Source organism: Sinohyriopsis cumingii, unplaced genomic scaffold, assembly GCF_028554795.1.
Source record: "Sinohyriopsis cumingii isolate HCF-2022 unplaced genomic scaffold, ASM2855479v2 utg002810l, whole genome shotgun sequence".
NCBI lineage: Eukaryota > Metazoa > Mollusca > Bivalvia > Unionida > Unionidae > Sinohyriopsis > Sinohyriopsis cumingii.
In genome coordinates this window covers 1,741-145,919 of record NW_028316308.1, presented here as the reverse complement: position 1 = coordinate 145,919, position 144,179 = coordinate 1,741, and the positions used below count along the sequence as shown (strand labels likewise).

Below are 144,179 nucleotides of genomic sequence, written 5' to 3'. Positions count from 1 at the left end.
AGAGGAGGCCCCTGATTCCTTTAATCAGAAAATAGTACTCTCATTTTGTGAAGAATTTGAAATCTATGCATAGATACATGAAGCCAAGAATATATGCGCAGTGTAATACAAAGCAGTGACATGAGTGAAGAAAATGTGGAAACAATCTTAGTTCTATCAAGCAAGTTGGAGAGCACAAAAGAACATATCAAATGCAGCAGATCAAGTCGTACATGAACATTATTGACATTCTAAAGAGTTTCCTAAGAGGAGGAAGACTTAGAATGGTTACATCCACTCCATAAACCACTATACTGTTACACGGTTTTTTGATCAATTATTGGATAGATTAGACATTATGATTTGACGCAACCATCGCAGATGATGCAAGTTTTGCAACATTTTGTAAATTCGATAGCCAACATGGACTTATGAAGTTTATGTACTCGAAATTGCAGAGAAACTGAGGACAAATAAAAAAGAGTAATTACAAATATCCTATGCAAATATTTCCAATGAATCAGAGTAGAACTCTGCTAGCATATCATGCAACATCGTATTAGTTTAAACTGTATGCTTGTAATGAATATGCAAATAAAAAATGAAACACTATAAAAACTGGATCTGCTGAGAATGAACCAAGAAGGGAGGGAGAGTGTGAATGCAACAACCTCATCTTCTTGTATGTTAATTGCAAGCATCTTCATGATCTGTGTGTGTTACTATGGCCAACAGTTTTGCACCTAGGATCCCAAGGGTATTGGACACCATGTCCTCCACCATCTGAATGTGGGGGACACACAACATTTTAAAAGGGCAATTGAAAATTGTAATACATGCACATAATGCATGAGTACATGCGATCAGCTTAGTTGTAGAATTACTAGCCTTCTGAATTTTTTTTAGGTTCAGATGAGACAATATTGTCCCAACGTAAAGCAAAGTCCTTAACTTTGCTGTCATTCACTAATGAATAAATCTTGTAGACTTACTCCAAGATTTACCTTTTTGAAAGGTTTGCCCTAAATTTGAAAGAATTGGGGATTCGTGATCCTACAAATCAATGGTCAAAGACCGACACATCACAAGATTTATTGAGACAATTCTTCTGTCATTATATCCATGATGAATAACAAATTTAACAACCTGAGGATATTCCATTGAACAAATCTTTGCAGCAATCTGCAAATGAAAAGCCAGAGATGAATAAAAAAGGCAAGAAGAACATTTGAATCAAGAAATATGTGACAAATAAGGATACTGGATGGTCTTTGATGGAACAAGTGAGCTATAAAATCAAGAAATCACAATTCAATTTTGGAATCAAGAGTTTAAATTGTAGTACTTCTTAATTTCTTTATTCAGGTCATTGCTACATGTACAAGTTAAATATTATTTATACTAATGACTTTTGAGAAGTCATGTACTTTCATTTACACCTTGAACAATGTGTGTCCATACTGCGTTACATGTTTATAGTTAGTCTTGTTTACTTTATGTTTATTCTTTTGAAGAGTTTGAATGTGTATTTCATAGCTAACTAAACATTAAGAGAACATTGTTCTATTCTTGTGAATACTTTTAGAAGGCGATCTTCTACCACCCATTAATATTTCCTTTTAGCATAAATTCAACATATATTGAAGCTCTATATTATGAAGTGTATTATTATTGAACCATTGCCAGTTTTTGAGTGACAAATTTCCTCGTACAAGTCTTTCTGCGGGTTGAGTAATATTTCAATGATAGTGTGTAATCCGTGTTCCAGATAGTGCATATCACACAATCATGAAGGAGTTTGGTATATCATTGCCTCTAAGTATGTCTATTGATAAGGGAGAAAATCTGGTCACTAAAGATGAAAAAGAACCAAAGATAAATAAAAATGGAATAAAAGACCTGTTGACAGTACAACAACTAATGAAGCATTAGCTGGCCGTCCAGGAAACATTAAAAATATAGCCAGTTACCTAATCTTAAAAAAAGTAAACTTGAAAAAAGCCTTTTAATTCAGTCGAAGGAAATGGTTTTAAGGAAAATAACGAGTAATTTGTTTTACTTTGAAAATATACCGGTAGTGAATGAATGAACTATTTCAATATTTGCCTTATTCTGATTTGCTGAAGTTTTAATTGTAACAAGCACCTGCATAATACCTTACATCTTCTCTAGGCACCCAGCTTGATTCCACAAACATGAATGTAATGTGTGCATATGATTCAGATTTGTAACGTAGCTTTAACAATTTTGCAGTCATATCGCTGCGAAGTCTGCGGTGTGGCAGTTTACCGTGATGTCTAGCACTAGGGCATCATGCTGCAGACATGTAGCTTCATGTCCCACCCACTCACATTATCCTGACAACAGGTTGACCAGTCCTAACACTAATCTGTTAATGCTGAGCGCCAAGCAAGGCAGCTCTTAGTACCATTTGTATAATTCTTTGGTATGACTTAGCCAGGGTTTGAACCCGCAAACTCATACACCCAAGGTGGATACTCTAACTGCTTAGGTCAACGGTGGATGTAATGTTTCAGCTGAAAGATTGACTTTTCTTTACTACAAAAATGAACGGTCGGAAACATTAACAGGTAAATTGCTATTCTGTTAATATTTTTTCGTCTCTGGATAGATTTATAGTTGATCTTATAGTAACTTTTTAATTATATTTAGTGGTTGGTGTACAAAAGAAACATGTACAAAAATGGTGCTGTTCCACTTGAATTGGCAAGTTAGAATTGATCTATTTCATTTTTGTTTTATTTTTATTTCTCCCGTAACCTGGCTGGTCGTGGGGGGTGCCACGGATGGCTTTGAGACAATCTCTCTCCATTTTGTCCTGTTCTTCACTGCGCTTTGGGACATTGTGAAGTCACTGCCTGTCCACTCTTTCATGTTATCTTCCCATCACATCTTCAGTCGGCCTCGTTTTCTATTTCCTCTAACTGTGCCCTATAGGAATGTCTTTGACAGCTCCGATGAGTGTGAGATGTGACCATGCTGTCTTAGTTTTCGGGGTGTTTTTTTACAGTGGTGATCTTGATATGATCCAATTGCACTTTGGAATCGAATGCGCACCTCCTTATTAGAAAAATGGTCTAGGTATGAGATGTTCAGGATCCTTTGATAACATCTCATCTCTAAGGCATCGATTCTTCTCTCTATTTCTGCTGTCAGGGTCTATGTCTCACCTGCATACAGTAACATGGACATGACAAGGGAGTGCATAAGCTTGATATTTGATCCAAGTGTATTGTTGATGTTCTTCCAAATAGGAATCAGCCTAGCCAGTGCAGCTGTTGTTTGCACAATCCTGGAAAGAACCTCAGATATGGAACCTTCATCAGCGGTGATATAACCTAAGTACTTGAAGCTTGTCACTGTGCCCAGTTTCTGTCCATTCACTCTTATTTCCTTTAGGATGCCACTCAGGTTGTTTGTCATTAGCTTGGTCTTTTAAGCACTAATCTCCATTCCATACCTTAATGATGCTTGGTTGACATGGTTCACTAAGGTTTCCAGTTCTTGTTCATCTCCTGCTAAGCCATCAATATTATCAGTGAAACGCAGGTTGGTGATTGTTCTACCTTGAACACTGACACTGCCCTCATGGTCTTCCAAGGCATCGGACATGATCCTTTCCAGGTAAATGTTGAAGAGAATGGGTGAGAGGATGCAATCCATTCTGACTTCGATTGTGATTCTGAACCATAATCCTATATTGCCATTGACAAGAATTGCGCTAGTCGCCTTGTCGTATAGGTTTTCTATGGTGCTGATAAGTTTGTGTTTGTTGTATATCCCCATAGTGGCCCATAAGGTTACAGGCCATACCTTGTCGAAAGCCTTTTTTCTTGAAGTCAATGAAGACATTATAGAGGTTTTGTTGATGCTACAGATACTTTTCACAGAGGTTTCTCGGGTTGAAGATCTGTTCTATAGTGTTACGTCCTGCTCTGAAACCAACCTGTTCTTCAGCAATGATGTGATCTGCTTGGGATTTCGGTCCGTTGAGGTTGATCTTAAGCATCATAACCTTGCTTGGGTGACTGTTGAAGCTGATTGTTCGGTAGTTCTGGTACAGCTGCAGATTCTCTTTCTTAGGGAGACTGATGATCAGAGACTGGGGCCTTGGGGTGGGACATTCTCCTGTTTGCCATATTTTATTGCAGATTGTTGTGAGGTGGTCAACCTCTCTTGTCAGTGTGAAGTTGAGTACATCTTTGTCTCCAGAAGTCTCCTGATTGCAAAGCTCAGAACAATATTTCATCCATCTATTAAGAATCTCTTGGTCTTCTGTGAGACTCTTACCAGCCTTGTCCGGATAGTGGTAGGTCTCCCCTGTTTTAAAGTTGTCAGGTCTTCACCAACTGGTATGCCTTTTTACTGTTATCCTGGTTCAGGCTTTTCTCCATTTCCTTACATTGGTCCTCTAGCCAGCTTTCCTTCGCGCTCTTGAAGCCTTTCTTCATCCTGTTGCTTAACTCCCTGTATTTTTCTGTTCGTCAAGGTCTCATTGCCTTCTCCTCAGTTTCTCATAGAGGTCGAGGATATCTGCTGTGACCCAGGGCTTCCTATTCCTATGATGGTGTAATAGGATCACACTAGCTGTGCCTGTTACTACCGTGTTGAAGGTGGTGATTATGGAGTTCAGATTTATTTCCTCATCACCCAGAACTGTGAGTGGTGCAGATTTGCCATCTAGTGATGCCGCAAATGTTTGTGCCACGCATGGATCTTTACGTTTTTCAAGTTAAAACTTGAACCTAATCTGTCTTGGCTTCTTGATTTTCCTCAGATGAAGTTTGATTATCATTAGCAAGTCACGGTCGTTTACTATGTCAGCTCCTGGGAAGCTACATGTTCTGGCAATGTTGACGCTAGACTGGAAGTACTTTCTCACCAAGATGTAATCATTCTGGTTGTGGTGATTTCCAGCTGGATTTCACCAAGTCCATCCTCTAAATGGTTTGTAGGGGCCAAGAGTGTCCGTGAGCACTAGATTATTGTAGGTGGCAACGGCCAGAAGCTTCAATCTTTTCTCACTGACCTCAGAATTCCCACCGGTCTGCCTGTGCATCTTCTGCATTCTTCTAGAATAACTAAAATGTCTTTCTTAGGTGTCTGGTCACTGAGAGTTTGAAGCTGGTCGTAGAACACCTCCACTTCATCAATATGGTTAGATGTTGGGGCATAAACCTCTAAGATGATGATGTTGAAAAAAGATGCCCTCAAGCGGATGGTAATCATCCTGTTAGACACTAGTTGACAACACACAATGTTTATATGTACCATAAATCCGACTCCATGCTCATACTTTTACTCATGTCCACTGAAGAAAATCCCGTATCCTTCATATGTTGATCTCTCTCCAAAATTCTTCCAGATCATCCCGCACATTTCAAGGATGTGACATTGATATCTTCCCATCTCATCCGTTAGCTCCTCGAGTTTCCTTCTGGTCTAATTGTCCTGACGTTCCATGTTCCAGTGGTGATGTTATCTCTTGCCTGTACTTTGATTGTGGTTGCACCAGTATCATATTTATCAAATCTGTCCTGGTGTTCAGCAAATGGCGCTGTCTTTGGTAACCCAGGACTTCTCACTTACGAGGAAGACGCTCTAATCACTAGAGCACTGGACCGGATATTAAATAGATTGGGGTTGATTGTACAAAAAAGTGTACGGCATGATGTTAGTGTGAGGGTTCTCGATGGTTTGCAAGATATGGCCCAATGGCTTAATATGGGAGTGGAAGACAGGGGCAGGGTTAAAGTAAGGAAAAAAGGCTCATTAAACAGAAATATGTTTGTCTTAGAAGAAAGATAACTTTATGCAATATTCCAAATAGATGTATATTTTGCATGGCACATGGCAAGGGTGCATGAAGTTCCGTTTGGAGGAATTATGTAGTGACCTTTGACATTCTCACCAGGTATCCCACCCCTATCGAATAAAATACAGTTACAAATATTTAATGATCAAGGCGCGTTTGAGTTAATAAGCTACAAAGTGTGTTTAATGTAGTGCTGGCCACCACCAACGACCACATCAGAGGCGTTCGCTGAATTATTATGAGTGCCTGGTTGGGCAAACATGTAGTGGTCATCTATTAGATTTTATGGTGTGGGTCAAAACAGTGTGACTAAAGACAATGAGATAAAAAGCCTAGAAATATGTTGAAAAACACTCTTCAACATCTAATGGATTTTGGATCTTTCTGCTTATTCAGGTTTGATGTTCAATCGTGTTTTTGTCGCAAACGTTATTTGGTAAACCTCGACGACGTCCTAAATGAGAGGAAGAATGGTAGTTGACTAAATGTTTGAGGCACAACGTGTTTTTTATTACACTAAATTTAGTAAATAATTAAAAGTAAACATTGTTAAAAGTTAAAATATCAAATATAATTTATAACAAAATGAATGAAAAGTTTGAAATATGGATTTTAGCTTATATAATTCTATGAATAAAATGTTAACAGAAAGATTCGTGTGTCGTCTAAAATAAATTCACACTAAATTTATTGATTGTAGTTGCGTGTTGGTCCTAATTAAGATAATCAGATATTTTAAATCCTATCAAGGAAGTGTTAAAGTCCTTGAAAAAGGATGAATTGCTCTAGGTTGCCAGGCAATATAATCTTCCCGAGGCAAAGGCTTCTTTAACGAAGCAAACAATAAAAAATATTTTGATTCAGTATTTGGTGGAGAAGAATATTTTTTGGATTAAAATGTTTTGGGTCCCTATCCTGCTCTGAAATAAAATTGAATCAAAACACCAAAAACATAAAAAATAGAATGAAGAACGACACATGCAAATGAAAAAAAGAAGTGATGAAAATACAGATGCAGAGAGAAAGGGTAAAAAAATGAAGCAAAAAGCAAATTAGATTAAAATAATTAGAACTAGCAAGTGGTAAGCACCTCCCCCCTTTATACACATGTTCGGGTTTTGATGTTACCAGAAATATTATGCTAGTAACCCCTTTAAGAGAAAAAGAAGTAGAAAAATATTTTCCTCATTTTGAAACAAATCCTGAAAATTTGAAATGGCCTAGAGAGCAATGGACTCTGATAGTATAATGTTGGCAAAGCTCGCGAGGTCTACACTTCGCTGTCAGTACAACAAAGTGTTGATGTGGTTAAGGAATGTATCTTGAAGGGTTATAAGTTGGAACCTGCGGCACATCGACAAAGGTTTAGGGACTGTACAATAGAAACTGACAGACCCATGTCAAATTTGCAAGAAAAAAAAAGATTGCTGGTGTTTGTCCAATGAAATTGGTCTAAATTATATTAACCTCAACCAACTTATATCAATTGAATAGTTAAGAATTGCGGCCATCATGACGTCAAAACATGCCTGCTGACGTTTATTACTTGGCGAACAAAGTTTCATTTGTGAGTGAGTCTTTTTCTCGGGTATTTTGTGGCAAAAGCCATTTCCATCTTATACAAGCACTTTCCAAATCCCAATCTGGCACAAGGAAGAATAAATGGCACGTTATTTCTGATTGCTACAGATTGAAACATAAGCAACAGAATCAATATAGATCTATTCCAATCCTCTTTTAACTAATCATTCTCTTTATTCTAATCAGGGTGACAAATGACAGAACATAATCATGAGATCCCCTGTTTGTTTTAGGGGGCTATTAGTAAAAATGAAACCACAAAAGAACCTGTTTGTTATTTGTTAAACATGTGGTCCTTATGAGAACATGGAGACCACTTGAGTTACCGACTGGTCACAAGTGGTCATTGGGCTATCATATTGTTGTTCTTAGGTAGTACTGACAGTACATTCTTAATCTATCCCATAAACCTCTTTGACTGGTCATTCACGGTTCAATAAGATTTCTCACAAGATCATGAATCATTTTTATTGGCCAAAAATTAAAATTGGTGTTTATAAATTGTTATGTATATCTATACTTTTTCTAACTCCTGGTACATGATTTGATCTAAGTTTTGTAAATTTTATTTATGACTGTAAATTGAAGTACTTTCTCATTATCTTTGGTCAGATTTTGCCAGCGTGATTATGGCCTTTTTAGAAATATTAAGAGAGTAACAATTACATAAGATATATACATAGATGCTTACGTATTTGTTGACAATTTCTAATAATTATCCTAATGACGACTTTGGATTGATTTCTCATTTTCTCATACGGTTTGGACGGTTCTAGAAGAATTAATCAATTTCTCATTGGTTAGGCTAGGTCGCACGAATAGACAATTTCGAAATAAATTGAGTAGTTTGATCTGTCACGTGGGGGTATGTTGTAAAATATAGTCCTAATAGAAGGAGTATGTAATGAGATAACTGAGCAATCAGATTCATTACTATTTTGGAGTTATTCTTATTTGTTTTCCTGTTATAAGTCTGCAGACGTGCTTTAAGTTGTCCTTAGATAATATTCTTGAGGAAAAACATGTTTTGACTGTTTATTAGAAAGAGAAAATGCTTATCATTTGGACTATAATATTATTCTGGAACAGTTGTGAGTTATTCAAAGGAATTCTGGACAACCCATCTTGACAACGTCACTATTCTTGGCGGACCAGTACATTTCCGGTTTTGAAATTTATACGGAACTTTTCATTATTTTGGATTTTTATAGAACTTTATCGGGATTATTTTGGATTCACTTCATAATACTGTAAGTTCCTCTCCCATTTTCATGTATAACTTTGATAATTACATTATCTGTTATGTTTTGCCAATCTTGTTGGTTTTACTTCTTTCCGTTACTTAATTTATGACAGTAGAGTCTTAACAAGTTACTGTAGATCTTATCACACTTGTCAAATGGTAGAAAAACCCATTCAGAAGATTCCTAATGGTTTATCTGCAACCTATGCCTCCATCTGTCGAACCATTTAGGAGAATAATGGTAGACTGTGGATCTACTCAGAATATGACTGATTGGCGATTTCCAATTTAGGTAAGACTTCCACACATTGCACGGATGGATGTTCAAATAGAGTTAGCCATCAAATGGAACAGGGTACTATTTCGATTAAATCTCAGACGAACATGGAAACCATTCATCAAATACTTGTATTCCTTTCACATCCCTAAATTTCAACGATCCATCATTTATACACAGTGTCTTGTTTGGTTTTCTTTTTTGTCATCGTTAAATTCAATACTGTAAGTATCATCATGCGCAGTCAATTCTGCGTCATTGAATTTGTTCAACTTGTACGGTTTCCACACCACTAAGGCTGTTCGTGACTTTGTTTTCAGAATATCAACATATTTGTTTTCAAGTGAGCTTGGCCAGGGTAAGAAGTGTCCATGATGCTGCTCACCAGTTTGTTGTTCAAGTACCGATCCTCTTCGCTGAACGACGAATGCATGAAATTGTTGCGGGGAGCTATTCTGGCATCGGTGCGGTCCGTTTAGAGAACATTGACTTTCAGGTACAAGTAATTATTATGCAGATCAATGTAATCTTGGGTTTGTCTTTTTATTTGAATTTCGATAGGTGCTGAAGTGGTCAAAGACAACATCAACGAAATTATACGCACTAAGATTTTTTCATAGTCATGTACGTCGGTAGCATCGCAAACATTTAAAGTTTTGACTTGGAACATCCACAAATCTCAGCACGTCATCTTTTGTTTGTTTTTGTTAGTATTAAAATAGTCCAATACTCAAACACAGCTGTTATTCTTTTCTTTTTCTTGTGTCTGGGAGGCTTTGTGTCGATTAGGTCTGATAGGGTTTCGACGTCTCTTTCTGCCTTGTTCTTGCTGTTGTATAGAGGAGAAAGTAATATCTACATTAGAAACAAGAAGCAAATTTAGCAGCATGTCTCGGCGCCCAAGGAGGTCATTTCATGTTTGAATCAATACATTATTTCCTGTTTTCATTAAGTGTTCTTTAGGACTTTGTTGAGGAGTAAGTTTTGGATATATTATTGTCCCTGTATCAAAGCGTTGTCTTTTGAAGCATGGAAACCTGACGAAAAGCTGATTTTAGTATCTCCCTTAAACCTTGTCCTCGTTGTCAAGCGGCTCATTGACACACAAGATACATCTCTTACAATTCTGTGGAAAATAGTTTTCGATATTGTATTTTTACAATGACGTTTCCTTTCGATAATATAACATTTTGACCAAGATTTCCTTTTGCACTAATATTGACACTGTCAAAGTACGATTTACGGACAGGAATATAATGAGGTTTGTACAAATTCTCGGTGAATGCGATACGTCTTCTTCCTTTATCGTAAACACTAGTAGTACAGGAAAATGGGGGTTTCTGGGCCACCTTCCTCACTAAGTGATAAAAGAGTGGTCGGAAAAGTCCCCCATGGATCAATACTACTGAGTAATGGGGGTTCAGAGCCACTGGGTATCCCATGTTGTTTTCTTTTTAGTCGCTAGCTCTTTCTTTCTAACTGATTTTTTAGTCTCGTGTGTCCTTGTGTCCAGAGCGAATGTGTGAATGCCATCAGTGGAGTAAAGTTTATCATAAAAGTGGCATAGTCCTTATTTATGAATGAGCATGGTAGATATTTTGTGCTGCGGTGATCGGAAAGTTCTATTGGAGTAGTATTGGAGATGTATTAGTAGTGCTTGTGTGTAATGTTGGTGTGTGACAATTTTAGCAGTGACTGTTTTTTTTACATCTTTGTTTTTTTTCTTCTCTTCATCACAGTGCCATCGTCAAGAGTGATGGAGTACATTTTAGCTATAAGTCCGATGAATTCCTTGATGGGTATCATCTTTGAATTTTCCGAGTACATTTTTATTGTCGCCGCAGTGGAAGGGACTGTGTTTTGGATAATCATGAAAATCGAAGAGGTATCAGTGTTGATACAGATCCGCGCAGATGTCGTCGGTGTGAATTTTATAGACGAATGAGTCTGTATCGTTCATGAGTATCGTGGCTTTGTCTCTGTAGGTGTGTTTGATGAAGTCGTAATGAAACTCGAGCATAAGCATTTTGGAGAGCTCGAAAACAGCTGCTCCGACGAAGATGCTTTGTCCAGCATGAGATTATTTTTTTCTAGATTCGATGGCGACGAGTTCTTCGTCGAAGATTTTCACTTGGAGAAAGGCATCGTTGGCCACGACTTCATATCGTCGTTGAATGTCATTGACGATTTTGATTTTCTTGCGATGTCAAATGTCTTCCATGGTTTTCCCGAAGACACCATTTTTCACGAGTTTCAAAAGTCTTTGTTAAAGGTGGTGAAGTGGTGGCTCTGGCTCATTGTGTCGTGTTGAACTCGATGTAGTGTTTCACTCACGATGATTGTTTAAACTTGATTGCTCGGTGAACTTGGCCAAGAACGAGTCCTTGTTGGAGAACTTGTTCGAGCACTCGATGATGCATTTTGTAGTAGATTTTGTGGTTGATAGTAGGTATCATTTTTTACCTTTGCATCTCTGAGTCCGAATAGGTGTTTTTGTTGGAGTACGATGTCGACAAATTAGCCCGGTCATCGTGGTCGAAGATTTTCACTTTGAGAAAGGCATCGTTGGCCACGACTTTATATCGTCGTTGAATGTCATTGACGATTTTGATTTTCTTGCGATGTCAAATGTCTTCCATGGTTTTCCCGAAGAAGCCATTTTTCATGAGTTTGAAGAAGTCTTTGTTAAAGGTGGTGAAGTGATGGCTCTGGCTCATTGTGTCGTGTTGAACTCGATGTAGTGTTTCACTCACGGTGATTGTTTCAACTTGATTGCTCGGTGAACTTGGCCAAGAACGAGTCCTTGTTGGAGAACTTGTTCGAGCACTCGATGATGCATTTTGTAGTAGATTTTGTGGTTGATAGTAGGTATCATTTTTTTTACCTTGCATCTCTGAGTCCGAATAGGTGTTTTTGTTGGAGTACTTTTGATAATATCGATGTCGACATATTAGCCCGGTCATCGTGGTATCCCTCAAGAAACTGTTATCCGGTGATCCAGTGAAAATATATTATGGGAATCGGTTGTGACATGGCTCATACATACAAATTTTTCATACCAAGGTAGAGGATATAGGTGGAAGGTTGAGTGAGATCGTGGTTGGACATGTATTTGTGGTTGGCGACGGCGTGTTTTTTTTGCTGATGACGGAGATGCCTCCTCTCACCATCTACTCTGTCAGATGAACATGTCTGGATCGGTGAAGAGTTCTGGGGTCATTCCGGATTGTTTGAGGAGAGCGTCCCAGGTAAGTCCTGATGAGGAGAAATGCCAGAAGGGATCAAGCTAGTAATGGTCTAGGCATTTGCATCTGAAATTTTTTAAAATATCCAAGAGTATAAGTAGGTCAGTTTTCAGGTACAGGTAATGACAATCTCAGAGAGTTTGACAATCCAGCTCTTTCGATATCTTGCACGCGTACTGGTATTCGTCGTCGGCGATGCCTGAGAGATGTAGATGAGAATTAAAGGAGTCTTGAGACGACAGCAAAGTTTCATCGAATCTCGACCACCCATCGATGTTTTCGTAGGGATATATACATTTTTGCTTGAGCAAGTCCGCTTTGTCACCAAATTCTTTTTTCTAGGTGAGTAAACTGGGGACAGTTTTCGACGCAGTTCTTCTAGCGATGCGGACATGAAATGAAACCAATCGATGAATAAGAAGGAACCAATCGAGAAAGACATGTACTTTTCAAAAGTGTTGGGGATACATTTGATTTGAGTTCCCACTTCGGCGAGAAGTGGTTTGACACGTGGATGACTGAGTGCTGCCAAGATAAAATGTTCATCGTATCCTCGTAGACTACGCGCGATGACTGGAAGGATTTCTCATTCATTGAAGCGTAAATTACAGTGATCATGAGCGGCTCTCGATAACGTCGAGTGACATAACATGGTCTCTGACCTTTTTATTATGAGGTTGAAAGTACTCTTCGCATATGTGGCATCGCTGTGTTGCTTTATACTGTCGTAGTTGTGTTCGTGTGCTTGGAATCAACGTGGCTGGATCTTTTCGTTTGGCTTGGATGCGTTTCCGTTCATCGACGAGTTGCTCAAAGAACAATGGAAAACAATTCTCACTAAGATGTTGGCGATAGGGTGACGACAAATACTCCTCGACAGAACAGCAGGTTTTATAGCCAATTTAGCAGGAGATGTGTTTGTATTCCACTTGAGTAAACGAATGGTCTGGACTAGGAGAGGATCCTTGTACTTTTTCCAGAATGAATTCCGAGTCAAAGTCAATATGAAAGTGTTGTGCGTATTTGTTGTAGTGGTGTTCGAACCGCAGTGTTCTTTCGCGTAGCATCTGTAAGGTTTATAATTCCTGACAGTATTTTGACGAGACGTGATCTTGTAGTCGCTGCTGTTGAGAAATGCATTGTAAGCAGCTATAGCAGAAATTGCCGTGAGTTTTAGGTTGCATGTAATGAGATCGTCATAATCGGCTGAAGTCTTTGATGTCCACGAAATGGTTCTGGCTATAATATAAATTAAGGATGCGTTGTGAGGCTGTTTTCAGATCAGCATGGGATAGACCACGAACTGCTTATCGCCCGCCTTCTTGTCATCGAGTCCAAACACGTTAATGGAGAGTCCCTCATTGAGCGCTTCCAGTTTAGGAACGTCTATGACCGATGATGGAAAGGTAATGCCAGTGGTATGAAGTGTATCAAATAGGACTTGTAGTGGGAGACGCGATAAACATTATCTTTAGCGGGATGTGACGCAGAGAGGATCGCCCAGACGAGACAGAAGTCATGGCTGTATTTGACGTTGATGCACGCTTTGGTAGCTAGGATTTGCTTGGGCAGTGGCACGTACTTATTTCCACGTAGCGGTGTGACTTTGGAAGTTCGAAACGAGATATAATTAACTCCGGCAAAGATCCATGCCGATCCTGACTCTTGATAATCATCGATGCGACACCGGATAAACGAACAGGCGACATCGACGATGTGACTGAAATCGTCACTGTGATACACGATGAACGATTTGGCTCCGATCCATACGTTAATGCCCTTGTGTTCCTTGACCAGATGAGCATTTAGAGCTCCATTAAGCTTGATGGCCGTGTGTGTGCGTAGTTTTGTCTGTACGGTAGGTTGTAGAATACGCTGCAGAAATTTTTGATCGACTCCGCGCTGCAGGGCATGGAAATGATTGTAAATAAATCCTTTGTCCTTTTTCAATGCGTCCGGGTGGGGGAACACGCGTGATCTTATCACGTCGTCGTTGAAGGGCTTGTGGATCTAATTTGGGTAGTTTTGTTCTCGATATCAGCTCGTCGTGATCGGCGCATGATTTCATGCTGAAGTCGACGAAGTTTGGAAAGTTGAGCGGTTTCCCCACAGGTGGATAACCCACATCATCAAGATTTGTGAGACTGTGATCGTTCATGTTGAGATATCCATGCATACAATCTCCAGAGCGACTGACATTCTTGTCCAATTCATACGCAGAAGAACTACTTCCAGTTCTGATCAAAGTGCCAAAAGACGTGTACGACATGGTGAATTATATAGAACATAAACATCATTAACTTCGACACGAAGGAAGAAACCAAAGATCATCCGCGTAATTTTTTATGCAGGATTGCCATAACATGATCGTGGGACCCACTGGTTGTGGAAAAACCACTCTCCTTCTGAATCTCCTGCTCAATAACATGCTAAAAGACGATCGAGTCATAATTTACACTTTTAATCCTCATCAAGACAAATACCACACACTTCACGAGTTTAGCAACGCAGTGGCTGCAGACGATGTTTTCACGATAGCCGATCCAGACGAGATTCATTGTGTGGAAGAATGGGATTCAGACCTGCATAAGATCATCGTGTTGACGATATTAAAATCGATCGCGAGAACATGAATAAAATCAGCAGTTATTTTTCGTTTTCGCGACACAAGCGCTGTAACAGTATTTATCTCACTCAGTCATACTACGATATACCTAAGCATATCAAACGGAATACGGGATGCTTCGTGCTATTTTCAGGACTGGATAAATGAGACATCGACGCGTTTGCGAGAGACCACTGCCGTGGCATCACTGCCAAACAATTTAAAGACTGTTAAGCTACAGCAACGTCGAGTTCTAAACATGATTTTATGACCTTTCCTAACGATGCGAACACTGTTCCGGACGCTATCGCAAAGTCTTTGACGAATTTTACCTTCCTGATTAGTATAACCATTTTGTGGTCGTCATGTCCTTCATAAAGATAACCAGTCGTCTACAGAGGGAGGATGTCCTCAAGAAGTTTATCGAACAACGGGCGGATTTACGTCAACGCTTTCTTGAACGCAAGGTTGGACAAGAACCCCTTCAGCCCCATGTGGCTGGAGAATTGTTCAAGCCCATTCTGACCAAATTCGACGAGGCCAAAACGACTTACCATGTCAAGCAAGGTCAGTTATTGGACACGCTCAAAACGACTCATCAGCAACAGCAGCGACTGCTGAAGGACCTCACGCCACGGAAGTCGACATTTCCGAGATGACGAGACGAGCGGACACTGAATGAAAAGGAGAAGTTAGAAAGGCTAAATTTTAATTAAAACAATGAGGCGAAAAGAAAAAGAAACAACCGCCTCTCTACAGAAGATTAAAGAGAAACAGATGGCCACCGATGCTAGTCTCGATATGCTGAAAGAAGAGGAAGAGGAAAAAAAATTCAAGAAGAATAAGAAAAATTTCAGAAGGAATTCCTGACATGGAAATTACAAGCACCACGTGATACCCTGAAAACTAAGCAAGCCATTAGTAAGCTGATGTTTGAAACTGATTATCAAAGACCATGAAAACCCAGTAAAGAATGGATGAAAAATATCGTCAACCACACGATTCCAGGAATCGCCAAGCGATGAAGCTCTGGGATCCTCCACCGAGGATAATTGATTGAAGGCGCTCGCTGCACGTATCTTGATCAATCGCACCAACCAACTGTATGGACCTTTGATAGAACGTCAGGACAACGCCAATAACCATATCTTAAAATGCTGCTGATTAGGTCATAAGAGGTCAACGAGTTTTGGAGAAAACGAATCCATATCAGGGAAAAACCCTGTAGAACACGATCCAGACCCTTGTTTCCTACAAATGTGAGTCACTTTAAACTACCAGAATTCAAATCATCAGCTCTGCAGCAGACAGCTCAACTGAAATATCAAGCAGACAGTCTATCTCCTTTTCGAATCATTATCAACAAAGGAACTTACAAAACCAAATGGAAAAGAGAGCAGAGAAGCTTATAAAAGACCTGAAAGTGAGCGTGAAAAAGCAGAGTGGGAAGGAAAAGAAAACGAGCTTAAAGAATGGGAAGAAGAGTTGAAAAACAGATTTTAGAGTAAATAAAAACGAGAAGGACTCGATCATGGAAGCAGTATCCGATACTTCAATATTCCTGCCGAAGTAGTCTCGTGTGTCAAATTGATGATCGCTTCTAAACAAGCGGAAAATGTACGAGTGGAGATTGATAACAGAACGGTAGAAATACTCAATCATCTTCTGGATCCAAAGCTGATAACGTCAGATCAGTATCGCATTTTGTACGATGACTTGATACAGAATGGCTCTTAGTGATATCACGCTATTGTGCGATTCGCGATCGGTCACGTCCACGGTGAGGTATAACCCTTCATTGGAACTGAACCAACAATCGTCGTACGAAATCGCGCTGATCTCCGCCAAAATCTGGAACAGATTCTTTAACGTCATCGAGAACAACAATCGGTTTTCTTATGTAGTCTCACTTCAACTAAAAACGATCATGATTTCTCGAGGTGGATACAACATCACTGATATCGTCACATAAATCATCCGACTGATCAGCGCCAATGGAGATGTCTCTCTCAATATAAAAATCGAGCCTAACTATTCCGCGCTTCGTACCAGAATCACCTTCTCAGGTAATTACATCGTATAATTTGACATCGCTCACTCGATCGGATCTTTCCTGAGGTTTAACGCGAGTACTTCTCTTACACAAAATGGAGTGTACGGAGGAGATCTGCCTGTCAATATCACCAATGCCAATAGACACCTCATCGACTGCTCGATCGTTCAGGGATTCTTATCCTCAGTAAGTTCAGCCTCAAATGTGATTTATTCCACATCTATTAACGTGCCTTCAGGCTCACTCATGCAAATTCGTCCTAATTCTTTCATTTACTTTCCCATAACAAACACTTATGCAATCTCGGAATTTACCATGTGGTTGACCGATCAGTCCAGAAATGCCGTCGATAACAACAACGAAAGAATGACCTATTACCTGTATGCCTAAAAAATGTTTGCAGATTAAATAAGCAGCCATGAGACCTTCACGAGCTAAGAGACGTAAGATCATAGGTGGATTTTTATCCACCCAGTTTTCGTCTGTACGAGCAGTCGTTCCAGGCATTGCCGCCAAAGCGGCTTCGATTGCTCTCAAGGTAGCCAAAGCGGGAGCTAGGGAGCAGCCTCTACCACAGGAACGGACAAACAATAGACAGCAAATTCTTTCCTGCAGCAGTGATGCTCGCAAACCTGTCTAGGGAGGCCAAACGTGCTCTTCAGACAAAAGCAACATTCCTCAGAGATCGATCCAAAATAATTTTACAGGACCTGGAAAGAAAGGTCAGTGTGCAAGATACGCAACCCTCCTTAGGTGCCATCATTTCCGGGTCAGGATTAAAAAGATTATGGTAATTTTTTTATCACACTATAATAGCATAGCATCATGTAATTCAAGATTCAAGATTCACTCCCGATCATCTTCGTCTTAGCAACGATACGCGGAGTATCACGACACCAACATTACTAACCTCAACCCGAGCACCCAATGATAAATAGGGACGCGTGACGAAGATGTGTACCTTATTCCCTATAAGGCATTTTTGTAAATCCGTGGGAAAATACAAACTTCAGCAGGTGGAAACTATGCAGCCAATGCACAAGTCACGCTGAAAAATAACGGATGGTCGTTATTCAAGTCTGCACAGTACCAGCTGAACAATCACACCGTGGAAGAAATCAATGGCTACTTACCTCAAGCCAGCACCATTCTGAACTTAATCATGTACAGCGATGACTACATTTGATCGTGTGCTACTAACATATGTTTGTCCAGAGATACCAACAAGGAATATACGGTCAGCAACGAATTTATTTAGTACGGGCGCAACCCCAATCAATGCCACTGAGCTGACTCCGGCAGAAGCCGCTAACGTTATCGTCTACAGGAGCAGATGCGTATCTTTTAGCCGATAATGACAGCCAACGCTGCAGGATCGGCCTTGAGAACCGCTATCGACTCCGCGCAGGCACTGGGTCGTACCTCTACCTACAACATCTGATTTGCCGCTCGACCTGCTCTGACTGATAGTAGTCAGACGATCTGCATGATGCTTTCCCTCAGCAGCATCGTCGGCTTATGTCGAGATATCCGTAACATCTTCAAAGGCGTCAAGCACATGCTGGTTCTGCAAAGAGACTTACCCGCTCAGTACATGTACAGAGCAGACGGAGTCTATGATGGACAATTCACCATGACTTGGTTGTCGCTGTGGATGCCCGAATTCACATCCTCCACGATGCACATGCTCGAACTGGAGACTACGTTAGCCATATTTACTAAGAAACTGAACTTTGAACAACACCGCATTTACACTTCAGCAGTTTCTCGCAGCTCGGGTAACCAACGCGTGGAGATTCGCCACCAATCCAGGGAGCAAACTTCCAGACACGTTTGCATGGCATTTTAGCTGGCTAATCAGCGCTTAAACCAAATGGGAAAGAAGCACATCTTTAATAACGTCGATATGTCTCGCATTCACGTCCGCATCAACTCTATGCAATATCCAGAGGGAGAACTCGATTACTACTTCACTGTTGCTACTTGAATTTATTTTCGCACCTGCTAGATGCTGATGGAAACTATGCAGAAGTATCAAGACGTGGATTCAGGCACGCAAGTCTCACTGGACGATTTCGCTAATTTGTATCCCATCTTCCATTTCGATGTCTCCAAGCATTCCGAACGCCTCAAAGACTCCCATACCGTCATCGAAATCCGATGGACTGTAAATCCAGGGGCTGATTATCTCTGCTACGGGTTAGTCACCTCAGACGGATTCATGACGCTGGACGTACTGAATAGAAAAATGAATATTCTTGTGTAGACAACCATAGCCAGAAAAAAAAAAGTCATCTAAGCGACGACGTGACGAAGGTCCATTGCCACTGCCATCACTCCCTTTGTCAAGACCATGGCTCCCAAGTTATTTGCTTCCGTCCTTGCACCCTTAGGACTGGCTGCAGCCACAGGGTCTATCACCCGAGCTACTCAAAAAACGGTGATGGACAGAGGAGCTCTTCACTGTCACATAGTCCACGGCTTAAGAAAATAAAAGCAAAACAAAAAATAATAGTATTCCATATAGCACCATGTCGTAAGTTCCAGTCGAAGTCACGCTGTCACCACAGCAAAAACAAGCATCGCGGTGGCAGCCACACACGAAAGACCAGTCTCCATCAGGCTGAAGGCCTCAGCGCTCTTGGGACCCGAAAGACTCATGCTGAAGCATCGTCAAGCGACTTCGGTCGCTAAAATATAAGACTGAGCGAAAAGGTCTTGTTCTGAACTTATCCGCATGGAGGATTTATCGGACCTCTGTTAGCAGGGATCGCTGTATCCTTTCTGCCAGGATTATTTGGACTCGGAAAAACACTTCAGCTGCCGTGAACCACGCGTAGAAATGGTATGAGAAAAAAGATATTAAGCAACTTCAATTTGGAGAACCTCTTACGATCCAGCATTCCACATTTCAGCAGTGTCTTTTCTTAAGATCAACTTCCTAAATATATCACCTCCGACGAGAGCTGCGTCATTAACCTGCAAAATTATTACGCTTAACATGACAACCACTGGGTGACCATCATTAACAATCCTCATTCGGACGATGTGGAGTATTTCGATTCAATTGGTTTACCTCCTCTCGATGAAATCGAGCGATATCTCAAAACAGCGCATAAAAAAGCTGTGTATAACTGGCGACAACTTTAAAACGTCGGTAGTAGCATCTGTGGATGGTACTGCATTGACTACATCCAAAACAAGATGTCCACTCCTCATATAACCATCATAATTTCGTAGTTTCTCAAGTGTAAAGCCAAAACGGAGAGTGTCGACCCCTTTGAGGTGGTCAACAAAAAACATCAACACATGATCAAGTCGAGATGTGCCGTGTGTGGTTCTAAAAAAGTACACACTGTCACCGGTAGAGCTTAGTGTCATGACTTTGTATGCAAAACGCATCATTACAGACACTGGAAGCTGGATACGAGCTTTGAGGACCTTCGCGTGGAAAGAACTCTGTGCGTGGGAGACTGTAAAAGATGTGGACATCAACACATTCTTGGAGGAGCTATGGATGTCTATGCTCTCATCGGAAAGCTTCCTAAACCTCGTGATGAAAGGAAGTTGCCAGGACATAAATATACAAGGACATGGAATCCCTAAGAACAACAACTGGATGAAAACGATTAGCCACTACCAGATCAGGAGCCCTACAAATGTGTAAGATGCCATAGCGATGCATCACGATATCTGTTACCGAGATCATCCCGACGACAAAGCGGGATGCGATAGAATCATGCTGAGGGACATAAAAACACTCAAGCCAAATAATTTCAGAGAACGTATAGACTGAGCTCTTGTGCGGGGCATCATTGGCACAAAACATAAGTTGGGCATAGGTGTGCCAGGTAAAATGAAAAGGTCAGCAGAAGATCTATCGGAACTGAAAGTTATCACAGAAGACGGCATAAACCAGCGCGCAAGTATTTTCCACGAAGCAGAGTCATCGCGGTCGCGGCATACGACATATGGTCGGTAGATCTCGTCGACATGGAAGATTACAGCGCGTACAACGATCAATTCAAATATCTGATGACGGTCATCGATGTGTTCAGCAGATATGCATGGTAGTTCCTCTGAAAAACGAAAAATGAAATTCTATCGTTGAAGCATTTTATAGCATTGTAGGTGCACGAAAATCCTATAAATTATGGGAAGATCATGGTAGTGAATTTTATAACAAAACCGTTTCAGATTGGGTTCAAAAAAATAATATTATCTTGTACAGCACACACAACCAAATCAAAGCGGCCGTCATAGAGCGGTTTAATAGAACTCTCAAAAATCGCATGTGGAAGAGATTTACCAGCGATAACACCAACTGATACTTATATTTTTGTCAGAAATCGTTGACAAATACAATCACACCTGGTATCGCAGCATTAAAATGATACATACGGAAGCCTCTTCGGCTGAATAAAAAAAAAAAACAGGTCACAGACACCTTGTTTTTGAGATCCAAATTCAAAGTATGAGACCAGGTCAGAATCAGCAGACGCAAAACAACGTTCGAAAAGGGATACACCCCTAACTGGACTGAAGAAGTTTTCGTCGATACCATTTAAAACACCATTCCAGTCATCTACACGCTCAAAGACTCCTCAGGAGAACCCATCCAAGGTTCTTTTTACGAGCAGGAATTACAAAAAAAATGCCCAGGACGTCTTCAGAGTCGAAAACGTCATCTGTACCAAAGGGAATAATCGCTCGTCAAGTGGTTTGATAATCCTGAACGATTCAATTTGTGGATTCCCACAGTCTCTTTGACTAGTGTGCATCAGACAAAGCCTCTGAAATAATCTTATACTACTCACCTAGGTTCTTTCCAGAAACAGACTTACATTTTGCTGCATGCTCGTAAAGACCCATCTTCTCAAAGATGCGCTTAAACACATACTCAGGTTTTATGAATTTCGTATGAACTGCCAGCTGAATTCGAGTCACCTTATTTAGCCAATAATAAAACTCAGATGAAAACGTTTCAGCTTATTCCTGATGTAGTATTGATGACTGCACCTTTGTACCGGACGCCGATGACTGTGACTACATTTCACCCATCCATCATTATCCTCTTCTTCACTCTCCTCACAATAAATCATCTCAGACTTGAAACCCCAATCATTCAGTAGTATAGATCCATGGGAGACTTTTCTGGGCACTCTTTTATCACGTAGTGATAAAGGTGGCCCAGAACCCCTGATTTTCTGTACTACTAACATCTTTGGCAGGATGCACTTTGAAATGAGCAATTCTTACTAACAAAACAGCTGTGTTTCCAATTATATGTAAAAGAATGCAATTTTTTAAAAAAAAATCACATTTATATTTTACTGTACAGCTGATTGCAGTCTCATTAATAAAAATGTTACTTTCATTTTCCTCTTTTATGTGCGTGCTTTCATGAAGTGTTTCGCTTCCACGCCTAATACCAATATTTCTTAGTACCAATGCATTTTGGATTAAATTTGTATTTTCTTCTGTCCTAAATGCACAACTGGAACTTATTATTACCCTTACCGTCCTCTCCGTCCGTCCGTCCATCCATTCGAATTGTAATACATTCTGCCTGAAAAAGTAATCCTTTCAGTCAGATATGACTGAAAAATTGTTAAAGCTACGTTAAAAATCCAAATCACACACACACACACACACTCACCAAGTTTGCAGCATTTTGTACATCAGCAATGTCTAAAGACTATACACAGTTTCACACAATAACTTGTTCAAATCATTGGAATTAGGTCTGTTTTCATAACAGTGATGTTTTAATTTGGGATTTAGCTGCTAAGAAGTAAATAAAACTTTGAAGATTGAAGGAATGTATGAGAAAAATGTCTACTCCATTAACAACGTTCTGGTGTGGACTTTCATATTAACGTTGAAATTAGTTCAGATGATAATCATGTCCGGGTTAAGTTATGTTCAAGAGTTTCTTTAGAACATTCAAAGGAAATGTATTGGGGAGTGAATAATTAAAATAAAAAATAAATAAATGCCCGAGTCAAAATCTCTGAAGAGAGAAGAATGAAAAAAGTTCGGAGTTTAGTTTCAACATGGTGTATTTCCGTCTGTACGTTCCTAATAAACCCCAAAACTTGTTACCCTTCAAGCATTTTTATGTTCATATTAAATACATTCCTTACAGGGATGCTAATATGAAGTATAATATGAATAAAATACCAGATAAAACATCTATACGAGTACTGACTACTACTAATACTGCAATAATAATATAGAATTTTTCCAGTTTTTTTACGTTTTACTTTGTCGAAGGGCGCTGCTTGTTTCTTATCAGTGGTAGCATGACATAAGCAACCCTATTAGTCATGTTCTAAGGCAAAATGGATAAATTAAATCGAGCAGTGTAACTTTTATATTTTGCAATCTTACATTCCAAGTTTTCAAATGAGAATATTCGAAATCTACAAAATACTATATGACAATCAATACTTGATCGAGATATGAATAGGTCGCTTCAAAATCTGGTATGGTATTTCATTATATTAACTTTCATTACAAACGGACTTTATGTCTGCTCCCTTCTTTTCGTTCAGTTTTACGCTGACATATACTGACGAGGATTAGTTAAAACATCGAAAATGTCAACTTTTGTGTCCAAATAATTCTAATAATTAATTACAAACATGTCTTGTGGAGTTCTTTTTTAACAGAGTTATTTGTGATCCCCCCCCCCCCCCCCGCCTATCATTTGCAATAGGCCTGATGCCCTTTCTAACAAGTCGCAAGAAGCGACTAATAGAGCCATGGGCGGCAGTGACTCAGTATTTGGCTTGATGGATTTGTGCCCAAAATTTGTAAACTCATTGTCTAAAAGGATTCCTGGCAGACCCACGTAGTCTTTTTAACAATCTAATATTGTAAGCACTAGAATCAATTTGTATTTATGGCCTTGTTGGGGTCAATTAGTTTAAAAGTTTGTATTGCAGTCCACATTGCGCGTTCTGATAATTATCAATGCAACTTTTGTGTTTCCTTTATAAGTTGAAAGATAATTCAATGCTTTTTGTGAAGATATTTGCACACTTACAATAATTTATCCCAATCGATGCAAAAACAACTGCATTTCTGAATAAAGTATGACCGCTTCGGAGATCGGAATAAAAGAATGATTATTATCTGCGAAGGAAACCATATCCGTTAAATATATATATTTTGTATACCTTTTGTTAGCGAAACAACACAACCTATGCCCGATCTACACCTGTCCTCCGTTATTAATGGCAACTAGATTGTTATTTTAGTTTCTGTGCTTGCATGATTTGACTATTGTTATTGTGAATAATTGTTTGAATGATCGAATTACCTATTGTTCTTCAGTTAGAATTATAGAGTGACATTACAAGTTTTGGAATAAAGCACAACTCTGGAGATCATACCAATTAGCTGAATTTGAGAGTGTATGGTAGGAACTCGGACTGATCGTTAATTATTATTTTTATTAACACTGGCGAATGTTTGTGCTTATCAGACCATGTAATTCGTGGTGACCGGCGTTTTCAAGCAGCATTATCTGAATAAATTGATGATACATTTATCATTGATCATATTGTATTTGTGTAAAGTGTTTTAAATCAACATCAACACAAAGAATACTATTATGATAGAACATAAAAACTCAACAAAAGCAAAACACATCCTATTTAATGTAACCGACTATTGCCACCAACAACAATGTTGTCTTCTTGATATTGCCACCACCATCAGTGGCGTCTTTTGACTATTGCCACCAACATTAATGGTGTCTTGTGATTAATGCCACCAGCATCAATGTTGTCTTGTGACTATTAACACCTGCATTAATGCTGTCTTGCAACTATTAACACAAACATTAATGCTATCTCGTGACTATTTCCACCAGCATTAATTTTATCTTGTGACTATTACCAACAACAGCAATATTGTCTTGTGACTATTGCCACCAGCATCAATGTTGCCTTCTTACTATTGCCACTGGCATCAGTGGCGTCTTTTGACTATTACCACCAGCATCAATGTTGTTTTTTACTATTGCCACCTGCATCAGTCGTGTCTTGTGACCATTTCCACCAACATAAATGTTGTCTTGTGACTATTGCCACTAACATCAGTGTTGTCTCTACGTGACTAAAACTAAGAAATTGATAACGATTCCTTCACATTGCGTCTGATTCTGTCATTTTAATCTTTGCCAGTGAGTATAAATATCGTTTTAGTGTACTTTCACTGGGGACCACAGAAGTTTAACACATCAGAAGAATGCAAAATCTGTGTTCTTTTAGGTATTTAGAACAATTTTTCTTGGCTATATATATATATATATATATATATATATATATATATATATATATATATATATATATATATATATATATATACGTTTTTGTTTTATGCATATTTAGATTCTTTCAAATATTTGTATATGTGCAGTTGTGTGCTGGGGGATAGGGTGGGAGAGTGGGTAAGCTGGTGTTGTTTTATTAATTTAAATGTCTGTAACATATATGCATTTGAAAATTTGTGCATAAATTATTTTAGTTTTGATGTCCTGTTCAGTTTATTCCATTCGAGCTTAAACAAGAATCACATTTTTGGCAGCAATGTGCGTATCACGTACACCTGCACATACTTTAAATTAATCTTCATCCCTCCTTACTACGTTACTACTACTACTACTACTACTGTCACCATCAAACCTACTTCCACAATCTCTGCTTCTGCTTCTGCTACTAACTACATAACAAACAACAACAAAAAATGTCTCAAACGCTGTTTATTTATAAAGTGACTTGCTCACCGAAGAAACTTGGAATTCGATGAGGCCGGTTTATGTTGTTATAGAAAAGTCATGGACTGTGTACGTGACAAGTGGACACGTTGAGGTGCAAATCTAGTTTCACATTCGTTTCTTATAATTGGACTGGAATTTAGTGAAGAATTATTTTGTTAGCCTAGCTGGTTTCCCAACAAAGAAGTCATGGGCTCTGCGTATCACTAACACACGAGTTCATGTGTAAATATAGTAGCATATCTTTTTATATTTATTGTAATAATGTGGCTTTCTTGTCTATTGTTTCCCGTATTTTGAATGCTGGCAACCCACGGTAAGGCTGTGGAATTAAGTAGTTGACTTTACGAAGTGGAATGCTAATTAAAGACGTCAGCGCTGCTGGGTGGATCGTGTGGTACAGTGCTCGTCTCACTTGTGGCTAAAAGACAAAAATGAATCAACACGAGGTGAAAACACTGAGATTACAGTGTTTTGCGTGCCAGAGAGAGAGAGAGAGAGAGAGAGAGAGAACATACTTTGTTAAAACCGACCATCTGAGATATGTAACATAAATTTTCTCCTTCGAAATCACCCATGGAAATTTGGTATATTTTCAGTGTTGTGACTCTATCGTCTCGAACCATGTAACAGAAAAGAAAGAAAAAATCCAACAATTTAAGAATTTTTCAGCCAGTAATTTATTTCCATAGAATACAAAGTGAAAATTTAGGAGGGACTTACAGTATTGTGAATCAAATCCAAAACAGTCCTAATTGTCATATCACAAGGCCAAATGCGTAGAGTGTTCTGAATGAATTCCAGTAATGTTAAATCTCTTAATGTATCGCATCAACGTATTCCTTAATGTCTTTGAACGACATTAAGCCGAAATTAGTGTTTTAGTCGAATAATTCAATGAGCCCTTTGTATTCCAAAGAATAAATAAAGGAAATAATTCCTCTTAAATTATGTCTGAAAAATACCTAAAAACTGTGATAATAGATTCTCAAATATTGATATTAAACAGGACTGAATAATTGTTTACTAAATCCTTTCTATACATATTTTATTTGACCAATGTCGCAATAGAGACTGGCATGGAAACCTTAAATTTCCGATAGAAAATTACACCAAATTGTAAACACGTTTGCTTCTAAGACATCCTAAGGTCGTAAACAAGGTTAGGCCTTAAACTAAAAGTGTAGCAAATTGTTTTAAAAGCATGTCAGAACTCAAAGAGGCAAAAACTCAGTCTTCAAACACAGACAAAAGTCAAGCACACAGTATAAATTAAATATACATAACACTAGATCTTTGGTTACATATCAACAGTCTGGACTTGCATTGGTCAGAAGGTTCTACGATACGAAAGAAAGGTACACTATTTGGAAGTTTCATCGAATAGAAGGATCGTCAATCTAAAAGAAAGGTTCAATGCTCCGAGGGTTCTGTGATCCAGAGGTGCATTAACCTGAAGGGTTGATTTGTCTGAAAGAGAGGTTATATAGTTCGAAGGTGCATTAGCCCTAAGATTCAAATGGAGCGAATAAAATAACGTTTATTGATTAAAATTTGATGCAATATATACGTGGTTCATTTCTCTGAAGAGTCCAGATTAATTCGAAAGAAAATCAGAAAGAAAGTTCAAAAAATATATTGTTGTTTTAACTTAACCACACAGACACACATACACATATACACGAGACATAGATATGAGAATATAATATAAATGCTTGCTAGATGCTCTGGTAGATGATCTATGCCAAAAAAGCAGGTGTCATGTGTCGGGAATATATTCTACTTTCAGTACTGCAGCGCAGAAATTGACAATAGTCTATTGGTAATTTAGGCCATAGGCCCATACTACTACAGTTAAATAGCAATGACAATGACAATAGTTTATTGATAATGTAGGCCATTGGCCCATAACGATAAAGTTACATAGCACAGACAATAACAATAGCTTATAAATAATGTAGGCCATAGGCCAGTAATGCTGCCGTTACATAGCAATGACAATGTCAATATTTCATTGGTAATGTAGGTCATAGACTCATAATGGTACAGTTACATAGCAATGACAATGGGAATAGTTTATATGTAATGTAGGCTATAGGCCCATAATGCTACAATTTCATAGCAATGACACTGTCAATAGTTTATTGGTAATGTAGGCCATAAACCCATGATTGCTAAAGTTACATAACAATGACAATAACAGTAATTTATTGGTAATGTAGTTCAGAGGTCCATAATGATACAGTTGCATAGCAAATACAATGACAATAATTTATTGGTAATGTAGGCCATAGACCCATAATACTACAGTTACATAGCAATAACAATGGCGATAATTTATTGGTAATGTAGGCCATAGACCCATAATACTACAGTTATATGCGAATTACAATAGTTATTGGCAATGTAGGCCATAGGCCCATAATACTACAGTTACAGAGCAATATTGCAATGATGTAGAGCGCCTATAACAAATAAATTTAACACAGAGAAATGAAAAAGAAATAAAAGGAAAGATCCCGAACCAAATCTCTACGAGAATGTCTCTTTAACTTTTGAAACCCATGCAACATTACCCAACTCAGCTTTTTTTCAGCGTAATATAAAATTGCCTTAGATATCAGTTAACACCCATTTTGATAGCCTAATTTTATAATTAATACGTTTACAATAATAAGTAAAATCTAGAGGTAATCTTCTACATTCTCCTCGTTTTAAAAGGGAGTATGTACGCCTCGGAAGGTTAAGAAATCTATATTGAAACCTATCACGTACATTTCAGTTATATTTGAATAGTGACATGTTTACATTTCAGCATCAGATGTTAATACTGGCGTGATCATAGCATCAAACAGTCTGAAAACTTCTGTTAGCTTCGGCAGTATTGCAGAACAGACCCATGTGTGTTCTAGAAGAGATATTTCGTTAATAATGATCGTGAAGTTTTCTTCACATTTACATTCAGTTTAAAATTTTAGTATAAAGGGTCAATCAGAAAGAAAATATATACCCGCTTTCCAAGTTAATACCCGCTTCCTTAGTTAGTAACCTAGAACATAGTGTTAATAAACTGATAATTATTCTTGCGTCGTGACTCCATTCTAATTCATCGTTGGAATAAAGTGTTGCGTTAATTTTTCATTTTGAACTCCTTTGAATTGCATGTACAGTGTGTCTTTGGACTGAATTATTATTATTATTATTATTATTATTATTATTATTATTATTATTTAATCAACATGTCACGATGCTATTTAGCTCATACTTTATTCCATGACAACACATCCTAAGATGAATTGTTCTGCTTTCAAATTTGCAGAAAAATTACTTTGTTTTTGCTTTTTAAACGATGCACAACAAAATATTAAAAATAGTTCTTTCTATTTTCATAATTTTGTCATTCCCCTTGATTTCGTGTCAATGCACCAAGCTCTGAGTAAATACAAACATATTCATAGCAATACAGTTCTCACACTTGGCAAGATGATTTTGAAATATATATAAAGACAACATGTCCTGCGACTTGTACATATATTGTATACTTATGGTTGGGATTTATGTATAAATATGGTTACATAAGTAATTATATCATTCAACATTATTAGTCTTTCATTTTTATACAGATGATTTATTTCTTGAGAATTAGAATAGCAACGCAAACAGTTATGTAATTTTTTCATTGAAATTAATGACTACACATACAAAATAATTTAACTTAGCAAAACAATCACCTTTATGGATTATTATTTACATTTTTCAATGGTATTAAGTCACATTGTTAGCGATATCATCATAACATTGTCATGTCAACAAACCATGCACTACGGTATTATATATGTTCAAGATCTATCCATCAAAGATATTTCATGCAAATAATCTGAGTATCTTCTTCTTGTAATTTTACTATTTAAAAACTTTATAATAGTCTCATAAATATTTGTTTTTATTTTGTGTAAGTGGTCATATTCATACCATGCCACCAAAACCCACACACGTTTGAAATAAGCAAACAAAATTTTAAACAAAAAATTAAAAAATTTACCATTGAAAACACCAATGCTCCATTTGGTGTTTCGTTTAGTAGCCTCAGAGTATTGAACTGTTTTAATAGCGTTTAAGTCCGCCACAGATAATTTCGTGAATCTTGGTTTATGTCCCTCATAACTTTATGGATTTAGTAAATTGCACAGGTGACTTACACATTATTGATTATTATAATTATCCATTAGAATAACTAGACTAATTTTGATTTCTAGTACGATCTGGTGTTTCGGCTTTCCGTTGCGCTTGTGCCTTTTGCCGGTTCCCTCGCCTCCTTCCTCACTCGGACGTTTTCATTATGATGGAATGTGAAACTATTTCCACCCGATGAGCGTGTACTCACGGAACCGTGGGGTGGGGTGCGCTATAAATGGGTGGTTCCCAATATGCGTCTGGACAGAAGATACAGACTATAAACATGAGTGTGTGTTTGGTCTATTTCCACTCATGGCAGCCATACGTACAGGTGGTTTGGGACTTTACAGTCCCACGACCTGACGGCTTAATTTACCAGCACTTTGAGTGCATAATGGCGTGGAGGATGTGGCTCTGATTCTTTCCAACACGATTAATTAAAAAGCCTGCAGTGCAGACAGAAACCCGTAGCACATGCCCGACCGGGCAAAAGCGACGTAAATTTAATAAGTCAGTTAGTCATTCGTGCCATTCAACATTGAATAAGCTAAGATGGCGAGCAATATCCTAGAGAAGTTACAGAAACTGCAAGGGGTACTGGATGATTTGGGATACTGGAGGAAATACTGGAAAGGTTGCAGTAGGGTTCTTATAGCCCCCACAACAATTTGAGGAAGGCAAAAGAAAGACTAAAGGAACTCATCAAACAAATTCACCCTAAATACGCACACTATTACTAAAACACGAAGAATATGGACATAGATACTGTAATAAAGTTGGAGTATGCGCATTTGGTTATAGCGCCCCGTTTTAAGGAATTCTTAGATTTGTGTGATTACTTGTGTGATTATTGGAATTCGGCGCAATGGAAATATCCTTAGCTCGAAATAATTAGCCAATTACTTGAGCTAACGTCACGGAGCGAAGTGTTAGTGAGCTTCCATGATGCCATGGTTCACTAGTAGTGAATTCAGGCCAAAACCGAATGAATGTCCCTGAGTAAGATAGTCCATATTAAATCTAGTGTTGTACATTGGTGGTGTGACTGCAGTGGCAGTATTTACGGTAGGAAACCGGTAAATAAACACAAAGGAATAAATAGGAAGGGACTCGGCAGATACCGTTTATGTCGCCATGGTGACAAATCTGGTGCAGTTATATTGGCAAAATTTTTAAACATCTAGTTTGAAGGATCTACCAAAACTAAAGACGAAAACTATTGGCTACAACAAGGAGACCATGCACATCGGTACTGCATGGACAACGTTGACATGTTTATACATTTAGTTTGAACAATCTATTCAAAAAAGGAACGCACAATATCACCAAAACGACGAATACTGTGAACATTGGTATGGCATGGGTATTGAGGACATGTCTACACATCTTCTCTTAAATATTAATACAAACTAATGACCGTGGACACTGGTACGTCAAGGACAAGCAATGCGCAGTATCACCAAAAACATGAAAATTATGAACATTGTTACATCATGGAGACTAAGGACTTGTTTACAAATGTTCTCTAAACTATTATTACAAATTAATGGCACACACAATTAACAAAAACATAGAAATGTTGGATATTATTATATCACGGAGCACGAGGACATGGTTACATATCTGGTCTGAGCTATCAATAGAAATTAGGGACTCACACTATTAACAAAAACTTCGAGAATGTGGACATTGGTGCATCATAGAAAATGAGGACATGTTTACGCATCTAATTTGAACTATCAATACAAACAAAATAAGGACGCACACTATTAGCAACAACATGGAGACGGTGGACATTTGTTACATCATGGACAACGAGGACATGTTTACAAATTTAGATTAAACGATCAATTCAGTATCACCAAAAACACGAAGCTTGTGAACATTGGTACATCATGGAGACTGAGGACGTGCTTACAAATCTTCTCGACCACTCCGGTGGCCTAGTGGTTAGAGCGTCCGCCTTGGATGCGGGAGGTCGTGGGTTCAATCCCCGGCCGAGTCATACCAAAGACTTGCAAAAATGGTACTAACAGCTGCCTCGCTTGGCGCTCAGCATTAAGAGGTTAATGTTAGGACTGGTCGGCCCGGTGTTAGGATAATGTAACTGGGTGGGACATCATGCCACATGTCTGCGGCATGATGCCCCAGTGCTAGACATCACTAAAAACTGCCATACTGCAGACATCGTAGCGATATGACTGAAAAATTGTTAAAGCTACGTTAAAAATCCAAATCACACACACACACACACACACACACACAAATCTTCTCTGAAATATTCAAACCAATCAAAAATATAAATGATGCACAAAATTAGCAAAAACCTGGAGAAGGTGGATATTGTTATATGACGGACAACGAGGACATGGTTACATATCTGATATGAGATATCAATACAAATTAGGGACTCACACTATGAAACAAAAATCATGGAGACTGTAGACATCGGTACATCATGGATATTGTACCATGAATACAAACAAGCTACGGGTGCACACTATTAGCATCGACATGGAGACCGTGGACATTGGTACATCATGGACATGTATACACATATAGTTTGAATGATCAATTTAATCAAAGGACGCACAGTATCACCAAATACATGAAGATTGTGAACATTGGTACATCATGGAGACTGAGGACGTGTTTCAAAATCTTCTCTGAACTAATAATACAAATTAAGGGCGCACACCAATTAACTAAAACATGAAGAAGGTGGATATTTTGTCACGGACAACGAGGACATGGTTACACATCTAGTCTGAACAATGAATACGAAATGAGGACGCACCCTATTGACAGAACATGGAGACCGTGGACATTGGTACATCATGGACAGTGAGGACATGTTTACACATTTAGTCTGAACTATCAATACATTCTATGGACATACACCAGTAAGAAACCAAAGAGACTTTTTGAACAATTATATCAATGAGAATTATAACTCGCGTTAACTTGCGAAATGAAAATGAAGACAAATATTATGAGACAGTGTATGAACAGTTCAGGTTCAGATAGTTTTGTGCAAACAGATGCAATAGTGGTTCATTGTTTAATCATGGACGGGTCCTTGACCCTTTCCATAAATAATCTCATTTTGGTTATCCCTTCCTTATTTAACACATCAATCGTTACATTGCTAATTCATAAATTCGGGTGGAAGTCTGGTGGCTCCATATTATTACATACACGGAGTGCATAAATATGCTTCTGTATCAAAGCGTCTTCTGTAATATTTCAGGTGTGACAAAACAATTATACTATCAGTCTATTCTACAAAAAATATGAAAACGTGTTTCTGACATTGTTTTCACAGATTCTGACTTAGGAATGCTACGATATATGGAGAAAAATGATCTTGCCAATGATTTCCATTTGCATATTTTCAGAAACTTTGCGTGTGTAAATGTCATGGTATCGTCATATATAATTTTAAGATCCATAGATCTGCACGACTTTAAATTTTCCCAATCTCTGATCCCGTTCCTAAAATGGTGTAAATATAGAATGACGCAAAAATTTACTTGTAAACGGTACATAGTGCAGTCATGAAATTATAATATGGTAATATAGTATTGTCCAAGTTTGTTTTACAAAAATAAATAAAAGTACATATAGTGTCTGATTCATTGTTTTATTTCACTTGTGTGAACAAAGGAAGAAAATAGTCATGCCAATTTTCCATTGTTGATGCAAGGCTTAAAAGCACAGGTTACAGAAGAAACAAGCCGACGAATTAACGATAGGCTTTTCAAGCGATCATATTATAAGAAAAACATTTACTATGATCAGGTAATTTTCGCTATATTGTAATGGAAAAGTCCTTTCATCATTTACATTTAAAGACTGCTATTGTTAAAATTCCGAATTATCATTCACAGCAATAAATCTTCCAGATAATACCAAATAAAATAAACTCACCAAAACGGGTCTCTCACATTCCTGTCTTCATGTTTTAACCATAGCTCAGTTCCTACAGAATGGAAAAAAGAACGTAATAAATACTTTGGAAAGAGAAAGCATTGTTTCAACTGTACATTATCCGAATCCTTAAGCCATTACTTATGACGTATCTCAAAGTAAATTCTATTGAAAAGTTACTCATATTGCAAAATACCAGTGTAGACTGAAATATTTAAAGCTGCAAGATCTGCAACTGCTATATTTACACGATTTCAGATTTACAATACGTTTGCAATTTATTACCATGGAAAACTATATTTTATATAGATTATCAGTGATATTGTATAAAGACTTGTGTCTTTACTTTGGTACATATTGACAAGAAGAATGTCCTGTAGAACCTCACTCATTTTTGTTGACATATTATGCAGACGCTTATCGATATTTTGTCATCTGTGTTGTAAATGCCTGTTATTTTAAATTTATATGCAATCTTATAAAATTAGAAGTGCCACGGAATCGAACTTCACATCCAGCTTTCGGTTTATTCTGTTTTTTAATCACTTGCAAAATCGCTGTTGTTGAGTAAACTATAATGAAAAGGTGGCTATCCAGTGCCCTGCTGAACTGCTAAGCTGTTCACTGGTGTCAGTGGTAGCTGACGCTGTCTAATCAAGTAAAGAAAGACAGAATAAATAAAGAAAGGAATGGACAAGAGAAAATCATAAGCAGAAATGCAAAAATAATGGATATTGAAAAAAGAGAATTGGAACAGTAAATCGAGCAAGACTCGATTAAGAAACAATATCGCTAGACATATCATTTTGAAACAGAGAAAAGATTGTAAGCGCAAACAAAAAAAGAATCCAATACTGACGAAAACATCATGTTACAAACTTTAATTTGTCTACAAGGCATTTTCGTTCCATTTCGTATAAAAGAATGGTGGCTTTTGATCTTATTCAAAGTTTACATGGGCAAGGGGTGGGGGGTGGGGTGCCTTTTCTCTCGTCATTCGCTCGTAAGAAGTTTTAGCATTAAACAAAGCAAAAAAGCAGACACTTATAGCCTTTATAAATTCACAACCAGCGCAGATTAAACATTATAACGTTATTTTTATCCAGTAATTTAAACAGAAACCCCTCTACTCGATAACCGAAATAAATTTCAATCATAAATTTACATTTTACATTAAATAAACTCCATAAAACCGAAACTCATTCCAAAGTGGAAAATGTACTTTAGCTGCTAAATGCGTGACCTGAAACTGCTCCATATTGTTAACAGGAATTACTTTAGTAGGCGTATCTGTGATAACATCTGCCAAGGGCATGCGTGAATAGAAAAACAATTGACGGATCAGCGCCGACTAAGGGCTAATTTGAAGTCAGTTATCAAAGAGAGTGAGCTTTCAAGATGAATGTGTAAAAATTAAACGCTGTTAGATAAACTATTAAAGTGTGTGTTTATTAACTTATTATACAAGTGTGTTTGATGCATTTTGTTTGCATAAAGGATCCATTGAACGATTTGTCTTTTTTATATTTTTATAATTAAAATCAACATTCACGATTAACAAATCCCTGTCATTTTATTTTTAAAAAAATATTAATTTGAACAAAATAGGGATAAAATTAAAATTAAGGATTGAAATATGTCTCTTTTTTAATAGTAGAGAGGATTTGATTAATTCTGGTGTGGGGTAGGATGATAGTAAAGAAGGAAAAGTTTTGGGACTCCGCCAAGAAAGTCTGATCTTTAAGGGATCCTGGTAATAGTATTCAGAAGGTTCGGTTTTGAGGAGTTTCACTATATTTTAAATACATGAAATGACGCAACTGTATGTTTGTCATGATGATTTATTACTCTGCGTTTAAATTAAAATAGCTTCATGTGAATTTGGAGCTTCTATGACAATGATTATTTTTTTCAAAACAGAATATGATACTAGAAAAATTTAATATATGATTTTTTTATGGTACTATTTCATGTTTAAAACTATTGGCTGTTTTGTCTGTCTCTGTACCACACGCAAAAGAATGTCAGAACTAATGTAAATTCCACTGTTACAAGTATGATTAATTCAAGGCGCTTTGTTTCAACTTGATATTCATATGTGTGTATGCCTCCAAACTGCTCTGCACCGTTCAAGTCATTATCGATCATAGATAAACCTTAAATCAGTTAGTTTTGCATATGTACCTGTTTACCGATAATGAGCAAAACCATATAATCACCTTTAAAGTTAAAAACACATTTCAAAACTTGAAACGCTAATTGGGAAGTTTGTTTTGAATGTCATCAGTAGAATATTTCATAGCTTGTATTAATAATAGATTTTTCAAAATTTTGAGCCGTGTATTCTCGCATAAATGGATATATGTATGACACTGGTATACAACTTTGGATTCAACTGTATGTATAATTATATAGGCTTTGAAGATAATACATACGACACACAATATATTTTCTAACATTTCAATGTGCAAGTATTTTTAATGACTTTTCATAAATTCTCTTATTTTTTTCAGATTCAATCTGATTCCCTGATTCATTGTTCAGAAATGTTGGAATAATTAATCTCCAGTGTTGTTGTATGAAATAAATATTTTGTAGAGGAGACACAATGCAGCCAGAAACATAGAGAATCTGTCATATATAGATTAGGTTTTTATTCACGGACAAACACATGTAATGCGTGTACTGATCATAATCAAAATTCCTTCTTGTTATGGATTGGTCTTTCTTTATATCTTCCAAGACGTATCAGTTTTGCATAGTAACTCTCCATTTTCTCATAAAAGAGTTAGTTAGTTAGTTAGTTAGGCTGCAAAGTAACAGGACTCAGGAACTGTACATTTCCTCAACAACAAAAAATATAATAATAACATATAAGGGTTGTATATACACTTCTTTCTAGTACTTTGCAAGGTTAGAGTTTTACTTTATTAATTATTAAGATGATTGATGGAGTTTTAAGAATTAGTCAGATAGTTGAATCATTATTCAATAAATTCATTGTGTTATATGGAAAATATCAATGGCTTTTTTATTTTTTCAACATTTTTAATTAAAGGCAGCTAAAAGTACATACGTGCATATATTTTCACATCAACATCTTCATATTATCTTCACAGCTGGAAAACGGACTATGGGCAAATTTTATGCGTTTCAGAAACAGTAATGGCTAATTAATTAATTTGTTTGAACTTGATTTGCCATTCCATCTCATCTGGCAACATAATTATATATCCATAAATGAGTAGCAATTCCCGTCCAAATCTGTTAACACAAAGACATCTCAAAGGAAATAACAGCTGAGATGGTTCAATTCTGTTAGAAGGGATTCCCAAACAAAATGAACAGGTACATAAAATAACGGAAAAGAAAGAAAAAAATATATACCAGAGACATGATTATTGGAAATGTAGTAAGCACATTATTGCAACAATCAAAGCTTTAACTAGAAAATACTTTATTTAATACAGAATAATCTATATAATTCGTGAATAATATGCTTAAAAGCGCTTACGTGTCGACATAACTAAGAATCATGTCATTATTTATTTTACAATAGACATTTTAATTCCCAAACTAAATATGGAGATTATGGAAATCAAAAGCGTGACGTTATCTTTTCCAAACAGGAATTGAAGGTATTTTGTGGGGAAAATATATATTCTCTACTCACGAGTGGAATTCCAACGGTATCAATAATGAAAATGTTGGGTTCTTTCTTATGGCACACATTTTATTTTTGCAGCATTGTTCTTGATGCCTTGATCAGCTCTTGAAAAGTAGCTTCTGTCCGCAAACATAAAAATCATCTGAGAAGTTTGATTTAATTCTGTAATTACTGACTAATATTAAAAGCAATGATTACTTAGGAAACTTTTCTCACAGAAACAGAAATTAGTATAATGAAATAGAAGAAAAGGGGTTTCACCAAGTTGCAGAGTACACTGGCAGAGAACGTAAATTCCACATCCAGCTTAGGTTTTTTTCCTTTGGTTAAGAAACTTCGAATTTTCCATTTTGATATAAAATGGTTTTAAGAACTAACAGTGTGGCAGTTTTAAAGTGACACTATTGAGGAACGAAGCTTAAAGGTGGCCTCTGAAATTAGTCTACCACTTTCTGGACAACGAAAACATGGATGCAGATAAGACTGGTATCAGAATTCAAATTCCTGTGGCCTATGTGATTAGAGCGTCCTAGTCGGAAGCAGGGGTCACGGGTTCGAACACCGACCGAATCATACCAAAGACTTATAAATATGGTACTAGCAGCTATCTCGCGTGGCGCTCAGCATTAAGAGGTTAGTGCTAGGACTGATCGGCCTGGTGTCCGGATGATATGACAAGGTGGGACATGATGCTATATGCTTGCGGGACGATTCCCCAGTACTAGACATCACTATAAAATACCACACAGTAGACATTGTAGCTATATGATTCAGACTGTTAAAGCTACGTTAAAAATAATTATAAAAAACCGACAACACAAATTACAGAATTCAAACTACATACACCGTGAAGTTTCCAATTAAACGCAAGTGTATTTTGGTCTCTTCCTTATAAAACTCATATGAGAAAGTACTAGAAGAAATTTGCTAAAAATATCGTTTTACATACACAAACATAAAGTGCGCCTAATTCTTTTAAATAAGGATCTGAGAACCAGCATCAATTATGTTATTAATAATTCATCTCCAAAACATACTGTACTGGAAAACATATGGTGTTTAATATGAATAAAATGGCAGAGAATACAAATATAATATTCCTGACTACTACAACTAATTAATTGATATTTGATTTTCTTTCCGCTTCTTTTGGCCTTTTACATTATGGACATTTACAACCTAACTGGTCATTTCCTACAGTACTGCAGGAAATATGGACAAATTAATTGCTTTAGATAAGAATTTCTGAAAGCTACATAATATTATAGTACAGTCCATACTGATCAAAATGTGAATAACTTGCATAAAATCGGATATATTTAGTTTTACTGGCTTTCATCATAGGCGGATTTTATGTCTACTCCCCTTTCCTAGGTCATTTTTGCAAATGGTCATCAATTAATAGGATTACTTTATGCTCTGAAAGTGTAACATTTTGTTCCCAAATCTTAATAATAATTAATCAATAACATCTATTGTGTATTTCTACCTTAGGCAAAGAAATATGTCGGCCGACCCTGTCTTTCGTTGCCAATCCTAACACTTTTTTCCCTTCGGGGTTGAAAAATAAAAAAACGAACCCTCCTCCCCGCCCAACCCACAAAATTGATTTGTGCATCTAATTGAAATGGTTTAGTCCAGTATTTGAAGATCTTAGTAATAAATACTAAGTGCAGTGGAATAGGAAACACAACAATTAGTTTTGGGGGGCTTTAGCAGTGAGTTTAGCTTCTCCCTTTTGGCTTGGGGATGCAGGGTTTGCCCAGTCTGCCCTCCAACATCTCGAAAGTAGCTAATTAATTAGAGCGCTAGACTTGTCCCGAAAGGGTGGAGGTTCGAATCTGACCAGTGGATTAGCTCGTGTGGTGTGTCTTTGAGCAGGCACGCTACTCCGATTGTCTCTGCGCTAAATAGCCTTTTGCCGTGGCTAGAACTCCAAACCATCTCAAATTATTGTTGCTTTGAGCCACGTATTATCAGTGTTTGTTTTTTATTTTTGTTTTTCTTTAATTAGTAGGGGATGATATACGTCTCTCTGTCAACAATATTGTCTGCTAAACAGCTTTTTAAAACGTTAACATTCTATGTAGTACTGTCAACTCTTATTACAACAAACAAGCTTTTGTTCAGTCACATTGTTGTACAACGAATATTTCGTTTGAAAAGACATACCTGAAATTTTAATTTTAATGAGAACAAGTACTGAATGTCCTTAAAGCCGGCATCGCGCACGGTACATTCAATTTTGTAACATTCGTACTTCTTCAGTATTCAGAAAATTTAGGACTCCATCCATCCATGGAGTTAACGAGTCATAAGTTGCTGATACTCTAAAATTTCTAAGATTGCCTCCAGGACGATAGGAGCCATGAAAACAAAATGTGTCTCATAGTTATTAATGGAGAGCGGCTGTGCACAAATCGTATTTTGTGAGAGTGCTAACACTAAAATCGTACGAACAAAAATTGACATTAGGGTAGATTACACATGAGTGTAAATACAGTGTATAGCTGTCGTACAATTTGGAAATTGTTGTAATATTTGGAAATAATACACTTTTAAATGAGTTTCATTCTTTTTCTCTCAACATATGGCATTGTTATCTAATAGAAAATGACAGAAACATTAGTGCGTCATTGTTTCTGGTTATGCGTTATTTTGATATCAACGAGCGTTATAATCACATCATGGACATTGTTGTTGTTGTTCTTGTTGTTGTAGGGTTTAACGCCATTTTTCAGCAAAAAATAGGCCATACATGGCGGCCAGTATAAATTAAATGGTGGAGGAAGAACCGAGGAAAGCCCCGGAAAGAACCACCGACCCACGAGAAGCTATTGGCAAGCTTTCTCACATACCCACATTGGCGTAATCCGAGACTAGAACCCACGCAGACAGAGGTGGACATTCTCGTAATGCATAGTATCAACTACATTAAACACTTTACTGTAATCATTAGCAAAGGTCAAATTCTATGGGATTGCATCATCCTCAATAATGGCATTTGCATCAAACTTCCATTTGAAATAATAAAACAAGTGCGGTCATGTCATATGGTGAATTTGAACCTGTTATGTCATTTACTTTAAATAGATGAATTTATCATACGGTTACTGTCCTTGTTAGATCTATTTTCCCATATCATATTATTCAATATAATACACGTCTAATAACACCCAGTGACATCACGAATGGTGTTATGGCGATATATGTGAAGATGTAATAACCAAGGCATCTGAATTAATGTAAAGTCAGTTTTATATATTTATTTATGTGCTCCTTACCGGATAACATTTGTATTTACACGTAATACCATCTTTCATTTGACATTATTACGGGTGAAATTTATGAAATGCGTTGATTACTTAAAATGTCTTGGTAGTCATTCATTCAACTAGTTTCATAGATTTCATTTAAAATAGGCACTCGTGTAAGACCCTACACTGTTATTTATAAAACAGTACAACCTTTATTGAAAAACACTTTGCTTCCATAAAGATAACTTCATTTTTCTCTGCCCTAACATTCACGTGTCAACATTTTTATTTTCTATAATAGACTAGTATGCCCAGTAAAATGCACCTCTTGACCTCTGTTTCACCTGTTTGCAGTTATACATGAGGGAGATGTATCCCCTCAGTGCGTTACTACGGTAGCGTTATTTTAATGCTGTCTAATGATAGGCCTGAAAATGTTTGATCAGTGCGGACATCACTAGTGTTATATAATTTGTTCTGCCGCTTAGCTGAAGTTTAAAGCTGAGAGAATTATACAAGCAGAATGGCAAATAAACACTTGTGTAAAGTGAGACAAAGATTACATTTTCAAACGAAAGTTTCTGTTTCACTCGTTAATAAAGAACTAATTAAATTCTTCAGTCAAATTTTCCCAATTTCATATTTAAAGAATGACACATTTAATGCTTACTTTCCACACTAATACTAAAAGTTCGTCAAGAAAATTAATGAATAGGAAACGATAATCTAATTATTTGGAAACATAGTAGTGTTCATTTTAGTTGCTTTTTTAAAAAGCTAAAGCAGGAAAACTTCAACATACATGCGGAAATAAACAGAGCGATGCTTAATAAGTTTCTATGTATTTTAAATATATATTTAATTCTCTAAGGTTCTGTTCAGGATTATTTTTCTAAAAAATAATAAATGTAAACAATTTGTTGAAACTGCTATGTGCATAGCATGCTAACAATCAATATGCTCTTGTGCCGATTCACTATTGACCAAAAAAAGCCTCAGGCTGTATTGGAATCTCTGATAACAATTAATTAAAATCCTTTTCTGCTGATCAAACTTTCATGTCCCGTCGAGAAGGAAGTGAAATTAATTTATAGGAAAATAACTGCACAAACATGCATTCAAGTCTGCAGGCAAACACACGTGTTTTGATTGAGGACCAAGTTTGTCGTTAGTGTTATGAATATTTGTTTTAATTTAATTTGTTATTTTTTAATAATTTTTTATTTTCGTTATATGCTATGGGTAATGAAACATTGTATCTATTTGCTGATCTTGTTCCAAAATCGGTGACAGTTTTGGTAAACAACGTTTTATAATTGTTTTAAAATCTTTCTCACAGTAAGAATCATTAAGTTGAGTCAAGGTCATACCTGGACTACGTGATATTTATCATGTGCCAATTGGTAACAAACTTCTATTTTTCCCCCCAGAAGAATCAACTTTTGACCCTCATCCGGGCATCTGTTTTGCGTCTTAATTCGTCGTATAATTGATTTTATGATAAAGGTTTGTCCAATGGGCTTAAAACACTTGGCACGTCAGTAGTGAATAGGGACGATCTGGCGACAATGGGACTTATCATTAAAAACACCCCTGGGACTGTCTAGCGACAATGGAAAATTAACATTAACCACCCTGGGACTGTTTAGCGACTATATAAATTTAACATGGACGAAAAATCGTGGGACTGTCTAGCGACAAGGGAAATTAACATGGGAAATAGATTTTGGGACTGTTGAGCGACAAGGGGAATTGAACATGGGAAATAGAGTTTGGGACTGTTGAGCGACAAGGGGAATTGAACATGGGAATAGAGTTTGGGACTGTTGAGCGACAAGGGGAATTGAACATGGGAATAAATCGTGGGACTGTTGAGCGACAATGGGAAATTAACATGGGATTTTTTTTTTTTAAATATATAAAAATAAAAAAAAGGGTAGGCAATGGAAAGTCAGTCTCTTTTCGAGACCTATGAGTGGCCCTGAAAAGGGCCTTTGGTTTCATCATCATCATCTTCTTCTTTTATTTCCTCCACTTCTGTAGCCATCTTCTAACTTTTGCCATTATTCCTGTCTTCTTCTTTATTTCTGATTTAGGCATCCAGTCAGGATGACCTATCGCTCGGAATTTCTCCTGTATTCGTATCCAGTTATTATTGAGTTTCTCAAAGCTTTCTTTTCTCTTTCTATTTTCTTCTTCTTTTCTTTCCTTTGTCCTCTTTTCTTTGATGTTCTTCACCTCTTCCGTCATCACTTTCCTCATTACTTCTTCCGTTTTTGTCAGCTGGTCCAACCCCCATTTTACGTATCGCCACTCCGTCCAATTCAATATCTTTTCTAAGAAGCACCTGACTTCGATGACATTTTCAAGTGCTTCCTTTAAACTTCCCACTCTTACATAAGGCGGGTCAACCAATCCTCTCAGTCTCTTTTCCTCTTCTTCCATCATTCCTGTTACTATCTCCTTTGCTTCCTTCAAATTATTAAAACAGTCAAGACACTTTTCTAATTTGAATTCTTTCTCTATCTTTTCCATGACAAACGTAACATCTACTATCCAATAATAAATGCCTATCAAATGATTCAGTAACGCTGTTGCTACCACCATTTTCTTTGTCTTTATTCCGTGGAATGGGTTCTAATGGCTAACACTGTTAGCTTTATAGTTAAAGCGCGGACGTGATGGAAAACATCCCCTAAAACCAAATTGATCTTACCTAGATCATTACTTAAAACGCGCGGACGTGAAGGAAAACATCCCCTCCTTTTCTCATTTCATATGATCTACTATCCACATACGTGAAGCATCAATAAACCAACCCCAAATCTACTATTTACACACGCAAATCATTAGAACTAAATCCATAATCTACTATCCACACAAACCTACGTCAGCGCTTACAAACACAAACACAAACACTATAAAAAAAAGAGTCAGTGTTTATATTCACACTACTCTACATACACACATTGGCAAATGGATTGTTATTTCTTTTCTAGAGTATTGGGTAGCCCTGAAAGGGCTGTTTGTTTGTTTTTTTTTTTTTGAACTCCAGTGACACCTGGTTAATGATGGCACCTTCCAGGCCTGGCACCACACACACATCTTCTTCCCCAGTCTCCTTTTACCTTTTTTCTTGGGAGTGCAGAGGCTGGATAAGTGGCTTCAGAATCCCAATTTTCTGTCTCTGGGATTCTGAAATTTCTTCTCTCCTTTTCTTCCTCTTCCTTTTTTCTTCTTTCCTCCTCTTTCATCCTTCTCTCTTCGACAATGGCCTCCGCGGCCAGTTCATTTAACAGGCGCCTGGCATATTCCAGGTGCATCTGGAGGTCTAGAAGCTTTACAATTCTGGTATTCATTGTCTTGTTAACGAATGAACAAGGTAGCTAGACTGCCCAGCGATTTTCAATTTATACTAAAAGCGCGGACGTGAAGGAAAACATCCCCTAAAACAAAATTGATCTTACCTAGATCATAATCAAACAACGCGCGGACCTAAAAGAATCACTCACTCACTTTTTATACAACCCATTACTAATTTTAAAATTTTCATTAATCACTTCAATATACTATCCACATACGCAAATCAATCAAACCCCAAATCTACTCTCCCCACACGTCAAACAGCAAAAACAAAAACATGATCTTAATCTACTATCCACACCAACGTACGTGAGCACTTACAAACACACAATCATATACACAAACACATACCCTCTCACTATAAAAAAGAGTTAGTGTTTATATTCACACTACTCTACATACACACATTGGCAAATGGATTGTTATTTCTTTTCTAGAGTATTGGGTAGCCCTGAAAAGGGCTGGTTTCTTTTATTTGCTATGGCAATCTTTTAGTTTCTAAGAATGTGACGTCCTCTGAGGATAGACTTACTGACGATAGGCCTGCTTCTTCGGAAAGAGAAGAAGAACTCTTTGGTGTCGATGCGACAATCGACAAAGCCTCTGTCAGGTTCAGGTTGCTGCTGCTGCTGTTGTTGTTGCTGTTGCTGCTGTCTCTGAAGTCTGTACTTCTCTGTCCATTCTTCTTTCTCCCTGTTCACTTCTTCTCTGAAGAGCTCTTCTATCAGGTCTTCAGTGACTTTTAACATTCTCACATTCTCTATCTCTTCTGGCTTCGGTATCAGACTGTGTCTGACCCTATGCAAATTCACGTAGGCCTCGTTTAGCTTAGCTAGTTTGGAGCACATCTTCGTAGGAGGATGAGTCGACAATGGATGGTTAGACTGGAAACTACCCCGGTTCTTAAAGTCAAAGCGCGGACGTGAAGGAAAACATCCCTCTACGGTTTTCGAGCCGCAACGTTCAATGAGTGTAATGAGAGGGATAGAGAGAAGTCAAAGAGCATGAATCAACATTCTTATAGCCAAACAAAAGACAAAGGCATTTTTTTCAAAACACAACATTTTTTAATTCAAAATCACTTAACACTAACCAACAACTCTAACATTTTTAACAATAATCCAACGATATAACATCAAACATTTTTTTTTAAATCACAAACATTTTTTTCAATTCACACATTATTTTGGACAGGGCTGACAACGTTGTGAATGAAAAGTGATTTCCATTGTTGAAAGTCATTAGGCCATTGATGGACACTACGTTTCCTAGCTTGAGACAAAAGATAAGCATAATGGTCACAAAACCACTGATCTACTTTCACATCGTTTCTTGAAGAAGAACGAGGATCAAAATGAGTCACTAAATGTTCTAAGGAATAGCCCAGGCTGCGATGATGCAGAAAATACACACAATATTGTCCACACACCAAGGAATCTGTGCCTTGTAATTTCACATTATTGAATCGGGTGGTCTGAGCATTTCTTCTCATAAAGTCAATGATATCGTCTTCCAAAGGAGGCAATCCATACGAATCAAAATATTCCACACATCCTTCTTGAGGAAAGTAGACGGCTACCCAGTGGGTTCCTGGGAGATGACTGTCGTCCGTGTTGATCACATAAGCTAGATGGTCTTGAGGTTTGCGATGAGGGAGTTCATCTTTAGCACAGACGACAGGATTCCAAGAAGCCGTATACGAACTGTGGTTCAAAAGGTAATAAAGTTCCCAGGTATCCATGTTTTTTTTTTCTTCTTCAAAGGTAATAATAAGTCATCAATTCGATCCTGACTTTTTGCTTGAAAATGTCTGACAAATAACCGTTTCTTCGTTTCGTCTCCTCACTCTGATTCAGGAGAGCTTCGATACGATGGATCTCTTGAGTGGTTAATGGTGGACAAGAATGTTCACGCAAGTCTTTATACCACTGATGCAACACGACTTCGTCCGAGATGAGACTCCAAGCTTCGTCCAGATACTCGTCCAATTTTTCTTCTTGACTCATCATCAGGCATTTATCGTGTTTTATTTGACTGGGATGATCGTTTTGACATCCATAGCAATCTTTCTTGATCAATTCCGTCATTTTTTCGACCAAGTGTTTGGCAAAACAGGAGACTAAATGCGCTTCTTGTTCTGGCCATCGGGACTTCATCATGATAACTTCTTCTTCCACAGTCTCCTCACATTTCATCTCCAAAGTTTCTCCACTAGGTAAAGAGGGATAACAGTCTCCCATGGCTTCTAATAATCTAGAATGACTTCTCTCAAACTGTTGATTTCTATGGTATTATCGAATTCTGCATACAGGATGACGTTCACCGTTACATCAGGCTCTCGTTTTGCAAACTGAAGTTCCACACGAATCTGGCCGGATTTTATAGGGTGGAAATGTCCCTCGTCGATGCCTTGGTCTGGAGTGAAATCAAAAGCCCACAAAGCAAAGCCTTCTGCATAATCGTTGTACGTAATCCCGTGACTGATGTTGGTTCCTAACTGTCCCGTGGCTTCGTACAGGGACAAGTACGACCTCAAGTAATTCTTCTTCTCAAAGTCAGGTTCAAAAGGTCGGGTACACAAGGTCTTGCCATCGCGACTGACTTCGATCTTGGACACGTTAAAGTGTTGAAAGTAGAAAGGATTTTTATTGGCAGCTCCGTTGAAGGCTTCATTCTCGACGATACCAACGATCAAACGTTTGGGTAACTGTCCTTGGAACAGATGATGACCCTTGGGAATGGTGAAGGTTTTCACTTCCACGCGTCGTATGGGATACTTGGCGGTCGTTCTGCTCAACGTCTGACTGATGTCGTTTCCCACTTTAGGTAACACTTTCACACGGCGTACGTAGAGTCTGGCTTCTTGGATTTTGGTTTTGTAATCGTCAGCACCAGCCATTAAATGGAAAGCGCTACTGCCACGATTCAGTCTCAGGCGGACATCCACCCCGTTCAGCAAATACTTTTCTTGCAACCACATGTCCAAATGCAAACGATCCATCAGTTCTAAACTCTGTCCGTCTTTGATTTTGTCTCTTCGTTCTACAAATCCCTCATTGTATTTTTTATTTTTATCCTTTGTTTCAGTTTCCAATTCTTCAAACTCGCCAGCTTCGTCAGCTTCCCATACCACACAGGCATTGAGATGAGTGTTCTTGGCGTCTATTCCGTACGTCAAGAGATTTTCCAGGTAGGCACGATAAGGGTAAGTATCCATGCTGCTACTGACTATTATTCAAGTACAAGTCCACTCCACTGAACAAGGAATGCATGAAATTGTAGACGGGAGCTACTGCTTCAGTGTCTATATCTTTTTTTCTTTCAAATGAAAACATTTATTACATTAGCAGTGTGTTTACAGCAGAACACAAAATTTACTACAAATGCAGGTTGTTCAGACATACCAATATTTTTTTTTTTATTATTAACCCCGTAATAGGTTGACCAATGGGTCGGGGAACCATCCCAGGGTCACCTTACAATCAAACATTTCTGGTTATCAGATAATCTAGGGATAATAAATATAATCTACAGAGAAAGTAAAAAAGAAAACACACACACACACACACACGCACACGCATATACACATGCATATGGCACACAATCTAGGTGACATGGCCTTTGTGATATTACAATATTTTGTTCCTATTTACCATCAAGTCAGAGACAAGTTAAATGTTCATTGTTGAGGTCCATTTTTGAAGAAATTGGTCCTCTTTTTTATTTACCTTAGCAGTATATTTTTCAATGTTCTTATGCATTGCAACTATTTGCTTAAAAGCAAAAATAGAAGGATTTTTCATATTGAATCTGCAAGGATAAATATAATATTTTGCCAAAATAAGCAGAAAATTACCCAAACTGTCCAGTTGTTCACTTCCTAAAAATGTTTTTTTTTGGACAGATGTACAATATTTGGGCAAAAAGGTGCAAAAACTTCAATAAAACGGTACCAAACCTGTGAAGTAATACTGCAGTCATAAAAGAGATGCTCAATACTTTCAGTTTCACTCTTACAGAAAGTACATTTGTTGTCATCAAATACGTTAATTCTTTTAAGAAAATCATTAGTAGCGATTATTCTATGGATTAATTTAAAGTTAAAAGAGATCAACTTGGTATCCTTGGTACAGCATTTTGCCCGGCTATATATATCAGACCACTCCTCACTACTTATATTTTTATTAAATACTTCCATCCAAGTTTCTTGCTTTGCAGTGTGTTGCCTTTTAGTTTCCTGTAAAAGATCTTTGTAAACAAACTTGAGTGAATTTGTTTCCGCAAGTTCGCTGTTTTTAATGAACTTACTAAATTCTTCTAATTTCCTTCTCCCTAAATTCCAAATATCCTTTTTATTTCTGAGTATAGTTGTATTGACTAAGTTCTGCCACGTTCCATCTTCCTTTTCCAGCAATCTTTTAACCCATCTTATCTTAATATACCTAATGAATGAAAATATGTGTATCATATTTAGTCCTCCCTCGTTTTCTGGGAAACTAGTATATCACGTTTTATTCTCTCTACTTTTTCACCCCATACAAATTTAAATAACGTGCGATTTAGTTCTGCTTCAACTTTTGCTGATGGGTTAGGAAGTGCTGAAAAAAGATGTATGAATATGGGCAGAACAAGAGTCTTTACAACAATTACTTTACCAACTATTGACAGATGTCTTTGACTCCAGCTTGCCGGTATTCGTTTTGCCTTTGTTAGTTTCTTCATATAATTAATTTCCACCAGCTGTTGTAAATCTGGAGAAAATTCTATGCCAAGGAGTGTAAAGTTCGAAGAGGACCAAATTAGGCCCATTTCGGTACATATTCTTTCATTAGAAAATTTCCTGTTTCCAATCCAAATAGCTTTATTTTTTGTTATGTTACATTTAAGTCCAGATAATAGAGAAAAACCTTGCAAGATATTCATAGTTGCTTCAAGAGAAAAACTAGATCCATCAAGAAGAATAAAAGCGTCATCGGCATACTGACCCAATTTATATTCACTGTCGTCAAAGATTACTCCCCGTACATCCACGTTTTGCTTTAAAGTTATAGCTAAAATCTCAACCCCAATGATAAACAAATAAGGTGCAAGGGGATCTCCTTGACGACATCCTCTTTCAAGTCTAAAAAAAGATGACATATGTCCATTATTTATAACACAACTATTAGAGTCATTACAAAACAGTTTAAACCACTTACAAACGGAATCACCAAAGTTAAAAGATTGTAGAGCTTCTTCCACAAATATTCAGTTAATTGAGTCAAAGGCTTTTTCGAAATCTATTAACAATAACAAACCATATCTGTTTTCATTCTCAAGTTGGTCCATGATATCATATAATAGTCTGGTGTTTTCTCCAATGAATCTACCCTTCATATATCCTTTCTGAGTATCGCTGATTATTGATGGAAGAACCTTTTTAATCCTAGCTGCAATTGCTCCCGAAGCAATCTTATAATCAGTATTTAAAAGTGATATAGGTCTCCAGTTTTTAAAATATCTTCTGTCTTTTTCCTCCTTTGGTAGACATATGATGACTTCTTGAGTCTGAAAATCTGAAAGTTTTCCTACAGTGTATCCGTAATTTATTGATCTACATATAAATCCCACAAGAGACTTCCAAAAGAATTTATAGAACTCTACAGTGAATCCATCCGAGCCAGGACTTTTTCCATTTTCCATCCGTTTTAGAGACATACCGAATTCATTAATTGTAAGCAGACCCTCGCATGATTCTCTTTCCTCTCGACTAAGTTTAATATTGTGATTAAAAAATCTATTTCGAGTTTCTTGAGTAGCCTCGTCCTCAAGCTGAGTAATTCTACTTTTAAACAATTCCATATAAAACTGTTTTTGTGCTTCTAAAATATCTATTTGGTCAGATATATTTGTCCCATCATCTAAAATAATTTCCTTTATTGTCTTATTAACATAGTTTCTTTTTTCAAGATTTAAAAAGTACTTTGTGCTTTTTTCCCCAAATTCATGCCATCTAGCTTTAGATCTTAATATAACACCTTCTATGTATTTTTTTCTAGATTCCTCTAATTCTGCTTTTTTTCTCTCTAAATTTTCCAGAATTTCCCCATTTATGTTATTCGACAGTCCCCCCGAATTTCTATTATTTCCTGCACAATTTTCTTTAATTTTTCCCGTTTCTCTTTTGATTTCCTAATAGAATAACATATAGTTTCAGATCTTATTTTCATTTTTAAAATTTCAAAGAACATTTGGTCGTTACAGGAAAGAGAAACATGGAGAGAGTCATCTTTATCTCCCCCTACATAATATTCATTTACAGTGTCAGTTATACACTTTTTGACCAAATCAGTATACTCAATGTTCCTCAACAGTTGCGTATTAAATTTCCAATATCCTTTTTCCCTTGGAAACGTTGAAAACGCCACACTCAAAACAATAGCTGAATGATCAGTCTTGTACCCTGGTAAGATACATGCATCAGCTGTATTCATATGAATGTCATCCGATACAAGAAAGTAATCTAGTCTACTTTGTTTCAAGGGAGATTTTTGCCTCCAGGTATACATCTTTAAGTCTTGGTTGGAATTTCGCCAGGGATCAATTAATTCCAATTCGTTTTTCAGGTCTTGAATCGCTGCCCTAGCCTGTTGGTGTTTGTCATGTAAAATGTTATCAGTATCCAAATCTAAGTCTTGAACAGTATTCCAGTCTCCGCACATTATAATTGATGAATTCTCAAAAAATAAAGTCTCCTCCTTATCATCATTATGACCTTACAAATTCACGAGGGTTATTCTGTTGCCATTAATTGTAATATCTAAAATAATAAATCTCCCTTGAGTGTCACATCTTTCTCTATGAATTATAAATTCAAAAGTATTTCTAAAAAATATTGCAACCCCAGCACTCTTACTAGAACAGTGGCTAAATATACATTTGTATCCCCATTCAGCTGCCCAATATATTTCATCGTTCTTTGTACTATGAGTTTCTTGCAAGCATATTATAGATACATTCTTTTGTTTTACCCAGTGGAAAATATCCCTTCGTTTTAAGACTGAACCTTGCAGGCCTCTAACATTAATAGATATAATTTTTATGTTATTATCCATGAAAACAGCAGAAATTTTACACATACATATTCTTGTACAGGAATGTATGAAGTAATTATCACCTTGAGTTTATCATATGCATGGCTTTCACACTCACACTCACACAGAATACAAACGTCCATAATAAAATCATCCATGGTGTTACAGTAAATGCTGTAGCTTTGGCTGCGTTTAACATTGATACAGTATACTATGGACAACAAGTGAAACAACTCCATTTGTGATAACCCTTATGCACCTCTGACAGACTTTTCCGGAGCTAAGACAGTTTTGTAAACCAAACGGCACAGATTAAAAAGAATATAAATTACAACTTAATGAATGAAAGAAAGGGTAAAAGGGAAGAAAAAGAAAGGGTGAAAGAGCGCATACATGGAAGTGGTGGGTGATTGAATGTATGAGCAAAAATGTGAGACTGACAGATTTATCGTGGAAGAGTAATGTTGAGAAAAGTGAGTAAACAACTGAGTAAATGTGTATATGAGAGTATAAGAGTGAAAGATGATTTATAAACTAGTGAGAGAATTTATTAGGGAGAGATATAACAGTGGACCAGCTAATAAACAAACATATTAATTAAGGATAACATTGGTGAGGGAAAGAAATGTCTTATAAACAAAATATTAAAACAAATTAGTTGTATATCGGTGACAGATTTTTTCACCTCGGTGACAGATTTTTTCACCTGCGCGTCATGTTCGGTCACCGATCTATCCAACCTTATAAAACCGTCTTTGACTAATGTTATCGTCGACAGATGTTCACCCGGTTTGAGTCGTCCGTCGCTGGTATACAGCGCGATAGTGTCCTCGGCGGCATCACGCTGTCGTGTTAAAACGTCATCCAGCGACACATTACTGGATTTCAATTTACCCTGGCGGTCTTGAAATACAACTATTTCACCTGGGTCAACACTTGTTAAATTCAACGTATCAGCGATTTCATCCTCAATTAGTTTTTTTATGTCATCGGTGGCGAGCGTTTTTGTGGATTCTTTCAGCGCCGAAACCGGTCGTCCCCAAATATCAATCATCGTTATTGTAAAAAAAACAGCGTTTCTAATTAACCCGCCGGGCCTCTACGACCCCACTAGTGTATTCGTTTACAACCACATGAGGTGGTTTTCGCGATGATGAAATCGCCGCGAGTACGTTCAATACCTCACGGCCACATATCGGTGGGTCACTTAATCGCTGTGTTGGCAGAGTGGAATAAAAAACCGGGGCTGAACACGCCCGGATATACCGCATGAACTCTTTCGGCGGGGCTAACCCGTATGAATCAAAATAGACGATCGCACGCGGATCAATCGCGTATGCAACCCAATGAGTTCCCGCTCCGGAGGACCCATCGAGGTTAATTATGCCGGTTTCAATATTCCTTGGTGCCGCCGGTAATTGATCCCTCATAAAAACACCTCTGAAGTTTTTTATCGCTAGCGCGTTTGCGGCATCTATTAAATCAAAATTAGACATAGGAGTTAATAAACGGTTCCCGGTAGTCTTAGACCCTTTCCCGAGTACCATGAATACGGGGTTCCCGGTAGTCTTAGACCCTTTCCGGCCGCGGATCGTTTTTTTTTATACCCTTTCCCGGTTGCCTTCTTCAATGCCATTCCCGCCGCGATACCAACGGCCCCTAACGCCGCCGCCTTAGCCACTGCTGGTGCGGCCGCGGCAATCAATGCCGGAATCGCGGCTAACAGCGGAAATATCCCACCGGTCTTTTCCATGTTTTTAATCGCTGCGGCCGAAAAATCTATTTGAACACCCTTTTTATTCTTCATCGCATTATTGAAATGTTTTATTTGACGTGCCGTCAACGATATCTTATGATTACCACCCGCCATCTGCGACGGCTTCAGCGTTATTGTGGTCCCGCATTGTTTAGCCGACTTTGATCGTAATTTCTTGACTTGACCATCAGTCAACTCTACACTGACGACACTATACGACATTTATTGTAAACGCGTTTGTGCTTTCAATTACATGTTTTCCACTGGCGCATCAACGATTCTCATTCGTCCACCAACGCCTTCTAGCAGCATTGATTTATCGCTGAGAATGACAGCAACCGCTCTATAATTAACACCACCCGGGGCTATACGAGCTCGGAAGTGTATATCAACGACGGATTGTCTCGTTAAATCAAGATGTTCCAACGAAAAATAATAAATCGGATACAGCTTTTTAAAATCAAGTTGTGATATTTGCAAACCAGTGTCGACGTTTTGATCACGACCCATATATGACAGCAATCGATGATACACACGTGCGATATGGTTGTCGCCGTAATTAAGCTGTATATCCTCGGATGGTTCCTGTTGTCCGTTTATTCTCAGCGAAACATCCCTGACTCCTAATTGATCAAATATCATATGGCTGCGTTCTTGATTACCCAATCGTTCCCTATTCTGTAGCGCTATGAATATATGACGCGGGGCTGAAACACCCTGTTTTGACGCCAAGTGCCATGTAAACGTATCGGCGACGTTATCCTCTTTAGCATCAGTTGTTACCGCCAGCCAACTCAACAACGATTTTCCCCCCTGTTCCATAAATGATAACAATCGTGCTTCCGTGGTAACTGATGGAGTCAGCACCGGCATCCACAATGCCATTTTAGTTAAAACGACTTTACCGGCAGCGACGCCAGCAGCACGCCATATTGCATTGTTATCATCGCCCCTTCGCGTTAGCGCGATTGTATGCTTAGCCCCATAGACAACTTTTCTGACATTTCTGCAGAATCCAAATATGTGATGGAGTGGAATCGCGCATGAAAACTGTCGGCGTGGTCTTTGCAACATCTCTACTCGTGCTGCGAATCCTAGATTGTAATAATTGTTGATACTCTTTATAATATTGAAATTAGCGCCTGGTCTTGCTCTGCGGTCTGGGTTATTTGCTTCAGCCTGTGGGTCAACTGCGGTATCTCTTTCCGCCAGCACGTTAACGTACTGAAGATGATCAGCGTTATTAGTGGTATCCTTCGCAAACATCATAGATGGGCCCGCCGATCTTGTATAATCATCCGAGTATCTCGCTAACCCAATTATCGTCGTTGCAACATCAACCTCGCGTTCTTTTGATTCGATTTCTCGCCCGTCAATAAGATATCTGGCGCTCTCAAATAACGCCATGATACCGTTGTTAACGAAGCCAACTCGAACACGATCGTCATCTGCGTATGGTGCATTATCGGCGGCATTTGTCACGAGTTCTCCCTCAATTTCGATAAACGCTTCACACGGCAAAAAATATTTACTGGTATCTTGGACTTGAAGTTCAATTCGCGATCGTAGGTCAGGTTGCGCTGCATAATAAGAATAAAATTGATAATCACGGACAGAATCATCCCTGCGCACTGGGGCATCCATATCAAACGCGGGATCAGCGGTTCGCGCAAACATTTTATTATAATTCATGTCGGTGTTTTCAATTGAAATCCATCAACGTCGTTTTCGTCGTAGACCACTCCCCGCTATCGCGTTCATGAGCGCGTTGGTTGCCGCATCGGCGGATGACTGAGCCGCCAACGAGGGAGTCGTCGCCGCCAACGACTCTAGTTTTTCTTCCACGGCGTTATTTATTACTTTACTGACATTTGCAGGCATCACTGTCGTTGATGGCATCTGTTTTCTTTTTGAAAATCCCCTGGATTTCACCAACGACATTAGTTTGTCCCGCGCGGCTGAAAGCGCCTTTCCGGCAACATCTCCAATAGCGCTGATTCCCTTATCACGAATAACATCAATAGCCTTCATTCCTAATTGTTTGGCTAACGGCGCTACTTTTGGAGCCATTCTTGTAAATAACCCCGCAATGGTATTGCCGAGACCATCTCCATAGTACGCGCGGTAAACAGGCAATCGCGAGTTTACCACGTAGACGAGTACTGGTTTATCATGGTTGTAGTGTATGATCATCTTTATTATAAAAACACCAGTTTTCCAATTAGTGATTGACCCCCCCTTCCCACCGCCGTGTGGAAAACCGGAATAAATTTTGTCAAAATTTCCTTGGGTTTTTGCCCTCGATAAAAATCCGGTTTTTTTCTGGTTTTTTCTTGATTTTTAGTCATTTTTGGTCGTTTTTTGTTGCCTATAGTCGTTTTTTTTTTCGATTTTTCAGCAAAAACATCGATTTTCTCTAAATGATTTCCTGGGGTTTTTGCCCGTAAAAACCGACCAAAAAAGACCAAAAACGACCAAAAACCAACCAAAAACCAACCAAAACGACAATTTTATAATTTTTTTAATCATCCACTAACTCGTCTATGAGCGTTCGATACGCACTAATGTCCATGATACCGCCCGTAAATAACCGCTTGCAAATATCAGCGGCCTCATTCATTATTTCCGGAGAGTTATTTCCGGCTCGTTTTCCTCCGATTAGTACCTCTAGCCGTGATATATCACTGAGAACACTGTTAGGACAGGTAACGCCGTAGGATTCTTTACCAACAGAGTATCCTTTTCCTTTTTTTAGTCTTGCCCTTTTAACCTCATCGAGGAATGCTTTGTAATCGGGGCCACCACCACGTGGTATTTCGTTCCTGTGTATTCTCGCTAAATGCACTATTCTTGCCCAATCATTTATATCCTTTACATTTTCCTCGTAACCGCTATTGATATGCTTCTTATCTCGTGTACTCTTAGTAAAATTTGCGGCAGTAAAATCAACTAATTCTTCCCTGCTGCTGCAGCCTCTAATTTTATCTATTGTGCCCTTCTTGAGTACATTACGGGGTATATTCCCCCCTTTCTCTTTTTTTTCCGGTGTTTCTTCCGGTATTTCTTCCGGTATTTCTTCTTCTGGTTCTCTTGCGGTAGCACCTAGTTCTTCTTCGTCGGCCATTGTAACATAAGGTTCTTGTGGTTCGGTTATAGCGAGTGGTGGTGACCTCAAAGACCTCTTCGTTTGTTCGGTCTGAGCCGCTATCTTTTCAAGTACGCCAAGCAGTGACGCCTTTTTCTTTCTTTCTTCGTCGGGAATATCCCCGTATATCGCTGTTTTCACGTCTTTGGTTGCACTCGTTATCGGAGCAAAGAGTTGTTCGCTTCCAACGGTAAAATCAGTTTGTAGTTGCTGCCGCGTTTGAAGTTGTTCTCGGACCCTGTCTCGTAACGGTATGAACTTTTTAAGCGCCGCTAGCCGCTCTCTGGCTAGCCGAGTAGTAAGTGATTCGCCTACCATTATTGCAAATTGCTCCGCAATTTCTAATTTCCCGCCGAGTGTACCATCGGGGGCTCCACGGAGTTTTCGTCTATAATCCTTCTAATGTTTTTGATCTTACTAGAAATCTCCCGGCGTCGTTCATAAACACGTCAGAGTTTTTTTCGTATTATTTCAACGGCAGTGAATAGTCCAATGAATGCATTTGCGTCATTGTGGTACAAGTTTTCATTAATCGTATGTTGTAATCGTTTTATAAAAAGGTACTCGCGGGCCAGGGTAAAACGCCCCCGTTTCGATTGTTCGTTAATAATCTCATAATCGGATAATATTTTTTCGCTGTCGAGACCATCAGATAATTCAATTCCTTGATTTTTTAATTTTGAAATCTCGGCTAATATATTATTGATGTCTTCGATATTCATTATTCTTATAGAACATCTTGTTTTTAAATTAAAAAAAATTGAAACCCCGCGCAGTGTGCTAATTCGTCAGCGCCATAGGCGCCGGTGGCCTTATTTCTGTTATATATGAAAATCGAATTCTGTGCCCAGTCTTTTTTGAGATCGCTGAATTCTGTATTCCTTCTGCAACAAATCGCACTGAGGTTATACAAATGACGAAATATTTTCCTGCCGCATTCATGGAGTGAAATGTTTTTTCTTCGTGCGTTGATGTATCAAACGATTTGACACCCCTTGCTTGCTTTGAGCACTTACCAGTTTGGCCTTTTTTACTGTTTTCACTCTGAGAGATGGCTTGCAGATTACACAGTCTGTTATTTTGAGGGCATCCATCAATATGATCAATAACGAGACCGTCCTCGATTGGTCCGTTAAACGCTTCATATACCACCCTGTGAACAAGATAAATTTTCCCTCCAGCATTAAATATCAAATACCCCTGATTATTTTTCCATCCAACCGGCTTCTTCAGTCTACAATTTCTAACAACACCGTCGCGAGATGCCTCGTAATTAACGAGCACAGGATGCGGCTGAAATTCTTGGTCCATTTGTATAATAATACTACTTGTCTAATTCATTATTTGGTTTAATTATAAATCTTTCAACGTAGTCTTGGGGGGTTTTAATGACGAAGTCGGCGGTGGGGTCAATGACGGCATTTTTAATTCGCTTGTCATAATAGCGTTTTAACTCTCTGTATCGCTTTCCGCCACAATTAATACACAACTGCGATTTTCCTCTTACACCGACGTGGCAAACCAAGCACGGGAGGGGGCCAAGAGAACCATTACGAACGCTTTGTAAATGATACCCGCAGAATTCACCTCTACATGATTTATTGCACGGGGTTATCGACCCAATCATCAACCATTTGCAGTGATTCATTATACTATATTCTTTCATTTAAATACTTGTTTTAATTATATGGATGAGTTCGAGAGATTAGCAGCAATTAAGCCCTGGAAAAATATTAAGTTCAATCTCGACAGAGTCCTCAAGGACGCACCAAAAGCGTTAATAAACGATAGAACCCTGTTGAGTAAAATACGCGATTGTATCAATGAATTCAAGCGTGATGGCGCATCTCATAGTTGGTCAACATTTGGAATTGATGGCGTTGTTGATGCTACCATGAACGACAACCGCGCAGCAACGATAATATCACAACTTGGCTCCAGCAAGTATTTCTTTAGAGTAAAATTCATTGTCCGGGTGGAATCAGGTAATTGGATCATACGTGATAAATTTGAACCAGTTCTCAGCGACAAGAAAACAGTCATTGTTAGCCGCGACTCCAAGCCGGGGCTGTTAACCGGAATTGACAGACCATACTATGAACGAGCGCTGAAAACGATGCGGATACTTTTGATCAGTTTGTAAGACCAAACGGTGAATTATACCGCACTGAAGCGTTTCACAACAAGATGAAAAAAACCGCCATAGAATTTGAGGAGCATGATGAACAACTGCTAACAAATTGTTTCACGATTCCATCGGTTGCAGCTCATGTTGCAGCAAGGAAAAATGCGTGGAGCCCAACGCGCAAGGAATTTCTACCGGATGTACAATCCAGTTGTTTGGAGTATTATCACGGTGGATTATGGAACACTGAATACAACCGCGACGCTATGATTTCTGTTGATATGGTTGCCTGTTATCCAGCGAGTTTTCTCGGGTATGGATCCGCCGCTGAGTATTTCAAACGATTTGGACACCCCAGACATGAAATGACTCGTGTTGCTATTAATGGACCACTGCCTGATTTTGATTTAACCGGATTCGCTCGCATAGTATCATTTGAGTTCGCGGCAGGACTTCATCGCTGTTGCTATATTTGGATCGGTAGACACATGGCTGAAAAGAAGTGGCTGCCAATAGCGCTGCTACGGTATATGATTGATTGTAAAATGCTAGTTTCGTTGATTGTCAGTGACGCGATTATATCATACCGAGCGCAGACTGAAGTCTGGTTACCAGAACCGGAGCGTCTAGATAGCATAATTGACGAGTCCAGAAAACACATCGATGCCGACGAGGAATATATCATCGAATGGTCCAGGAGGATATTCAACCAACGAAACAGAGAGGCAAAAGATCTCGGTAGAAGAATAATCGGTAAGTTCACACAAGGTGGAAAAAACTGCGACTACAAACGATATTGCTCACGGCTGATTATAGATGACGCAGAATATGATTTCGTAATCAAGGAGGCAGTGGCGAAAAATAGATACGTGAACTGCGAAACAGCTTTCTTGTCCAATGGAACAAGGTTGGGTACAGTTGTTACCTACAGCGATGGAGACAGCCCAGCATACCCGCATTTGAGGGCGTCTATGCTGGGTTATGCTTGCATAAATTTATTCTCGATGATAAATAAATTTCCCGACACCGCGGTTAGAGTAGCCGTTGATTCGTTTTATGTTGACGTAAAGTACAAGGAAAACGTAGCCGGGTTTACTAGTCCGGACGAGAGTTGGGGTACATGGAGAATTAAAAAAGAAATACGACGCGATTATTCCCCGTCAGCGGATGTCACCGTTGAAAACAATTACCTACGCGGTGATAAATTGTCAGAATGGTCTAATGCACCACCGTGTTCTGATCCAATTTGTAGACACAAAACAGTTTATTTAAGCGGCTGTGGCGGGTCAGGAAAGACGACTCGGGCAATTGAATTATTTCGAACGCGGGCAAGTATAATCGTGCTTACACCGACCCATAGACTAGCGCGAGAGATAAAACAACGAAATGTTGACGCCGTTACTTATCACAGCTTTTTTCGATACAGCGGTGGTGAGTGGACTCCTGATCGAATGGGTGAAAAATTTATTCCTGAGGTTATCATCTGGGATGAGATATGTACTGTTTCGTTAGATGTTTTACAAATGTTTCTTGATTGGTTGCTGCTCGCGAATACAGCGGTAATCATGTGTGGGGATCATGGCCAACCACCACCATTTGTCGGCGAGGGTCCACATGATTGGTTGAGCGGGTTTGTGGACTATTATGAAGAAACCGATGCTGATTACCGGGCACTTGATAAACAACTGCGCGAGGTTAAAAAATTAATCAGATTACAGCCGGATAGAATTCAATGTGAAATAATCCGCGAGGTGATTCCGGAAATGCCTTTAAATGAATTCTGGGAAACATGGAAACCAAACGATTTGATTGTAGCGAGTAGAAAGATAGTCAGAGACACACTTCAGCGGAAGTTGTTTACGTTGCATAAGGAAAAGTTTCCAACGCGTCCAGTGCCGTTATGTTATAGACCCGCGGATACACGGCGGCAGAACATTGAAGTTGAAATCCCGGCCCCGACAGCGTCAGGGACAAAAAAACAAATTCTCGTGCTGAATGATATCGTGCTCGTTGATATCAGCGTCGTCGAGGACGCGCTACGTGCTGATAAATCCCCGTGGACGCTAGGATACGCAACAACAATACATTCCTCGCAGGGACTGACTATCACGGATACAATTGTTTGGATGGTTGATAATCGCATCGAATGGTCGAATCTAGTCTATCTTGCAGTGTCCAGAGTACGGAGGATAAATCAGCTTCGAAGAATTGTTGTTGACGAAGTCAGTGACGGAGTCACCGATGCAAGCCTCATTGATAGAAAACTCTCGGGTTACCGCCAACAGGATAAAAAAAAAACAGCGGCGTTTTGATATTGATGCCGAATTAATAATTGCGTTACGACAACAACAGAATAATCACTGCGCGAGTTGCAATTGTATAATGCGCTGGCGTTATTCGGATAAAGACGCTCGCCAATTTACCGTGGACAGGATCGATAACAGTCTCGGTCATGTTAAAAACAATGTGAGGTTGACCTGTCTTGAGTGCAATAGACGCAACGGCGCTAGTTAAGACCACGCGGGGGTAATTGAGTATCGTCAGGTATCACTTGTAGTTGCTCGCGTGTAAACCCCCGCTGCGGGGCAGTTGAATCCAGTCTATAGATCGGTGGTCTACCAGTTGATCGTGTTATCGTTGATATGTTATGTGTGGTAACACTCCAGATAGGATCAGTAGCTCTTTTTTTACCGCCTTCAAGCTCTCATGGTTCATACAGATATCTAACAGTGACATCGCCGAGAATCGGCTTGGAAACGCTATCTATTTTTGATCTTCCGGGTATATACTCGTATTTAATCGCGTCGCTGGGCTTCATGTTGATTGCTCGGGTAATCTCGTTATTTAACGCTGCAATTACGCCTGGCAACCTTTTGACCCATTCAGGAGATCGTTTTTCTTGGATGAATTCCTTCGCGTATTGATATCCAAATAAACGTTCAGCAACAGTCCGATTGAATCGTTCAACAATTGCCTGATCACGATGTAGCGCAGTATGACCTCGTCGTACCGCGACGCTATGATGTTTCAGCGTTGATAAAACAGCGCCGCGAAATTCACTACCAGGATCAACTTGTAATAGATTCGGCCAGCGCAGAGGACCTCTTCGATAAATTCGCTCAAACGCATCGGCTACTTCAGTTGCTGACTTTGTTTTTAACGGTTCCGCTTGTTTGTATCGACTCGCAACATCAACTACGTTTAGCGCGTATTTATAACCGTTGTCATGCGGCAGAAATAGTATATCAGCCTGATGAACTTCATTAGGTACGCTGACATCAAAGCGCGAGAAGGTGATTTGTTTAGGCGGTGGTAGATAGATTTGCCATATAGCCTGTTTGGACAACCAATTAGCCGCGGTGGCCTTTGTTACTTTTGCAGCGCTTGCAAGCTTACCAATTGCGGCCTTCCCCTTCCAGTATCCTCTCGGAGAATAATAGATGGATTCCATGTTGTTATTATAAAACGCTAGCGTTTTCAATTATCAGCGCGAGAAGCTCCGCTTCCAATCATTAATTTACCTTTCATAGCCGATTTTACCAACCATGAGGCCAATTTTTCTTTGAAGGATTTATCAGGAATAGCATTTAGCGCGTGAATTAATTTTACGTCCGCGATATGACGCTGTTGCAGATCGCTACTTTTGTAAGCAACATCATGAGCATAACACGCCTTATCGATAGCGTTTATTGGATACTCACCGGGTTTGGGCTGATTTTGATCATCGAGTCTGATATCTAATCGCGTTCCGGGGCCACAGTAGCTATATCCTGGGAGGTGTTTTTCTCCTGGATACTTTGCCCACGGGGTTCCGGGGAGTTTTGATAACTTGGATGCAATATCACCTCCTCGCTTTTTTTTAAAACATCTCCGGGTCTAATAGAAATGAATCTAAATTTCTTTATACCGCATTGTACACACTTGCCAGTAAGCGCCGATCTATTATTTCTTGTTGTAACGGTTGTCATATCATTTGTGCCAGTACGCACTCTACACTTTACACAATATAGATCCATAATTTATGTATAGAGACATGAATATAATTGACTTTTCAGCGACTAAAACAAGAGAACCAGTTAAGCATGTTGCAGCGTTACCAAACTCGATCCGGATGATTATCATCGGACCATCTGGATCCGGCAAGACGCAATTGTTACTCAATTTAATAATGAGATGGATGAAGTGGGATAAGTTGTATTTATTCGCCCCTAGCGTGGATGATCAACGATGCTACGAGGTGTTAAAAGATTTCAACGAGAATGCATCAGCGATCGCTAAAAAAAATGTCATCGAGTTTATTACAGATATCAATGATGCACCAGGTATCGATGATATTGATGGCGACGTTAACAATCTAGTCGTGTACGATGATGTTATGTTAGACAATCAAAAAAACCCAGCTAGGATATTTTCCAGAGGCAGGCATAAAAACACTGACGTGATATATGTCACTCAACGATACACTCAGATTCCAAAAGTAATCAGAGACAACTGTAATATTCTTGCTGTGTTCAACGGCGTTGATACACACACGCTACGAAATATTTGGCAGACATGGTGCGGCGGTGACATGGACTTTAATGTTTTTCGAAACTTTTTTAGTCATGCTCAGTCGACCCCACATGGATTTGTAACGATAAATTTACATGACCCTCGGACACGATATCGTATCGGACTTGACCAAATATTCGGTTAAATTGCAAGTAGCCACTTAGCAGCAGGGGGGGCGATGACATCGACGCGGTCGTCGCTGTGTTTACCGGACGCTGACAACGCTGGGATCGCTGAGTGCAGAAGGTATTAATTAAACCAAATGACGATTGGACGATCCCCCGACGACGACGTCGTCTTTTTTTTTACCGGGCGCTGACGACACCGGATCCGCTGAGTGCAGAAGGTATTAATTAAGCCAAATGACGATTCAGACAAATGTCCGATTCGCCCCCCCCCCCTGCTGCTCATGCACTGTCAATTTCTTGATGCCTAGATAATTTATTGATAAGTTCAGTATTCAGCCTGGTTACATCCTCTACCAGTCTAATTCCTTTGTACTGCAGAAAATCCTTCCGCTTCTTGATAATTGGAAGTTTACAATCCAGACTCCAAAATTTGACAATCACTGGCCTTGGTTGTCCCTGTCGACCTGGAATCCTATGCACAGCCACTATGTCCCTGTTATCTAAATTAATTTTTGTAACTTCCTTCACCAATTTCGGAATTCTCTCCCTCAGATTTTCATTTTCCTCCTCCTCCAGCCCTAAAACTTTTATGTTCAGCTTCCTTGAATATTGTTCGAATTGGTTTGAAGCTGCACTTGCTTGCTCTGATCTCCTCTCATAACCTTTCATATCAATCCTCATTTTATCATTTTCCTTCTTTGCTTCCTGTAATTTTTCTAGCAATTGGTGGTTTTCAAATTCCAGTGAATCCACCCTATCCATCAACTCTCCTGTCCTCTCCTTTACTACCTTTTCACTTTCTGCTACTATCTCCTCTCTCAGATCTTCCTTCACATTCTCTAACAATTTCCTCACAATAGTTGTAACAATTTCTGTTAGGTCATCTTTTTTCACCAAGTCAGCAATAGCAGATGTAAAATCTGCTTTTGAAATGCTCCCTCTGAGACTTTGCTTTATTTCATCCAAGTCCAGCTGAATTGAATTCAAGGTTGATTCACTCATACTTGTGTCAGATGTCTCCATTAGGGTGCCACTCTGTAATCTGGTTTTTATTTGTTGCTTGCCTTGATCTTTCTTTCCACTCATACTTGTAGATAATCTTGTTTGGACTAATTTTTTCTCACTACTCAGTTGTGACACTGACATTTATTACTCACCATGTGCCAAACAATTCTTACAATTGAAGGCAAACTACACTGAAGTAAGTAAATGAGTCAAACAGATCATGTAGGGAATGTCTCAAAACTGTACCACTAAACTTCCATCTCTATTCCATCATATTTGAATTTTGAGTGGAAAAACACATTTTTTTTTTCAAAATTGATTAAGATCTACCAATAATGTTGTATGTCCTGCATTCCTTGAATATTCACACATAATCCCAACAAGTATGAACCATTTCACTGTAAAAATAACCACTTATAACTGCCAAAATCTACAGAGCCCACTTTACTAGCTTCCACCTATAGCCGCCATTACTGAACCCCCTCCTTCAGTGTCTATATCACCTCCTGTCTTATCTAGAACTTTGACTTTCAGGTACAAGTAACTGCTATTCAGATCGATGTAATCTTCGGGCTGTCCTTTGATTTCAAGCTCGATGGGAGCGGAATCGGTCAATGAGGAGACGGGGTGAAATTCCACCCATTGGGATTCTTGCATGGTCATCATGGTGGGTGGCATGGCAAACAGATCCAGTTCCGACTTGGAACAAGCGCAAGTCTCTCTGTGCATCATTTTTTTTTTGTTGCTGTTTCTCAATAATCGAAAAGGTCTAAGTCTCGAACGGTTCTTCTTTTCTTTGTCTTTCTAGCTTTAGACGTGCGAAGTCTGGTGAAAGGGTGTTTTCTTCGTCGTCTCTTTCTGCCTTGTCTTTGCTGAATGCCTGACTCGGTAGCGTGCAGGGCATTTATAGGTGTTTCTTGTCGACCCAGAAGGTCTTTGCCCGTTTGCAGCAAGACATTTTTGCCTGCCCTCATGAAGGCTTCTTTAGGATTTTGTTTGTCGATGATGACATTTTGGAGAAATTCTTTGCCTTGCGTCAGTGCCGCATCTTTCAAGACGTGCAATCCGCGTGTCACCATCGGTTTCAAGACTGGGGCCACCGAAAGAAAGGCCGATTTTAAGATATCTCCTAAACCGTGTCCTCGCTGCCGAGCAACCCCTCGGTACACTGGATACATGACTTACGAGTCGTGAGAGAACCGTTTTCGAAAATGGAGTTTCACCGTGACTTTTGCTTTGGTGAATGGAATATTTTGCCCCAGATCTCCTTTTATAGCAATGTTGACCGTGTCCAAATAAGACTTACTGACGGGCAAATAGTGAGGATGTACAAATTCGCGGTGGACGTGATAAGTGTTCCCACTTTCTTGGTCACTGGTCGTGGCACTATCCACTTTGAAAGGAATGACACGCAGTAACGGCACGGAGGTGTGTCCCACCACGTTGTACTCCACCACATCGGAATACACAAAGATCAAATTCAGTCCTTGGTTCAGTTCTACAGGGAATCGAAAAAAACTTGTAAAATTCCGTATTGCTGTTGATCTTTGGTTTAAAATTTGGAGCTATTTTTGTGTCTCCACCTAAAATATCAAACAAGTCACGATTAAAACTGATGGACAACGTTTGGGTATCCTGAAATTTCATCAGTAAGTGATGAGCCGCTTTATGGTACTCCAGGGTGACACTTTTTTTTATTCTGTTCAGGGCTTTGCCAAAGGCTAACTCGAACCTGGAAGCAATGGTGTCCACCAAATGTTGGCCACTAAAATAAAACCCTGACGGAATTTTCAAGGTGTAGATATTGAAGGCAGAATTGTTGGATGGTTCTATTGTCCACTGAAAACCCGATGTCAGTCATGGCTTCATGCAATTGTTGGTTCAGGATTTCGACCTCAAAAGTGTTTTGCTTTTCAGTGATGTTTTGGATTTGTGTAGGGTGAATGATTTCTACTAAAGCCACTTCCCAATGGGCTTCGTGATCTAATGGGATGGCCTGAGGTAATTTGGCCGTGTAACAGCACAACGTGTAGTGGGGAAACACCTCCATGGAACTGTCGCTAGGTAAGGTTAAGTAAAATTGGTTTTGGTGACTCATAATTCCAGAGTTATGTGGCTGTCCGAGGGGTTACTGGACGTCAGAGGCGTGCCTCCGCCCAAAATGGGGTTCTGGTTGTTGTTGTTATTGGAGTGGTGACTGGCACTGGCACTGGACACAAGGTTTCCGTGGTTTCCGTTCGAGGAGAATTTCAGGGAGGGATTGGGAAGCAGGTAACCGATGCAACTGCTCAATAAAATGGTCCACAATTGTTTGTCTCCTTGTTGCAAACTCAAATTGGCGATGGCTGCCCCGATGACACAATACACTACGAAGATTTGGCAGAAAAAGACAATTTGCGTTTTAGGCACACGTTCTCCACACCACACCAACAAGGGTTGTTTTTGTAAATCTTGCAGAGAAGAACTGGGTGAAGGAGTGGTCGACGTAGCTGCGTCTGTGTGAAAGGGCATGATGGTCACTTCTTTTTATAGTCGATGACTTGCGAAGCGTCGATCCAAAAATCAAAACTGGGTGGATATCCTTTCCAACGTACTTTGACTTCTTTGACACTCCCACTTTACGGGTTCTGCGTTCGAGAATGCTTTCGATGTCGTACACGTCGTCTTCTTTTTTGGTCACACGTTGTAACTCGGGCAAATAAAACGTTTCTTTGAGCACTTCTCCGTTCATGTCTTCCAATTTATAGACGGCATGATGACCGCCATGCACTCGTCCAGTGACACGAAACAATTCGGTCGTCCAGTTAGGTAAGTAACCTTTGTCGAAAGTGCGTTTGGTTTTGCCAATGAGCAACCAATCTTCTACGACCAACTCTCCACTTTTCTTGGGGACAGCCCTCGTCGGGGACGTACCAAACAGGCGCTCAAACACCAGCACTTCGTTGTCGGGAGTCACGTCTTGCGGGGCACGTCCGATGCTTCGATGGTAAGATTGGTTGTACGCATGCACCAGGTACGGTAAGATGTCGATGTACTTCAGAGTGTGGTGATGCGTAAAATATTTCCACATGCGTTCTTTCAAAGTGCGTTGAAAACGTTCCACGATGCTGGCTTTGGTTTCGGGATTCTCGGTGGTAAAAAATGAATGTCACGTTTCTTTAATTCTTTTTGGAAAGCTTGGTTCAGAAATTCGGTACCTTTGTCCGTTTGCCATCGAAGAGGGTGACGACCGCTTTGTTTCAACACCCGTTAAAGGGCTCGCACTAACTCGCTGCTCGATTTGGAAGTCAAGGGCACGACCCAGGCAAATTTGGAAAAGACGTCGATGACACAAAAAAAAATTTGTAGCCGCGATTGTAGGTGGCCAAATGAGAGACATCGGCTAAATCGGCTTGCCATTGATGATCGATGCCTTCCACTCGGGTGCGACTTCTGGAAAACTTGCTCGAATGGGTTTGTGTAAAGTGTAGGTAGCTTGTTCTTGTAACCATCGTTGCACTTGAGGTAAACGGAGACTTTTCAGTCGCATTTTGGCAGCACGATACACTTTTTGAACTCCTGCGTAACCTGCAGGATGGGAGGGATCGTAGTAAATGCTGGCTAAGACTTTTTTCCATTTTTTTGTGTTTGTTTGTATGTTAATAAGTCACCCACTCTTCGGTGATGCTACTTTGGGTGGGTCGAAAGGGTGGTTTAGAAACGGATTTACGTGTCCGACGGGTACGGGAGTAGAAGTCGAAGGTAGTGGTGGTGGAGGTGGCAATGGAATGGCTTTGGTCTTCTTTTCTTTTCTCACTTCTGGCTTCCCTTCTTTCTTTTTCACTTCTGTCGAAGGAGGAGTGGACATCATCTTTTTAACCCAAGCTTTCATTTCTTCTCGTTGGGGTGTGGGGGACGGGGTCAACAAGGATGCTGCAATCTTACTTGAAATGGGTGCTGCTGACGGTGTTTGAAACACTTCTCGCATCTCTTCTTCCTCAGGTCTTCGTGGGGTAGCATCTCTGGTGACCCCTGGGGATGGTAGTAGTGGTGGTGGTGGTGGTAGTGATGATGGTGCTGGACTTTTCATTAAGGTCTTAAAATCTTTCAGAGTGGGTAGAGCTGTTTCTTCTAAAGCTTTCTGGTGAAAGAGTTGCAGTCGTTGCAAGAGTTGACCGTACTTTTGCGATTTTTCTGTTTCGGACAAATCTTGGCGATCCATCAAGGACTGCAATTCGTGTTGTAACTGGGACATCTCGCTCAAATGGCGATTGGGAGGTAAATGCAGGGTGCGTTGTTCTTACCAACGATGGTATTCCATCCATCGTTTGTAAGGCACTAAAGCTAGTTTTCGTCATTCCATGGGGTTGTCAGGGGTCGATTCTGAGATCTTGGGACTTCAGAGGGCCTTTTTATCTTGCTCCCACCAGTCCTCCCAACATGGTTCCCAAGAATCCTTTCAGTAAAGGGGCCTAACAAGAGGGGTAAAATGCCTCCACCTTGGACCCACATCTTCTTCTTTTGACGAATCGGAAGTTTCTTTTGAACCATTTAGCGAAGAACGTGACGATGTTTGCCTAAGCATTGTTTTTGGTGTTTGGACAAAGGGATCGTGCCTTTCAAGACGTTCAAACAACATTCGCACACGGTATCGATGACCTCTTTGGAGGCTGATTGAATGAGTTTTTTTCGTAGGGGTGGAGAAGCTTTGGACCGGACAGATAACATGTCCCCATGTTTGACTAAACGAGGAGGCAGTCTTTTCCTTTTCTTTCCTTGGGGTTGTTTAGAAGAGGGATGTTTTCTGGAGGGTGACATCTTCAGGAGCACCAAAACACTGATACCCTACCTGGTCACACACATTTGTTTATACCGGAACGCGTCGCCACTGATTGTCTTTACGTCGTATCAACTTCAGGACAGGCATGACACGTCGTGCAGGTGTATGCAACGGACTAAATCGAGCCAGTTCTTGCTTGGACAAATCCAGTAAACTTTGTAACATGCCCGATCTTTCTTGAACTTTGATTTTGGGAGCAGGTACTTTGTGAGCAGCAGCCACCGTCACTAAATTGGAGGGTCCTGCCACTGGGGAAGTTCTTGGGGTCATCAACGGAGAAGTTCTTGGTGTGATCAACGTCTCCAAGTACTCTTCAGTTCTTGGTGTCACCAACGGGGAAGTGGATGAACGTGAGGCTGCCGGAGACGCGGTCACCGCCGTGGCAGGTCGTGGTTTGCGAGTGTAAGGTTGCGTCCTGGCCGAAGTGTCTCTCTTGCGACTAGTTTTCTTCTGTGGACTTTTCTTTTTCTGGGGACTTTTTCTCTGTTTCTTTTTCTGGGGGCTTCTTTTCTTTTTCCGGGGTGGTGTCTGGTAAGAGGAGGGTCCCACCACTGGAGAAGTTCTCCTTGGGGACCTCGTCTTTTTCTTGGAGCTTCGTTTGACTTTTTTCTTGGGGAGAAGTTTGGGGGCATTAGGATCCCATCTTAAGAGAGAGCGAATGATGACCCCTCCTAGAGTACCGCTCCCTCCAGGTTTCAAAATGATTTGTTTTTTGGTTTGAGTGTCGATGCGAGGATCGGCCAGTTGGGTCAAAGCGACTTTGTTTCGATCAAAAAAGCGTTTGGTTTGAAGAGGAATCTGAATGATTTCTTGGAGTAATTGACGTGCCGTCACCGTGAACCATCGTAAGACTTCTTTGAGACTAGCTTCTAAGACACGAGCTCGTATTTGTGGATTTTTTTTCTCGACTGATGCCATACAAGGCACGAATCAATTTGACGGGAAGATGCGACTGAAGGGACGTCATGTTCAAAATGTGTGTGAGACAGACGAAAAGGGTCTGAGGTTTTTATAGATTTTTTTTTGTGGAGTGAAATTAAGTCGAGGACGGAGACGTGTACAGGACAGGCCCTCCGTCTTGGCACCAGTGGTGAAACAAGTGGGTACGAAATCACAAATAATCGGGGGTCGTAGGTTTCAAATCGACGAGTAAATAGGCGTGTGGAGTTTGAGTGGCATCGTCGTACGCCTGAGTCAGCCAAGGAGTTCCTAACTGTTTGGCTAAGACTTGCACTTGCGATTTATCTCGAGGGATTTTAAACAAGACCACGTAATGCGCATTGAGACTGATGGTGCGATGGGCTTTACTTTGTTGAAACAAATTTTGAGTGATGTAAACGACACTGGCATTACGGTGATGCCCTTTGCGCGTGAACCACAGTTTAATTTCTTCTTCGTCTTCTCCTAACATGTCGTCGAAAATGACCAAATGGGTTTGACGGGAGTCAGAGACGATGCCGTCGTCTTCTTTAGGAATGCCTTCCACAAACACGATGGAATCGCCTTGACTTTCTCGCAAGAGGCTGTATGCCGATTACCACTCTTTGTAACACCACACGATCCGCTGAGGTGGTCGATCGATCAAATGATGTTTATGTTCGATCAAACGTTTGACAAATTCGGCTTTGCCTGAACCGCTAGGTCCAGCAATGAGCATGTTAAAGGGATGGCGAAGATACAAAGCCTCCCAACTGGCACGATCTAAGTGTTCGTCGATGACTTTGACAGTGGAGGAAGAGGGAGCGGAGACAGCAGAAGTAGCCATAGTGTCAGGAATGTCACTTGTGACACGAAGACAAACAAGACGAGAGTTTATATACCTTTTTTCAGAACACGTTTATTGAATGTTTTAAACATGAATACGAAAGACAAAAATACATAAAAGCCAAAGGCTTAAGTACAACGAGAAAGGCACATGAAAATCATTAACGTGGAATAAAAACAAGTGTCTGTACAACATGTTTTGGGTAAAGTTCTGACCAGTTCTATAAGGGGTAAGGTCACACAAGTGTCCTCCCGAAAGGGTCTTTCAGGCCTGTCCACGACAGTCCTGTCCTTAGTGACGGGTTCTTCTGGCACCGTCACTAACACAGGTTGAAAAGTAACTTTTTTCTTTGGACGTTGAAAGGAAGGATCACAACTCTCGAGCATACTGGGCCACTTCTTGGGTCCAAGCCTCAAAATCCCATTTTTTCCAGGCACGGACATCTGTCCAATGGGGGTGTAAGTCACAAGCTACACACACATCGTCATACACGTCTTGGGTAGCTAAAAGTTGACGAATCTTTTTTTCCCGTAGAGGAAGAGAAGTATCCAGATGAAAACGTAAGGCTTTGAGCAAAAGGAGTCTCTCGTGAACATTTCAAGGCACCACTTTCATGTTGAATGGGGTGGTAAATACTGTTCGTAAAGAGTCCACAAGGAATCGGCTGGTAAACGAAATCCCAGAAAACAAGTCACTAAGACACACACCACTTGTCGACCCAAATTGAATGGATACAGTTCTTGTAATAATCGATGGTAATGATCCACGGTTTGAATATGGTCATTGAGTTCCTTCCACGGAATCTGTTCAATTACATACGACATAAGTCGTGGCATGGCAGTCTGTTTTTATAGTCTCTTTGTTTCGGAAACAATACACGTACTTTCTAGCCAGAGATCCTCGTTCTCCAGTGGGGAATCTAAATCTTGCATACTGTAACCTAAACTTCAAAGTTTGTTTAGGAGTTTCCTCTTCCACTAAGTAGATTCCACGTAAAATATGTTGGTAATCCTTTAACGTGTCTTCCTCAATGCGTTGCACTAGGTGAATCTCGAAGTAACCAAAATGATCAACACATGGATCATCGGATCCCTGGAAGTATTGAACAAGGTCTGACCACTGAAGCAATTTCTGACGAATCAGTTCTCTTATACCATTCAGGTACCAGTGGTTAAAGATCTGGTGACGTAACAGATGCAACTGTTCTTTACGTTTGACTTGTATTTTCACCAGCTCTCGGTAAATGCGTCCTCTCAACTCAACAGGCAAAGCACGAATGTTCTCTTGTAAAGTGTCCATGAATAGGTCATACTAAATCCTCTTTTGTCTGACACAAGAAATGTACCGTTTGCAAAGACATGGTTTTACTTCAGTGTCGAATTTAAATCGTTTAGTTACTAATTTACACATTACAATTCGTTCAGAAGTTTCCTCTTTCACTAAGTTGACATTGTGTAAAAGATGTTGGTAATTCGTTAACTCTTCCTCTGGAATTCGATGCAGTAAGTTTACAATGTAGTAGATAGAATCATCAATAGCAAACCAATCCTTTTTAAAACCAAGGGATTGTTGATCAATGTCTGTCCAATGGAACACTTTCAACTGAATCAGTCCTTGTATAGCATTCAGGTACCAGTGGTTCAAACACCGGTGACGTAACGGATGCAATTGTTCTTTACGTTTCACTTATATTTAAAGCAGCTCTCGGTAAATGCGTTCTCTCAACTCCACAGGTAAAGTGCGAATGTTCTCTTGTAAAGTATCCATAAACAGATTATGGTAAGTTACTTCAATGTCTCGGTCCCACTAAGGGTAAGTAATGATAATTCTAGCATGTTCTACGTAGGCCGAATCTTGCGGTTCCCAGTGGTGAAGTGACACACCGCAACTGAAGCACTTGACTTTATCCCCTTCGCCCAAGTAGAAAAATCCGGCTCTGGCTAATTCTTCGGGGGTCGGTCCTCCCAGATACTTAGGCCATTTTCCATTGAACGATTGAAGACGATTTTCAAAGTCGCAGTATTCCGACAAACGCACAGGAAACGAATATTCGTCTTTCACAGGTTCGTTTCGATGAGGGTTGGGTGACATGGACAGGAGTTTGCTCAGAGCTGGATGACATCCGTAGGGGGGTAGACGTGAAGGTGAACATCCACCTTTAAAACGAAACTCAGTAAAATGTCCAAGAGGACGAGCGGCATCGCTTTCGCATCCCTCAGGTTTGACACGCACAGCATCACTTTCCATGATAGGGGTAGTGAGAACAAAGTTCCCATGATGCTTTACGGCATCGCTAAGGTCACAACGTACAGCATCGTACCCATCGCAAGGCTCACAATCGCATTCCACTTCCGAAGCCCCACACTTGAATTGTGCCTTTCTAAACTTGTTTTGTGTTTCTCTGAAAGTATTCATCTTGCTCGCTTGGTCTTGGTAGTCACAATGGACTATCGATCTTGCCTAGGGTTCCTTTTTATATACAGACCAATACCGACGTGTCCATACGGTAAGGTGAAATGATTGCGAAGTCGCACTCGCTTCTGGTACACGATTTGATAGACTTTTTCCAAGGGCCGACTGACGATGTGGTGAGTGGGTAAACGTTCAATCTTGTTCGGTTGATAGGTGGTCACTTTAAAGTGTTCATCCTCTCCAGATTGCAAGGCTTCTTTCAGTACCCCAAAGTTGACCACTCGACTGGTACGATAATTCAGAGTCAATCATTTCACTTTACATGTCGTGTGCACTTCTCCTTGTGGGTCCCGGTATTCATAGCCGTAATTTTTTGGACCACCACTGACGAAACGTAGAATCTTGTCGTCGGGATGTTCGTCTGTCCAGGCTCCTAAACGGTCTCCTTCGATGTCAGGGTGATGTTGACTCGGGTGATGGATGTAAATGCAACTGTCCGTGTCAAAGTACAGGACGCGTTCCCCTAACAGTTCTAAAGCTTCGTACGATTTTAAGCGAGCATGGGCTGTCACGTAAGCCGCAATGATGACATTTCCAAAGGGGTCGTCTTATACAAAGTCCAGATCTTCTTCGTAATTAACCAAGATCAAATTCTCTCGAACGACGTCCACGTGTTTCATGAATTTGGTTTTGTCGTGAATCATCTGGAAATAGCGGGAAGGTTCTGTCAAATATTCCGTCTTGGGTAAACACGGGCGTTGTGCCATTTTACCCCACAAGCAATTTAACATCACTTTGCCAAACGATCGCCTGCCTTCGTTTTTCTCGATGTGATCTAAAGTGATGCCTTCTTGTTCCCGGTATTTCTCTTTGAATTTTATTTGGTCTTCGGGAGTGTGACACCAGGACGGATAGCCACTGGCTTCTTGCTTCAGTTTCAAAAAGGCATCCACGTAGTCTGCGAAAATGCCTTTCTGCGTGGGGTCACCCTTGTGGTATTGTTGTGCCTTGGGAAAGTGGCAAATTTCGTACACTTCTAACAGTTGGTATCCCATGTCCAGAGCTTTGAACAATTCTACGCTGACCCACGTACCCGTCAAGGCCCGTTCTTCCTGGGTGTGATGACAAGGTTGATCTTGGTTGCACGTTTCGGCACAAGTACGGCACAAAGGAAACATCAGTTTGCCTTGGCAATGGTGAGGTAAGACGGGATGGTACAAGTCCGTGGGAGGCAAAACTTTACACTTGATCAGACCTTCGTATTGTCGAATGTTTTTCAGGTCGATGTATTCCGTCAGCAATTGCGGGTGCCCTGCAGGAAAGTGACAATATCTGCACACGTAGGGATACAGCGAACACACGTCCAAGTATTTGATTTCTTCTAATTTCTCTTCGTCGGCTTGGTACAGCAAACAGGTGGCATTGGTTCTACCTCCGTACAAACTATTTCTTGGGTTCAGGGGGTCCAGCCACTGGTAACTTTCTACCAGGCGTTTAAATTCGGGATCGGTTTTCAAACGGTGATCGTACTCGTGTTCCCACATTTCCACCACTTGGTATCCTTGCTGTTCTAACTTTAGGCGTCGCTGACAAGTGTCCTGGTACAAGTCTTCCATGGTTCGTTGTAAAAACTGATTTTTAGTGCTACGATCAGGGTAACAGACGGGACATCCGTGAAATAAGCAACCGTTAAACTCGTACGCGATCTTGGGGTTTTCTAAGTCCCAACCATCGACCGAATGCGTTCCGATGGTATTTTCACCTCCTCCGTTGCGGGCATGCTGAATCCATTTGTCTTCCTTGTCGCACAAGTAATGTAACCAGCGTAGGGCTTTGACCGAGTATTGACGTTTGACATAGTTGGTCGTTTGAGGACTGATGACAGCCACGGTGTTTTCAGGCATGAATCGTTGCCTGTACACTAAGGAACACGCTTTGGCAATGGTGCAAGCTTCTTTCAAAGGATCAACCCCTCCGTGTTCCATGAACAGTTCTCGAAATTTTCCACAGCATCGCCGTAAAATGTCCACGTCGGAACGACAATACTTTAGCATTTCTTCCTGAAAGTCGAAAGGGTCGGAGGCGTGAGCCTGGTACCAAGCGTAGAAAGCTTCTCGTTGTTCGGTACGCATGTTGTCGGGGTCATAATAGTGAGTCTCAGGCAAATGGGGTAGAACGGCGTGTTGATTGGCTTCCGTATTGAAAAAGTGTGGAAAGTACCCTTTAGCCATTTCTGTCATTCCAAACGTTTTAGGCATTCGACTCAAAGGCATGGCCAAATAGCTTATCGAATCTTTAAACTGTACTTGTCCCACTTGCATGAAAATGATTTTGGCTCCGTTCAAAGTGACTTTAGGACGTTCGGTGCCATGTTCCGTATAGTATCTGAGAAGAAACTGTCCATCGTATCCGGAAAAATTGTGAGCCATCACCGTGGCATGACGATGACAATCTCCGTAACGTTCGATGTCCTCTTGGCTCCACGTCTTGTCGATGGGGTCTAAGACCCATCGAGCGAAGTCGGCTAGCGTGTTCGGTCCCCGAAAGATTTTTTCACGTCCTCCAGGAATCTTGCTGCAGTGAGGGCAATGACTGAAGATAGGTTCTTAATGCACTTCTCGTACGCTCGATGAGCCACGAAGAAATTAGGAATGTGAATGCCGGTCTCTTGCATGCATTCGAAATCGAAAAAGATGAAATTGCCTTTCTTCTTGTGACCATCCTCTTTCTGTAGTGGGGATTGGTATTTTTGCACGTAGCACTGGTGTTCCAAGTCCACGATGTGACATTTTTTCTTTCCTCGACATACGTGTGCCTTGACAGTATTGGTACATAGGCCTTGTCCAAAGGTAGGGCACAATCTCAGGAGCTGACAAGCACATGTCTGCTGTGAACCTTGCGTCTTCAGATGTTGTTGGTAACAGGCAGGGCTGACAAACGTACGCAGACAAGCAGGACAATGTACTCTTTCTTGTCCTTCGCTCAGACAGGGTGGAGAGGCCAAACATCCTGAGCATTTCAATCCGCAACGTTTGTGTTGCTCTCGATTGTTATAACCATGGTGACATTTCTCACAGTAATAACCGTATCCCAGGAATGCAGTGATACTGGTAATGGTATCGAAATGTTCATCGTGATAATAGACATGAATGTATTTTCCATCCTTAAAGTCTTGGCCTCGAAACAACAGAGACCCACGCACTTCTTGAGGGTGCACTTTCAAGGTGTAGCGTGGAGCTAGGACATGTTGCAATTTTTGCATTTCAGGAATGCCACAGGGTGCGTCTTTGGATAGGTCATCTTGTTGCAACAGGAGTTCTGCTCCGTTTCGTTGTTTGGCTCGGTCCGATCGTTGAATAGTTTTCCAGGTTCTTTTCCATTCTACCGTGTCGTTCTTGTCGGCATAGGTTCGTCCCACCACGATGGCTCGGGCTAAACACATCTGGTCTTGAGAATTATGAATTTGGACGAGACTCGTTTTGGTGCTGCGAAGGTCGTTCACCAGTAACACCTTATTGAGTTGTCCGGTCCCTTGAGGAGGATAGACGTGGGTCATGTTCAGTGTGGCTTTTCCATCGGTGATGTCAAACTTGTCGTTGGATTGTTGTACGTGTTGTATCTTGTCCATGACTTTGGAAGCAGTCAATTCTGCAGGGGTGCTAAACTCGATCCAAACAGGGGATTTCAAACCGTCGTGTTGTATGGAGAGTCTCAAGCGATCGTCTTCTTTGGGTTGACATTGTCGCTTGAGTGTGGTGAGCAAAGAATCCCACACCCCAGTGATGAACCCTTCTGCTTTCTCTAACTTTACTTCGGACTTGAAATCTTTAAACTTCACCGTGTATTTGTAAGCCGTGGTTCTAAATTTTCTAGAGGAGCGCTTTTCCGTCTCTCGAATGGAATAGTATTTTTCAGGGTTGACTAATGGTGGCGAACTTTGTTTAGAGGGTTTGGATTCTGGTTCACTCATGTTCTCTTCAAAATCACTGGCATGAATTTGTGCCAAGACTTCAGCCCTGGTACGAGGCGATAGATCACGTTTCTGCCTCTTACTTTCTTCTTCTTTCTTCTCAAATGAATTGGATCGTTTCATCTTGAGTGCAAAACGTCAAATGACTCAAGTTTAAACACCATAGACTAATTTATAGTCATGGCAAACCAGCGTATATAAAAGGGTGTGTCTCTTGTCCTTTCACTATTAATTTCACTCTCAAACCGAGCACAACGATGGAAGAGACTAGCCAAATCGAACGTTTCATCAGAGCTTTGCGAGGGGTCATTAGAAAATTCTCTTCAGACCAGCCCACGGACTACTCTCCTTCCTTTCGAGATAAAAGTGAAGATACTTGCTATATCTGTCAGAAGAAAGGGCATTGGTCTTCAGAGTGTCCAGACCGTCAAAAAAGAAAAACAGAGGCTAGAAAAGACAAAAGTCAAGATACTTGTTATTATTGTCAAGAAAAAAAACATTGGTCTCCAGATTGCCCAAAAAGGAAACTAGAGGAGTCAAAAGAAGAGAGGGATTCTTCAGAAGAAGAGAGGGATTCTTCAGAAGAAGAGAGGGATTCTTCAGAAGAAGAGAGGGATTCTTCAGAGGAAGAGAGGGATTCTTCAGAGGAGGAAAGCAGCCAGGTAAAGAAAAAGAAACAGGAGAAGAAAAGAAGAAGGAAAGAAAGTGAAGAGGAAGAGGAGGAAAAGACTGTGACGGTGAAGAAATTTAAACAACAGAGAGACTAAACAATGAGACAGAAGGAGTGTAAGAACTTTTTAAAGTGCTCTGTTGTGAATTGTGAATTGGATTGTAACTACTGATAAAAGAATACATTAATTATATAAGGTAAATGTCTTTGAGTTTTGATTTTAAATAAGAAGCTACACTCACGCACTCATATACACGTACTATAGGGGTAAAATGTTTTTTTTTTGTTGATTTTTGAGTTATTGGCAATTGAAAGTCGATCTCTTTTCGAGAGACGTGGGTGGCCCTGAAAAGGGCCTTTTTTTGGTGTAGGGGTGAGTTTAAACAATCAACTTTAACTGCCTTAAGCCTTTGCCACGGCCAAGGCCTACTTCTGGACTGCGTACTGTTGATGATGATGATTTGGTTGAAATCACTGAGGGTGGTACGGTAGGCTTAGTCACAGGGTTGACGTGTTTAACTCGGGAAGGTCGTATTCTCTTCGGTCGTAATAAAGAAGTCTGATACATTTGTTTCAGACTTCTTAACTCCGCTAAAATGTCCAACAGTACCGTGACTGTTTGATTTTCACCCTCTTGTTTCTTTGCTGCTACTTATTGTTGTTGTTGTTTTTTTCTTACCTCTTCTTTTTGCTGTTGCTGTTGCTGTAGGAGAAAAGCTTGTTCCGCTTCCTTTTTGTCGTTGTATAAATTTCTCCAATTCTTCTTTCTGTCTCTGTCTAAAATTCTCCACTTGCGGTAATGAGGGTGACGAAGGTTCCGGAACAAATTCTTGCGAGGTAAGAAAATCCACAAAATCCCAATTTACCTCTTGTGAAAGTAAGTCCGGGTTCCCTTGGGCGGTCTCCACTGCTGGTGCACCCCAATGGATCGTTTTCTGAGTTTCCGTCATGTTGAATCACTGTCGCATAGATTGACTGCACACAGGCGCTAGCAAATCTATATAGACCACGTGACGTCACAGACTGCTCTCTTCGGATTGGATGCGGGCTGACTGAATTTTGTAACGCGTGTTTGAATTGGTCAACAAACTCAATCGTTTCAATCCTACCTCTACCTATAAATAAGTGCAGTTCACTGCATTGATTCACCTGTTCTCGGTGCCTCAAGATGTGGACCGATGTGCAATCTTCTACGCTTGTGTCTTCAATGATGTTCTGGACGGACATACCCATGTATGTCCGATCCAAGTGGACAGTTGTCCACAGGACAGACACCAGTCTGTGGATACGTATGATCTACGTAGAAAGACAAGGATGCCTCAAAAGAGTCCTGATTTACGGTCCTACAGTGAGACGCAGCCTAAGGACAAGAAGAAGACCAATGCGGTGCCCTTTATGTTAATGGATACATTAACATAAACCCAAAGGCCCTTTTCAGGGCCACTCATAGGTCTCGAAAAGAGATTGACTTTCCATTGCCTACCCTTTTTTTATTTTTATATTTTTTTTTAAAATCCCTAGAATACAAAGTAAAAATGAGAAATAAGAACTTACGGTTTTGAGAATTAAATCCAAAAATGATCTGAGAATCAAAAATACAAGTCCTAGTAATAAAAAGTCCTGAAATAAGAACTTACGGTTTTTAAAAAAAAAAATCCCATGTTAATTTCCCATTGTCGCTCAACAGTCCCACGATTTATTCCCATGTTCAATTCCCCTTGTCGCTCAACAGTCCCAAACTCTATTTCCCATGTTCAATTCGCCTTGTCGCTCAACAGTCCCAAAATCTATTTCCCATGTTAATTTCCCTTGTCGCTAGACAATCCCACGATTTTTCGTCCATGTTAAATTTATATAGTCGCTAAACAGTCCCAGGGTGGTTAATGTTAATTTTCCATTGTCGCTAGACAGTCCCAGGGGTGTTTTTAATGATAAGTCCCATTGTCGCCAGATCGTCCCTATTCACTACTCACGTCAAGTTGTATTATGTTGTGACCAGCTTGGGTTGAATTTTTATTTTCTTCAAATTATTGAATTCAAGTGATTATTTCTCTGGAAATAAAAAAGTGCTCTGACAAAATTCTTGGGTAAAGACATTCATTGGAATTTATACTGTATTCAAACCTGGAATACTATTTCTGTGATTCAACAAGAAACTGTTGAAATATCAGGACTTCGCTGACTACAAGAGACACGTCATCGCCTTCAATTTAGGATCTCATCGGGACTTGAACTCAGTTTCATTCAGGACTTTTTATTACTAGGACTTGTATTTTTGATTCTCAGATCATTTTTGGATTTAATTCTCAAAACCGTAAGTTCTTATTTCTCGTTTTTTACTTTGTATTCTAGGGAAATAAATTATTTGTTAAATTTTACATAGCTTGTTGTCTTCACTCTTTTCTGTTACTTTTTTTAAGAGCATAGACTCGTAACATGAAAACTTTTAGCAAGGGTGGTGTTTAATTGTCAGTTCTTAAAAACTTATTGTGACAATAAAATATCATTTTTCATGTAAGCTCCACACTGGTTTCATTTAAAACTGTCTCAAGTTCTTTATGGCAATTACATGGTTATTTGAATATTTGTTATTGGATCGACAGAACTATGGATGCAAACATAATGCAAGATATGTAAATCTAAGTCATCAAATCACCAACTGAATCAGCCATATATTATAAAAACACAGTTGATACATACCTCAGTTTATAATTGCTTGCATATGTAGTTGTAAGTTGTAGTAATGCGATATTGAAAACATATATTGCCGTAATGACATGTTTAATTTTGTGACTGAACATATTGGTGACAAATGTTTGACTTCTATGGATCTATATATCTAAGCTATATGCTTTTAACTTCCAAATTCGGTTTGTGATAATTCGATATCACTTTAATATGATCTGTCACGAGAATCAAAACTATCTGGAAAATAAGTAGGCAAATGTAATACGGGCGCATATAGTTGATTAAAAATTGAAGTGTTTTATGTCGACGGAGCCATTTCAATAACTTCACATGTGAAACCTCGCCGCAAACACGAGGGTTATTTTACATTTGGTTTGGATAAGTATACAATTTCGGTACAATTCTAAAAGGAATTTATACGCATTTACATTTCAACAAGAGTTTCAAGTACTTCTTTCGTATGCCTTGTCGTAGATTTATTTGGCAATATTGGACGTGTATAGTGCGAGTGTATCTTCAGGTTTCCAAACCTATTGTCCCACACGCATGAAATATTATTAAAAATATCAAGGACAGTTATATGCTTTTCTTCTTCTAGTTTATCGAAACTATTGGTATTTGATGTTAATTAAAGGGTGATATATTTGATCAGAAGCAGGACTTACTTTATCCAACAGACAGAGGTATTCTGATCCAATAAATATATCCAATTCTTTGGCACTAACCTTGTTAGTACAGTTTAGAAAAATCACTACATGATCTTGACAAGTTAAAGTTGGTATGCATGTTTAAATACTTACGTAGGAGTCTATTATACTATTTGGCCATCTAATCAATTTTTAAATTGTTTTTGCAGTTTTTAATGTATCTTTGGATTGGGACATTTGGGGATTATCGTTTCTGCAGGGCGGGCAAATATATTTACCAACTCAAATATGGCTTTTTTTTTTTTTTGGAGAATAGGGTCATAAAGAGATAAACCATTTTGTCTATAATTCATATACACTGCCACAATGAAAAGTAACTTGTAATTATTCGAAATATATTTTGTACATTTGTACTTGATACAGTCAAACTATATAAACATGATCCTTTTTTCTTCTCTTCCTCATTTAGAACTTCGAATGACTCGTTCTTTCATTCCGTATCTTATCTACTTAAGCAGATTATACCACACACACACATGCCCACACTATCTCTCTGTATGTCTTACTATCTGTCTGTTTCTCTCGTTTAGGTCAAACCAACAAAACGATTTATGAGAGACGGGCTCTTTTGATGATAAACAAACGCGTTGCCTGATCCTATGTTGCCCTCGAGTACGACCATAAATTATAATGACAGTCTGAGACAAGTATGGACAAAGATTCGCGGGTTAAATAAAAGTTAATTCAACAGAAATAGGAGAAGCTTCTTTCTATTTCGTGTGTGTGTGTGATTTGCATTTTTAACGTAGCTTTAGCAATTTGTCAGTCATATCGTTACGATGTCTGCAGTGTGGCAGTTTATAGTGATGTCTAGCACTGGGGCATCATGCCGCAGGCATGTAGCATGATGTCCCACCCAGTCACATTATCCTGACACCAGGCCGACCAGTCCTAACACTAACCTCTTATTGCTGAGCGCCAAGCGAGGCAGCCGTAAGTACCATTTTTGTAAGTTTTGGTATGACTCGGCCGGGGTTCGAACCCACTAACTCCCGCATCCGAGGCGGACGCTCTAACCACTAGGCCACCGGAGAGTTGTTTCTGTTTCGTTGAGTCTGTCAGATACTAAAGTGTCATACTTGTCTACCAAGCATTTTTACGCAAATCCTAAAACAATACAATAAATAAAATATTTTTTTTTGCAAATCTCATATACCTGGAAAATGTTGCTTTCGATTTGACTTCGCAAGAAATGATATCTTATACGTCACCGAGTCTTTGTGCACAAGGTATATCAGCCGCGAAACTCGTTGGACGCAGTCTGGTTTCAGTCATCAAACAGATTGTATTAAAAATGAGTTATAATCTTTCCGACAAGGGCCCATTTTTTGTGGTCCTTGCGGATACACCAGAACGTTTTAACAACAATGATGCATTGGATCTTTTGAAGGATTTTAATCCCCAATCTGCTATTCCAGCTGCGGGAAATAAATGGATAGTGTCACTGAAAACCAGAAATGGTAAGTGAACCTTGAAAATTAAATTTTCTACAATATCAAATGGAAATAGGAATTAATAAACTATCCCTACTTCATCTGCGATAATGAATAAAATTACCACGAGGACCAGTTCCATTAGCATCAGCAACACCACTACAACAAGTAGTGATAGGAACTATTTTTACAGAGACTGATCGGGGAGGGGTAATGGTGGAAAAGCCTCGCTACCCATCTAAAAATAAGCTCGAAACAACCGGAATATTTCCTTCTTTACAGTAAGGTGGTGGTTAAAATTATGTCATCGAAACACTTACAATTCACGATCTACAAGTTTCTTCAAACATATAACTTGCCTACTTACATACGCCACTACCATCCCCCGGAAATTAAGTAATTCGCATGCACTTAGGGAGCAATTCTATAGTTCATGATCTGCAGGGGCGCCCGCAGAATTATGGAGGGACAAACATGTAGTGGTCAGCTATTACGTTTTACTCATGTAGACCAAAACATGATTTAGAGGCTAAATGGGGGCGGGGGTAAGTGCCTCCTTGCCCCTATGTGCGGGCGCCCATGAATATCTGAGAGTTCTTCCACGCTTGGGTATTTTCTAAAATGTACAAAATGTAACATAATATGTTTGCGAATCCTTTCTAAATTAATGCTTTATATACTGTATAATCTCAAATTCCAGTATACCAGAAACTCTCACCATCTTAATGACAGAGATTGGTATATTAGGAAAGTGCGAGTTTACAAAACAGACCGCTCAACACTCCACTCAACATGAATTCGTCCCAAAATAAACGATGAAAACGTACGCTTATAAGTGATTTATTGAAAACCTGTATTGCTATTGTTGTTGTTTTGGCCATTTCTCAGCGCAAGATAGGTTATACATGGTGGCCAATATATCTCGTGTAGGAAAAACCTGGGGAAACCTCAGTAAGAACCACCGACCCACGGGAAGGTGCTGGCAAGCATTCTCACATACCATTACTGGTCACGCCCAAGACTCGAACTCACGCCAACAGTTTTAACATCCTGGTAGGTTGGGACCGTTTTTATTTCCTGAAGCAAAAGTGATTTTTCTCATTGGACTGTTTTAATACCTTTATACCATAAAGCAAAATAGTGTACCAGACATTGTGCGATATAAATATAATGGTGTACACGACAATGTTCGGTTGCCTTTCGGACCTTGATGCAATGTTATCATAACATGACAGTTTATCCGTCCCTCACGAATTAAAAACAGTATATACGACAATAATCTATTTTTTCTCCATGATATCACGTCTTTGTTCATGCATTTAGGGAAGTGGGTGCAGAGGAAACGTAGACAACAGCAGTTTGAAAGTAAAAGGCATGCTCTTAAACAAAAATAGAAATACTTAATTTGAATCAAATAGATTGATCTTATTTGCTCCATTGACATCCCTTTTTAGTCAGGTATGGATTTTATAGTGTCTGCCCAAGTACACCGGACACGTTATAGGGTTGGCTCAAAATATATTAATTTAAACAGAGTCAGGATTGACACTAAAAAAAAGCTCTGTTTGATATATTTTCATAAATTTTACTTCCATTTATTTTCATCAAATTCATAATGTTAAAAAATCGTGAAATTATGATTGTGTTCAATGGAAAAATACTGACAATAAATTTAAACACGAACAAGTTTAGACGAAGGTAGGTTTTCAGCCATACTCGTTATTCCCCTTTATCACCCGTGGCTGCCCGTGGTATTCCTCAATTTTCATGAGTACTCATAAACAAACGTAAGTCATCAACAACACAATGTAACAATCTCCTACACATCCACGAAAACGCGCTTTCAAAGTGACTGTGCTTAGAAGAGAGTCTTCGACTGGTTCATTCAAACAACGTGAAAGGCCATGTTGGTCACAATTGCGAAACAAAATAAATTTCTCGCACTCGCAGTGTTTGGCTAAGCAGGTGAAAAAGGAGTGTAGCAGATTTTCTGCCGTGGCTTTGCCGATATGTTTCATAGCATGACAACTAGCAGTAGAGACAGTTGACGTCTCAATGCGTAGCCTGAGAAGCGAAAATCAAGTAGACTGAGATGATTTCGCGTTGATTTCTATGATAATACAAGACTATTTACTAATGTCGCCAAGGGGAATCAAATCGTTTTAATGCACAGTAATGTATTATCTTAGAGGTACAGCAGTTTTGATCCGCAATATATAAAGAAAGTCATTTGTTGTGTTTTGGGATGGAAGGTCGGTATTCAATGCGTTCGCCAGTGAATGTTTACACTCCATTGCAAACGCGGTCTCTGTCAGTCTGTCTCACCCTGTAAAAAGTAAATGGTGGTTTATACGACCTACTTTTCATGGTAAGCTGGATATGCCAACTCTTTGGATTTTTTACTATGCGGGAGAAGGAGGAAAGACAATATTCAACTCAGTTTCCTTTTGGTTCATTCTTACCACATGCCTTCAAATTTGCATCCAGTTATAAGCATGAAAGAAAAGAAAATATGTTTCATCTAGTTTGATTTGTTCATGCAACATTTCACTAGCGTTCTCTTTGTTACTTTTGAAAAATATCAAATATATGCTTGCATCATTTATTTTTTCAATAAATTGATATATTTATTGTATATACCACTAGCTCCAACTGTGAATTCCGGAGCTGTACGTCATTTAAAATAAGGACATGCATTTAGCACATATACACCATTTATTCTTGTGTGTTTCATTACCTTGCACAACAGTCAATCAATAGAAGAGCGCTTCAACGTTTCTGTCTCGAGTGAGTGAGCATAGCTGTTGGCCTGGTATCAAAGTTGAATTTGTGTACATTTACTCATATTTCATTCTATATTGAAGTTGTTCAACGTCATGTGTGTAATGTAAGAGACATATAACCCTTCATATAATTTAGACTCCCATTAATTTTCTGATTACCTACCGCTTTTTAATTACATTAGTTTGGCTCTACATTTATTACAAAACCTTTTAATTTTTACATACACCCAAACCATACAACTTAAAATTTTGTCGAAGAAAAGGAAGGAATTTAGATACTGTTTTAGAGACGGCTTTTTCTTAATATATAATAGTATTAAGTAAATGCAGCCTCTGCAGGAATTTTATATACAACTCTCATCAGTTCTTTTTGGCAATTATAGTATTGGCTTATAATTTGTAATTACGGCTGATTGTTTGAATGGCCGCTTTTCCTGGAAATAGATTTTAGTGCGACATAACAAGTTTCGGAATAGTGCACCTCTAGTTAATTCTTACCATTTAGCTAGATTTGAGCATTGATGGCAGGAACTGGTTCTCATTAATCAGTGATTTTATTTTAATAACGAAAAGCAATGTCTTTGTTGTGTAATACAATAATGAATACTCTCACTCGCCCATCTCTCTCTTTCGAATAAACAAATAAATACTGCGCATAGTTAAGGTTGAAGGGAGGAGCAAATATCTGTGCTTAGTATACTGTGTGCTTCGTATCACTTCGTCTTTTTCAAGTCGCTTTGGTTGAGTTAATCAAGGGTGCATATACGTATAGAAATAGACTAAATACCTTCAACTTATCTTTTGCTTGCACATATTATCGCAAGTCTTAAGACCGATTCGATGAAAAACACATGGCTGTAACGAGATATTTCTTCTTGAGACTTGTTTGACAAAGGTACCTCTGTCGCCTTAAATTGAACAGACTATGTCGCGTTATGCTCTCATCACCTTGTCAAATAAATCACATATTTCTATAATCAAAACATATTTCTCCATTAGTTTGTAGCCTGGTACCAGACACCTCGGTGTGGACAGAAAACCTGTGATCGATAACAATTTGCAGGATTTTAAAAAAAAAACAAGCGGAGAAAGACAGAATTTATAATGAAAGCATTATGGCAAAGAGGCACATGCGTGTCAGCGTAGACTGAAGCATTCACCAGAGTATAATTTTCTTGCACCTGTTACTGTAAGCCTTGCAAATTGCCACAATGAAATACACGTTGCTGTAATGAAACGTTTCTTGTTGAGACTAAACATCTTGATAATCAACGTTTGAATTTATTTATCTGTTGATATTTATCTATCTGTCTATCTCGACATTTTTGAACAGGCTGTGTCACGATATGCTCTTATCACCTTGTGAAATAGATCACACAGTTCTGCTATTCAAAACATAATTTTCCATTAGCATTGTACCCAGGTACCAGACACATCCACAACATGTGTGTGAGTGTGTGTGTGTGTGAGAGAGAGAGAGAGAGAGAGAGAGGAAATTTATAATACAAACAGTATCGCTGTCATCAAAATAATCGTGACAAAATGTAATAATAATGATGCTTAATTGATTTGACTAACTAATAATCCTGTCTCCAGTAGGAAGCCTATAGACATTACTACTTACCTGATGTGCATTGATGTATAGTGAAAATATGTTAATGTCAGCCATAATTTTTCGGTCAGGGTTTGTTGATAAAGTATCTGCCCAATTCAAACTTATATCAGACTTAACCAAACAGGATCAATTACAATAGCTGTATAAAGCTCTAACAAAAAGTATCGAATTACTTTTGCAGTTATTTTATAAAGTGAGCTCTATCCTTGCAGTGGTAATATGAACAGCTACTATGGACTTAGTCTCCCAGGAATCTTTTGATAGACATTGACAAATAACAGGTTTACGGCCTAAATACGATTTTTGTTCGATTATTACAGTTTTTTTCCCCTGTGAACGTGGTATCTAGTGTCAACATTACATGTATTAAATATCCATCAATCCTGAAAAACATATGGCATGATTTTGATTTTAAGAAATTATGTTTCATTTATCTGACCATTCAGGTAATCAACATTAGAATCGTTGGAATATTGTTTAGGACTGCAAGTTATATGTACATAACCACAGCACTGATCACCACCAAAATGTATTTTTAAGAAAACGTACACCTCCGAATATTGTTACGACTCTATGGTCTTAAGCTAAGTAAGAGAAAAGAGCGAATACCAACAAGTTTTGCAAAATGCAATAAATAGTTTATTTCCCTGGAATACAAAGTATAAAAAAGTTAAAAAGAACTTACGGTATTGTGAATTAAATCTCAAATAGTCATAAAAGTTCTATCAAAAGTCCAAAAGTATAGGCTATTCGGAATGAACTACAGTGGTGTTCCAAGTTACTACGAATCTATGGTTATAAATAATTAAGTAACAGAAAGAAGCAAAACGAACAAGTTTTTTAAAACTTAAAAAGTAATTTTATTATCCAAGTTATAAATGAAAATGTGAGAGGAACTTACAGTATTATGAAGTGAATCCAAATTAATCCTAAAAGAGTTATGTTAAAGTCCAAAAGAATAAAAAGTTCCATATAAACTTCTGAACCGGAAATGTACTGGTCCGCTAAGAATCGTGATACTGTCAAAATGGCATTGTCCAGAACTCCACTGAACAATTCATATAAGTTCCAGAATAATATTATAGTACAAAAAATGAGCACTTTCTATTTCCACTGAAAAGTCCCGCCTTGACAATCAAATCGTGCACTACCAGCAACCTTCCGTCATTTTTCTTCAGATTATATGAACCCAGAAGTTACCCATGTATTGTCTGCTCAACACGAACTACAAGCAAGGAAAATCTGATACGATCTGAGAATACAAAATATCTTCGATCAGTATCTCGACCGAACAATTTACTGGTATTTCAGCGACGTGCAAAAAAAAAAAATTATTTTCTGTATACTTCCCTTCGGTTCACACCGGCGACTCAGAATACCTCTTTACCATAGTGTGTGTGTGTGTGTGTGTGTGTGCGCGGGAGGCCTGACTCTCACTAAATATAAGAAACTCCATTGTATGTGTGATACTTTGAAGAATAACAAAATAACTGTTATTCTAATAAATATGCAACTAAAACAGTACAGTGAAAAGGTTAATCATTTCAAAACAGAAACTTGAATTGTTTGTTAGTTTAATTGTTTTCATTATATGCTACTGATATCATAACATTCTATGTTGTATGTTGGAATTGACCTTTTCCAAAATCAAGTTCATTTTCTACCTGACGTGAATCACTGATTTGGGTTTCGTAAACAACGAGTTTTGAACTTTGGAAATTCCCCATGAATTGCTGGTCTACCTGTTGTTTACTACATTTTATGTTATATTTTAATAGACTTCTAATTAAAACTATGATTTTATTTTGTAAACATTATGAACTCCATTAGGAAATGTTTTTGAGTTTTAGTTTTTTTGAAAATGTTAATTGTGACCTGAGGACAGGTAGAGGACTATATAATCTTGTTTTTCTAGAAAATCATTATTCATTCTGTAGGATTTTAGCAGAATCGGTTGTATTATTATTGTATCCAGAAATTCATTTGAGCTGGAATTTATTTTCTCAAATTGTTTAATTCAAGTGATTCTTCTCTGGAAATACAAAGTGTTCTTCAAAAATAACACTTTTGGAAATAGAAACTTCAATTTATTCTGAATTCAAATAAGGATATATTCTGGGATTGTATTATTGTGATTCAATAAAGAATGTTAGTACATCACTACTACACAGGCAACCAGAGGTACATCAACACTTTCAGCGTTGGATTTAATTTGGATTTCCACTAAAGTTTCTTCGGATCTTTAATCACTAGAACTTGCAATAGTAATTCTAGGATTACTTGGAATTTAATTCGCAATACCATAAGTTCCTTTTATTTTACATCTTCACTTTGTATTGTAGGGAAATAAATTATTTGTTCAATTTTACAAAGCTTATTGCTTTGCACTCTTTTCTATTACTTATTTTAAAATCATAAAGTCGTTATATATATATATATATATATATATATATATATATATATATATATATATATATATATATATATATATTGCTATGCCGCTACTTCGTGTATCCTTCAAGCAGCTGATTTTAGTCACAACACATCTATTTCCACTGAACAATCCAAGCAAATGTTTTCCCTCGCAAATAATATCTAAGTACACCATAAAACACGTCTTCAGATTTGATGTTACAACAAAAACACAAGAAATAAAATGACTCCAATGTGGAATGAATCTAATTGCTCAGTGCCCTCCTTATATTTACCTTCTATTGTGACTATATTTCACAATATACCCCTTTAATATTCCTAAAGTAGACTTAGTCACTTAGGCAAAATCCAACTAAAGATAATCATTTCAATTTACAGCCATGAAAACAATTTACACAAATTAGATAAAATTATGAACTAGGATTTATAACAAATATAGATATACATAACATGAGTGAATACCATTATTGAATATACAGATGTACCAATATCCTGGAATGTGGCAATGTGCTAACAGTCTTGATATATCATAATGATATAATCCAAAATGTTCTTGGATGAATTTACAGTCATTCTAAAATTGTGATTTTGTCAGTAAATAATATTGGGCACTTTGTAATTCCTGTGAATAATTTAAATAAAAAAAAGGTGTAGGTTTTTTTACAGATGAGACATAACTGAAAAAATCTGTCTTGAATTTTTAATCTTTCTTTATTGTTGTTTTATCTCTATTGCTAGAGTCAGCTGAACCCTTGTAGCTTCAAGATCTGAAAAAGAAAGCTAAAATCCTGAGTAATTTTCCAGACCCTTGATGTTACAGATTTGGTTGTCAGAAGTGGGATCATAATGATCTAATCAAAGAAAATTGGGTAACACCATAACACAGTTCTTAAATTTATTAATAAAATTGTACCTTCTTTCTTGAAAATCTGGTAGAGTTGATCATCCTGGAAAAAGAAAAAAAAAACAATGAAATAAAAATCAGACTCCAGCAGTAGTAGATAAAATTTATGTAAACAATTTAACTTTTTTCTAAAAAGTGACTGATTAGGTTTGGAAATGGAGCAAAATACACATTTATTATGTTTGGAAGACATGAATATGAAATCTGAGGCAGAAAATGAAACTGAAAGTGTGACAACTGAAATTGATGATAACAGTGATGGAATAAGATCAAGGAATTCAAGTGTCTATGGTAAACTGGAAAGTAATCTAGAAAAACAAATGGCAAATTTTGCAACAGAAGTTAAAGATACAGTACTCACCCTAGCAGATCACAAGAAATCTACATTTCAAGGTTTTGTGTCAAAATTGCATCATCTACAGAAAAAGTTACATTTGATTGAAAATAGAAATGAAAATTCCAGAACTAGAGAAATAGAAAAGCCCATTCTTCAAAGAAACAGTGGAATCAAAAGTAGTAGAGAACACATACATACTCATGAGCTATTGAGAATCAAGAAACAGTCTAGAATTAAACCTCAGCTATATGATGGTCAGACTGATGCAGATGAATATTTAACTCAGTTCAATATTACTGCAGAACTTAATGACTGGGATTATCACTCAAAATCATTGTATTTAGCTAGCAGTCTCACTGATACTGCTTGCTCTTTGCTTAATGAAATTGAACCAGAACAAAGGAAAGATTACTACAATCTGGTAAAAGTGCTAAAATCCAGATTTGGAACTCTAAGTAAAGCTGAAATATACAGAACTCAACTTAAATCTAGAGTTTGAGAAAAGGGAGAATCAATTTCTGAATTAGCGCAAAACATCAAGAAACTTATCAGACAGGCATATCCTGATGCAGCTGGTGAAATCATTGAAATTTTAGCCCTGGACTACTTTATTGATGCCTTGCTAGACTATGAAACCAGACTGCAACTAAGAGAATGTGGTTCTAAAACACTAAATAAGGCTGAAACAATAGCTGTTACAATGGAAGCTCACAAAATGAGCTGATAAACAGAGACAGAAAAATGTGAACTCCCTGTCTGAAATAGAAACTGTACCTAATGAGGGCAAGCTAGATAAAATTGTATAAAGGCTAACATTTGTCTGAAAAAGTTGAAAAATTGCAGTTAGAAACAGAAAAAAAGAGAATACAAAAACCGGAACAGAAAACAAGTAGATAGGAATGACAATTGCAGAAGATATGTTTGCCAAAGAGATTACAATGGAAAATGGTTTCAAAACTTTTCAAACAGTACTAAGAGAAAACAAATTCATGAAACAGAGATAGAAATCAAAATCAAAAGTACAAGCCAAACCGTAGTTTTAGAAACAAATGGGAAAATACTGAAAGACAGACCAGAGGTCAGGGAAACAGAAATGGGTAAAGTTTGTTGACCGAAGAGCGACTGTAAAGAAAGAAAGGTCCAAATTGATCAAACTAAACAATCTAGGGACTGATACAGGATATTTTGTAAATGGTAAAGTAAATGGAAATTGCATTTCTTTGTTTTGTGACACTGGAGCAAATGTTACAATTCTAAGTAGTAAGGTTGTAAAATCTTGGTTAGAAAACTCACAACCGGAGGTGACCACAGTCAAAAGTATGCTTTAACTGTAACAGGAGAAAGCCAACCTTTTGATGGTAAAGCAGAGGTAGAAATTATGTTAGGGACTCATACTTTCACACATGAAGTATTGTTAGCAGACACACAACAAGATGGCATACATGGTATTGACTTTTGAAAGAAACACCAGTGTGACCCTATTATTAGTAAAGGTTATTTAAATGTAAAAGGAGAAAAAGTACCATGCTATATGAAATCAGATGAAAAGAAAATTATGTGCTGTGGAATTGCTTTAACTGAAAATGTTGTGATCCTGCCTGAATCTGAAGTAATTGTAAATGGCAGACCAATTGACCTGTATGATAAGGATGCCATGGGCCTAACTGAACCATTCTCAAAATTTGTGGAGAAAACTGGTCTTAACTGGTAGCAGAAGTTTTAGTACATCCTAAAAATGGATACATTCCTCTCAGAATAGCAAATTTAGTACAAAAACCAATTCATTTGTATAAAAATACTGTTACTGCAGAATTACAATCAGTGTAAGTTGTACACAGTACACCTGGTGGTGCAATAAACTGAAAAGGGGGTAGTTTTCAACAATTACCAGAACATTTAGCAGAAATGTTTGGAAGGTCTTCTAAAAATCTGGATAAAGAACAAACGGAACAGTTAAAACAATTTTTGATAAAACATCAGAGTATCTTTTCTGCATCCTCAAGTGATATAGGTCATTCAACCTTGATAAAACATCAAATTGATACAAGAGATGCAAAACCTGTTATGAAGTATCCTTACAGAATATCACTTGCTAAAAGACAAGTTGCAGAAAATGAAATTAAAAAGATGGCAAAAGATGGAATTATAGAAAATGTCCACAAAGCCTTGGAATGTTCCCACTGTAACCACTGTAATGGTGACTAAATCTGATGGTTCTGTTGTGATTTTCGAGGATCGAATGATATCACTGTCAAAGATTCTCAGCCATTACCAAGAATAGATGATAGTTTAGATGCTTTAGCATGATCAAAATGGTGGTATTGTCTGGATATGAAATCAGGCTATTGGCAAGTAGAAATTGAGGAAAAAGATATTCATAAAGCTGCATTCTCCATACCAGGAGGGGAACAATGGCAATGGCACAGATTAGCATTTGGACTCTGCAGTGCACCTGCAACTTTTACTCATATTGTCCAGATGGCATTTTCAGGTCTCTTGTGGAAAATGGTTATTTTGTACCTTGATGATATCATCTACTATTCAGAAACCTTTGAAGAACACTTTACTAACTTGGAGATAGTTTTCAAAGACTGAAAAATGCTAACTTGAAATTGAATCTGAAGAAATGCAACCTGTTTCACAAAGAGGTCACATTTTTAGGTCATGCTGTAAGTGAAGCTGGTGTGCGCAAAAGTACAGATAAAATCAAGAGACTGGCCAACCCCTAAACCCAATGTAAAAGAAACTAGAAGCTTCATTTCTTTGGCAAGTTACTACAGATCATATGTTATCAGTTTGCTACTTTGGCCAAACCTATACATGAATTGTCTGAAAAGGGTAGAAAATTTGTATGGACTGAGAAATGTGAGCAGTCCTTCAAGGATATAAAACATGCACTGATAAATGCACCAATCATGGCATTCCCTACTGAAAATGACAAATTTATTTTAGACTGTGATGCCTCAAGTGTGGGTCAAGAAGCAATACTCACCCAAATCCAAAATGGAAAAGGAAAAGTAATTAGCTACTTTAGTAAATGTTTTTCAAAAACTGAAAGAAAATATTGTGTCACAAGATGAGAACTTTCTTGCAGTGGTAAATGCGGTCAAACATTTGCATCACTATCTTTATCGACAGAATTTCACAGTGAGAACTGATCATGGAAGTCTGAAACGGCTGATAAATTTAAAAATGGTAGAAGGTCAATTAGCCATGTGGTTAACTTTTCTGGCTACTTATCATTTTGAGATTATACACAGGGCTGGCAGATTGCACTCTAATGCGGATGCGTTATCAAGACATCCATGTGTCAAAATGAATCGTACCTATTCTGAAAGAGTTGAAAATTATGCGGAAAGTGAATCAGAGATAGAACTGGTAGCTTGTATTTCTAAGCTCCCAAATCATATAGGTTCCTTATCTATTCCATTCCATGTAAACTCAAAGAACAAAGAGATAAAAAAAAAGAGTTATATAAAAGTGATATTTTCATATCACTTATCACAATATTTTTACTGTGCCTACTCCCCATAGAACCAATATCTGCTATTTGCTTCATTCTGACTATCTGTTCTGTGGTAATTGGACACTCGTTTAATGACAATACTCTAGCAAGAAATCTGTCAGAGATTCCACATGGATGAAAACCAAGAGTGTTGAGTGAAAACTGTAATCACTTAAAGGGTATAAGTTATAAACTCTGTTATGTTACAAAACAGGTTAGGAAGAAACTCCTGTCTCCTGATAGCAGCATAAGTACAGAGAGAAATATCACTTATCAGTCAAAAGATGACATGGACAACTTGGATATGTCCAAATTACCCCATTTACAAAATGATGATACAGTTCTGAAAGTGGTGAAGGGGATGGTGACAAGTGAAAAGAAATATGAATGGTCGGATATTTCACATTACTGTCCTGAAATAAAATACTACTGGAAACAGGTTGATTTCTTTGTAGTAGAAAATGATATCTTGTATAGGAAATGGGAAAGTGCTGATGGAATGACAGTCACCATGCAAACGGTTGTCCTGGAATGCTTAAAAAGCTGTATACTTACACAGGTACATAACAGTGTCACAGCTGCATACTTAGGAGTTGCAAAGACTCTACAAAAAGTGCGACAGAAATTCTTTTGGTATGGGCTGAATAAAGATGTTGAAAACTGGTGCAAGAAATGTGATGTGTGTGCCTATAGAAAATCTTCCCTTAGGAAACCAAAAGCACCCATGAAAACCTACAATGTAGGTTCTCCTATGGAAAGGGTGGCTATTGACTTTATAGGTCCACTTCCTAGGACCAAACAGGGAAATAAATACATAGTGCTCATAGGTGATTATTTTACCAAATGAACAGAGGCATACCCAGTAGAAAAGATTGATCCTAAAACTACAGGAAAAGAATTGATTGATAATTTTATCACAAGATTTGGAATACCTCTTCTTATTCACACAGATCAAGGAAAAAACTTTGAGTCAGAAATTTTCTAAGAGATCTGTATAATATTTGGAATTGAGAAAACATGAACTTCTATTTGCCAGACCGCAAAGTGATGGCATGATAGAGAGGCTAACAGAACCATTTATAACATGCTTTCAGCATTTGTGTCCTCCCATTAAGATAATTGGGATGAAATCTTGCCTTTGGTGATGATGGCAAACAGATAACCAGTACATGAATCAACTGGAATAACTCCCAGTATAATGACATTTGGTAGAGAAATAGTTCTTCCCATTGACACGGTACTCGGAAAACCTGAAATAAATGAGAAAGATAATGAAGAAAGATAAAAAACAGAGTATGCAAATAATCTTGACTTTAAAATTAAAAAAGTACACGAGTTTGCAAGAAAAAGAATGAATTTCTCTAGCAAATGTATGAAAAGAAACTATGACACAAAAATAAATTTTAATAAATATAAAGAAGGTGATGCTGTTTCTTATTACAATCCAATCAGAAAAATTGGGTTAAATAAAAAATTACCAAGCCCATGGAATGGTCCATATCAAATCCTGATTCGGAATAAGTCTGTTATGAATGTAAGCTCTGTGAATCCTGGACTGTTCATCCCTATATTTGTATGTATACTCTTTTTTCTTGGGATATTTGTGTCTAAAAGTATCAGTTAAATTATTGTTTACTATGAATTCCTGCATTTGTTTCAGGTATTTTTTATTACACATTGTAATGCCTTTAGTTCTATCACATTCTTGGGTAATGTTATTAAAATCACCTATGATGACAGTATTTTCATTATTGTATGTTTGCATATATTTCATAAATTGATTGTAGAATAGTGTCTTTTTCTTGTTTGCTGGGGCATAATATGAAGAGTATTAAAAACTAAATGTATCAGTCTTCCTTTCAATTCAATTGGAATATTAAATAATTTCCACTTAGTTTTTAACCATTTATTATTAATGATTATACCAACTCCTGAACATAATGTCTTATATGTTGGTATTAGTTAAGAAGATGGCATTAAGTTGGTCTTCTAAATGTTTAATTGTTTTGGGTTTTATCTGATGTAACTCTTGTAAGCATTCTAAGTCATAATTTTTGGCAAGATCTAAGATTTTATTGGCTTTAGTATTGTTTATACCATTACAATTGAGAGATAAAATGTTTAGTCTGATTTTTTCTTCCATCTTTTCCAAAAAAGGGGTTAAAATGGTCTAAAGTAATAATATTTTTGAGTAGGGAGTGTTTGTACATGTTATTTAGTGTCAGCATTGTTGTTAGAGTTGTTGTTGTTTGTTTTGTTGTCAATGTTGTTGCTGTTGTTTATTTCATTAGATACTACTGCTTCAGGTTTGTTTTGGGGATTTTTTTGTTGTTCAGAGTTAGTTGTTTTTTTTTTCCTTCTGTTTTTTTGTGGGGCTTGTTGGGGGTGTTGTAAAGATATGTTTTCCTTTTTTGTTTTGGTTTCCTTTAGGCTGAGTTTGAGTCATTGGTGTTGGTGTACAGGTATTGGTTGGTAATGGTGTTGGTGGTGCTGTAGCTGTCATTATGTTAATGTTGTTGTTGTTTTGTCTTCTGATAGTTGCAGGCTCTGTGGAGCTGGTGTTGTGATGGATAGTTCCTTAAGTATGTTTTTGATGATTTTGGTATTGGGTGAGTCTTGTTTGGATTGTTTTTGTTGTGACTGTTTTTTGGCTTGATTAGCCTGTTGTGTGCTTGCTTTCCTTTTTTTCCCATTTCTTTTGGGTGAAGTGTTGGGTGTCCCTGTAATTTCTGTCATTTTTTCAGGTTCTGGTGTTGTTGTTATGTTGTGCTGCATTTTTTCAGGTTCTAGTGTTATTGTTGTGTTGATTTGTGTTTTTTCAGTTCTGGAGTTTTTGTAGTGATAGCTTGTGCTGCTTCTTGCATAACATCATGCCTCTCTGGGGAGATAGCTAGTGATGTTGATGGTGTTCTAGATTTTGAGTGTGGAGGAGATGAATTTTCCATCTCCTCTTCAGTGTCAGTGTCTTCATGATCCGTGTTTTTTGTAAACATGTTGTTGTTTACAGCTTGAGCATATGTTGTTGGTATATTTGGGTCCTGTTGGTTTGTAGTGTTAGTGTTGTTTTTGTTAGGACACTTCCATTTGTTGTGCCCTATATTGTTGCAGTTGGTACATGGTCTATATTTGTGACAGTTGTAGAACCAGGTGGATACTGGTATACCAAAAATTTTGAAAAATTCTGGTATCTTTTGCGCGTCTTTTGCATCAACTTTTATGATGATTTTTCTGTTATGTAAGCCTGGGATGGCTTTGTATGTATCCCGTCTAATTTCCAATGCTTTAATTTTTGTTCTCTGTTCGAAACCTTCCTTGCATATTGAAAGAGGGATCTCATGTGGAAATTTCAAGATATACATGTCAACATACTTCTTTACGAACAGTCTAGTGATAGGCGGAGGCCTAGTCACTTTTACTACCTGTTCATATATGATAATGTTACCCTCTGGTAACAGTTTTTCCTTGTCCTTAGGATATTTTATATGAGAGATATCCCTTTTCCTATAGCATGAAAATTGTCCATCTTCTCTTGAAGACCTCGTGCAGCCAGGGCCATTACTATTTGTATACTAGCAGGTCTATCATGAGAGTCAATGTGGGACAGCTATATTTGGTCAAGGGCCTGTACCCATGGTGCTCTGTGAGCTTTGACTAACTTTCCCACATCAATTTCCTTCTCTTCAGTCATAAAATACTGAGCGAGGAAAGCTTCTCCTCTCATATTTGTGGCCGTAGCCATGTTTTCAAGTGTTTATTTGATTTAAAGGAATAGCTCTAACAAGGACTTTTAATGTGATGTGAAATTGTATGTGTGCATAAGCACAACGGTTTGGGCATGAAAATGTGTATGATGCAAATGTTATGAAAAATGCAAATAAAAAGAAATACCTGTCCTCAGAGAGGAAAAAACTGTGAAATAATACTTCTTTTGATGTACCGGCATGTTAATTCCAAATTCAAGGCCAGTAGTGTAGCAGCCAGCCGCAGAATATAAAAAAACACGTCTGATCTTGTCCTTGTGCAAAAATGTAAGAAATTCACCTCCCACAAGACACAAGTCCTACCTTACAATCAATACAAGAGAAATAGAACATTACCTATGCCTGTTTTTCCAGGAAAGATTGGAAGCAGCAGTATTTCACCCTCGAGGAAATCCATATCTTCTATGTCATCATCAACCTCTTCAAGTTCATCGCTCAACAATTGGACTTCCTCATCTGAAAATGAAAAATATTTACTGGAAATTGGAGAAAAGGCAGTGTTACAAAGAAAAGAGCAACAACAGACTCAAGAAATTCCTTTTGAAGATCTAGAAGAACCCGACATATACTTCAAAGAACCATTAAAAAATTTAACAATACCATCAATAATAAAGGAGGAAAAGAGAAACTAGATGAGAAAGAAAAAGTATTGGGGAAGGTGGAAAAAGTAAACTTGGAGAAGGATAAAGGAGAAATGATAGAACAAAAATTAACAGAAAGTAAAGAGGAAGGAACAAAGAAAACACTAGGGAAGAAAGAGAATGAAGAATTGGAAAAGAGCAAAACATGCAGAAATGGACAAGATTTAATATCAAATAAAGATAAAGATAAGTCACTACTAAGGGTAGAAATTGGGGAAGTGAAGAAAGAGAATGGCAAATTAATACAGCAAAACTAACATTCAACAAAGAAACAGAGAAATGGATTAGAGAAATGTCCAGGAAAAGTAGAAAATGAAAAATTGGGTACAGACAAAGCAGTAATGAATGGGCAGGAATTAACACAAAAGAAAGAGAAAGGAAAAGAAAGAGGAACAGAGAAGACACTAGAAAGGGTATCAAATGAGAAATTGGAGAAAGAAAAAATTAAAAAGGAAAATCAAGACTTAAAATTGAATAAAGAGAAAGAGATGTGATGTGATCTGGATTTTTTACATAGCTTTAACAATTTTTCAGTCATATCGCTACAATGTCTGCAGTGTGGCAGTTTATAGTGATGTCTAGCACTGGGGCATCAAGCCACAGACATATAGCATGATGTCCCACCCAGTCACATTATCCTGACACCAGGCTGACCAGTTCTAACACTAACTTCTTAATGCTGAATGCCCAGTGAGGCAGCTGTTAGTACCATTTTTGTAAGTCTTTGGTATGACTCGGCCGGGGATCAAACCCACGACCTCCCGCATCCAAGGCAGATGCTCTAACCACTAGGCCATTAGAGTGGTCAAAAGAAAGAGAAAGGAAAAAGAAAGTCAGTAGGACAGATAGAAAATGGTAAACTGAAGAAAGAAAAGAGCAGAAAGAAAGGAGATAGCAACTCCAAGTATAGAGAAAGAAAATTTGAAAAGCCATGAAATGAACCAAAATCCACAAAATCAAAAGAGAATAATGACAATTGTGATCTGATAAATCTAAATGTGGGGGGAACAAAATTTTTAACAACAAGAACAACTCTGAACAAAATAGAAAATACAAGACTAGCAGATATAGACACCAGAAATGAGGGAAAACAGAATCCCATATTGTTTTAAATTGAGATCCAAATCATTTTAGGGTAATATTAAACTATATAAGAAATGCACCAGATTTTCCAATCGGTCTTCTCCCAAAAGAAACCAAAGATCTACTAGAGATACTGTTAGAAGCTAGATTTTATAATGTTAAGGAACTCATCCAGTTAGTTGAGGAAAGATTAGAGAACATAAGAGAATAGACTCCATATGTACCCATGAACAATATATATATATATATATAGGTACAGAGTTATATTAATACCAAATTTCTAACAAATCTAGGTTTTATTTAAAATAGTATTTATTTTAAGTGCCAGTTTAGTCATACTACTTACTTCAGACTGATATTCAAGTAAGAATCTGGCAGGTTTTAATCCATCAGGGCTTTATGCAGTCACGGACTGTATAGTTCTGAAAACAGATACAAATTTTCATCTAAATTGTTTCAAAAGAAAGGATTTGGAGAAAAGTATTTGAAACTGATTATGAATTAAGGCTTGAGGTATAATGTTTCCTATGAAGTGAATATTGCTTTGAAAATGATGACATGAAAACAGATATCATAATGAAAATGAATCAGATGCTTGAGTCGGGGTATTGTTTATGAAACTGATGTATGACAACAGTTGAAAACATGAAAACTGGTTCCTGTCTTGAAGTTCTCCCTGAACTGTACAGTGTGGACATTCATCAAGAGTATCTTCTTCCTGGGATTAATCCCCTAAAAGTGACATTCATAACTTTTCAGAAGGACAGCAATGGGTTAATGGATTGCGTAACTTCAAGTGGATATGATTGATTGATGAACTATGAACTTCTGGAATCAGTGTAACTTTACAAAGAACTCTTATTTATTAAGGTATAATATTGGCATTTATTATTACAAAATGATAATATTTTGTTTATGTGTTATTTAAATTTTTAATGTAGGTAAGCATGAAATATTGTATCCATAATATATGTAAAAAGCATGTATTGAATGATTTCAGTATAAACAGTATAAACAAAAACTGTGTCCCTAAATCTATACATAAATATATTTCATGTTATTGTTGATACAGGTATTTCATTAATATATTTTTTTTACATGTGTGGAATATACTATAAGTGATATGATGCAACATATAATTATGTATTATTTTGTGAACAGATATTTTCCATTTGTTATTGTGAAGGGGAAAATTTCTGGTAATCTGTGAAGAACACATTAGTTTGAGACCATGGAACAATTAATTAGATTTATGGGGACAGGCACATATCAAATCGCCATACTGCCATGGCTGGTAATGTCTTTTCAAGGGGGGAATTTCATTTTTAATTAAGCATTTGTTTATTTAGCCAACAGAAGACTGGAGGAGATAAAAGCTAACTTCGATTTCATAGTGTAAATGTCAAAATTGAAAGATTGCAGAACTCTGCTAATCAAACTACAAGGTCAAGTTGACCATGACTCTGGCGCCTCTGGAAAAAGGCAGCAGATATATTTGATTCTAATTGGTTATGCTAAATAAGGGGTGTGTTTCCCACACTAAATTTCCTAGTTTTAATATTGCCACATCGAAAATTTGAATCAGTCTAAGCTTTTCTGCAAGAGAAAATAAGTGTAAGAAGACTCCAAAAGTAATTTGGGAGAAATTCTCTCATAAAACTGTTGTCCAAGAGGACTGTTGTCGAGGGAAACCATCAAACAAATTCGGCGATAGAAGCGAGGAACATTGAAAGCTCAAAGGGAGAAAATAGCTCCTGTTGCGTATTATCTCTGAGATGTATCCTGCGATGTATTAACTCTGAGATGTATAATGAGATGTACTTATCCTGAGATCCAGGTATCAGTGAATCTACATGCTATGCACAGAGTGAGGACTGAAAGAGGCAAGACCAACGGAAGTCGAAGGAACAGCTACAGTGAAGTGGAGTGAACAGGTTATGCAATTGTACAAGGCATTGACTTCGATTGTTCACTCGATCCTATGATGAACTAATTCTATCAGTAAAACAGATCAGCTAGTTTATTTAAATATATTTGTATTCTTTGTAATTTGGTGAAAGTTTTATTAAAGAAGCAGAGTATATTCCTGATGTAACAAATTCTCACACTTGTTTTATGTAATTGATTAAATTGTTGTTTACATGTACAGGGGCTCGTGTTGGTCTGTTCTATATCTCTGCTCAGATCTTTATCTATTCCACCTTTAAGTTTTACCACTTATATTTATATTTACTCGAACTGGGCAATAACATTGAGGGTGGTCAACCTTTAGATAATGAGAACCAAATTAAGCAGACACCTTGAAAGAAGGTACAATCTGTCAACCCACAAACCTCTTGCAAGAAGAGGGGACTTTGTGTAAGGTTTCTACAAAGTGGACCGTGGGTATGCTTACAGTTATAATAAATGTAAATGTAATGTAAATGCACATTGAAGATAAAGATGAATGTCATCCAAACTTAAAATTAAATTACCTGCACAAACATTCGAAGATGAGAATCATATATTCGGGTAGGTTTGTTATGACTGATCATGCTGTCTGATATTATGTTAAATTAGAAGAATTAAAACACTGATTTGTGTGTATTACTGTCGATTTGATTGGCTGATCAACTGCAGTACCCATATATAAACAGTGTCGTTGTTCCAAGTTGGAGACAGATAGGGGTAGGACCTAGAATAAAGATTGGAGAAAAAGATTGATTAAGTCAGGAAAAATGAGAGAGGTAATTTTTGAAAAAGGAAAATTTCATGGATGAAATTTTGAAGAATAATTTGAAACTTAGACTACAAGTTCTCATATAATTTGCTCACATTATATTTTTAACAATCAGGTTTAGTTTTAGTAAATTATGAACTTCTTTAGATAATCGAGATACATCCACTATGGTTGGTATATTTCTGTACGTCAAATTTGAATTTGTAAACTGGTAAAAAGGGTGTAGTTTTTTTTACAGATGAGAAATTATTGAATAAATCTGTCCTGAATTTTTAATCTTTCTTTTTTGCTGTTTTATCTCTATTGCTAGAGTTAGTTGAACCCTTGTAGTTTCAATTGTGAAAAAGAAAGCTAAAATCCTGAGTAATTTTCCAGACCCATGAGGTGACAATATATATATATATATATATATATATATATATATATATATATATATATATATATATATATATATATATATATATATATATGTATATATATATATATACACAAAAGTATATCGCACCTGTCAGATATTGCAACATTAAGGTCCATTTTCGGGGTGGGTTTGGGTGGAGGGGAGGGGAAAAGTGGGAAGCCCTGGGATTATTTTAAACATAGAAATCACTATGGTAATAGATCTTGATAACTTAAATTTCCTAGAGGTTAAATATACAGTTAAATAAATTATTAAATTAAAATACAGTTAAGAAAATCTTGAAAGAAATATATCATATAGGGCATTAATTTCTCCAAATACAAAATCTTGCACCATTTTGATGATTATATTGGCCAATAAATATAGAGGATTAATGTCATGTATTCTTTTTAAAATGATAAAATGATGACTTTTAGTTGGTTAAACACAGTAATGACATTGATAAGATGATGGAGGAATTATAGAAAGAGCTCACTGGAGCAAATACATTTGTGTTAAGCTGTCAATTGTTTTTGTTTTATATTTCTTACCTTCATTCTGGGAACATTTTTATATAAAATAAGAAAGGATCCATAATAAAGTATGCCACAAAAGTGCATGACGGGAAGGGTTTTGTGGGTTTAACATCATTTTACATCACGTGATATGCCAATGTATTTGCTGGAGGAAGAACACGGGAATACCCATGAAAGAAACACCGGCCAATAGGAGGATACATGGAAGATTTCTCACATTCCCACATTGGCCGAGCCAAGACTCGAACCCAAGCAAACAGAAGTGAGATGCTTGTGATCTGTAAAGGCAAACACCTTAAACCACTGAGCCACCCACAATTTAGGTTTAGTAGGGTCTAATCTGCCAGAATAGGTCAGATTTCTTGGGGTGGGTGGGTTTAACATCCGATACAATTTAAGATATATTAACCAAAAAAAACTTAGATCTGTATGCTGACAGGAATAGTTATTGGCAATTCAATAATGTGGACATACTGGTAGGGTTCATTTTTCCAGGTAGCATACAGATCTATGATATTTTGTTTAGTACATTCTTGAATTTTATCAGTTGTAACAAAATGTGATTTATTTGGGTAGATTTGAACCTGCAAAAACTACATTATCTTCCTGTCAGCCACTTTTATCAATATTTATTTTCCATCTTTTTGTCAGTGCTTGGAATACCTCTTTATCATATAATGTGTGTGTGTTTGCAAGTGTATGTCAGGGACATGCAATAAATATAAGCAGCTCTATTTCACATTTGATAATTTAATTTTGGTCACCGATGTTCTGACCATTTGGCTTATATTCTTTATTATATGCTGTAGCAACATCTGGTTTTTGTTGATGAACAAAAATGTCTACATGTCATTTTCGTAATCATTTTTTATCAAAGAATAACATCACTTGTTATTTCCTGGCGATTCGAGCAGGATCTTGTCAGGCATATCAGCCCTAGATATTAACAAAAGTTAATGTTTTGAATGAAAACGAAAATAAGTGTTGGAGGTAATCAACCACACTTAACATAAATAGACACATCATTTAAACGATCTTGTAAAACAAAAAGCCTGACACATACATACAGTCATTAAATATTATACATATTGTATGCAAATGCACAATCTTATGTGTATTTTGTTAGGTCATCGGCTTGAAAATGGCTTAGCCATATTGTCTTTAATTCACAAAGATAGGCCCCATAACAGATGAGAATAGCCCTGGCTTTTAATGGTTGCTTTCTTTTTTTGAAAGCAGTGGTGAATAAGAATTAAATTCATATTTAGCGAAGAGCGAGGGACCTAATTTATCTGTGTGAGTTTCATCTGAATCTGGTTTGGGGCCAAATTCAACCCTTATCAATACTTTTCTTTTGAAACGGGATTAGAAATATATACTCAAGAGTAGTAAGAAGCTACTGTTGACTAATGGACTCACAAATGATGATGCTAGATGGACGCTGGGACATCCCCATAGCTCACTTGGTCCTACAGCCAACTGAGCTAAAAAATGATGAACGCAACATGCACTCTGTGTATTTAATGCCTGACTAATGTACAAAGATTCATTACTGTATGTTAATTAGCTTGGGAATTGTACAAAGTCCACCCATCTTTCTCATGCATTGCGCAAGGACATGTCGAGTGATTAATATTCCAGCTGATAATTACTTTGAGCACTGATGAATGAACTTTTTGCAATAAGTGACATTTACACTATTGTGCAAGTCAGTTTGACTGATTTAACTTAAAACAGGGTCTATTCCAAAATGAAGCATTGGATGGTGGTTCGTTTTATTCAACCCATGTGTTTGAAAAAATAGGCTATCATCTGAATATAATGAGACTGTATATAGTAAAAGTAAGGCTCACAAATAGGATGTGTTATTTTCATGCATTCAGTTGATTCTTCTTCTAGACTAACTTTTAGAAATGAGAGCAAAACACGTATTAGAATAGATCTAGTGAAAGCAGTCTCACATATCTCAAGAGAATTTCATGAAATCTAGTTAATAAATGTACACAAAAATGCAAATGGTTAAATTAAGTAAATTTTCAATGCATATTAATAAGATTCTCTTGGCATTTAATTTAATGACATGTGCTAAAGATTGGTCCTGTTAATGATTGTGGAAACGCATAATCCTGTAGAATTATTCTCATCAAGTTATTAAGGAATTCATATTTGTTTTGATTGGGGGCCCAATTTATTAACTGAGACCATTTCTTTATTGCAGATGCAGAAAATGCAATTCGTTTAGGACAAGTACACTTCGTCATAGAAGAAGAAGAAGTAGCAAAAGAGTGTATAGTTCTCATCACTGAACCTGAACCTGGTCAAATTCCTGAAGAGTGGAAAGAAACTAAGGTATATTTCCCAGATTTAGCAAATTAGAGTGTTGCTTAAATGCTGAGAAGATGCTTAAATATCATTACTGGTTGGCATGACTATGTGGCATCTTCATTTGGTCCAACGACACTGTTTATCAGTCAGTCATGATATTGATAGAACCTATAGTGGGGTTCGCACCGACACAAGGAAATTCCAGTCAGTTTGTTACATTATTTGTCTCTCCACAAGACTCTGCCTCTTGGGGAGACAAATAATGTAACCATGTGACTGGGATTTCTTTATCTTCGTACAAACACCAACATATATAATTTTTCTCACCCACTTTTTCATTCAGATTGAAATAACCTTACATTTTTGTAGTATAGTTGGCAGATTATATTATTGCCTCTCACTTTATATACAGGTTATCAGGACTTGTACTCTTTTATGAAAATCTGAATAATTATCTAAGTAGAATCTAGCTACATATGTAGTTCTTAGGAAAAAAAGTTATCCTTGTTACTTGTTAGAAGTATTGCACAATAATTGTCTGTGGCAACATGCGATTGTTTGTATATAACACACATTAAAATGAAAATGTAATGAATGCGATGGGGTGACTTGTCTACATAAAACCATTTGATACTATTACTGTATTATCACATTTAATCGATGGCTGTCATATGAAAATAACAATAGGTAACTAATATAATTTATACGGGTAACTTTTAACTTTCAACAGTTCTAATTTGGAAACAGTTCTGTGGTATACAATGGTACTATAAATACCGGGTACACATGCTGCACTAGCAAAGTGAGTAATGACTATGAGATTTATGATTTTTGTGGAAATTTGTATTTTCTGTCATATGGCAAGTGTTGCTATTAGTAGTGCAATTATACACTACATGGAGATCCTCTTGTGGACTGATGAATGTTTTGTTCTGATTGATAAGTTCAACTGGGGCAGATTGGGAGCGTTAGACAAAGTTTGAAGAATGCAGGTCTGACAACACACTTTTGGTTTTTGCCAGCTTTGTGCTTATATATATATATATATATATATATATATATATATATATATATATATATATATATATATATATATATATATATCTGTTTGTATTGTTGTTCTCTGATTTTATAAAAGTTCCGTTAGGCACAGCAGAAGACAACAAAAGTTTCTTCTTTTTAAAAGTAGTTCCTATTGACTGAGACAATCAGACTGGTGAAAAAAGTTGTTAGCATGATTACAGAAAAACCACTTTCCATAGACTAAATAAAAGTGGTAGGTATATCTTATATGCATAGGTAAATACCTTGATTAGAGCTTCACTCCATAATAACATTTTGGATTTCTTAACCCAACCATATATATGGAGTGGCATGTAGTGTAACCTATATTTATCTGTCCCTCCCATCATGTTCTGTCACATTCCATCCCATTTATAGCATATTTCATTTCCGATCAGTAACTTTTGAAGGACTTCGGGGACTGAATTAAATTTACGATCATTTACGTTAAGAAGGCCTAAAACAAATTCCATTTTCAATGTTTTCTGACAAGATTTAATGGGGTTACAGTCCATGTTGACACAGAACTGTGCCCTTTGATTTAATTTCCATTCATTTAGTTTTGAAGGACATATTGTACATAAATCAAATTTTGTATTGAGCTTTATATTTAGAAGACCTAGATCAAGTTAAAGATTCATTCTTTTTGGCAAACGTTTATGATATAATGTTCCTTGTTTGATTTTGAAATCTACTTCCTTAATTTCGCATTCTTCACACAACCTTTGAAGGACTTTATGAATTTAAATAATTTTAATATGAGACTTTATATGCATATGACCTATATCTATTTTGCTTGACACCATTTTTCAACAAAGGCTTTGGATTTGTGGTACCATTTTGACTTAGAACTTTCCTTTCAAATAACTTTTTGAAGAAATTTGGGGATTGAATTCAGATTTGATACGAAGCTACACAACAAAATGCCTATGACAGGTATGCATTCAATGTTTTCTAACAAAATTGCGCTAAGTTATATCATCTTCTTCATTTAGAATCTTCCCTTCAATTTCCACTCAGTAACTTTACAAGGACTTAAAGGACTGAGACCAAAATACAGTTCTTTGTTTTGTATTAAGAGAATATGCATTCCAGTCTGATTTTTACTTTTTATTCATAAACGTGTTTAGAGTTATGGACCCTGTCCTTATAACTTTGCCTTTCATTTCGATACCGAACAAAAGTTTTGAGATAAGTTGTTAATTGAATGAAATGTATGACAGTGCTTTATACAAAATAGATAAAAGTCAAGTTTGCTTATCACAATTTTCTGGCAGACGTTTACAGAGTTATGGCCTCATTTTGATTTAGAACTTTGCCCTTGAATTTTTACTCACAAACTTTTGAAGGAATTTATACAGTAAGACCTAATTTGATTGGACACATTATACCTAGGTCCACTTCTATTTGTCACAGTTTTTTGTCACAATTGTATGGCATTATAACTCCTTTTGATTAGAAAATTTGATTTTTAATTGGATTTATGGGCAATGGGGTAGCCTATGTTCTACATACACATTTCTAGTTTATTAGCTGTTTTAACCTGGGGATGGGGGAGTGGGTAGCGATGTTACCTTTCTTCAAAGACATCCTATTAATATATCTACGCAGAAAGTTATGGATCTAAATTAAACCTATTTGGTAATATAATTTACAAGCTAATCTGTAAGAGATTATTAGACTTTCATGCCATTATAATGCTTTTCTAGCTCACCATGCTGTAAGGCAAGGTGATTTATTGTTATAGTCCTTTGCTTTATTGCATAGTCCATTCACATTGCCGTTTACAACTTCCTTTTCAATAATCCCTTTTTTCAATAAACACATAATTTATAGAAAAAGTCTGGTTTTACAGCCTTTTTAATTTCTTCATTTGATGCCCATAATATATGACCGCCAATACAAAAGCAATATTAACACAAAACTTAGATAATTACTTAAGAAAATGCCGCTCAACAGAACCATGACAGTAGCATGACGTTATGAAGGTATTTCATATATGCTCAAATCAGGCCTTCAGATATTGCTGCCATTACTTAAAAGAGAAACACCTTTCAGAAGAGTCTCAAAACTATTGAACAGAATGTAACTATGTTAGAATTTTACAAAAATCATCCTAGTATAAAAGCAATTCGATTTTTTTTGTTATTACAGATGATGAAGATATGGCATCAAAAATTATAGCAACTGTTACTAAAAATGGATAAACATTTAGAGGGCTTCTTTTTAAACAAATTTCAACTAATTGTGACCTATTTTGACACAAAACATTCTGGCCTGAAAGACTTTCAGATCTGTGCAAAAAAGACGTTGATCTGCATTCAGATATGGTTAACGTTACTAACAATAGAAAATATTCAAGCTATTTCTTCTTAAGGGTTGCTTCAGTGAATTCAAGAAGATTTACAAGTAAGCACTCCTGCATGAATGATGTGTTGTTTTGTAAATAATACCAATCCACCATCAATGGGAGACATTATTACTTAAAATAGAAAAACAACAGCATCCCCCAAAAACCACTGAACAGATTTTAACAAAATCTGGCAGAAAATATCCTTTCTTAAATGGATAACAGGTTTTAACAAATGGTACCTTTAAGAGTTTTATTCTTAAAACCACAGTTAACATAATTGAAACAAAGTTTTAAAAAAGCATACTGACTTTATGATCTTGCAATCTAGAACTATTGCTTTACTATCAAATATAGCCACTGTTATTTAATATAGGAAAATCCTCTTGTCAAGAAACCTATCATTATTTGACCAAATTGTCATGAAGGGCATTCAAATTTATATCAGTGATGCTGATCCACCACCAGAAGTAACTGCTATTACTAAGAAAAGAAGAGCATTTAAACAGTTTTAACTTCAAAATGCTCCTCAACACACTTTTCAAACTTTAACAGAAAGCATGCTTGCATATGAAGGTCTTAGGGTATTGGAAACATTATTCGGGTTTGCCATCAAATGTGGATAAAATGAAAATAAAAACAGAAACAGCTAAACATTTGTTTCTTTAACCTATTCAATCAACAGTACTCTAATAAATATTTACAGAAAACATCCTACTGGATAGCATCTCTCTTGCATTTGGCTATTAGGCAGATGTCAGCCTCGTGAGCAGTCACAGTTGATTTGGGTATCTTCCTTACTTTTGTGTCGATTTTCCAGCTCTTTTTGATTGTAGACCAAGAGAGCTGTTTCAGTGGCATGTAGTAGGTCCTCTTTTATTCCGTAGATCCTTTAGCATAAGTTTATTTTAAATTTTCAGGAGGATTGCCATGAAGTTTTACAGACAATTTATCTCGAGGTCTATTTGGCCCTATTTTAAAATCATGCTTTTTGGACATCTACATGGCTGAGACAGCTATTATCTCTATTCCACATGAACAGATGGACATGTTGACTTATTAAAAATTATTTTATTGGGTCACATCCTGAATGGGGTTTTCATTAATGACTTCCTATGATGTCAGTTTGGGTCCCTATGAAAATGGTGTCAATCTGTATTCCAAGATGGCCACCACATGACAATCTTTAAACACACGGTTTACACTAATAGACCTTTTACGAAAACTATTTAATGACAATGACAATGGTGCCAATCTGACATCTGATCTGGCTGCCATTAGTACCATTTGAAACTCGTGTTATTGCTTGTTTTCCTGAACTGTTTGTTGTATTGAAAAGGGTCTTTTGTGCTTAAAGACTTCGTATCATATGTAGATGATGCTAAATAAAGATGGTGACTATGAGACTTTAATATTGCGGTCATCTTGTAACTCTTGTCATGGCTACTATTAAACATAAGGTCATATGAACAAGGGATTTTCATTGACATTTTTTGTGTGATATCTAATTTGTTGTAAATCAAACTGGTATATATCTTGAAAATCTTGTAATCACTCCTTCTCATGAATATATGCTGATAAGATAAGGGGTTTAGTTATGATATCTAGTTGATCTTGGATGATGATGTCTCTGATCAGACCTTGAACACAAGGGTAATGGAGGTCATCTTGAAAAAACAGAATCAATACTCCTCTGAAAGGTATAGCTGTATCAACATACAGTTTTCTCTAAAACACTTCTCACTAAATGAAAGCAATAATGATGTAACCTCCCAAAATATGAAAAATCTCATTAAAACTACTTCTCCTGAGTGGAAGGATATATTTACATTTGTTAAAACTCTTCCTTCCTTCTCAATATCTGTTTCTTATGTCAAAATAAAGCTGAACCAGAATCAAAATCAAAATGGCTGCTTTGATGGTCATCCCGACAAGATCTTTTTATTGCTACTTCTCAATATTGGGTTTTCGTTAAACCATTATATCAATATATAACTGACTCAGAAGGAAATGCCTCTTATGCGGCCATCATCATGGATTCATAGTCGCCATCTTGTTTATTGGAAAAATTTAAATAATTATAGCTTTATCTAAACTAATTATGTAAATATATCATGATATTATCTAACACAATTTGAGTTTAGTTTTCTTCTTTCGATGATATCATGTTCAAGGACAAACGCAAAGACAAAATTCTGTATTATACCTACAGGTGATGTGCTTAGATGAAGATATGAGAAAATATGTTTGTTTCTGATTTGGTTTCTTTGAATTTCTCAAAATATCAGAGATTTGTTAAAGAAAATCAATAAATGTACCTATTTTGGAGTCTGCTAAATTGTTTTGGCCTCAAGAGCATAAGTACCTTCTGGAAATCCCTTTTGTTGTTTCTTTTTCAATTTCTAGTCTTGATAGTAAAATTACTCAGAAACCGTTTGACCTGGACCTAAAGAACTGGCATGACATTTGAGATACATATATACATGAACTACTTAAAGTGCTGGTCCATTTTACTGCATATTGCTAGTTCTATATGGTTTCATTTATTCATTGCTGTTATGTTAACTTTTCTTTTGCTGCAGTATGATATGGTCTTCATAGGATTTCAACAATGAGAGCGAAATACCCTTTGTTATCTCAATCAAAGGGTGAAATCTAAATTTCTGTTTGTGTGTCTGGCGGGGATAATATGAACTTCAAATCATAGAGTGAATCAGTATCATCATGACCTGATGATTTCTTTCTGAATATCACAATTATTGAGTAAATTTAAATAGTTTGAAAAAATCTTATCCTACTTATTATGTATATTTAATTTGTATTGTTTGTTAGCTTTTCTCCATTATTATATTTTAGGTATGTTTATATTGTGTGAATGAACTTGGACAGTAAACCAGTAAAGGGCCTACCCTGACTTGTGATATTTATTTTGTAAACAACTTAATTCATAGTTAATATTTCTCTGTGATTATAAATTAAATAGTCAGAACATTGTTAGTGGAGATAAACATGTTTACTTGTATCTGAATTTAGTACATTAAGTTTTCACTTGGAAATTTCAGAAATGTTGACAACTTGAGGTGTTCTAAAAAGGATGTTGACCCCTATCCTGGTTATGTCATTGTGACGTAACTTTTTATAGTAATGTTGTTTACTTCAAACATACTCATTCATACCTTAACATCTGATGTGGAATCAGTATTATCGTTGTGTTTAGTTTCTAATGTGAGAGGATATATTTATTTAAATTATTCACTGAAATTACAAAGTGTTCAGTATTTTCAGACTAAATCACTATTTTGGGATTGTCATCAATTCATTCTAGGACTCTTTGGATTAAATCATTGTGATACATCAAGACTCTTGGTAAATTAGCACATTTAAGGCTATTGGAACATCAACACTTTCAATATTGGAATCCATTTGATCACCACTGGAATTCATTTTGAACTCTACACATTTGGACTTATGATAGAACTTTTATGACTATTTGGGATTTAATTCACAATGTTGTAAATCTTTTTAAATTTTCATGTTCTATTCTAGACAAGTAAATCATTTGTTGAATATTACAAATTTTTTGGTTTCACTGTTTCCCACTACTTACTTTAAGACCATAGAGCCATAACATATGTGTGTGTGTATATGTATATATATATATATATATAATGGTTGAAATTTGGAGCTAAAAGAACTGGTGCCCTCTTTAGTGTGGCTTTTAACTTATCAAAAGTCTCATGACAATTTTCAGGCCAATGAAACTTGGTTTTCTTACTTAGCAAATTGGTCGGGGGTTCTACAGTTATGGAGAATACAGAAAAAAATTCCTATAATATTATCCAGCCATACCCAAAAAATCCCATCAGCAGTTTTATTTCTGACTATACTTTGAACTTGTCCTTGCCACACGATATGTCCTAGAAATGTAACACAAGCAGGGCAAAACTCACTTTTGGATAAATTAATTGTCAAATGTGCATCACTGAGTATCTCAAAAAACTTCTGAATTGTTTCCAAGTGATCTTTCCAAGTATCGTTGTAGATGATGACATTATCGATGTAAGCATCACAATTATGAAGACCTGATATAATCATGTTTATTAAACGTTGAATGTACAAGACGAACCTTTCATCCCAAATGGCATCACTTTATAATGATAAAGTCCATCTTGAGTTACAAATACTGAAATTACCTTTGCCCTTTTCATCAGTGGAATTTGCCAAAATCATTTCCAAAAGTCAAACTTGGTGACATATTTTGCATTTCAATTCTGTCAATGCAGTCATCAATTCTTGGCAATGGAAATGAATCTGTTTTGGTCATACTGTTTACTTTTCTATAGTTGGTGCACATTCGGAAAGTATTATTTGGTTTCGGCACAAGAATACATGGTGAACTCAAGTCACTTTTACTTGGTTCTATGCAAACCTTCTATGGCAAATACTGAATTTCTTCCTTCAAACATTCATGTGTGAGAGGGTTCATCCTGTACAGATGCTGTTTCACAGGTATGGAATCTGCAATTTCAGCATCATGGTAAATTGTATTTGTTCCTGTAAGAGCATTTGGAAACAAGTGCTCATCTTCAAATAATAGCTATTTTTCTTAACTGTTTTCTCTTGGCTGCAGATGTGAATGTTTCTGGTCCAGATTAATTAAATATCTGAATTCTGGAGATCGGTTGCTCCACAGTCGCTTAAATCATCACAGAGTAGGACAGATACAACTAATCGACTGTATGATTAAAGGGGCTGTCTCTGCCAACATACTCATTTTACATTTTTTTAGTGCAAAGTTGTTTTTGTTTTCACCTCCCTGCAGTATTAGTGATATAATTTTAAGTTACTTACTTTTTTTCAACTCTATATGAACCATAATACTTAGCCTGAAGAGGAATTTGAGGTATAGACAAAAGAGACAGAACTCTACCAGACTGAAAACTCTTTTCCTTGGTACAGTAATACCTCAAACATTCGCGAGGTTAGGTTCCAGAACCAGTCGCGGATCAGGAGGAATCGCGAACGTTTGGTACAAGTCACTAAAAATGCTAATAAATGCTTATTTCTAGGGTTTAAACCCTAAATATGACCCAAATCATGCTCCAAAAGCACTTTAATTGCATTTAAAAGTTAGCTTAATACATTACCCTTAAAAGGAGAAATAAATGGTTGACGTAAAAATAGAGTACAGTATCGCCTAATGGGTATTTGCCACACTAGCGCATTTACAGTACGGTACATGTATACTAATATTACCCATATACTAATTCATTGGCTGCTGTTTTCTTTTGCACTCACAGTAAGGTAAAACCAAGTAACGAATGGGATTGTAAACTTAATGACTGACGTTTTCTTTGTCATTGTCAGGAAGGTAAACTAGGTAAACTTCATATGTCACAGAAGTCACATAACAAAGGTACAATTCAATAAAATAAAGAAAACATGTACATAGAGGGTACCAATGAAAATTTCGCGAATCCAGAAACGCGAATGCACAAGGTATTACTGTATTTCTTTCGTAGCCAAATTTCATTTTTGACTGAGTAGAGTGAAGATTAGTTCTTGCTATTTCACAAGCTTTTCACAACTTATATTTGAAATCAGAAACATAGTCAAGAAGATAATATCAAAATCTTCATTTGAAAGGAATTTTTCTTTAAAAACGTCAATGGTCCATGGACAGTATGTGCAAAAACTAGTTCAAAGGGACTAAATCCTAGAGAATCTTGAACTGAATCCCTAATAGCAAACAACAGCAAATGAACACCTTTGTCCAGTCTTTTCCAGTATCAAAGCAGTATGATGAATCATGCTTTTCAAAGTTTGATGAAATCTTTTAACGTCCCTTGACTTTCATGGTGATAGTCAGAGGGCTTCAATTGCTGGATGCCTAATTCATGCATACCTTGCTGGAAAATTCCAGACATAATATTTGACCCTTGATCAGATTGGACTGATTTGGGAGGGCCAAATTGTGCAAAAAATAGCTTGCCCAAAGCGTTGACTATGCTTTTAGTTTTAATATTCATCACAGAAATTGCCTCTGGGAATATTGTAAATGCACACATTATGATCTAACAAGTATCGGTTGCCTGGCTTGGTCTTAGATAAGAGACTGACACAGTCTACCATTATTCTGCTAAGTCATTCATCAATGCAGATGGACCTACCATTTGACAAGTGTGACAAGATCGACAGTATTTACAAACATCACTTAATTTTCAGCCAATAAAAATGATTCAAGATCTTGTGATAAGTTTTACTGACACCAAAATGACCATCCAAAGGAGTTTCATGGGCTAGACAAAGACTTTCCTTTCGATATGACATAGTAACAACAATGTGATAGCTCACTGGCCACTCCTCACCAGCAGGTACCTCAGGTGGTCTCCATTTTCTCATAAGGACCCCATATTTACCCATACAGAAATTTCTTATGGATTCCGTATGGAATACTTATGGAATCTGTATGGAATAGATATGGACTGAAAAACTTATGGAATCAGACAATTTATTCCATATCAATTCCATAAGTACTTCACAGCAAGTGAAAATTCCATATGGAATAAAGTTGCAACTTTAATCCATAAGCACTTTTTTCCATATGGAAATCAGGCTCGTGTGTTATAGCATCATGGAAAATACTCTCTGAAGACTTAATAACTAAACCATCTGATTAAAATAGAAATGTTGGTGGGAGTTTGTGTACCTTTATATGTCAGTGTAGCTGATGTGGAAGGATGAATATATACTCATAAATTTTAAGAAACACATGTATGTCAGTTTTCTTTAATTTATTTCCACAGATGTTTAAAAACAAAGACATGACCAAAAAAGTAGGGAAAATGTAAACATGATCAGAAATTTAATATTAAAATACAAGCATAGATGAATCTTTGGTGCAAGGTGGATTTTAGGCTTGATCTAATGTTTATTCTGAAAAGTATTTTTTTTGGCTTCCTATTAAAATATGCTCTGCAAAAATCATGCCCTAGTGAAAATGTGACTTAAATTTCAGCAAAATCAATGAACATTTCTTGACATTCACTCAAATGTCCATTTTCAGTAAAATCATGGTATTTTAGGAGATTTTACCAAAACTTAAGAAAATATCAGTGAAATTTTGTGATTGAAATTTCACTGATTCTGCCAACATTTCTGAAAATATTAGTGGGAATTTTTTATTGAATTTTCACTGAGAGTTTGTCAAAAATTCTAAAAATATAGTGATATTTTGTGATTGAAAAATCACTGAAAGTTTAGTTTAAAAAAATATAAATAAGATATAATAAAATTTATTTTTGTTTCTTGTACAATTTGATTGATTTTCAGCAGCATTTATATTCCCTGTTTCTGATAGCTGTAATTGTATTGTTTATTTTGGGAACAATAACTTCTTTCCACATCTTTCTGTATTATATTTCTTTATCAAATTTTGTTATTGTTGTTGTTGTATTTTTTTAAACTTAAACTGGATTTAACTGCCCTCAAACAAGTTTTCTTGTTTTCTGTTTTGAATCAGAATTTCGCTTTTCTCCTGACCTGAATCTGATTTTCCTCGATATGGACCCTTTTTTTAATATCGTCTCCGAAACTTTTTAAAAATAATGCTCTATCCGGTCCCATTCCGCAACGGGCTTTCTAATAAGTATTTGTTCCGTTTATTATTTAAAGGGTGATCAATGTAAAGAGCTTTCTGATTGGTCAAAATTTTGTACTTGTCCAATGAGTCGTTGCGTAACGGAAACTGACGGGAATGCTAAACATGGCGATTTGAGCGGGATACGAGTTTGAATAACCATTTGAAAAATGTGCGGCAAAGAGAATAGCTTGAATCAAAGTCGATGGGAGCGTAATTGGTCAGTGTGTGTGAAAACTAAACGCCAGGATTAGCATTTCGCTTTTTGTGCCATAACAGCTCTACAGTAGCGGCTAACGTGCTAAATAGGACAAGGAATTGAACCAGGATAATTTCCAAGTTATATAACTCAAAACTGATTAATTTCCAGGATGCATTTAAGGAGGACAAAGTATAGATCACTGGTGGAATTCTTGCGAAATACCCATGTCTATCAAAAATGGTCATATCTTTGCGGAATTTTCTTGGCCCACGTAGAATCATCGTTCAATATCGTGAGGCATTATTGTGTATATTATCTAAATATTCTAGGTGTGTTGGAATTCAGTGTAAAATAACAGTACTTCTATCATGATAAACGTTTGTCACGCTGCTTGTTGAACAAGGACTAATTCAAGAGACCACAAAAGCATCATAGTTTGTACATTAATCAAAAATCAAGTCTGCAGTACAAGTGACAGCAGGCTTTTAGCATTTCTTTTCATGTCTCAAATGGATGCTTTTCAGTAATTTTGCATTATTTTCACAGTTGAATTTTTCAATGCAGATTAATATTTTATATATGTTTATGTGTTCACAGATGCCTGTGCATATATTCTAGGCTTGATACTTTGATTTTTAAAATCACTTAATTATTTAGTGTCAAGCCAGATTCTTCACATCATGTTGTATATACTATAAATATTGTACATAACAGATAGGCCTCAAGGTAGATTAGTTCTCCAATTAAGTTACCTTCTCTAAATAAAGTCATTATTATTATTAATTTTATTATTATTATTAACTCCCATATCTCTTGCCTTGGATGTCATATAATTACAACATCTGTAAAAAAAATCATGCAAACTTAATATCACCTTGGTTAATAAAGTCCTGTTTAAGTCATATTCATTATTAATCTGAAACCTTCTGAAATGTATGAAAAACTTCTGAAACTTCAGTAAAATACTATACAATGATCAAAATTGTAGTGAAATCTCACAAACATTTTAGTTAAATATTTGTGAAATCTCACCAGACTTTTCAGTGAAATGAAAAAGACTTAAAGGAGACCAGAAACCAATGGAAATATTGGATAATAATAAAGGTACTATAGCAGTAAACCTTATTCTGAAGTATCATCTGCGACCGAAATGCCAATATTAAAATATTGGCCTATCTTCGTGGAGCTGAATTTCCGTGACCTCGTATGCAAAATTTCCGCGCCTATTCGGTTACTTTCGGGATGTGACGTCATAGTAGCGACTCCAGCAGCCCAAGTGGGAGTTGCCAGAGTAAAAGACAATACCGTTTTGCGTTGCTTACGGGTGTAATAAAACATTAAGAAAAGCCAGTGGACAACATTTTTTTTTTCTTTTCCGAAAGATAAAGGCATACTGAAAGAATGGATATATTATTACAGACGAGTCGATTTCAAAGCAACACCATACAGCCCTATGTGCTCGTTACATTTCTCAAAGAACTGTTACGACAGGGATTCTGAAAAAATGGCAGCTCAAGGATACGCAAATGCTAGGCTTAGACAAAAAGTTGGCTCTGTTCCAGACATAACGTTGAATATTTTAAATCCTGGGAAAAGTGTTGAACGTGCGAGTTACGAAAATAGGCAGAAGGCCGAGTAAGTGACCACAAAATGCAACAATCAATTCACAGATCTTTTATCTACACCAGCAGTGCTAAAAATAAATCGGATAGCCCGACACCCTGGGTCCCTCTGGTTTTAGTTCCGGCCCATCCTGTATTCAAAATGAGGTGCCCGTCAGGCTTGTCGAAACAAAAATTGTTTGCCTGAGGAAACTTTGATCGCGCTGGTGAAATTAGTAAATGTATTTTCAAGATGTTGACATGCATGCCTTAACACGGCACAATCTAAATCAAATCAATACTGTCCAAGGTGAAATTTAGATTTGATTTTAATCAAATGGAGGCTTTGCCAAAAATAATATTCTAAACCTGTCGTGTTTCGAGAAAAAACAATTTTCAGTAATCTTATAAAAATTACAAATTTAAAAAAAAATCATTGTATACATGTAGTATATATAAACGGTAATCTGTAATGATTGGAACTGATATAAAATTATTCCTTGGGCAGTTTAAATAACAGCGATTAAAAGAAAAATCGTCAAAGTTTCACATTAAATGGCTGACAATAGAAACTGGGGGGGGGGGACTATTGACCCAACCCCTTGCCCCAATGTGCGAGCGCCCATGGGACGTACCTTTTCTCCATGTGATACGCCTTATTATTCTCCCAGGACAAGCCCATTTTGCATATTCTGGTCAGCTCTGGCTAAATTGCAAAATAGCTAAAGTTTTGATTTAAGTACGCAAACAATAAAGCCGATGTGACCGTTCCGGTGGCCTAGTGGTTAGAGCGTCCGCCTCGGATGCGGGAGGTCGTGGGTTCGATCCCCAGCCGAGTCATACGAAAGACTTTTAAAATGGTACTAACAGCTGCCTCGCTTGGCGTTCAGCATTAAGAGGTTAGTGTTAGGACTGGTCGGCCTGGTGTCAGGATAATGTGACTGGGTGGGACATCATGCTACATGTCTGCGGCATGATGCCCCAGTGCTAGACATAACTATAAACTGCCACATTGCAGACATCGTAGCGATATGACTGAAAAATTGTTAAAGCTACGTTAAAAATCAAAATCACATCACATCACAATAAAGCCGATGTGACTGATGAACATATTCCATCCTTGCATTGATCTTGTGAAAAGGACTGCCCTTCGGACATACTTCAAAGAAACCCTGTTCGACAGTGTGTGTGCGTGTGTGTAAGCACCAGCAGTTGATTGCCAAAATAAACGATGCCTATTTTGTTGTTACTTACGATGCCATGGACTTCAGGTTTAAGTCTTAATGCATGTAACACTGTTTGCTGAACAAAATATTTATTCACAATTAGTTCTTTAGGGCCACATATACTGCATGGTATATTTTGTTTTATTCCTTTTAATTTAATTATGGTAATTAAACTTTACATATACGGTCGAGGAATGTCAAGTGTTAACTGGCCGAGTTTCTTTGGCGGAAATGGAGATGCGATTTTTGTTTGCAGAGAAAATTTCACAGTGATCATTCATTTAAGCTAATTGGTGACAATTGTATTCTTTTAATTTTGTTATACTATAGTACTGTTGTAGTTGTTTAAAAACATCTGAAATTTACTTGGATAATGTTTAATTTTCACGTTCTATTTACAGAAGAAGAAAAAAAAAAAAAATGTGTGATATTAATTATTTCGTCCAGTGCCGGATTTAGACGTATGTGCGTGTGATTTGAATTTTTAACGTAGCTTTAACAATTTTTCAGTCATATCACTACGATGTCTGCAGTGTGGCAGCTTAGACTGTGGATTGCATACGTTATATCTATTTATAAACGGTTTGGGGTTGGTTTTTTCTTCATCTGACAAATGAAAATTGACAGACATAATGTAATTATCGGGACTTCGCTGCGAAAAATTTAGAGATATTACGAGATCGAGATGTAGATGAGGAAATACCCCCAAAATCAGGAGGTTTTTCTCCCGGCTTGAGAGTTGACAGGTATGAACTGTCCAGGCTTGTGGAATTTCAGTCAGGGCTTGAGTTTATTTAAGTCACCTGCCCGGGGCCTGTGCCTAAAAAAATTCTTTTAACACTGACCAGTACAGTACATAAACTATTATATCAGACTGCAGATTCAAGTTTTGAATGTGCAACCCAAATGTGGTCTCCTTCCGTCTGCCTCGCTCGCCAATGTTTATGTTTGTATTCGAGGACTGGCTAGTATTGCGTCACAGTACCACGTGATCTGTCGTCTCATTAAAACTCGGAAAAACTCGGCAATTTACGGAATCGTGGTATCTTCCATGCAATAAAATCACTACCCACTTACGATATTTAATTTATAAACATGTCAGTCGAATTAAAATCTGTAGAGAATTACATACGTAGAAGGAAAATTTTGATTTCTAGTCTCCTTTAAGTGATGCCATCATGGATTAGGCTTTGTATGCGAGAAAGAAAATGAGTACAAGAAAAACCTAAATCTTATTTGATAATGTCTGTCAAAATAAAATTTATATCCATTTTAAAAATTATGGTGAAATATTCATCATTGATTCCCAATAATGTCTAAGAATCATTAGGCAGTTTAATAGAAATCTGAAGCAGATTTTTTTATGGTTTAGACAGAAAGTACTTAAAAAAAACCGTCTGAAATCCGCCTTAAGTATGCCTGGAAATTTTTGTACAGGATGAACTTTTACCAAATTCCATATGAACTATTTACAAATTCCATATGGTATATTTGCCAACTCCATATGGACTATTCACAAATTCCATATGGAGTATTGCCAAATTCCATATGGATTATTCACAAATTCCATATGGATTATTGCCAAATTCCATATGGAATTTTAATTTTATTCCATATGGACAACCTACAGATCTCATGGACTAATTAGCATATTCCATAAGATTTTCCATACGGAGTATGTACGGAGTCCATAACATTTCCATATGGATACACTGAAATCCATAAGAGTGCTTTAACTATAGAATAGAAATGTCCATATGGATATTTCTGTAAAAGTACGTATGGATTCCATATCCATTCCATGTGGAAAATTTCGTACGGGTAAGAAAATAACAAACAGGTAGATTCAGTTTCACTAATAGCCATCTGAAACCAACAGAAGATCTCAGGATGTCGTTCATGTTCGACAATGAGTGATAATGTCGTTTGTCACTCTGATTAGAATAAAGAGAATGAGTAGTAAAAAGATGATCATTGTGATCAATACCTTTGGATTGATCCATACCAGCTGCAAATATGATGTCATCAAAAACTGACCAATAATTGTCAGCTAAAGGAATAATTTCCTGATCAACATCATTCTGAGAGCTTTTTTCACTATAGCTCTGGGTATAAATCAGGGATTACATTTTCAATAGGTCCAACTTTCTGAGCCAGAGAAGGCTTGTCAGTTATAAGTGGATTAACCAGATTCCTATTTTGATGGTTAAAGAAGTCACTGATAACAAAATACTCCAAGAAGCTCCTGTGTCCCTTAATACTTTAATAGGAATAGGCTCCTCAGAATCACTAACAAGTGATACATTACCTTTCAATATGAATGGTTCATAATTCTCCATAATAAAATCAGACAAGGGTTTGTTTGACTCTGCAGATACATTACTTTTAATACCTGACAGTGACCATGACCTCTTAGAAATAAGAGCAATGGAATAACTCTGTCTTTATTCTGTTTCTTACTTTTCAGTCTTTTGCAATTAGAAATGTTGTGCCTTCTCTTGCAGTATGTGCACTTATGAAGAGATACGGATTTCTGATCAGTCTTATCAGAAGTTTGATTTCAAAATGTTGTGCCAGATTGAGATTTGGAAGTATTCGTATGAGACTGTGATGGATTTTTACCAGATAACTGTTGAGAAGAAGACTTACTGACATATAAAACTTTCAAGGAGTCAAGGAATAATCAGCAGCTGTAAGAGTAGCATTTGTTTAATGTTTCCAACTTTTGTACATCAAGTTAGGTTTTGACATCATTGTGGATGCAATTTCTTGATGTTTTGACTAATATGAACCCTCTGAGGTTAGCGTAATCTCGATCAACCTTCTTTGCAGAGCATGACATATCAAATGGTTGATTTGCAAATTTGACATGGTTCTGTCCAGTTTATTTTCTACAATTCCTAAACCTTTGTCGATATGCCTCAGTACCAACTCATAGCCCTGTAAGATGTATATCATAACCACATCATAATCATCACTGCTGTATTGACAGTGAAATGTAAATATCACATTCTCTGCAGTACACTTTGTAATAACAAAGTCCAGTGCTGTCTTGGCCATTTCAAATTTTCAGCCATTTTCACAGTCAAGATAATTATAAAGTTATCAACTTCTTTTTCCGGAAAAGTGCGGGGAGTTACATTGATATTTCTGGTAACATCGAAACCTGAACTTGTGTAAAGAGGGTGGGTGGGTGCTTGCCACTAGTAAGTTCGAATTCTTTTGATAGGAATTACATTTATCCATCTTATCTCTATCTGTATTTCCATCTCTTCATTTTCTCTTTGCATCTCCAATTGCATCTCTCTCTGTCTCTGTCTCTCCTTTTCCTCTTTCTGCAATAGTTTTTCTCTTTCCTCTTTCTGATTATTGATTTCCATTATTTCATTTTGAAGCTGATGCGTTCTTAACTCTATTTCCAATTTTTTTTAAAATTTCAATTCTTTTAATATCATTTCAGAGCCAGATAGAGACTTACTAATCAAACCCAAAGCACTTTTATCAAACAATTCTTTTCCGCCAAGTATTGGACCAAAATATTGTTTATCTTGCTTCATTAATGAAGTCTTCACTTCAGAAAGATCATTTTGTCTGACAATGGCCAAATCAATGTTAAAGTATTCTGGTGGAGATCAAGTTCAAGGTGTGATCCAGTACAATCCGAATTGAACGTCGCACTGTGATTTCACAATGAAAGTTATGCATGTTGATGAACAAAGTCGAACTTATAGGTTATTGCATTTGTATGGGAAAATATAAACAATTTTTTTTCTGAGTAATATTGCACAACTTTGGGAGCACATTATTATTCCGAAAAAAATTAGTTCATATTTTCCCATACAAATGCAATAACCTATTTATTATATACTCATTTCGTTTTTCTACCTAAGGCTTAATACTAAATACTAATACCTATACCAGCTTTTCCATGACATGGATAATGTCATTTTGATTTGCAGAACTAACTATAAAAGCACATTTTGAGGGAATTCAAGAGATGCATAAATGTAAGTATAATATTACCAATTGTATTACCAGCTGAAGAAAGCATATGTTTATGCCCGTCAGAAGAGTACAGTCAGGAGTCTGTCTGCCTGTTGACGTCTAGTGCTTACGTTGGATTTGAAACGCCAAATAAGTTGATTGTGTTTGGGACCCCCTAGCAAAAATCAGGTTATAATATATAAACTGATGAGTGAAATTACTAAGTTTTGTGCATCTTTTTAAATCCTTGATGCCTTTGCTAAAATAGATAGGGGATTGAAACAGGAGTTCGTGTGAATCATGTAGGTTATACTGCCTATTTCAGTAATGGGTGTCATCTGATTACATATACCTTTAGAATCTGATTACATATACCTTTAAATGACACTTATTCATTTTATTTAGATCCTCATGTACACATACCTCCTTCTGAGGGTCATTATTTACACACCACTAGAAATGCATTCAGCAAAATCAATGTTAAATTATGTGGACCTTTTTGAAATGAGTCAACCTAAAGGTGTGATCTAATTACAAACTGGTTTGAATGTCACGCTGTGATGTCACAATGAAAGCTAAGGCATGATTCAATTACAAAACTGGATTGAAAGTCTCTCTGTGATGTCACTATCAAAGCTGTCATACTGATAACAATTCATTATTTGTTATGATAGACCCAATGTCCTTATATCATGACTCAGTTTTTAGTAAAAGCCATACAGGTCATGCATGTATTCAGTACTGACTATTTGAGTAACAGTTGCTGATTTTTAGAATTTGATTGAACTAATTACCTTTAAATGGTGATTATTCTCTTTATTTAGATCCCCCTGCATCTTTTGGAAAGTCATTATTTACACACCCTGACATATGGCAAACTTAATATTAAAATACTTACACAGTTTTGGAAGTCAATCTAAAGGTGTGATCCAGTTCCAACTGGATTGAATGATGTATACTCTGATGTCACAATGAAAGCTATGTATGTTGAAAAAAGTTCGTGCTATTCTATATTGTCATGATGAGACGTGACATGCTCTTTCTTAACCGTGTTTAGTATGTATGTTTGATTTGGATTTTTATGTAGCTTTAACAATTTTCCAATCATATCGCTATGATGTCTACAGTGTGGCAGTTTATAATGATGTCTAGCACTGGGACATCATGCCACAGACATGTTGGATGATGTCCCACCCAGTCACATTATCCTAACACCTGGCTGATCAGTTGCTTCTTTTACTTGGTTTAAGACTGAAGAGTTGTAGCAATAGAATCAGTTCAAAATTATATTTACCTATAAAAGTTACTTTTAAGCTTTGACAGCGGTGACTGAGAATTTAAATGGTACATTAATTGAACAATTTATCTTAAACAATTCAGTTTTAATTCACAGGCAGAGGATGATGATGAGATGGTTGACCAGGGTAGTGGACAGGCAACAACCATGCCAGATTCCGATGAAAGAGTTGAACTCAGAACAGGCCCTCCATCCGTGCAGACCAGTGCCTCTTCAGATCCCATCAATACATGCGTGCCTACAAGACAACAGTATTCTTACCCACCCAACACAGTGAACCTGCAACAGGGTGGTTATAATCCAGCAATGCATCAGTATTCTTTGGGATACGAGCAGCCACCCATGGATTCACGAGGAATGAACACAAGTCAGCAGAAAAATGAAAATGTATGTTCAACATATTTTACATGTAGTAAAGAAGTGTCCTTTATTATTTCCCTTTATTTGTCTTGTGCAAACGCAAAATCTGTGTTTTCACCTGCAAGGTTATGTGTACAAAATGCATGTATAGTGGTTCATTTCTGCTTTTAAATAAATTTCTTTACCAGTTGATAGTAATTATTGCTTCTCAAACTTATTTTCAAAAAGCACTCAAACCTACAGAATGCATAAGTATCTTAACTTAGAAATGTTTTGCTTTTTGAGAACATGATGAGAATGGCTGCTACTGAAAATTGGTAGGATGTCAGTTCAATAAAACAACTTCAAACCTGCTAACTCACCTGATATTCAAATAGCCACTTATAAAGTAACAATAATGTCTACCTTTTGAAATGTAGTATTGCTCATATTATTATTTCTATTTTACTGACATTCAAGTGCTATCGAAAGATTAGATATAAGGAAGGTTGTTTAAAAAAATGGTATAGGATGAGTTATTATATCAAAGTCAACCAAAGCTCTAATGTAATCAATTAATATATCCAGATACAAATGAATTAGTAAACGTGAGATGCTGCCTTCTTTGCCTTTAATCTGTCATCTTTAGGTCTTATTGTGTTTGTTGACAAAATTACTCCAACATTCATTCTATCTTTGGTCTGAATCTCCTCTACCCTTAATTCCTGCCATGTTTATGCAAGACCTCTAAAAATTGTCATTTACGTGTGTTTTCACTGTTTTCAATGCTGCTTTATGCAAAGGGGGTTCATTAAATACTAAAAGTAGACAAAGAAAATGTAATGGACTTGATAGGTATATTAACATAGGTAAATATTCAAATTATATCTGAATACATAACAGATATTTAAATAGGAACTCATGGAATTTATTTCAGTTCTGGGTTAATTTCGTTGTGTTGAATTTGAATTTATAGTTTAACCAAGATACTAAACACAGTGATTCTTGGGAGTTCTAAAATATCATTCTAATTATGAATCAATAAGAGTGGAGAACATATTAATCTGCCAGTAGCAATTTAGCATATATATACTGTATGTACAGTATTTTCTCCAGTCTGTACCCTTATGCCATTTAGCACAGTAAATTTCAATGGGCACATTAATATTTGGCAATAATAAATTGTTCACAAAACAACTGTCGATATTATTTGCAGTTCTGTGTCTTAATTATATGGCAGGTCTAGTAAGTCATCAAGAGCAATGATTTTATCATTGAGTTTTGCGGCAAAATTCTTCTTGATCAGAAGGACCTCATACTTTGATATAGCTTTAAGTGATGAAATTTTTCATTTTCACATGAACTACTCAAGTCAATGAATTTAGCATTGATTAATAGTTTGATATTTTACAATGTGAATGAGGTTTTCAGGAAATGACTGATTTTAAATTAATGAAGATGACAGCGATACACAGTGCCTCAGCATCTGACACCATTATCAGGAGCAATAATGTAGATAACCATATGTAATTAATGCAATAATGGATTCATCATTCTGATGACCCAAAATAAATATTTGTTATTACATGTATATATTTTAAGTGTGAAATACTGAAACTTAATTTTCCATCTGTTTGGTATTCCTATAATTTCACTTGTGAAAAATACATCTTTATATTTCTTTTTCAAATACATTATCCAATCATAATACCTTAGGAGACCTGCTACTACTGAAAAAGCCAGCCCTATATTAAAACTTTTTAGCTAAAATGCTGAACGTTATCTGCCCCCATACGCGAAAGTTAGATAGTGTGACCTCCCCTTGATACAACGATTGGCACCAAAACCAGTGAATTCTTCAGTCACTATTTATGATCTATCTGAATAACATGCATGCTCTCTACAGGCAGAGAGGCCGTGCGAAATCCACACAAGCAGTTTTCTACATTATAACAAGTTGGAGGAGCTATATCTTCGAAGGGAAGTATATCTATAAATTTCCAATTTTTCTAACTTTCATAGATGACAAAGTTTCTGATTTTTCATTGTCATCACTCTACCGTCTTTACGCACTTGGCCATCCTTGGAACATACCTGCATGGGTTGCGATGACATCCATTCATTTTGCTATAACCGTATTAATAAGTGCAGGTATGGTGTTTGATAATTAGAAAACTCATTTATTACTGCTGTATAATTTCCACTACATCTAGATACATGCAGGTAAATTTTCTATATTTTCTAGTCTTATCGTCCATAGTTATATACTTGACACTTTACTAATTTTATCTGTGTAGAACATCTTTGGGCCTTTCCTACAAGTAACATTGTAATTGATCCTCTTTGTAAGTATCAATAATGATGCTTCAGTTCCTTTTTATGTATAGGTATGGTCTTTACTATAGAAAACTCATTTATATTACTTTATACCTTCCATGGTGGTCAGATACATACAGTTAAGTTTTCTATTCATGGTTTACTCATAGTATCCACTTCATAATATAAGCAATTGCTGTAGTAATTTTACCTGTATACAGGTTTGACCATACAAGTTTGTGAAATTTCAGGTGGTGTTTCATTTTCGTGAAGGTTCATGAAATCTGACTCTGTTGAAAGGTTTGTGAAAGTTTGTGAATTTGGTGGAAATGGAGCCCAGGTTGGTTTTTTGTATTTTTTTTGTAAAAAAAAAAAGCCCTTTTGTTTTTAAAATATCAGAGTTTGTTGATCAGTTTGACAGTACCTACCATTTGTTGAATGAAGCAAAGGAAAGTAACTCTTGAACCAAACGTTTGTAGGATTGCGTATGTTCGATCCATCTTCATGCTGCCTTTTTCAGCAAGTATTTTGTCACTGTCCTCAGATTTATTGGACTGTTATTAGTAGTACAGAATTGATACATAGATGTATAATTTGACAGTCTGTTAAATCTTCTGGACTTGTATCACACAAGCAGTGTCTGGAAAGTGCTCTTTCAAGCTGAATGGCTTGAAAAGTCAGACTTCAAATCATGGTTAGAGAAAGATCACCATGGAAATGAATACAAAACATCTTACTCTGTTGTAAGAAAGCTTTGAAGTAGCTGGAGAGTCAAGGAAAGGCAAAAGACAAAAGGATTTACAGTCGCAGACAGCAGTGCCACTTTCAAGCTTCTTTAGCAAAATTACCACCTATTTGGACTCAACAAAAGTAATTCATCTGTTGCGACAACTTCATCAGGTGGTTAGACAGTTGATGCCAGCTAACATCAATGAACATAATGTGAAGGTGGTGTTATGAAAGCCAAAATCGTATGGACTTTAAGCATTGAGGATAATCATTACACTTTCAAATCATGCGATGAAAACAGCTTGATATTCCCTGACGGTCAAATAGCTTCACAGTATTCATGTGAGGAAAGAAAGGTTGTATATTTAGCTGTCTTCATCATTGCACTACACATTAAATTCAAATTATCAACAAAACTAAAAAGTTCATATGTTCTTCTTTTGAGGAGTCTTTAAATGGAAGCTTGCAATAAGAACATAAACATTCAGCTTTATGAAGACAACAAAGTAACAACACATTATTTGATTCTAATTAAGTTCCCTTGTCACTATTAGATCTTACCATGATGCATGAAGACTCAACTTTAGAGGGTTGGACCAAAGAAGTTTACCACACATTCCCAGCGGAGTTTTGTCCTCCTTATTTCTCTGCAACACCCATCAGATCTACAGGTCCAACATCAGGTGATCATTGACCAAGGAAGAATCTACTTTCATTTGCTTTCACAGTCTGACATAGGATTTTGGGCTGCTTACATTGTTAGTTGCAAGTCCAAAGTATCTGCGGACACTTTTTCTAGTAGACTGGTCGGTGGTTCTACAAGTACCACACACCAGCTTTCCATTTGGGTACCCAGGAATTTATTCAAAACATCATGACCTTGGGATCAACATTGGGTCTCCACCTTAACCTCAACAGACATGCATGGCAGCCTGTTTATATGATGATCCACTTCTTAAAGAGTCCAGACATGCTATGGTCATGGCAATAAGAGCAGCTGTTAACTTACAACTGATGGAATGAGATAAAATGCCTTCTACCTCCACCTTTTTCAAGCTACACTTGCAACCGTAATCATGTAATCTCCTCTTTTATGATCAGGTCGACAGGATTTGCAAACTTGCCAACAAGCATACTTTCTTTCCCTCCCTCAAAGTCTCAGCTACAACGACAGGATTTGCAACACAATCAACAAACATAATTGCCAGAAAATTGATATATTCCCTCGTCTGCATTAAGATACCATGACGCAGGTGTTTCAACCCAGACCATAGTTCCTGAACCTGCGCATCTAGAATCTTATTTAAATACACCCTAAGGAACAAACAGTTACACAGTGGAGGAGGAATCCCTCAAGCCTTCCATTGATTTATTTATCGTGTGCAGTGCATGCCCAGCCATTTAACAGCACCATTATCAGCAAAAGGTGCAGAGCCTGCAGTCCACCGGGGAACTTTGTCAGTGGGTAGTTGTTCACAATGTGTGACATGGTCTGCAGAGCTCCACACCTGACATATGGAGTCCTTTTCCAGTTGGGTTATCTAAAAGCTGTCTGACACATATGGGACTGGAGATGGTCTTTGCGGGGTAACAGGATGTATCTCCCTCTACCTCTTTTCTATTCACCTCATGCATTATGATATGATCAGGTAACATATTTGTGTGTGTGTGTGTGTGTGTGTTAGCTTTAAAAATTTTAAAGTTATATCGCTATGATGTCTGCAGTGTGGCAGTTTTGCAGAAATGTAGCATGATGTCCCACCCAGTTACAGTATCCTGAAACCAGGCCAACCAGTCCTAACACTAACCTCTTAATGCTAAGCGCCAAGTGAGGCAGCTGTTAGTACCATTTTTGTAAGTCTTTGGTATGACTTGGCTGGGGATCAAACCCATGAGTTAAATATGCTTCTTCAATAATACATACCTGTACACCCTCCCATCACCTCCACAGGTACATCCATATAGAGAGCATGCCCTCCGCTCCATTAGTAACTGATAATTTCAGAGTTTGGTGCCAATTCCAGTATCAAGGGGAGCTCATTCTAACTAGCTTTGAAAATTTGGTAGATTTTCTGTTTGCCAAGTTAATTACTGCAGTTGACCCCATGATTGCTGTTATCAAAATTATTTGACCAACTTTTGTCACACACACACACATACAAGCACATAAACACATACATACATACATACATACATACATACATACATACATACATACATATGTAAAACAAACATTCAAACGCAAATGCAAACAAGAAGTACAATAGAGACAATACAATGTAAACTTCACACAATTCCTACACAATGCAGATATCATCCATAATTATTTACAATCCTTACCAGGACTTAGACTTCTCCACAATCTCCACAAATTTATGATACTACACTCTAAAAACATGGCAAGACAACATATACAACAGATATAACATTTATGCTCAAAATATAACAGTGGCTACACCATTACCTTACAAGCCAATCTGGTATTCAACAATTTATTTTGTTTGAATGGGTTTGAGTCTTGGGCTCCACCAATATGAGTATGTCAGAAAGCTGGCTAAGCTCTCCTGTGGGTTGGTGGTTCTTCCCAGGGTTTTCATGAGTTCTCCACCAGTTACACTGGTCACCATGTAAAGCTTATCATGTGCCCAAAACAACTGTTACAACATATTGGTTTGATTCTTTATATTTGTTAATTAGTTTAGTTAAAGCTGGCACCAGAAATACCTGTCATGTGCTGTATAGTAAATGCCCATTTCTACAACTGTCCAGTAAGAAGACATAATACTAAATCATGGCTAGCAGTGTGTCAAGTCAAAGATAAAAGAATTACCAATACTATGTATTTATGTGTTGACAAAAGATAAATATAGCACATTTTGCCAACCTTTAAGTTTTGATGAGGGCATTCCATTTCATTTTTGGGACCTTATTATTGTTTTTCTTTAGAACTGTATAATAATATACACTCTGCTGATGAAACCACAGATGTGATGGGCAAGACACGGTCACCAGAATGTTAAAAGAATTGCTACCAAAGTAGATAATAATAATAATGAGGACTTTGTATAGTGCCTAATCTTTAGAAGCTCTAAGCACTTTACAACATTAGACAACACCTATAACATAAAAAACATATATAATGATATGATTACAAAAAACAAACACCATGAAATTAGAAAACATAAAAAACATGCTGAAAATATTTAAGTTACGAAACATTAATAGGTCTTTAAGTTTGTTCTTGCAGTCAAAATAAGTGAGATTTAAGAGCACTCTTGAAGGGGATCACTGTCTTTGTATCTAAGTTCAGTGGGCAATTCATTGCACATTGCTGGGCCTTGGTATGCAAAAGAATGTTGTCCATATGACTTTGTTTTCATAGTGGGAATAATGAGTATACGATTGTCAGAAGAGGAGCGTAAGTATCTTGCTGGTGTGTACACATGGGTGAGGTCGGATAGGTATGTTGGACTGGAGTCTGTCAGTGAAACGCAGCACAGAGAACAAATTTTGTGTTAGATTCTGGATCGAGTGGATAGCCAGTGTAGGGTACAGAGCAGTGGGGATGTGTGCTCAGATCGTGGTACTCTAAGTATGATCCGAGCAGCTGTGTTTTTAACTTTTTGAAGCTTCTGGAGTAGATATTGAGATGAACCAGACAGAACTGAGTTATTTTAGTCCAGTCTTGAAAGTACTAATGAACACACAAGTGTTTTAGTGGCATCAACTGAAAGATATTTGCGAATGGAGCTGTTGCATCTCAGCTCAAGATATGCAACCTTGCATATGTTCATGACATGTTGGTGCAATGTGAGAGTACTGTCCAGAGTAACACCTAGGTTTCGTACTGATTGTGTGAATTTAATGTTGGCATTGCTGATATTTATTGTTTGAGGTAAAGGATGTGAATGAGAAAGTCTTTGTGTTGTAATCAGTATGGCCTCAGTTTTATCATCATTCATCTGCAGCTTGTTACATGTCATCCATGATTTTACATCAGAAATGCACCTCTCTACACCTTGGATGGTATCATCAACTTCAGTTGAGTGGATAGATTTGTATATTTGGGTGTCATCAGCATACAATTGGTGAGACACTGGATGATGATCTATGACACTTGAGAGTGGCTGAGTGTATAGAATGAAGAGAACAGGCCCAAGAACAGACCCCTATCGAACACCATAACATATATTAACTGGGCCGGAGACTCCATTTGCAGACACAATTTGTGTCCTATTAACCAAGTAGGACTTGAACCACAGTAAGGCTGTATCATGAATGCCAAGTACATGCTGGAGACGGTGAAGTAATATATCATGGTCTATTGTGTCAAATGCTGCAGACAAATCAAGGAGGATGAGGACTGTAATCTTTCCACTATCCAAAGCATAGAGAATGTCATTAACTATTTTTAGAAGAGTAGTTTCAGTACTGTGGCAAGGGCGATATGCAGATTGTACATTGCTAAAAAGACTGTTTGCATTCAGATGAGATACAAGCTGGGATAGAACAACCTTTTCTAAGATTTTTGATATGAATGGGAGATTAGAAACTGGGCAATAGTTCTTTAAATCATTATGGTCTAGTGTTGGTTTCTTCAGCAGAGGCTTTACAATGGCAGTTTTGAAAAATGATGAGAGAGAGGTATTAATAACATCAGTTAGTGAAGGCAATACTGGATCTAAGCACTCAAGCAGCAGTGATGTTGGAATTGGATCAAGTTCACATGACCTTGGTGCACTCTTCATCAGGATTGTACATACGAAATCCATAGAGACAGGTTCAAATGCTGCTAATGGTTGCTGCTCAAATTCTGTACCCCAACTGTATGGTGACAATGAGTCAATTGAAATTCTGGTGACAAGCTTATCTCTAATGGTTTGTACTTTGTTATGGAAGAAATTTGCAAACTTGTCCGGAAGGTCGACTAGAGAGAAGGTAGTTGGAAGAGGTGTACATTTGTTCCTTGACATTAGCTTGTTAGTAATCTTGAAGAGCTCTTTGCAGCTGGAACTTTCCATGATCTTAGTACTGTAGTGGGCTGATTTCGCTGCATGGACTGTATTTGTGACATTCTTCTTAGTGGCTTCATAGATTTGCTTATGAATAGTGAGTCTGGTGGAAAGCCAAAGCCTCTCAGCTTTATGGCGGTCTCTTTTAGCAGTGTGAAGCTGGTCCCTAACACTGCTATACCATGGAGAACATTTTTGAATTGATCCTCTGCACTTGGGAGCTGGGGCATGTTTGTCGAGCAATGAATGTAGGCAGTTATCAAGTTGTTCTGCTGTAGTTGTAAGCAAGTTGTTAGGTTTGCTTGGATGACATGCATTACTTTGGTTCTATTTATCATATGGAGGTTTCTCTTAGTAGCATATAGGTGAAGGGTTAAGCACTGATACGTCAAGATGGCAAATAATGCAGAGGTGATCTGATGCAAGTTCATGGGATACCAGGCAGGATTGTAGAATGTATTTGGGTATTAATTTAGGCAGATGTAATCCTAGCAAGCAATCTTAGACTCACATTGCCTTCTTGATATTTTAATTGATGCCAAAGTGATTGCCATGTCTGCCTTTTAATGTTAATTACATTTAAGGAATGCAGGCATATGATGTCTTAATTGTTATGTAAGCCAAAGTTACATGTACTTTGCATCAAAGAATCAAACATATCTGCATATGAACCATTAAGATTTTGCTTTGTCCATTCCCTTGCAGAAGGATATACCATTTACATGTCAGCACATTTTGCCTCATTTTCTATTTCAGCCTGCGCCTCAATTCCAACAAAGTGCATATTATGGCTTTCAACAACATGTGCCTTCATTCATGCCTCAAGGAGCAGGAATTCCATATAGTCAACATCCTCACCAGCACCCAGATCAGTTTTATGTTGGACCAGGTCAACAACCATTTCCACCACATGGGCATCCACCTTATTTTGCACCACCATTTCCAGGTTATCCACCAAACTACCCTGGAAGCCCATATCAGCAGGGTGGCAGTTACTATCAACCATATAAGCAGGTTTCTCGCTTGGACCAGTCCCAGAATCCAAATGATGAGTCTGTGAGTCCCTCACAGCATAAATCACCAAGCCAGTCTGCAGCAAGAACCAAGCACCAGGATAATGCAGATGAAGCACAATTAAGAAAGGAAAGTGTATTACAGGAACAGCCTTATGTCCAGCAACAAAGAAAGCAGGACACTTCCAGCACTAGAAAGGATGATGAAAAGAAGCAGTATAAGGAGGAGGAAAGTGGTAAGTTTGGGATTGTTTTTTGTTAACACTTCATCAGTTAGAAGTGAGACACAGCCATTGCTTTTCTGGTTGCTTCAGCATTTTTGTTCTCACAGTGGGCAGTTTATAATGGCTTTGGTGAAAGTGTTTTATTAGCATATATTTTCTAAATCCCTTTATAGAGTCATATCATAGTTTACATAAATCATGAAGAAGCTAATTCAATTCATTCTGTGACATACTTTCTTACCTTCTCTGACCATGGGGTTAATTAAGGTCACAATCATAGAAAATTTGCATTCATTTACAGTTTTGATTAAGGTTTCTTTTTCATTTGTTTATATTTCCAAGATTGATTTTGTTCTTACTTGGAATGAATCATTAATTTGTTAAGACAATTTACTCTGCTTGTGTCTTGAACTTAAGGTCAAGGTCACAGTCATAAGAAATTTTTGTTACGATTTTGGTTGAAGATTGTTTATTTTCTTAATGTCTTAGACCCCCTTGAAATTTGTTTTTAATTTTTAAACTTTGTATGAATCACAATGAAGCAAACACAGTTGATTCCATGACACGCTTGTATCTCCGATACTGCAGTCAATGTTGCTGTCATTAGCTTCTGTCATTAAGCTACTGGTTAAGATTTTTCATTTGCTTATATTTCATAAACCCCTTTTGAAGCTAAGACAGATCTACACTAAGACAGATCTTTTTGTGATCATGCTCACACAAACTATTGACCATTTTACAGCTATGCTTGGATCATCAGCTCAGCATGGCCTTGCTTAACAAGTTGATTTGGGTTGCAAACATAAGTGCAGTGCTTTGATTTAGGATTTTAATGTTATTTCATAATTACAATATTCTTGGTCCCAGCCAACTACCTTTCTATTGCTTCTACAAAGCGAGATATTGGCATATGGTCATGCACAAGCTTTAACATCTGTCCCAAAAATATGGAAAGCTGCAAAAGTAACTCCTATTCACAAATCTGGTTCTTAGGATGATGCTGATATCCACCGTCCAATCTCAATACTACAAACTTATCAAATTAATTGAAAAACATGTCCATGACTCATTCATGTCATATTTAACCAAACACTTGCTGTTACACCCTAATCAATCAGGCTTTAGACAGAACTGTTCATGTGAGACTGCCCTGATCTCCCTAACTGATAAATGGCTTCAAGCACTTGACCAAGGTAGAATAATAGGATCTGTATTTATAGATTTCAGGAAAGCTTTTGACATGGTGGATCATGAAATCCTTTTGAAGAAACTGAAATCTACCAATGTTATGAAAGCACAGTTAGATGGTTTACTTCATACTTAAGTGAGAGAAAACATGTTTATATCAATAATGTTCTGTCTGAACTTGGAACAATTAGATATGGAGTGACACAAGGCTCAATTATAGGTCCATTACTATTTATTTTATTTATTAATGACCTACTACTTTTACTAAGGGACTCAATATCATCCTCAGATCTCTATGCAGATGACACAGTATTGTCAGACATCCAAAACACAAAGCATGAATTCAAAATTTCTTTACAGAATGCCCTAAACAAGCTGAACAACTGGTGCACATGCAATGGCATGGTGGAAAATACTGGTAAAACTAAAATATTACTTTACTCAACTTGGCAAAAAAGGACAAATCTTGATAGTGATGAACTATGTCTGACATGGAAGGACAAAAATTTGCAAATGGTCTGTCATGATAGACTACTTGGTGTTTTGGTAGATAATAACCTATCATGGACTGAACATATCAAATATATCAGTAAAAAGGTCAATTCAAGTTTATGGCTTCTCAGTAGAATAAAACTATACCTTCCTGAAAGGCACAGAAAACTATTTTATATCACTTATATACAACCCTATTTAGACTACTGTAATACAGTACAGGGTAATTCAAATGTTAAAAACATAGCAAAGCTGGCACATCTTCAAAAAAGAGCATTTGGAATAATATCAATCCAGAAAGAAAGCAAGGAAAATTTAGCTGGTAAGTTTAAAATATTACCTATTAAGGACTGAATCCAGTCGAGAAAAGCCAAATTAATGTACAGGATATCCAGTAACAGTGCTTCTGAATATTTACAATTACTATTCCAGTATAGGCTATCTGGCAACACTCCCCACAATGTCTACCAAACAGTATAAAATTCCCAAACCAAATAAGGAATTATTTAAAAAACGTTTCCAATACTCTGGAACTTTGCACTGGAATAGTATTCCAGTTGAGATTAGATATGCCCACTATATTTCCCTCTTCCAATCCCAATATATCCAGTGGCTTCAGAGATGCAGCAAAGTAAATAAATTGCTTTCTATGAGGGTCTCAAGATTGATTAGTTCTTAGCTAATTGTGTTACCCTCTTTAAATAAGGTCATTATTATAACACTGCCATTGCTGACATCATTATTTGTGTAACTTGCTTTTTTTGTCCCAAAAATGCAGGATAAAATGGATCCAAACCCATTGGTCTAGTTTTATTTTTTTCAACTATCAGTAGTAGATGATGAAGAGATTAATAATACAATATTTCGGGGTGAAATGATACACCTGTGCCATGTATTGATATGTATTGTGTCATACAACATGTGATATTATGCATTATCGATATACATGTATATATCAAATTGAAAGGTGTTGTCATCTATAAAAGGACTGTCATTGGTAGGATGGTGCCATTTCAGATGTGTCAAAATAGTGGTCATATTTGCAGAATGCAGACAGACCTAACCCTATCATTGGCAAAAAATATATTTCCAAAAATACTTCCTGCTTGTCACCTTTAATTAAGACTCTTTGGTTATTTAAGGGTGCTCCATTTTATTGAATGCAGGGGTCATCTTGGTTTTCATGCCCCTTCATGTCTTCACTTAAATTTGGAAGTCATTACAGTATTATTTTCATGAAAAATTGCTTTTTAGTGAAATTATGGAGAAAAGCTTGCTTTCCATTGCTTCATTCTTGAAAAATATGTTAAATTGGAGAAGATTTATTGCCACAAATTTTGCCATAAAAGAAGATGCTAAAGTAGCAGCTTTTTATCTCAGCAGGGATTTTGTTTTCTTGGTGACTCTGCATTTTGTTTCAAACACTCTAACCGATTTTTCAGTTGGATGAGATTTCGAGCTAATACAGAAAATCTCAAAGTAATCCAACTGCTTTAAACATAAAATGGTGAGATGGCTTATTCTGTTTATCTAAATCTCAGTCAACCCATCCATATACTTATCTCTCTCTTTCCCTATTTTAATTCATTCATTATTTCTTCTGCAAGTCCATCTCTGCCTCTGCTTCATCAATTCTTTCCAGTCCACATACATGACTTTTTCTTGTCTAATAAAGAATACTTAAATAAATACAACATTTTTTTATTGTTTCTTGGAGAGATCCTAATACATTGGTTTGACTATAATTTCAGTTTTGTCAGCAAAATCAAGAAAATTGAAAGTGGCCAATGTACCACATGGAGTCGGAGATGATGCCCTAGAAATGTTTTTTGAAAATGAAAAAAGGTCTGGAGGTGGAGCAGTTAAAGATCTGGACTTTGATCCAGATTCATCAACAGCAATTATTGAATTTGAAGATCCTTCAGGTAGGAATAGAGATGAAAATAAACTGTCAGAAATTTGTAATTATTTGGAAATGATGAAGCCCTCATTGTTTTAAATATCTTTTGTTTTAGTGGAGAGGGGGTGCAATTTCAGAGACATTTGATAAACCCCATGTAATTTTTGTCACTTGATTCTTGCCAGGGACTGTCCCAAACATTGTGAACTTATTGGCATTTCAAGCCATATGGAAGTTCATGATGTAAACAAGCAGGCATACTGCTCACTGCCCTTTTGTTGGTTTCTAGAACAGTCCATTTCAGTAAAACCTGTCTGCATCCAATATGCGCAGTGTCTAGTATGAATATTTCTAAAAAATATCTGAACAAAAAAAATGAAGAACTTGTGTATGCATGTGTTTAAAGATATATAACTCCCAAAATGTTACAAAATTATTGAGATAATAATTTTTGTGAAATACATCACATCTGTTGCTTGAAAACATTAACTCATCCATGCAAATATGGTGGCCATGTTACTAAAGAAATGATTGATTCGAAACACCAATAACTTGACATTGTTTGAGATCCATGGAGAAAAATCAGTTTAGAACTTATAAATTGATGAGTGAAATGACTATGTTTTATGCATTTGTTTTATATCCTTGATGCTTTTTGTTTTTAAAATTGGTGGGGGGTACAGAAAAACAGGAGGGTGTGAAAATACTGTAGTTAGATGTCAGCCATGGGAGCAATCTCAGGTCCACTTGGTCCTCTTGTTTAATATTTGGGGGCATATACCTTTTACAAACACAAATCTGGTTATACTTTATGTTTCCATAGAAACATAATGAATCATAAGTGGTATGTATATTGAGAGTGTTGGATCATAGGGTTCTAGAAGAAGTAGTATAAAAACTGAGAGCACTGGATGTTTGGGTATTTTCAGTAAGAGATCACCATATCTGATGCACTGTTGTTTGTACAAAACTGAAATAAGCTAGGAGTGAGGGAATATGCCATCTTTTGAATGATTCTTTTTTTTATAGGTTTCAGTTAAATTTTCTAAGAATTTTCATCTCAACAAGATGAATGATGAGCATGTATGACAGATTAAAGTCCTTTAACATCTTATTATAAGTAATGCTAATTTACAACTCTTGTTTCCTAGGCCCTAGGCAAGATAGAGTGGGTTTCATTACACTTAAGACACCCTCTGGAGGTGGCCAATGGAGCTAATATTTCATGTGTCACTGACTTTTCTTCAATTTCATGTGTTAAGTTTATTTCTCAAGCTGTGTTCATGAAAGGGTAATCAAACTAGATAATTGTATTTCTCTTTCTTAATTATATACCCTGATAACAAAAGTTCATTTAGAACATGATAAGTACTGCACTCTCATCACAAAAGTAGTTCACTCTGACCCATATTTCACACTTAAACATGTTCAATGAAGTAGGCTAAATTTTGGGTTTTAAAATTTATTTCTCAAGCACCATTCATGCTAAATTCATGAAAAGTTGAGGATTGCATGCATCTATGTATGCGTCTATGTTAGTATCATAACCTTGGTACAAACAAAGGTAAATGTGACCTACATTTAAGATTTTACTGACTTAGGTTAAGTTTCATCATTTAGCACATACGTTTCTGTGCACCTAGCATACATAATATTTTACTTTAGAATCATTAAACTTGGATACGGTTTGCATCTTGATAAGTACAACACTTTTATCACAAAAGTAGGTCATTTTGATCAATATTTTATGTTTCACTGACTTCAGTTTGATTTTCTGTTTTAAGTTCATTTCTCAAGCAGTGTACATGCTAGAATCATTAAACTAGATGACTGTATGCATCACTTTTAACAGAAGAAGTCCATGTGACCTACATGTCACATTTTAGTGGCTTAGGTAACATTTTTGCATTTAGTTCATGATCACACAAGGCTTTGTGCTTTATGTATACATATTGTCATGCCTATCATCATGAAGCTTGGTGAAGAGATGCATCTTGATTTGTACTATACCCACATTAAAAGGAAGTTCACTAAGTGATTTCTGCAGTATTTTTGCACAGATGGGGTATTATCATTCTAGCACTTTTGTAAAGATGAATTTTCACATTTTAAGGGGCAGTGTGAACTCAGGGCTCAAGAAATTGTTCATCCTTGGGATGAGTGAGATGCAATAGTTACTCAACCTTTCCACATTATACTCAGCATAAGTACACTTCTCCATTACTCTACTTACATTTTTATTCAAGAATCATGGGTACCTGATACATGTTTGATCCTGAAATGGGTAAAAGGCGTACAAATATTATGTTCCAATACGTGGACCATTATATAAACATATGACATGAGAATAGGTTTATAACTCAAGAAATTGCAGTTTTACAAATAGCCCTTAATTTCTGAGTGGTATTCTTGTTTACAGTGTTGCCTCTTTGTATTCTCAGCATCAATTTACTCTTGATAAAGTTTTCTTTCAATGAGCTGTCACTTATTTTAATAAGTTAGGAGTGGCAGTTAAACAACAAAAATGGCTTTTTGTCTGGTCAGATATTGTTACACCTGCCCCAGATCACCAACATTTTCAATGCCATGCAAAGGCAAAGACACCAGCTGATGTTTATACAAGTATGTAATTACTATTCATAAGAAAAATCTCAGTAACTTGCATTTGATTAAGTGTCTCAACTTCCACCAACTTGGTCAAATCTCCATTCTAGAAAGCTACTCAAGGGTGCCATAAAAGGGAACATGGCTTATTGACCAAAACAATTTAATATTTGTAGGACATGACTCCCAATAAAATTTCAGCCAATCAGCTATTGTTTTAATATTATATGCATTTTATGCATTATAAATAGATTACAACAGCATGTATTATGTGAAAGTTGGTGAGAATGGGATGTGACTCTTAAACCATTTAATTTATTGTAAATTGGCAACATTTCCCATTGAAAGTAACTTGATCCTTAAAAATATATCTACCCTTGCCTTTTCTTTGGCATGACAATATATAAAAGTTCCAGGCTTGAAAATGCCAGTGACCTGGGCAAGTGTAACATTGCCTCACCCAATGAAAAGTCACAAAAATAGTCTGGTATTTGCTGTCTTTTAACATCTCAGTGGTCTAGCTCATTGAAAGGGAAACTTTCCAAGCATCAAAATGACATCTAGATTACTGAAAAGTGTCAATAAAAATGCAAATACCATTAAGATGTGAAACCGCAACATAATATGTTCATAATTTTTACCAATTTTATTATCAAACTTATATTGGGTACCTGTGTAAAAAAAGAAGTCAGCTTTCTTTGTGATGTATTCGAGACTCACTACTAGTCAGCAAATTAAATACAAGTTATTCGTAATAGAAACACGCTATATGTTCTGCAATGCCGAATTTCAATGTTTGTTAAGGATAGAAATTGTATTCAGATCTCCATCTGCTTGGACAATTGTGTAGCAAAGTTTTATTTGGCCCAGTAAATTGTTACCCAATATGGACAGTAATATGGACAAGATTATTAAAGGTTTTTGTGAACCCCGTAACTGTATCAATAAATTAACCATATAGTATGTTTTGACAGATATATGTGTGACATTGCCATGGAATACCAAATACTGCAAGCCTGCCATTGTATTACTTTGCCAAGCGCAGTCAGTTAAATGCTTTTATCATGTAGTGAATCAAAGAAAGTGTCACATCGCTCAGTTGCAAAAGTCATAAAGTAAATGATTGATTATGATGGTTGATCTTGAAGTCAAGCATTGACACAAAGAGATAGAACTTTGCTAACAGTAATTCAATTTTAAGGTTTCGTTATGCTGCTGGCAAATTGCTTATGTGTGATGTTTGCATGCTTGCTTATTTTAATTGGTTCATTAAATTTGGTTGGGATTTGCAAAAATGCATGTTCTGGAGAAAACACTGGTTAGATGTGATGTAGTCAATGCTACAGTGTATTAACATTATTTTTGGCTATTTGAGTATATACATTTTAAATGTTCCTTTGTCTTGCAATTTTTCTATTTTTGCAGACTTGACATTTTCTTTTTTAAATGTTTAGTTATCGATAGGGTGCTGCAGAAGCTGCCTTTAGCCATTCAAGGAAAGCAGCTGAAAATTGAAGTTTACAAAGAGGTTGATGAATCTGAAAAAGTGGTTGAGGATGAAGAGGAGCACAATGACCTACCAAAGACAACAGTCGAAGTTAGAGGCTTTTCTAAAGATACTTCAGCAGATGCTTTAGAAATGTACTTTGAGAACAAGAAGCGGTCAGGTGGAGGTCCGATCAGTAACATAGAATGGAAGGATGAAGTAGCTTTGATCACATTTGAAAGTGAGGCTGGTATGTCAGACCATTTTTAATGAGGGTTTACTGTTTGTTTGCTTGTCTGTATCTATGTTCTATCTGTATGCATTTCACAGAGTAATATCAAATTTTTTTCACAACAGTATGTCATTTTCACTTGGTCAGTTATGTCAAACATTTGAACTCTTCTGTGATTATTAAATATGCTAAAGAGGATTTAGGGCTATACTCCATGTGTGTGAATGCATATTTAGATCTGGAGAAAGAAATGTTTATATTTAATGTTCTTCTTCTAAATTGCTAAAGGGGATGGGGGTTTGCAGTGTAATTCAATCTACTCAGGAAAATAAAATGTTCTCTCTCTCTCTCTTTTTTTTTCTCTCTCTCCCTCTCTCTCCATGCTTTCCGAATATTAACTTCTGATAGACAAATGAAAGCTGAAATGACAAGTTGCTTATTCTGCATATTTGTCGCAGAGTTTCTGTATATCAAAATTGTGATGCATTATTCACACATTTGGTTGAGTTATTGGCATGATTTTTTGAGAAATTAGCATGGATCCCACAATTGTATGACACAGAATAGACCCTGGTCTTGAGTATTTATCTATTTATTTCAAAATCCAATTGTTCCAAATGATAATAAAATGCAGGTGTCAAAGTCTAATCTATAGATTTCTCAAAATCATTACACTTGAATGTTTTCTCCTGGGCTTGGCTGCGCCCCATGTTTAGGTGTCTTTTATCATAACATCATCACCTTACACCACCATTTCAATTGTGTCAGTATATACAAGACATTTAAAGAACATATATAGCTAGAATGATGGAAATGATAGAAACAGTATAAATAATTAACGGGTAATATTACCCACAAATTACTATTTTGGGAGCTAGGTAAACATGAGACTCAACTTATGTCTGTTAAGTAAGTGTTAAGTATTTTTGAGGCTTTCTGTCTATTAACTGATAAAAATATAATGTTTTAAATCATAAGAAAATTGTAAAATAATTTTGCATTGAAAGACAAAGATGTTTTTTATTTAATAAGTCCTAAGAAAAACATAAAATGATTTTGTAGGGAATGAGTCTAAATTATTTTTTTTCAAAGTTAATAAACTATTTTAAAATCGAAAATTGAAAATAGAAAAAGTGAATAATGAATGGACAATAGTAAAAGTGAACAATAACATATTTGAAACAGAAATCTACACATTTTCTAATACAGTAGATGAATATTTTTGTATTATTTATGATAAATAAAATTTCTAATTTTTTCTAAGATCATCAATATCCAGCAGTTTTGTCAAATTTTCAGGAAAGTATCTGGCAAGGATCAAAATCTTTTGGAAACTTGAGATATATATATATATATATATATATATATATATATATATATATATATATATATATATATGTCTTCTCTCACTCTCTCTCTACACACACACACATACACACACATTATTATGAATCTATGGTCTTAAACTAAGTAATAGAAAAGAGTGAACACCAAGAAGTTTTGTAACATTCAATAAATGATTTATTTCCCAAAAATACAAAGTGAAAATTTAAAAGAACTTAACAGTATCAAATTAAATCCAAAATAGTACAAAAAGTTCTGTCACCAGTCCTTAATAGTATAGTTCTTATTAAATTCCAGTTGTGTTAGAAATAAGATCCACCATTGAAAATGTTGATATGCCTGTAGTGGCCTGCAATGTGGTGATTTGACAGCAGTCTTCCAATTATCACAATAATATAATCCAAGATGCCCTTGTTTGAATTCACTATAATTCCCAGTTAATGTCTGTCCAAGAATATATTTTGTGAGCACTTTCTATTAAATTAAATGCTGATCACAACAACACAAATGATCCTGCTGCAAGATCTAATAGTGTGAATGAATAATTTCTAGATAAACAAGCCCTCGTCTTGACCTAGGTCACAATTAGCAATTTCTGAAAATACTATGACTAAATGGAATTTTTCCATTCTAGAACAATGTTACTAAAATTA

General features: G+C 37.2%; 1 protein-coding gene across 1 annotated transcript; it reads left to right on the top strand.

The window, feature by feature from the left end:
* Window positions 1-82,108: 82,108 nt before the first annotated feature.
* On the top strand, window positions 82,109-142,200 carry LOC149770046 (uncharacterized; the record flags this gene model as incomplete). Its single annotated transcript, XM_089949481.1, has 6 exons — window positions 82,109-82,274; window positions 105,180-105,310; window positions 124,744-125,034; window positions 133,800-134,292; window positions 137,712-137,885; window positions 141,919-142,200. Coding segments are annotated over exons 1-6 (1,537 nt in total), but the record flags the coding sequence as incomplete, so codon positions are not given.
* Between the last annotated feature and the right edge of the window lie 1,979 nt (window positions 142,201-144,179).